The sequence below is a fragment of the Mustela lutreola genome, chromosome 6, assembly GCF_030435805.1.
Source record: "Mustela lutreola isolate mMusLut2 chromosome 6, mMusLut2.pri, whole genome shotgun sequence".
Lineage (NCBI taxonomy): Eukaryota > Metazoa > Chordata > Mammalia > Carnivora > Mustelidae > Mustela > Mustela lutreola.
Window position 1 is genome coordinate 117,450,155 of NC_081295.1, and position 139,435 is coordinate 117,589,589.

At 46.8% G+C, this 139,435-nt stretch overlaps 4 protein-coding genes and 1 long non-coding RNA gene across 7 annotated transcripts in view; 4 read left to right on the forward strand and 1 right to left on the reverse strand.

Annotated features, from left to right (window-relative positions):
* Positions 1-18,961, forward strand: part of ETV7 (ETS variant transcription factor 7) — a 23,857-nt gene extending 4,896 nt beyond the window's left edge. The window contains exons 3-8 of one of the 2 annotated variants that reach the window (XM_059178476.1): positions 9,991-10,155; positions 10,534-10,659; positions 12,524-12,739; positions 14,316-14,458; positions 16,368-16,468; positions 16,572-18,961. In XM_059178476.1, coding sequence (XP_059034459.1) covers positions 9,991-10,155; positions 10,534-10,659; positions 12,524-12,739; positions 14,316-14,458; positions 16,368-16,468; positions 16,572-16,689 — 869 coding nt within the window. In that variant the 3' untranslated portion in view covers positions 16,690-18,961. Of the gene's footprint in view, positions 1-9,969; positions 10,156-10,533; positions 10,660-12,523; positions 12,740-14,315; positions 14,459-16,367; positions 16,469-16,571 lie in introns of both variants that reach the window. The other variant, XM_059178475.1, reaches the window with a different exon arrangement.
* Positions 18,962-46,977: 28,016 nt separating this feature from the next.
* Positions 46,978-69,268, forward strand: BNIP5 (BCL2 interacting protein 5). Its single transcript, XM_059178478.1, has 12 exons — positions 46,978-47,157; positions 54,505-55,149; positions 56,268-56,387; positions 58,006-58,070; positions 58,327-58,567; positions 59,567-59,698; positions 60,511-60,572; positions 60,887-61,124; positions 61,890-62,021; positions 63,082-63,146; positions 64,496-64,759; positions 67,027-69,268. The coding sequence occupies exons 2-12, from the start codon at positions 54,510-54,512 to the stop codon at positions 67,060-67,062; spliced, it is 1,995 nt and encodes a 664-aa protein (XP_059034461.1). The 5' UTR covers positions 46,978-47,157; positions 54,505-54,509; the 3' UTR covers positions 67,063-69,268.
* Positions 69,269-70,023: 755 nt separating this feature from the next.
* LOC131834187 (uncharacterized) lies at positions 70,024-76,720 on the forward strand. The gene is made up of 3 exons (XR_009354787.1): positions 70,024-70,235; positions 71,825-71,898; positions 75,917-76,720. It is a non-coding gene; the product is annotated as an uncharacterized LOC131834187 (long non-coding RNA).
* PNPLA1 (patatin like phospholipase domain containing 1) lies at positions 73,711-116,657 on the reverse strand. Of its 2 annotated transcripts, XM_059178480.1 has the most exons (9): positions 116,107-116,657; positions 91,418-91,650; positions 90,187-90,252; positions 88,753-88,962; positions 87,081-87,141; positions 80,352-80,936; positions 79,120-79,198; positions 77,572-77,697; positions 73,711-73,828 (listed from the first exon to the last, which is right to left on the reverse strand). In XM_059178480.1, the coding sequence occupies exons 1-9, from the start codon at positions 116,309-116,311 to the stop codon at positions 73,711-73,713; spliced, it is 1,683 nt and encodes a 560-aa protein (XP_059034463.1). In that variant the 5' UTR covers positions 116,312-116,657. The 2 variants fall into 2 exon arrangements, with proteins under 2 accessions (XP_059034463.1, XP_059034464.1); XM_059178481.1 differs by lacking the exon at positions 73,711-73,828 and having other exon boundaries at positions 77,568-77,697; positions 91,391-91,650.
* Positions 109,707-111,073, forward strand: LOC131834185 (dnaJ homolog subfamily A member 1-like). Its single transcript, XM_059178479.1, has one exon. The coding sequence runs from the start codon at positions 109,812-109,814 to the stop codon at positions 111,003-111,005; it is 1,194 nt and encodes a 397-aa protein (XP_059034462.1). The 5' UTR covers positions 109,707-109,811; the 3' UTR covers positions 111,006-111,073.
* Positions 116,658-139,435: the final 22,778 nt, after the last annotated feature.

Here is a 139,435-nt window from a genome sequence, read left to right on the forward strand (position 1 = left end):
ACTCAGTGGGTTGTGTCTGACTCTTGGTTTCAGCTCAGGTCATGATCTCAGGGTTGTGGGATCTCTGCCCTGTGTTGGGCTCTATACTCAGTACAGAGTCTGCCTGGAACTCTCTCCACTTGCATGCAGGTTCTTAATAAAAAACTAAATAATAAATAAATAAATAAATAATATTAAATAAATTAAATAAATAATAATAAATAAATAAATAAATACAATCTTCTTAAAAAAGAAGATTGTATTTATTTATTTGACAGACAGAGATCACAAGTAGGCAGAGAGGCAGGTAGAGAGAGGGGGAAGCAGGCTCCCCACTGAGCAGAGCCCAATGCAGGACTCGATCCCAGGCCCCTGGGATCATGACCTGAGTGGAAGGCAGAGGCTTTAACCCACTGAGCCACCCAGGTGCCCCTAAAATCTTTTTTAAAATTTTTAAATTGTAGCACTGCGGGCAACTGGAGCTCACTCCCAGTGGGGACCTCTGGGGGGCAGTGAGAGTATACCCTGATTCCACCCAGCCCCAGCGTAAGGAAGCAGGTTCTTCATTCGCCCTAGGGTGAGGCTGCTTCCATTGACTCCACTGCAAATTGAGAAGACCCCGCCTTTGGGGAGAAGCTGAGCCAAACCCAGCCAGGGCTTGGCTTGGCTTCATCCCCACTTTCCCATTCCTCTCCAGCTTCCCATGTCGCCCTTTGCATTGGCTAAGTCAGGTGCAAATTTAGAGGCTGACATTCGGCATTTGGCGGCCTTCAGAGAGTAGAGGTGAAAGCCAAGGACCATGGGCATGCCCAAGTAGCATTTTCTATGCTTCTCATCTTAGGTTTCATGAGTCATATTTACTTCTGAAAATATTCAGGCAACCCAATCCTGGCCCTTAGTAAATACCTAAAAGTCTTAAAAGATAGGGTATAGGGGGTGTGGGAGGTTGGGGTACCAAGTGGTGGGTATTATAGAGGGCACGGATTGCATGGAGCACTGGGTGTGGTGAAAAAATAATGAATACTGTTTTTCTAAAAATAAATAAATTGAAAAAATTAAAAAAAAAATAGGGTATACGAAATGACTCATTTTCCTCTCAACAACATCCCAAATAAGCAAACTGCTGACACCTAATAAAGGGTTGACCTTTCAGATGGCTGGGGTGATGTCATTCCTGTTTCTTGAAATGGGGTTTCCACTGCTGGGCATCTCACTAACATTTATCCTCAGTTGCCCATCCCATTCCCTCCTCCACCTCTGGCTTCTCTTCTAATCATCAGGGTGATTTGCCTCAGCAGGAGGGTGAACCAACAAAATGAATCTTTTTCTTTTTTTTTTTTTCCTTCAGTAGCAATGTTTACTCATCTAAACCTCACATTCTTTTTTTTTAATTTTTAATTTTTTATTAACATATACTGTATTATTAGCACCAGGGGTACAGGTCTGTGAATGGCCAGGTTTACACACTTCATAGCACTCACCATAGCACATACCGTTCCCAAAGTCCACAACCCAACCAATCTCTCCCTATCCCCCTCCCCCCACCACCCCCCACCCCCACAACCCTCAGTTTGTTTTGTTAGATCAAGAGTCTCTTATAGTTTGTCTCCCTCCCAATCCCATCTTGTTTCATTTTTTCCTTCCCTACCCTCCAAGCCCAAGCCCCCATGTTGCCTCTCAAATTCCTCATATCAGGGAGATCATATGATAATTGTCTTTCTTGGATTGACTTATTTCGCTCAGCATAATACCCTCTAGTTCCATCCACATCATCACAAATGGCAAGATTTCATTTCTCCAACAAAACAAATCTTGCTTATAGCTTTGTCAGCTGGCAATGAGGAGAACACATCAACAATTTCCCTATAGAGCTTATATTTCCGTGTTTATTTGCCTGACAAAGATGTGCATTAGAGTAGTTCAAAGTTCTCTCTGAGGATGACTGTCCAGTCATGTCACAGGACGTGGGCTGAGACGGAGGGTCTGGATCCATGAGGCTCCAGCACAATGTCCTGCACTCACAAGGAGACTCACAATGATGTCTTCTCTGGAAGTGGAGAGCGGAAGAGGATTCACAAGGCCTCTCCCCACAGTCTGCATCCTGGAGGGTTTTCCCAAGGCCAGGATGAGTCACAGCTATGAAGGCAGTCCAGCCCCTGGGACCCCTTTTTGGAGCTGGGCTGAGGTCCCCCAGGGAAGGAGTCCGGGAGGAGATGATACAACCTCTTGGGACACCTCAGGGGATTTTGAGAAGAGGTAGTTTAGAGCTGGTCACCAGCATGGCCGCATTTGATAACAGAGACACTGAGACTCCACATGAGAAAGTCATCTGTGCAGCTGATGGTCAGAAGGGCCTCACACCGAGAACTTAGTTCTCGGTCCTGACTCTGCATTTTCCTGGAGCTCATTCTCTGGCCCAAAAACAAAACAAAACAAAACAAAAAAACCCTCTTGAACTTGAACTTGCCACCATTGGATACAGAGGAACCCGTGTCTCTGCCTTTTGAAATTGCTTTTCAAAGCTCCCAGGTGTGAATAAGCCATGCAAAGAGACCATAAAGTGTCACCTGCAATTTTCAGATGTCATGGGCAGAGGGATGACACCTCTCAGCAACTCCCTGGCCATGTCAAATAAGGGAAAAGGCCCTTGGGGGAATTCCAACAGATGAACTTGCTGCTCAAGTTCGCACCCTGCATCTACAGAGAGTCCCCTGGCACTTTATTTTCCCGTGTACACGGGTCTCTTGAAGGCTTGTTGACGTGCAGGTTCTGATTCAGTAGCTTGAGGGTGGGGCACAGCCTCTAGTGAGCCCTATCTTTAGTAGACTTCTGGGTGGCACTGCTGCTACTGCTAGAAACACATTTGGGGGATGCCTGGGTGGCCCAGTTGGTCAAGTGTCTGCCTTCGGCTTGGGTTGTTACCACAGGGTCCTGGGATCAAGTCCCACATCAAGCTCCTTGTTCAGCAGGGTGCCTGCCTCTGCCTTCCTTTCTCCCTGCTTGTGCTCTCTCTGATAAATAAAGAAAATCTTTAAAAAAAAATACATCTGAGGGACTCATTTTATATAGATATGTTCTAACAGTGCTTTTCAGTTTTTGGTCAGGACTTACTAAGGAATGAAACCAATTTAGTGGGTCAAAATAAGTATGTTTAAAAAATGAAATAGAATGTTTCATGAATACTTTGGGCTCTTTATATATACATGTGTGGGGGTCATGATATAGAATGCATTTTTTTTTAAACTGTGGGTTGAGGTCAGAATGGTCTGAGAAACTCTGCCCTAGGTTGAGGCATATGAGAAGCAGTAAGTTAGATGGATGCAGGTGCCAAGAGAGAGGTGGGGTGGGGTGAAATGGGAAGGCTGGAGGCTCAAAGGGAATGTTCTGGAAGCTTTGATGTTGCCACCTGCCAGTGAAAGAGAATGTGGCAAACAACACACAGATGGGAGATTCCAAAACCCCATGATCTGACAACAAAGAACCGCCTCCTTCCTGATGTCACGATCAGGGATAGACCATGTGCATCTTTGTGCTGATTAAAAAGACCTCTCCTTTCTGAGGAAGCCATACCATCCATACTCTCCCATCCCTTCCCTCCAATGGTGCCTTTGTTGGGCACAACTGTTTGCACTAGCCCTGGCCCAATGTCTGGTGACCATAAAGCTGAGTGTGATTACCAAGAAAGGCTATATCAGCTGAGAAAGTCAGGCAAACAATGGGGTGATGGATTTGAAGACCCTGGACAGACAGTGACCCTCAATAAGCCAAGGACAAGCTACAGCAATCATGGCATAGAAACAAGCTGCTCCCTCTGTTTTCAGTCAAGCTTCATCAGTGAGGATGTTGGTAATCATAATACATATCATTTGTTGAGTTTTTACTCTTGCCCAGTCATTGTGCTGGGCATATTGTGTTTACTGTAGTTAAATACACTTAAATGGGCCTAGAAAGTAGATTCTTATTATCCCCACCTAACAGATGTGAACACTGGTCTTACAGCAGGGAGAATGATCTTGTCCATAGTCAGCCTCCAGTAAAATGGTGGGGCTGGGATTCAAACTCGGGTACCTCAGACCCTACAGCTGTCACTCTCTCTGAGCAACAGCCTCTGGTGTGGGATGACGGCGACTCCCATTTTTATCAGACTGGCCAAGCACTTTACAGTTCCTTGTATTCTTCCTGTGAACACTGCCAGGAAGGTAGAAACCAGCTGTTGGTTCTGGATTTGGTTGCTCATGATTTGTCCAGCTCTGTCATTCTAGAGGTCACTCTATCTAGCAAACTGCAGGGGTATGGTGAGGAGTAGCTGGGAAATATCTTTGCTCAGTAGGGGAGGGGCAGCTTGAGGGCATCTTAAAATCAAGACAGAGGAGTTTTGACTTGCTGAAGTTCATAGTTGGGAGCCATGTCAGTTTCTTGAGCAAGAGAGTGAAAGAGATGCCATGGAAAGAGAGACCTGGTTTGGGTGAGATTGGAAGCTGGTCAGGATGCCTAGAAGTCTTTCACCTCACTCATTTAGACAGTTTATATTTATTGAGCATCTACTATGTGCCAGGCATTGCTGTAGGTGTTGGAGAGATAGCAGTGACTGGGACTGGCAAAGTCTGTGGTCATGGAGCTGACATTCTAACGGGGGATACAGTGACTGCTTAAGCAAGATGCCCAGTGATAAACACAGCAGAGGGTCATGTGGCCCAGGATGGGGAGGGGAGGCTTTGAGTCCTGCCTTACTCTTGGGGGTGGGTGGAAGGTAGTGCTGACTCTTCAGGGAGATACACAAACCCTCCAGCAGTGTCTTGGACCCACAGTCTCTCCAGCCTCCCCAGCTGGGGACTCTGTCCAGACCTGTTCCAGAAGCCAGGAAGCAGTTGAGCTGGAAATCCCCAGTGATCATGTGGTTGGAGCTGGGAGAGTAAGGTGATATCAGGCTGGAGTCTTGAGACACAAAGATGGTTGATGTGAGGAACTGAAAATAACATGGATCACAGCCAAGAGAGGGAGGAGCCTAGGCAAAGCCCCTGAGGGGTGGTCAGACTGCTAAGGGGAGACTCCATTAGGCTCATCCCAGACAGGGTCAGAAAGATGTCTGGGGGGGGGGGGTGCGGATAGTGGATGCCTTAGATAACACTTGCCAGCAATTATGGAGCTCTTAGGTGTAGGAGGCCATTTGCCAAGCTTTTTACTCATGTCACCTCGGCTAACTTCAAGAGCTCCACTTGTGTTGGAAGGCGCAGACCACGTGCCAGACCCTGGTCTTTACATTGGTTATTCTGTAGAATCCTGATGACAGCCCCATGTCACTGGTACTGTATTCCATCACCACCCTCGATTTGCCGATGAAGACACTGAAACACAGTCGTTTTGCCAGTTTCCAGCTGGCCTGCCACCATCATCGATCCTTTTTGTTGTACGTTTCTCCTTTTCCTTTAGGGATGATTTACATACCGTCCTGTGTTCAGATCTCAAGTGTACAAACGTGGACACACCTGTACAGCTACCACTGAGATCATCACTAGACCATTTCCAGTGCCCCAGCAAGTTTCCTTGTCCCTCTTTCCAGTCCATTCCCCTCCAAGTGGCCAAGGGTGACTGCTCTTCTGATTTCTCCCCCTATATCAGCATCTGTTCTTGGTGGCATTTTTATGTCTGGCTTCTTTCCTTCAGCAGAGTATCAGTGAGCTTTAAGCCATGTGTCCTGAGTAGCAGTGTTTTGTACTCTCTGTTTTCCATTGCATGGAAACATCACAACGTGATTGTCCGTTCTCAGACTGATGTGTATTTGGAATGTTTCCACTTCTTTTCTATTATGACCACAGCCACTGGGGACATTCGCATACATGTCGTCTGGTGGTTGCATTCCCACCATGGCTCTTAGGCGATGCTGGATTGCACAGTATGTAGCCTGGGCTCCTAACCCCTGCTCCATCCTGCCCCTCAAACAGCACAGCAGCCCCGCCAGGCAGTGAAATGTTATCCCATTTCACAGAGGAGGAAATGGAGGCTCAGAGAGGTTGAATGGTTTGTAGGTGACTTGGCCAGCAAGGGGCTGAGCTGGGGACCCAGAGCCTGGGGTTGGAGATTTGGCCCTGAGCTAGGTGGCTGATCCACTGCTTGGAATTTGATCATTCTCTGGGGGCTCAAATCCTAATTGGAAGGCCCTTTATGCCCCTAGTATTCTTTAAAACATGAGGAACAGGAAGGTCCCTTTTCCATATTTAGTGGACTGGAGGTGCCAGCAGCAAAGGGATGAAAGGCGAGGATAGGCGTGAACCAGAGGTAATGAGAGAAAAACTAAATCTCACTCCGGGGCAATAACAGGCTTCATTTTCAAGTTCTACTGTGTGATCTCAGAGTCTGTCACAGGCAGCTTGGGACATCCCCAGCCCATGTCTCTGGACTGGGTAGCAGGACCACACCTGTGGTTGATACTGTCTGCCAAGTTTATGGTTTCCTTCTCTTCATGTAGTTCTAGTGTTTCCCTGGAGGTAGGATGGCTGGGGAGGGTGTGAAATCCATCCCTACCCTCTGGCCAAACAGGCCCGTGTACTCCTCTGACTCAGGAATCGTAGTCTTAAATTTTCAGGCCGACAGTCCCAAATACTGTGAAAAAGGCAATACCACAAAAATGCAATGGCCCATGGGCCCCCAAGCCCCAACAGCCCTGGCTGGCCAAGGGGCCCACCCCTGACACTTCTGAATCTCGCTATCTATTGGGTGGTTTCTAGCTTTCACACCGCTCAGCTTTTGTGTCTCAGGCCCTTCTACAATCACTGGGCTGATCTCCCACGGAGGCTCTAAATTCCCCTTTCCACCAGCAAGGTGTCCTTTTCCCTGTCTTCCTGCCAGGGGTAGGTGTTATCATTAAAAAAATGTTTTCTCATTCTCTGATTGTGTCTCTCCCTGACTAGTGAGGTGTCATGTCTTGCCACATGTTTATTAGTGGATTTGTTCTGCTGCAGAGATGCTCAACTGGAGGCAGTTTTGCTCCTCTCCCCTGGGGACACGTGGCGACGTCTGCAGACATTTTGGGTCGTCACATCTTATTGGTGTGTGTGTGTGTGTGTGTGTGTTTGCTGCTCACATCTAGTGCCCAGAGGCCAGGGATGCTGGGGAACATTCCACAAAGTTTAGGACAGCCCCCACAGCAAGGAATGATTAAGGCAAAACGCCAGTAGTTCTGTGGCTGAGAAATCCTGCTTCACTGTAAATTGCTGGTAAGACATTTTGTCTTGGAAAAAAAAAAAAAAAAGAAGCCATTTGGAGATGCTCTTTACCATGATAGACATTAGCCCTTCATCTGTCATCTATGATGCAAATATTTCCTTTTATTTTGCTCTTTTAGTTTCGTTTATGGTCTCTTTTACCACACGTACAAAACTTAATATAGTCAAGTCATCTTCCACTTATGTAACAGCCTCTGAGTTTCCCGTCTTGGTTGAGGTTTGAGGTCCCCCACCCGACCCTTGTTTAATGCATGTGGGTTTCCTGTTTCCACTTTTTTAAAAAAAGCTTTTATTTTTCTTCTTTTTTTTTTTAAGATTTTATTGTTTGACATAATAAGAGAAAGAGAGAGAAGACAGAGAGAAAGTGAGATACTACAAGCAGGGGAGCAGCAGAGGGAGAGGGATAGGGAGGCTCCCTCCTGAGCAGGGAACCTGACATGGGACTCAATCCCAGGACCCTGGGATCATGCCCTGAGCCCAAGTCAGATGCTTAATGGAATGAGCCACCCAGGTGCTCATGATTTCTGTTGAGGTTTCTATTGTTCTGTTCATTAAGCCTTAATCCCATCTGGAACTGATTTTTCTAAGTGGATACCGGTGAAGGTCCAGATATATTTCTTTTCCAGCTGGGGAAAAAAAAAAAAACAGTTGTGGTTTTAACATAGCTCAAATTCACTATCCTTTTCCACTGAATTAAAACCCCTATTGTGTATTACATTTACACCCACGTGCATGTGCACATATTTCTGGGCTCCATCTTTTTCCCTGATATTTGTCAGTCTCAGTAATATCATCAGATCTTGATGATGTGGCTTTGTGGTATGTAGTACATGAAGGCCAGTTGTCACCTCTGTTCTTTTCTTCCCCCTTAAATATTTTATTGGTTAGTTTCAGAAATTTCTTCTTCTTCATTATTCATTCTTAGGTCCCTAAAGAAAGTTAAGGGGAACCTCTCCTTCCTCCCAAACTGGGCTGTGTTGCTCTGCCTTCTATGTTTGAAGCCCAGGGTCCTTTCCCTCCATGTGGCTGAGAAGAATTGTCATTAGATAGTCATTGGATACACCCTCCTGCCAGCCTCACTCTGTGCCAGGTCCACAGCAGGGGCACAGTGCCTGGCACATGGCCCATGCTTCTTAGATATTGGCTGAATTGATGACAAATGGGTAATACACTTGTACTTTTTCTTTTCTTTTTCCTTTCTTTTTTTCTTCCTTTTTCTCTTTCTCTCCCCCTCCTCCCCCTCCTCCCCCTCCCCCTCTTCCCTCTCCTCCTCTTCCCCTTCTTCTTCTTTTCTTTTTCTTCTTCTTCTTCTTCTTTTTGTAAACATGAAAGCAAGTTTTATTTCTTTTGCTGACCAAGACAGTCACGGGGTGGTCTAGTCTTTGTCACTGCATAAGTGTGGCCTTGGACAGGTATCTCCCCTGTTTCAGTTTTGCTACCCATTGCACCAGCCCTGATAAGCCCCAGCCTCCTCCTACTGTGACACAGGATCCTGACAGGGCTGAAGCGTTCTTGGAAGGAGACACACCACACAAAGCAAAGCACCAGGCTGCCATCATGGTGGGCACAGGGCTGGGGGCCCTAACACATTTAGGGGCCCACAAAAAAGTTCTGATTTCTTTTGAAGTCAAGAGAAAAAAACTGAACTTTTAGGCAGAAGAAAGTGTTTTTACTAGGGAGAACGTGGTTAGGTTATGGACATTGGGGAGGGTATGTGCTAAGGTGAGTGCTGTGAAGTGTGTAAACCTGGTGATTCACAGACCTGCATCCCCGGGGCTAATAATACATTATATGTTATTTAAAAACAATAAATTTAAAATTTTTTTAAAATAAAATGTTTTCACATATAACAATACATTCATCTTTCTTCAATGCAATCATAAAATAAAATTTTAAGTATATTTTAGGTGAGGAAGGGGCCTCTGAATACACCGGTCCACAAGAGTCACAAGGTGGCCTGGTTAAACACAACCCAGATTAGGGAGGTAAATAACTGGCATTAGGAGCATAAGAGGTCCAAGCAGAGTAGACATGTAAGGAGGAGGAATAAAAGAAAGCAGCTCCTTGTCTGGGTATTGCCAGAGACAAGAACACACAAGCTGGAAATGAGTACAGGAGACTTCTTTGTCCTCTGGGCTGTTCCCTGAGCAAACCCAGACCTGAGCTGGCACAACAGAGCAGAAGAATACGGCAGCCAGAGAGACCTGGATTCTGGACCTGGCTGTACCTCATGCTGCCAGTGTGACCGGGTAGTAGTCAGCTTCTGGGAGCCTCAGCTAACTCATTGGGAAAACAGTAACAATACCATGCCTTCTTCACAGGACTGTTAATTATTCAAACCATGGAGCACCGCCTGTGGACCAGGTGCTGTCCTTGGTGCTGAACACATATACAAATGTGTCCCCGTGCATCCAGCCTGGTGCCTGGCATGGAACAGTTCAGTAAATATGTGTTGAATTAAGAATTGGAAAACAGGCTGGGGTACCAAAACTAAAATAAGTGAACACATACATAATGCATATATAATGATGATCATAAACTTACACTTATAACTATGTGAAGTGCAATGAAAAGGAAATTAGTTGCCAGGAAGGAAAAGAACAGAACATGGTAACCAAGAGGGAGACAGGAGAGGACAGCATTGGTGCAGATGTAGCATTCTGGCTGGGTTTATTGGAGGAGGTGACATTCCAGAGGGGGCCTGAAGTGGAAGGATGAGTGACTGTTGTGGGGAAAGCTCCTGCCTCTGCCCTGTTCTCTCTCCCAGTCCCTGTCCCTGTGGTTGCAGGCATCCAGCCAGCACTCTGGAGCAGGGAGGATGTGTTGTACTGGCTGCGCTGGGCTGAGCAGGAGTACTCTCTGCAGTGCTCTGGGGAGCATGGGTTTGAGATGAACGGCCGAGCCCTCTGCATTCTCACCAAGGATGACTTCCGGCTTCGTGCACCTGGTTCAGGTCAGAGGAACTCACTGGATCCCCTCTAAAATGTTCTGATGGAAACCCAGGTAGGCCCAGGAGGGAGATGGAGGGAGATGGATGCATTGGTTGGAGGGGCATGCTCACGTCTCAGCATGGCAGATGTCCCCCTTTCCATAAATGTTTGCCTGGTCATTCCTTGCAAGAGCAGGCCTGCAGAGGAATCTGTTTGGCTGTTGTTTGCAGAGACCCAGCGGTATGTCCTGCTGTCATTTCCCCTCCACTTCCCCATGGCTCTTGTATTCTCTACCCACTTCAACTCTGCCACTTCTCATCTCATCAGCACGAAGCTTGTGACTGACCCCAGCCATCACCCCAGAGTCAGGTGACTGACTTGCTCCCTTCCTCCACTCCTAGGTGATGTCCTCTATGAGCTGCTCCAGTACATCAAGACCCAGAGGCAAGCCTTGGTGTGTGGACCCTTTTCTGGAGGGGCCTTCAGGCACAAGGTGTCCACTCAGTGCTGCCCCTGCCTCCTGGAAGGTGAGGAGTTCTTCTCCGAGCTCTGGGACTCTTCCCCAAGTTGGCCTCACTGGGAAGGATGACAAGGCTTTCTCTAGGAAACCTAAGGGAAGAAGCAGCTGTGTGGGCTGAGCTCCCAGCTCCCCTCTGCCCTGCCTCCTTAGCCCTCACCCTGGCCCCTGTGACTCTCTCAGCAGCCCTCCTCCTCCTGTCTCCTCATTTCTCTGCTCTCTTCTCCAGCAAAGCATTTCCTCTTCTCCTGATCTCCCTGTTGAAATTGTCCTTATTAGGGATTCTAGCAGCCTGAACTTGGGGATGTCCCCGTCCACCATCATTCCTTATCTATTATCATGGCCTACAACCTAGTGGGTCATTCCCCCTCCCCTCAAACTCTTCCCTGGGTTTCCAGAACACTCCAGTCACTCCTTCTCACTTTCTGGCTTCTCTTTTTCTTCCCTATTTCTCAGTCTTGGGGTACCCCACGGCTTGGGGGGCTTTTCTCTATCTGGACTCAGACCTAGGGTTTTAAATACCATCTAGTACTAATGATCCCTACATATGCCCAGATCTCTGTGAATTCTAGATTTTCACACCCCACACTGCCTACCCTACACCTCTCCTGGGATGTCTAATGAGCATCTGAACCCTAAAATCTCCTCAAACAAACACCTGATTCCTGCCCCACCGCCCTCCCCACAGCCATACTCCTCTTCCAGACTTCCTCATCTCAGCAAACTGCACCATCATCCTCCCAGTTGCTCTGGCCAAAATGTTGGACATCACCTTTGATTGCTTGCTTTATCTCCCACTCAAATCCCCACCATCAACAAGTCCTATTGACTGTATCCTCAAAATCTATCCAGAACCCACCCACTTCACACACCTCCACTGCTGCCCATGGCCCAGCCCCTATCACCTCTAGACACCAGCATTGGTGTCCTTGTTTTCACTCTTGACCTCCTATCATCTATTCACAACAGAGGAGCTAGAGAGATCCATAAGTCAGATTCTGTCACTTCTATGCTCAAAATCTTCCGATGGATCCCATTACACTCAGAGTCAAAGCCACAGTCCTTACAATGACCTCCTGTCTTCCTCTGTCCTCTCCCACCCCACTCCCACTTGCTCATGCTGGTCTACCCACAGTGGCTTCTTTATTGAACAAGCCAGAGACACTCTTGCCTCAGGGCCTCTGCTCTCTCCACCAGGAATGCCCTCCTTTAGATATGCACATAGCTCACTTCTCTACTTCCTTCACATGTCTGTTAGATGTTAACACTTCAGTGAGACCTTCCTGTACCATTATGTACCTCTTTCTTTCCCAGGATTTCCCATCCGCCTTATAACGTCTTATTCCATTCCCCCTCATATTGTATACTGTTTCTATTTCCTTTTTTATTTTGATCATCTCTCTCCCTTTCCAACCACTGTCCCCTGCCAACTCCCCCACTACTACAATACAAGCTCCATGACAGCAGGGGCTCTGTTTTTCAGGTCAGTGGTATGTCCTCGAGGTTTTTAGAACAGTGCCGGCTCACAGAAGGTTCTCAATAAATATTTTTTGGGTGCATAGAGAGGACATAGGACTGAGGTACAAGGCATCTGGATTCTGGACCTGGTTCTGTCATCCCTTGGCTTTGCAAACATTTTACTGATGAGGGAATAGATTTGAGAGATTGAGTTACTTGTCTGGGAGCTGGGGTTAGCACCTGGGCTATCTGGCCCTCACCTTTGCCCTCTGTGCCTCCCTGACCTTCCAGCTTGGAACTGGATGGAGGAAGAGCATTCAAAGTGCTGCCCACAGGGCTCCCAGTCATGCCATTAAGGGGTCTGGGCTGGGGGAGGCTCTGGGCCCACATAATCAGTGGTACTTACCCGCTTGCAGAGGGAACTGGGCCACTTCCGTTGGCTCCCCGAAGCAATGTCCTGCAGCAGCCATCACACCTGGGGCTGGCCAGCAACTCAAGTCCCCTGGCCAAGTGGCCCCTCAGCAGGGAGGAGTCCCTCAACGTATCACACTGTGCAGAGCTGGGCTGCAGGGCTAAGGCAGCCTGCTCCTTCCCCACCGTGCCACAGGCCCCCCTCGATGGCAGGATTGCTGGTGAGTAGGAGACCATGTGCCCCTGGCCCAGAGGGAGGTGTGCTGAGGCCAAGTCCCGGGGGTGGGTGGCAGGGGGGAGGGCTGTTTTCAGCTTGAGAATGAGTCTGTGCTGGGTGGTTGGGGGATATAGGGTGACTGTCTGTATGCCGGCCACAATCTGGCCGCAGCAGGCAGCGCTGTCCAAGGTCGCCAAGCCCACCCTTTCTCCAGGGCAGGGACAGTGAAGCCGGTCATAGTCCGTGAGATTGGCATGGCATACTCTTCTCCTTCGAATTTTTATTTATTTCTTTTTAAATGGTTGGGTGCTTACTGGGTGCTGGGTGTGATTCTGAGAACTTTATTTAATCCCACACCAGCTTTTGGAGGTTTGTGTTAGACCCATTTTATAGGAAGGAAAATGAGGCAAGGAGAGGTTAAGTGACTCCCCCAGGATCAATCTCACAGCAGTAAGTGGCAGAGCTGCGGTGTGACCCCAGGAAGTCTGGCTCCAACGCCTGAACTCTAAGCAAGTGACACAATTCCACTCTACATTCATCAGTAAAGGGTTGATTAAAGGCCACCAGACAGACTGACAGATAAACCGCCTGCTCAACTACCGCCAAGGGGTGGTTTGTTCTAAGACACCACAGAAGGGGCGGAAGCCTAGCTTCTGGGTTGGAAATGGCTGGGAATCACTAACACACAAATATCAGGTCTTTTTAATAATGATTTTTAATATTCTTTGAGCACTTGGGACACCTGGGTGGCTCAGTGGGTTAAGCCTCTGCCTTCAGCTCAGGTCATGGTCTCACGGTCCTGGGATGGAGCCCTGCATCTGGCTCTCTGCCCTGCAGAGAGCCTGCTTCTCCCCACCCCCCACCCCGACCTACTTGCGACCTCTCTCTCTCTCTCTCTCAAATAAATAAATAAATAAATGAAATATTCTTTGAGCACTTACTCTGTACCAGACCCTGGGCCAAGGGCTTTTGAGTTTATGTTACTTAATCCTCATATCACCACCTATAAGGAAACTGTGGCTTGGAAGAGGTTAGGGAATCTGCTGGAAATGACCCAGCTGCAAGACTCAGAGAGGGGCACTAAATCTCTTGCTCCCAGGCCCTCTCTGCCACTTGCCCTCCAAGATGGCACAGTTGATTTTCTCAAGGCCTCTCCCCAGGGGGTTCTACAAGGTGGATTTAATAATCCTAATTTAATGGAGAAGCGACTGAAGGGATGGATCTGGAGACAGGTGCAGGCCACTGGCCACCCTCTGGCACCCCCACTGCCTGCCCTTACCACCATGAAGGATGTTGGCTAGGTTAGACACCTTGGTCTGTGTGTCAGTAGGAGACTTCGGTGACTGGGAATCTGTCCATACCTCTCTGAGTCCATTCCATCATCTTCCTGGGGATAAAGGTAACCACTTCCTAAAGTTATGGGGAATAAATGAGGCAATGAGCCCCCACACGTGACTGATCCTGTTGAAGCTGTCGTCTTGACCATCCCACTGCATGCCTGGGCCCTAGCCTAGAGAGTGCCAGAGAACCTTCCTAATGCCTGTCCTCATGGCTCCAGGAAAGCTCTGTCTCAATTGCAGACTGCCGGCTGCTGTGGGATTATGTGTACCAGCTGCTCTCTGACCCCAGGTATGAGCCCTACATCCGGTGGGAAGACAAGAATGCCAAGATCTTTAGAGTTGTGGATCCAAACGGGCTTGCCAGACTCTGGGGAAACCATAAGGTAAACCGCAGCCAGCAGGCGGGGTGGCCTCCACACATCCAGAAGAGGACAGAGCAGGGGTTCAGAGTGGACCCGTCAGCTCTAGGGGATGGTCCTCAACTGACCGAGGAGGGGAGGGCATTCCCAGCTTCCCTAGCAGCTCCGGGAGTGTTGGGATCAATTTATTCTGGGAGATCCTGGGGGACAACAGGATGTTACTTCTGAAGGATGGGGACTGTCCCTGAAACTCAGGGGTCTTGCCATCTACTCACTCAAACCCACTTATGCTTAGCACTTGAGATTCTCAAAGCGTTTTTACTTGAATTGTGCAATATGTGCTGTGGGACAGTTGGGCCAGATGAGGAGACCGGTTTCCTAGTTTCCTGGAGAGAGCTGGGGTAGAAACCCAGGTCTCAGGTCTTGCGTGGCTCCGGGCTCTACCCTATTTTAAAGATTGGTTGGTTGATGGATGGATGTATTGATTTGTGGTGGGAGGGGCAGAGGGCGAGGGAGAAGAAGAAAAGCAAACTCCCCGCTAAGCAAGGAGCCCCACTTGGAGCTTGATCTCACTACGCCAAGATCACGACTGGGGAGGAAATCAAGAGTTGGACTCTCAACCAACTGTGCCACCCACGCAGCCCCACGGTGCCCCCTCTTGTTGCCTCTCAGGGTATTGGTGGCTGGAAGGATGTAAGTGACTCAAAGCTGCATGTGTTCACCTGGTTCAGTCCCCATGTAGTACAGGGAGGGAAACTGAGGCTCAGAGAAGAGCAATTCCATTTAATGAGCATATGCTACATGCTGAGCACTGTGCTAAGTGCTCGCAGGGTTTAGCTAATTTAGCCCTCACAACGCACCTGCAAGATGAATGGTCTTATCCTCATTTGGAGGCCAGGGAAACGGATGCAGAGAGGCAAGGAAACTTATCCAAGGTCCCGCAAATGCCAAATGGCAGAGCTGGGGCTTACGGTGACACTAAAGCCCAGCCTCTTTGCCCTTACTCTGCACTGTTCATCCCTCAGAGGGAGAAAAGATAAAATAACTTAGCGAAAGTCACACAGCTCGTGGTGATTTCCTCCTACTGCTGTGCTCCCCTTCCCCTGCTGTCTTTCTGACTGTGTTTTCAACTAAATATATATGTATTCGTTGCTCCGGGTGACATTTGCTATTTAAAAACAATGCGTGAAGGGTGCTAGGGTCATTCAGTTGGTTAAGCGTCTGCCTTCGGCTCAGGTCAAGATCTCGAGATACTGGGATCGAGCCCCGCATCAGACTCCCTGCTCAGCATGGAGTTTATTTCTCCCTCTGCCCCGCCCCTCCTGCTTGTGCTCACTCTCTCTCAAATAAATAAATAAGATCTTTTTAAAACAAATTTTTTTTAAGTAAAAGCAATAGCTGATTTACTCCTGCCCCATGGTTCTCAACCCAGTAGGTAGTGCTCATTATTTCTCCTCCATCCTTCCCCTGCCTTTCTCCTTCCAAACTCAAAAGACTCTTAGAAATGCTGACAGCAATCTGGACTGAAGGGGTTAAGAAACCACCCAGTTCAATCTGCTCCTTTCTTTTCCTTTTTCTTTCTTTCTTTCTTTCTTTTTTTTTTTTTTTTTAAGAAATGGGGGGAGTAGAGGATGGGAAGCAGGGAGACAGAGACAGATACTTTTTTTGAGAGAGAGTGAGAGTGACCATGGGGAGGAGCAGAAGGAGAGGGAGAGAGAGAATCCCAAGAAGATACCTGGCTGAGTGTGGACCCAACGTGGGACTCGATCTCCCAGTCCTGAGATCATGACCTGAGCTGAAAGCAAAAGCCAGTGCTTAACCACCTGAGCCACTCAGGCGCTCCCCAACCTGCTCCTTTCCAGGTGTGGAAACTGAGGCTTGGAAGGAGTGGGGTGGGGAGAGGAGGGTGATGTGGGACTGCTTTGCCTTCTAGAACCGGGTGAACATGACCTATGAGAAGATGTCTCGTGCCTTGCGCCACTACTATAAGCTGAACATCATTAAGAAAGAACCCGGGCAGAAACTCCTATTCAGGTGAGTAGCCTAGGGACCAACGTGAAAAGGGGAAGTGGTGGTGTTGGATGGACTAGAAGCAGCTGGGGCAGGAGCTGATTTGCAACTGGGGCTTGACTTCCAGATTTCTGAAGACACCCAGCAAGGTCAGCCAGGACGAGGACAGCCGCCTGGAGCAGCCAGAGAGCCAGGAGCAGGACAGGATGGATTTCAAAGAGAAGATGCTGGAAGTCTCTCCGTGAGGGTCAGGTGGATTCTGGGCACCAAGCACTGATGGACAGAAACTGAGTATCCCTTGATGGCAGCTAGCTGCCCGGTCGTCTCTGCCTTCCTCACAGAGCAGCAGGGATCCCCAATGGGTTTTGCACTCACAGGATCATCACCGTTGTCTCAGACCTCAAAGCTGCCTGGGCACCCAGAAGGCTGAGAACTGGGAGGTTTTACATTCTGGACACTGTGGAGGACATCATTCTTGAGTAAGGCAGCCATGGGGCTCAGTGGGGCGTGGGAGTGAACTCTCTCCCTGCCCTACCCCTTGCTACCTGCCCAGCTTGGGAGCGGTCGCTGGGCACTGAAAGAGTCTCCAACTCAGCTCCTTCAACTTACAGAAGAAGGTAGCAGAGGCCCCTCACCAAGCTTTAGCTCCTTCCTCTTTTGTAAGAGGGACCTGTCAGTCCTAGTAATAATATCTAACAACACTAACTGACATTGAAGTGACCCCTGTGTACCAGGCCTCTTACTAAGGGTCCTGCCCATATTTTATCTCATTCCATTCACACACCAAACCCCCAATGATTAAAGATGGGGAAACAGAGGCAAGGCTTGCAGAGCTGGGCTGTCTCTTCAGAACACAGCTCTGTTCCTTGGCTGGTCGGTTGGTGATTCTGTGTGTCTCTGGGGCCTTTAGTGACTCTGGGGCCCTTCTCAAGCCAAGGCCATGGCCCTGCCTCTCTGCCCTCGGCATCTCTGGTGAATGGTTCGCCTCCCTTGGCCCAACCTTCTTTCCTGTTTTCAGTCCTTTGGTGACGCTGTGACTCTGACCCAGCCGAGAGTGCCTCTGCCTCCTGAACCTGTCGTCTCCTACCCACACCTGCCACATGACCTTGGGCAGGTTGTTGTCTCTCTCTGGAACTTCAGGCTTCTCTGTAAAATGTAGATGCTGTTCCCAACCTGACATCACAGGATTGCTAGAAATCTCCGTAAGACAACATTGGTGACGTGCTTAGCATGTGCCTGCTCTGTAGGGACCACTTAGTCTGTGTTCACTAAAAACATGCCACAAACTCAACTGCATCTGTGTTCAGCTTCTCTTCTTTTCTCCCCAGCACCCCAGGAGTGGCTGGGGCCTTGCCAGAGGATCAGAGCCTCTGCCCTGTAACCCTTCCAGTAAGGTTTGCGGGTGAAAGGGAGGGGGATATTTTTACTTCATTGAAAACAGAACTTCTTGGATTCACATCTTCTTTCTCGGCAGGAGGAAACCTCTGCCTCCTGCCCCCAGCCCCCACCCTCTGGCAGGTCAGGAAATCCCCAGCCTGGTAAGCCTGAGCAGATTCTGAGTCACTGTGCAGAAGCTGATAAGGATTCCTGGACTTTGGCCCTCAGAGCTGCCACCACGCCTGTGCAGGGCTCCTGTCCTGGCTGAGCCCCAACCCAGGCCCTGGACAGTTCCACGCCAGAGTGGCCAGGCAGGTGGCCTGGGCGTAAAGGCTCACTATGAAAATCCTTGGTCTCTTTCCTCTCCCTTGAAACTGCTCCATCTCCTTGACTTTGGTCCTGGGTGAATCCTTGCCCCATAGCTTTTCTCAGCATCTCTAATCCAGAACTCCACAACTAGACTGAGAAAGCCTTTCAAAATCCACTTGTCCAGTAAGGACCTTATTGATAAGGCAACTGAGGCCAGAGATGGGGAGGGACAGGCTCAAAGACAAACAGCCCAGCTCAGCCTGGCCGACTCCTCACGTTGCCTCAGAAGTCACTTTTTCCAGATACGATGTTGGCATTTTTGAGGCATTCATTCGTGGTTGTCAACAGCAGTGTATCCCCGGGGCTACATCTTCACCCAGGGTGATGAAACCCACCCAGCGCCGGACCCGTGGGGCCTGGGCTTGGGCAGAATCTACCACCCCAAAGCCCGAATGCCCGGTCATCCCACTCAACCCCGGGGGAAGCCCACCCTTTCCCCATCTCCCCAGGCCCAGGTCAGGGATATCCACCTGGGTGTCAGGAGTAAAAGGATTCATCCAGCCCTTCCTTGCACCAGCATTAATGGAGCACTTGCTGTCTACCTGGCACCAAGTGAGGCTCTGGGTTTACAACCATTTTGGGCACCGATTCCTGAAAAGTGATGGGTCACTGAAAACAGGTCAAGATGAACTTCCTCACAGATCATTTTTAAAAAGCAGGAGATACATTTTCATGATTTGAAAAAGTAGCCAGCCATGTTTGTCTCTTATTTTTTTTTTTTTGCCAAATAATATTGAAGTCAAAAGTAAATAAATAATTTATTTAAAAACGGAGTGTGTTAAGAAGTTCATTAATGAAAAAAATGACACAAGTCACGGGAGCATGGGCTCCATGATTCTCCGTTTCTGCTACGTGGGTTCTTGCAAACAGTCTTTTTCCTTCACAAGGAAGTTCCACTTCTCCCGGCTTTACTGAGATGTGATTGACGTATGGAACCGCGTAAGTTTGTGGTGACAACATCTAACACTTCCTTCAATCCTGGTGTCACTGCCATTTCTTGGGCTCTTAGGGGAAACCTGGGCTGATGCTGGTGACCTGTTGTCCCTGTCGTGGAGGAGCCTAGCAGTGACCATCACTCTTGACTTCTTCCTCTGGTCCCTCTCCATGATGTCAATCTGCATTTTCTACTCAAGTCTTGGCTGGGAAAGTTTTATAGAGATGCAGAGAAAACACATACATTTACAGAGCAACGGCTTGCTACCTCCAAACTATCCAGCCTCTGGAGATAGCTGCCAAGGTGCTCCTGGCTCAGAAGGAGTCTGGGGAACAACCCGCCCCCTCCTGTGTGCCCACTTAGCCCCACAATGGGACTTCCAAACTAAGTTGCCACGGGGGCCAGCTCCAAGATTTGTGCGGGAAGTTCAAACCATGCGGTTCTGAAATCAGGATACGCCCATGTAAAAAAAGATTTTAATCATGAACTTAAATTCCTAAATCCTCTTAAGTGAATTGCGGATGTGGGGAGGTATGGGGCTGGCATCTGAAGGAGGGTGCAGCCCTGCCGTTGGGAAGTTCACTCATCAGTCCCTGTCGCAGTCCTCAGGGAGAGGTGTAATGAGAGGCATGCCCCCTGGAGATGGTGGGGGACAAGGTGGCGCTGGGACGTGCCAGAGAGAGCACCCCTAGGAAGGATCATAGAGGCTTCTGCTCTGTTTTCCCCTTTTTTTGGAGGGCCTGGAGGTGTGGTGGGGCTGTGGGCTTCATGATCACGATGAGTTGAGGGTAGGTCAGGGGCTGACGGTAGAGGCCCATCCCTGGGGGGAGGGGGGAAAGGGGTCCCCGAGTTACATGCTTCAGTCAGCCTTGCTATCAAGGCAGGGGAGTAGACCAGGACTAGGGCTGACACTCCCGTAAGGGTGAAGAGCACCTTTGGAAACAGGGAGGGCTCGTCCTGTGTCAGAACCTTGAGGACCTACTGGAGAAAACTGACAGCACCCGTCGCACATACCCCACTTCCTGGGGCAGCTGATGCTGGGAGGAGAACACGTTATATAGAGCCAGTGCACAGGGAGCCTTCAAGGGGTCACTCAGCAGACTACCAAACTGCACTCCATGCCAGGGTTTTCTGCCCTGCCTCCCAGGGGCCTGGCCAGCTGCTAGGCCTGGAATCAACTGTTCATTAAAACCGTGCCCTTTCCTCAGAACTGAAGTGAAACCAAAAGAAGAGGTGAGAGGAGCAGCTGGCCTGGGACAGGGCTTCACACGGGGCAGGGAGCCCATCTCTCTCTGGGACAACTGAGCCCCCGGGCTTCACCACCTAAAGCAGAAGGAAGGCTGGGCCAGGAGCCAGAGCCCATTTCAGTGCTTTAGGGGGCCTGAGCATAATCGAACACTCACCTTAGATGGGGCTGCCCTGGCCCACTGAGCTTTCAAATGTCTATGCTTTTGTTGATAACACAAACCTCATGTGGTCCTGTTGACAGGTAACACCCATTGCGGCTTCAATGGGGCCGTTGTAAGGGCCTCTGATGATAATAAATGATGCAATCAGGTAATAAACATAATGAGAACATGCGTTTTGGTACACAGACTCTTCCAGGATATGATGTCCATGGGGGAAAAACACTTTGAGAGAGTTTGTTTTTGTTTTTGTTTTATTGTTGTTGTTGCTTTTTTCTGGGGCTGGTTTCACAGAAACTCACGTGGAACTGAACCGGGAAGTTTTTGCTCCTGGGCAAAGACAATTCAAGGTCACTCCAATCCCAGGGACATACCTTAGCAAGCCCTGAGTCCCGCTAATAATAAATCCTCCCCGTAACCGTTGCCTCTGAAGCCTGCCGACGCCTAGCCGGGCGCGGAGGACCCGCCGAGCTCTCACAAACTAAAGCAGACCCCGGTGAAACTGAGAGCGTCTACTCTGTCTTGGGGACCCTCCGGCTGTGGGCTTCTCCCTGGGAAAGGGCTGCAGTTTGAAGACATGTCCACCAGATGGCGCAAAGCCTCTTTTGTAAGAGTGTAGGAGCCCAGGGTCGGCTCACTGCACCTGCTCTGGGTGGGGGCGAGTCGGCCTTCTCCTACCAGGACATGAATACAGATCTCCAACCCAGGCATACCCCGTAAGCAGACATCCAGCCCCGGCTTAAACATCTCCGGGGACGGGGAGCTCACCAGCCCTGGGGGCAGGGTAAGTAGTGGGGGTTGGGAGAGAGGGCGAGGAGCAACCTATTCAGTGATAATGTCACCCATCCTTTCCCAACACTCGGCCCACGGGTTTCTAAAATCCCTAGCGCCAGGGTCTTTGTTGTGAATAATTTAGTATCTCCATCTCTAAATCTCTTATCACCTTATCCTTGCGTAGTTTATCAAGAGTCTGAACACTAGCTCAGACAAGATTTTTCACAGTCTGGGACGCGGCCAGACACGTCAAAAGTCACTCTACCTGCCCACTCTCCCGCCCGCCCCCCGGACCTAGATAAGGAACCCGAAGGACTGAGACTACCTGAGTTTCCTGGTGGCTTTCGTGAAGGCAGCCTCCTGGGCCTTGGTTTCCCTATCTGTAAAGTGACTAACAGCATCCCTTACCCTGACTGCCATATTAAGTTGTTGAAAAATTGCCAATGAAATGATGCATTCGTTTATTTACCAGATATTTATTGAGCACCCCCTATAAGGTAGGCACCGTTCTAGAAAGTAGGGAAGATGTAAGTAAACAAGAAATGGTGCATCTGATATCAGGCGTTGCGGTAAATGCTATGAAAGAAGATACAGTGGAGTCAAGGGAAGGGGGGCACTCTAAATTGAACTGTCAGAGATGTGACAAGCATGTGAAAACAGGAGCAAGTCATCTTCCCCGACAGCCATTTCCCCCTGTCCTCTGTCTGTCCCCCTTCTCTGTGGCCTGTGGTTCCTACCGTGAAAGTGAGACAGACAGTGTTTCTGAGTGTTGAAATGGATACTGTTGTTAGTTTCTGTTATGTGCAACCAGAAGCAATGCTAGTAGATATGAATAGTGCAGACAGAAAGGCTGGGAGGGGAGAAGACCAAACTGACCCAGAGCTGCTCCTCTCTAGTCCCCTCTTTTCCCCGTGGGGGAACCACAAGCTAAGGCTGATGAGATCATCAATTCTCCTGAACAGGCCTCAACTCTCCAGGTCAGACCCATCTACACATCTCAACTCAAGAAAGTACTGGGTGTTGTTGAAAGCCCTCTGGCTGGAAAACCCCAGGTTCTAAATGTGGCTCTTGAAATCCCAGCAATTCTTACCAGAAGGAGATTTCCCTTCAGTCACACACTCCGGCTAGTGACATGCTCAGGTTCTCAACCTGTGGCCTGGGGTGGAGGGTGCCTATCAGCTTATGGGAGAGTTGATGTTTGGGCGTGGCTGGTACCTGGTGAGTGAATCCCCAGAGAGCTTCTGGAGCAGCTGACAAAGCACTTTTCTCCCTACCATCCCTTATGAGCACCATGATCAGACTCTGTTTTAGGGATAGGACAACTGAAGATCAAAGCTATCAGGGGGAGCTTGAGGGTCTGGGATCCTGCCTTTCATTCAGAGCCCTTTCCAAGCTTTGGAACAGACCATCCCAACTCCAGCTTCGCACAAACCCTAATGTGATTTGTGACAAAGAACGTTATGTTTTCATGGCTGAAGAGTAAATAATTCACCAACGTGGGTCTCGATCAGCCACAAAAAGGGAAAAGGATGTTTGACAAAGCAGAAGATCTGAACTAGAGCTAACAGCAGAAGGTCCCCAAAGAAATAGCAGAAATGAAAGCTGGGTGGCCCGACCTCATCTTTATTTTCAGACAGATGAAGTGCCTTTCTGATGATGCAAATTCATATATTTGACTTTGCAGTGAGTAGTTGGATGTGCCCAGATCAAAATCCAGTTGCTGGGTTAGATGGGACAGGAGAAGAGGCATCCATCATTTCTGCCGACATTCCATTGCCAGGACTCGGGCAGGTGGCATACACATATGGCCCTCAGCTCCTTCTGAATGCCGTCCCACCCTTACTCATTCCATTCTCCAGCCTTCTTTATCCTGCTCTGTGGCGAGGAAGCTGACCCATGGGGATGGCCCCAATGGGCTCCTTTTGTCCTCTGCTTGTAGTTGGCTTGGGTCAAGGAAGCCTCTGGCAGGAAAACTGGAGAGTGTGGCCAAGGTATGTGTTTCCGCCAGTCTCTCCTTGACTGGGGCCCTTCCCCCAGTCCCAAGCAGGTCCATAGGTTGGCTATGTTCTTCTACTAAAGGTCACGTTTCTGTCTCCAGATGGTTACTCCATAAGGTCACTCCCTCCAAGTTTTGTTCCTAATCCCTCCACTTGCCCTTTTAGACCGTTGGCAGCCCCAGGAAACTGTGCCAACACTTGTGTTTTCCCTACACCCTGTGTGCATCCTTGTAAATGGTATTGTTATTAAACTTTTCACGATTGTGTGGTGCGAGTGGTCCATCTGCTTCCTGCCGTCGTCGTCACTGCTCCATGTGGATGCACATCGAGGCAAGGGGGGTTGGGGAAGGGAGTCCCAGCCTGGGTGTTGCTCCTCATGGTATGGAAAGGACTCTCTGGTGGACAGCTGTCTCTGATCCACCCGCTCTGACCACTACACCTTTTGGCTTTTCTGTGTAGGCTATTAGAGGGCAATGCCTCTTTCCTGCACCTCAGCTTCCTCATCTGTAAAATGAGTGAGTGGGCTGGGGAGGAAATCTATTCACCTGACATTGGGTAGCCCCTCCAGCTGTAAATGGTGTCTCTGTTGTCCCGAGCTACTTGGCTCCTTGCCTGTGAACTCAAATGCTGGTTTCTCTTTGTGGCTCCAAAATAAAAGTAATCTCATAATTACCTATGCTCATAATGTCACATAGCTTCTAACTTCCTCTTGTAAATGTAGTTGTGCCTCTCCGCAAGACCAGCCAAATTTATTTCTTGAAGCTCTAAACCTCAGTACCTCAGAATGCAACTATATTTGGAGTTAGAGCCTTTAAAGAGGTAATTAAAGTAAAATGAGGCTATTAAGGTGGGCTCCAATCCAATCTGACTGGTGCCTTTCCAAGAAGAAGAGATTAAGACATACAGAGAGACACCAGGAATATGTGCACACAGGGGAGAGATCCTGTGAGGACACAGCGAGAAGGCAGCCATCTGTAAGTCTGTGGTACTCAGATCTTAGAAAACCAACACATGTCCCACCTTGGGTTCCAGCCATTGAAGGCTGCTGTGTGTTATGGCTCAGTGCTTTGGTAACATAACCTGTGATGGTAATTCAGTGGAGGTCAGGGAGTCCCTCAAATTTCCCTCAGTAACACATCTCTACTTGAAGCATGACTCTTCATAAGACAGAGCCCCAGAGAGATGGGCAATGAGATAATGTGGGATTCAACCCAGCACCCCTCTTGTCATCCTCCTGATTTGACCTCTGGGAGTAGCTTCTCTCCTGCTCCATCACAGTCTTCTGCCCCTGGAGAAAGGGGAAAGGCCTGCAACCCAAGCGGGGCCACTGAGAGAAGCTCATTCCCCTGACCACAGTTATTGTTCCAGAGAAGGCATGTGACCCAGGACAGGCCAGTCAGAGTCCTTTCCTGGCATTTTCTGACTGGAGCTGGCAGAGAGGTTACCCACCCCACCCCACCCCCAGCTGGTAATGATCACACCTTCTGCCATGACAGTATGACAGAGAAGCAGAAGGTGAGGGGAAGTCCTGACAGGGCCTGTCGTCCATTTCTGATCCTTGGGAACTCTGAGCTGTCCTGAGCCCTGAAGATCTTCCTTGAATTCTTTGACAATCCCAATAGCTTCCTAACAAATCTCCTCTCACTTAAGTTGGTTTGAGTTGGGGTTTCTGTCTTATACAATTAAGAATGTTCTGACTCTATTTTGAGGAGGTACAGTCCTTACCAAAGGACCTATTGGTCTATTTTGAGGAGGTACGGTCCTTACCAAAAATTATTTGGCACTCTTCAAGTCTGCTCCCAGACCTGCCACTTCTCTGTCTTCTAGAAGCTGAGTTCCCTATCACCAGAGGATTTCAAGGAGGGGGGGGAGGTGTCCTTTGTCTGGGATGAATCAGAGAGAGTTGCTGCTTTGGAGCTGAGGAGATTTCACTGGGTGGCATCAAATATTCTCAGTACCAGTCACTGATTCCATTATGTACCTTGTCCTCCTGCCAGGGATTAGAGAGGCCTACTGCTTGAACACAGCTCCACTTCTGTCCCAAACTCATACAAGAGTTCATGGACATCAGTATAATAGACTATATTATTAAAACGTAACACAAAACACATACCATCATCTCAACAGACACAGAAAAATCATTTGGCAAAATCCAACATTCTTTCATGATAAACATACTCATATCTTGGAATAGAATTGAACCTCTCCAACCTTATAAATGTCGTTTATGAAAACCTGGCTGCTACATCACACTTAATAGTAGAAGATTAGATGCTTTCCCCCTAATGCCAGGAGATTCTAGCCAGAGAAATTAGGCAAGAAAAAGAAATGAAAGGCATTCAGATAGGAAAGGGAGAAGTAAAACTGTCTGTTCATACATGTTATAGTATTGCATATTGAAAAGACCCAAATAAAAATATATATTAGAATGAATAAGCAAGTTGATTGTAAGATATAAGACCAATCTATAAAAGTCAACTGTATTTCTATACACCAACAATGAAGAGTCTGAAAATGAAATTTAAAAACAATCTTATATACACTAGTATCGGAAAGAATAAAATACTTAGGAGTAAATTCAAATAAAGAACAAGAAGTATATTTTTCTTTTTTTAAGATTTTATTTATTTATTTGACAGACAGAGATCACAAGTAGGCAGAGAGGCAGGCAGAGAGAGAGAGGGAAGCAGACTCCCTGCTGAGCAGAGAGCCCAATGCGGGGCTCGATCCCAGGACCCTGAGATCATGACCTGAGCTGAAGGCAGCAGCTTAACCCACTGAGCCACCCAGGCACCCCAAGAAGTATATTTTCAAAACTACAAATCACTGCTGAAAGAAATTAAAGAGGATCTGAATACATGGGGAGATATTCCATGTTCATGGATCGGAAAAGTTACTCTTGTTAAGAGGGCAGTACTCCTCTAACTGACCAACAGATTCAGTGCAATCCTTCTTGTGATTCCAACTGTTTGGGGTTTTTCTTGACAGAAATGGATATGCTGATACTAATATTTATATGGAACAACAAGCAACCCTGCATAGCCAAAAGAATAGCCAAAGTAGTCTTGAAGAGGAAAACAAAGATGGGGGACCCATGTTTCCCAATTTCAAATTTTACTGCAGAGCTACAGTAACCAGAACAGTATGGTACTGGCATAGGATAGACATGTAGATCAGTGAAGTAGGATTGAGAATTCTGAAATAATTCCACACGTTAATGACAATTAATTGTTGATAAGCATGCCAAGACTATTCAGTGGGGAAAGAATAGTGTCCACAACAAACAGTGTTCAGACAATTGGGGATCCACATGCAAAAATGTGAGGCTGTATGCTTGCCTCACACCAATATGCAGAATTCAACTCAATGCAAAATTCATCTCAATACAAAAATTAACTCAAAAGGAATCAAAGACATACATATAATGGCTAAAACCATAAAACCTTTGGAAGAAAACATAGGAGTAAATCTTCATGACTTGGATTACGTAACAGTTTCTTTTTGTTTGTTTGTTTGAAGATTTTATTTATTTGTCAGAGAGATAGAGAACAAGAAGGGGGAGATGCAGGCAGAGGGAGAAGGAGGCTCCCCATGAGCAAGGGGCATGATGTGGGACTTGATCCCAGGATCTTGGAGATCATGACCTGAGCCAAAGGCAGATATTTAATCAACTGAGCCACCCAGGCACCCCCAGAAAAGAGTCTCTTAAATGAGACCCCAAAAGCAAAAATAGATACATTGGGCTTCATCAAAATAAGAAGACAGCACAGAAAATGGGAGAAAATATTTCCAAATCGTATATCTGACAAGAGATTAGTGCCCAGGAAATATGAAGAACTCTTACAAACCAATAATAAAAAGAGAAATAACCCAACAAAAAGGGGCAAAAACTTGAAGAGACGATGACAATTCACAAAAAAAGATATATGAATGGCCAACAGGCACATGAGAAGATGTTCCCCACCATCAATCATTAGGGAAACACAGACCAAACCACAATGAGACACTATCTCATGCCTACTAGGATGGTCCTAACAGATAAGTGTGTGGAGAATTTGGAACCCTCATACATTGCTGGTGGCACTGTGAAATGGCGAGGCTGCTATGGAGAACAATTTAGCCATTTCTCAAAAAGACAATATGGATTTACCGTACGATCCAGCAATTACATTCCTAAAGACATGTCCAAAAGACCTGAAAACAGAGGGCCACATAAGAATTCATACACAAATGTTCGTTGTGACATGCTTCACAATAGCCAGAAAGTAAAAACAACCCAAGAGTGCATCGGCTGATGAATGGATAAACAATATGGGGTATATCTATCCAATAGATTATTATTTGGCCATAGGAGGAATAATGTTCAGATTGTATGATCCCACTTCCACACAATGTCCACCCAGCTAAGTAAATCAGTAGAGGAAAGAAGTGCTTATGTGCAAACAGACCCCTATGTGGATTGACAGCTTCCCCCAAAAACAACAGGTCAGAGGCACTTTCCTAGTCCCTGAGAGTGGGGCACAGCATAAGGATTACAGCCCAGTCTTTGAATTGTGATGGTTGTGGGCTCGAACACTCCTTCCACCTCTTATGAGACGTAGAGTGTTAGAAAATGGTTTCTCTGAGCCCTCTCATCTATAACATAAGAATAATTCTTACTTTGTAGGCTTCTTAGGGGGATTACCTTCAACGAATGATTGTTCAACAAATGATAGCTGGTATAATCATCACCATCATCATCATCATCATCATCATCATTGTTATTGTTATTTTCTCTTGGACAAAGAAGGAAGAGGTCCCTGGGAAAAAACTTTGACCTTGGATGAGAGGTGGAAGGAAAAGGCCCCTGAAAGAAGTAGACAAAAAGAGTTTAGGTTGTAGGTAGGGCTAGCAGGGGATGGATGACCCTCTCCGGGAATAGGGGGCAGGAGGGTGACCAGAGAAGGAAAGGGTACAGATACTCAGCCTCCCTGTACTATCGCCAAGTGGGTTAGAGTTAGATGCAGATGGAGTATTTTGTCACATTCTAGAGCTGCAACTTTCCTCCCTTCCTCTTGGGAAGGGGCCAGGAGCTGCTCTGCTGTCCCACTGTAGATACTAAGCATGGCACCAAAATCAGCCCGGGCTCCCCTTGGCTAAACCAGTGATTCCAGATACAAATGAGTAGCAACAGCTGGCCCATTAGGACTACATCGTGAATGGCCTGAATGTTTTCTTCTCATCAATATTTGATTCTTGTGCAATAACAGATGATTTTTATTTTGTTCTTTGACCTTTTTTGTACTTTTCAAATGTTCTACAGGGATGAGGTTTTTTGTTGCTGTTGTTTTTACTAAAATGCTATTAGGGAACCCATAATAAGCATGACTCATGACAACATTGCCTGTTGTCCATGCTTTTCCTTCTTGTATCTTGCCTGGCTCCGTCAAGGTTAGTATTTGAGAGCTCATTCAGTCAGAGTTCAGCTGGGGGATAGAGGAACTATGCCAGCTGATTGTAGCAGGAACCAACTCAGGGGCTTAAAAAGTCGGTGGAAGGGTTGGAGAAGTGCGTTCTGAGCTGTGGTCCCCAGGAATGATCTAGAACACTGCCATGAGACCTGTGATCCGGACATCAAGGGCCACTATTGTTCCGTGAAGGGGTGCCCACAATGCTGGAATGCTGCTGAAAAAAAGACAGTTTCTCTTGACCTTGCATGTCCCCACAGGAAGATACCCATCTCACCTGCTCTTCCCAAATCTTGGGCCCCAGGATCTAATGGTTGTATCCTAATTCACATCCAAAAATCTAGGAGCAAAGGAGAGTAGGGAGTGTACTTTCCAGTTTTTCAGCCTGTGAGATAAAGGAAGGGACTCTGGCAGAAGGCTGGGATGGAGATTGGTGGGGTCAGTCCATCAAGATCAACCTCCTTATATCAAGATTTTGACATTCTTTTGGCTTGAAACTTACTTGAGTTAAACAACTGATGATCTCTCTCTCTCTCTTTCTTTCTCTTTCTCTTCGCTGTGTAAAATTTATCTTTGCAGCCTGAAATGATTTTTTTCCTGTGTGTGCAGCCTATAAATTTACCTCCGAAGCCCTGGAAACCAGGAGAAGTGGTTTCCTGTGGCAAGTCCTCATATCTGATTTCAAGGGCTCCGGGTTTGGCCGCTGCTGGAATGAAATCCGCTTTTCTGCAGGAAGTGGGAAACTCCTGTGCGTTATAGGAAGTAAGAGTTTCCACGTATTCTCTTGAGAATAATGAGCACTTCCTGGAGGAAACAATATAACTTAATAAATTCAGTTTTTTCAATAAAGAACCGGCTGCTTAAGAACACACTCAGAGGTAAGGAAGACTTTGAGACAGCTACACTTCATGAATAATTAAAAGCAAATCAAAAACAAGAGTAGCTCATCAGGTCGGTAACAAGGAACAGCCTTGGGAGTGTCTACTCACGTCCGGTGTTTTTTGCTGTGAGTGTCTTTGCTGTAGACAATTTTGTTGCAAACGTTTTTGTCACAAAACTAATTGGCCATAAGGTGATTTTGCTGTACAAGATAACATAACTGGTTGACATTTGGTTTCATTTCTCCATTGACAAAGTTCCCATTTTTGTGTTACATAAATTTTTGCTAGCCCTCATAATGATCTAGACGGTAATGAATAGAGGTAGTGATCTTAAAATAGTGGGTGATAACAACTATGTGTATCTCCTTGATAGGAAGTTTGGTGACAAAACTTACCAGCAGTGTGACATACCATGTCGAGCAAACCGCATACTGTACTATGCCAGAAAATGATTTCTTATCAGTTACAGTGATCACAAAGCTCAGTTATAAATACTTTATAGCATTGGCATTTCTTCCACATTTCCCATAGAACTTGGAAATGTCTGTCAGTAGACAGGTGACCATATGCCAACAGCGAACAACGGTGCAGAAGGCTTTCACAACGCAACATGAAGCTCAGTGACAAATACATCCTACTAGCTGGAAATGGATACCTCTCTTAACGAAAAGAGATTGTGTTCTTTTATGTTTGAATTTACTGTAATTTTATTTACTTATTTGCGAGACAGAGAGTGAGCCGGGAGAGGAGCAGAGGCGGGGGAGAGGGACAAGCAGACGCTGCACTGAGCTTGGGAGCCTGACCCTGAGATCACCACCTGAGCCAAAGCCAAGAGTCAGATGCCTAACTGATTGAGCCACCCAGGTGCTCCTGAAAAGAAATTTTAATGCAAAAAAAAAAAAAAAAAAAAAAAAAAAAAAAAAAAAGTGTGATGCAGAATGAGGAGATGAATCAACAGGCAAATTTAAAAAATGCATACTGTAGTCCCCCCCTTATCTGTAGTTTCATGTTCCAGAGTTTCATTTCCCCCTGGTTGGTTTCATTTACCTTAGTCAATCAACACTCGCAAAAGCAGACGATTCTCCTCCTATGTCATCACGTCATCACAAGAGGAAAGGTGAGCACAGCACAGATATTTTGAAAGAGAGGGAATTACGTAACTTTTATTACAATACATTGTTATGTTTTATTATTAGCCTTTGTTGTTAATCTCTTACTGTGCCTAATTCATAAATTAAACTTTATCATCGGCATGCACATACAGGAAAAAACTGCATATGTTAGGGGTGGGTCTGGTTTCAGACATCTGCTGGGGGGTCTTGGAACATACCCCTTACAGATAAAGGCAGATTACTGTTATTACTATGAATGAAAGACTTTGAAGACATGTCCTTAAGAACAATCCACAAGGGGTGCCTGGGTAGGCTCAGTGGGTTAAGCCTCTGCCTTCAGCTCAGGTCATGATCTCAGCATACTGGGATGGAGCCCCGCATCGGGCTCTCTGCTCATGGGGAGCTTGCTTCCCTCTTTCTCTGCCTGCCTCTCTGCCTACTTGTGATCTCTGTCTGTCAAACAAATAAATAAAATCTAAAAAAAAGAACAATCCACAAAATAAAATCTAACTTTTGTGCAGTGTTACTATGAATCCACATTCTAGATCTTGAACATATTGAAGTAGTTTGTGTTTCCCAATATTTTTCATTCCATTATTCATTTTTCATGTTCTAGTATGTGCTTTTCAATGAATGTTCCTTATTTTTTCATGATTTTAGTTTTTATGACAAATTGCCTTCATTTCACAATTTTTTTTTAAATGTCCCTCTTATGGGTGCCTGGGTGGCTCAATGGGTTAAAACCTCTGCTTTTGGCTCAGGTCATGGTCCCAGAGTCCTGGGATCGAGCCCCACATCAGGCTCTCTGCTCAACAGGGAGCCTGCTTCCCCCCTCTCTCTCTGCCTGCCTCTCTGCCTACTTGTGATCTCTGTCTGTCAAATAAATAAATAAAATCTTTTAAAAAATAAATAAATGTCCCTCTTATATTTTGCATTATTTTATCTTTTATGGCAAAATGGACTTTGGTCGACAGTTACACAGTGAAAGACACTTGTGGTAAAGTAGAGGTGTCTATGGCAAAGATATTTATGGATGAAGCTACCTAGACTTGTGTTTACTATGAGTATGGATGCAGAGAAGCAGTAACTCTCAGCAACCGCAGATGGCAGGGTAAAAAGGCATAAAGTTTTGGAACAAAATTCAGCAAAATACCAAAATTCAGCAAATACCAAAAAACTGACTTTATTGGAACCCCTGGGTGGCTCAGTTGGTTTTGGTTAAGTGCCTGCCTTCGGCTCAGGTCATGATCATGGGGTCCAGGGATCAAGTCCCACTCCTGCTTCTCCCTCTCCTTCTGCCTGCTGCTCCCTCTGCTTGTGCTCTCTCTCTCTCTCTCTCTCTCTCTCTCTCTCTCTGACAAAGACATAAATAAAATCTTAAAAAACAAAAAACAAAAAAACTGAATAGATATTCAGCGCGCTGAATGCATCCCTTGGGACCGAGTCATTCCGTTTCTGAGAAAACACCTTTCAGGAATGTCCTCACATACAAACAAAAATATATTTATAGCAATTGTCTTTGAAACATGGGGTTACAATTGCAAAAATTCGGGAAAAGCCCAAAAGGCTAGCAGTAGGGCTCAGATCAATAAATACAACGGAATAATCTTTGGTTCTGCAGGACACTTGAGATAAATTCTATCAAGGAGTCAGACTGAAAGCATGACTTCCTCCGAGAAGTCATAAGGGTTTTATTTACCTCTCAGTGTTCCCCAGTGAGGAAGGAAAAGTTGAACTTGGGTTTCTGAACTGTTTAACGCCTCAGGTTTAAAAGCCGAAGGGGTGCTATCTTGGAGAGAGAAACAGTGACCTAGCTGCCGACAGACAGATGGCTGATTTAGGTCCATCTCCACATCCCTGCCTGTGTAGGCTGGGGTAGGAAGCAGGGCTCTTTACGCAACGGGGAGCCTGCTTCTCCCTCTGCCTGCTCTACCTGTCACTCTCCCAGCTTGCGCTCTCTCTTGATGACAAATAAATAAATAAAATCTTTAAAAAAAAAAAAAAAGAAAGAAAGAAAGAAAATTTCAAGGAGAAAAGTCCTCAACCAAATGCTGAGAGGTGTGGGTAAAAGGCAATATTCTAAAATGCATGGGAAATACAGAGATGTTGCTGCACTCCCCTCCTTCAATATTCATGTTGACTGTCACCTGGAGTTCTGAAGCTTCGCACTCACTCAGTTAAAAAAAAGAGACCTTTAGGGGCTTGGAAGGAAGAAGGGTGTCTGCCCTGCTCTTTGGCCACAAACTGCCTTAAGACACTGTTTATTGTGGAACATAAATAAGAAACGGCGAGTCACGGAACAGTATATATTGAATGTTCCCATCCATGAACACAATAATAACAATACGTAATGCTATGCTGTTTTCCATATTAAAAAGAAAAATCCCAGAAAGGCTTATTCAAAACAATGGCTATGTCCAAATACGGGGGTGTTATGTGGCCTCTGGTATTTTAAGTCACACACAGACATGAATTATTCTAGAAGGAAGCTGTTCTGTCCCCAGCCAAGCTGCCCACAGGCTTGCCAGCCTGTTGGTAGGCTCTTGTTCTGATAAGATAAGACCTTCAAAGTCTGTCCTGGATGGCTTGTTTTCCGGTTCCCTGGTAGAAGCAAAGAGATCTTACTTATCAACGGAGGAACAGTCACCTGCTAGGGGAAAGGACTGCCTCTTCCCCGAAACATGTCTCTTTCCAACTTGGGCCTCCTATCCAAGATCCTGATATCTGATCACATTCCCCACGGAATTCCTAGAACAGTCAGGACCTGCTGTCACAAGTGTCACCTTGTAGGTGACAACTGCAGGTGAAAATCTGGACCTCCCTTGGACTTACTGGGAGGGTCAGAGATGCCAAAGAACCTTCTGTCACCAAAGGCAGAAAGACCTGTGAATTATACCTTGCCTTGGCTTCAGTAACTTTGTTATTGGTTTTACATTTTTTATTTCAACCTCAATCATTTTCTCTTGTATTTTATTTTATTTGCTTATTTCTCAGGGCTATGAAAGGATTACTTTGGAAGTGATGGAATATGGTCATGTCTTCTGCCTGAGATGCACACTTCTGCTGGATGGCTCAGGGTGCTTCTTGTTCTAGAAGGAAGGGAATATTCCAGTGGGTTCCATACCTTTCTCTTAGTTTCCGGGGGTTGCCAGCAACCCTTGGCATTCCTGGGTCTGTAGATGCCTCACTCTGATCTTTGCCTCTGTCTTACACAGCCCTCTTCCCTCTGCGTGCCTCCATGAGTCTCAAATCTCTGTCTTTGTATGGACATCTGCCATGGGGTTTAGGACCCACTCTAAATCCAGGATGATCTCATCTTGAAGTCTTTAATTTAATTATATCTGTAAAGACTTTTTTTCCAAATAAGGCCATATTCCCAGGTTTCAAAGGGTTAGGACTTGGTCATATCCTCTTGGGGGGTCATCATTCAACCCACTACAAAGAGGGGCCCAGCAAGAGTGTAGACGCTGCTGCTCTCATTGCCCTTTGGGCTACTGCAGTTGGTCATGGCATGTTGCAAATCTCTGTCCAATAATTTGCATGATCTCATGTTTGCAAAAGAGCTTCCAGCTCCTGGAGCCTAAATTGCAGCCTTCCATCCAGGTCAGACCTGGCTAGAAGATAGACATAATGGGGCTCTTTTGCAGAAGACACCGAGGTGCTTGATGGAGCAAGGGTCTTCTTGAAACTCCTCCTCCTCTCTGATTGTTGTCACTTCCTGGCCTTGGGTGCCTCTCCTCTCCCATACCTGCAACCCTCCCAGATAGGAAGGCTTGATTTGGGTTTGTTCAGTGTCCAGAGAGCTGGAACCACTCGTGGCATTCTGTTTGGGAGCCAGATCATGATGGAGGTCTGACTTGTGGTTTGTGTTTCTTAGTGAAACTGAGAGGCCCAGGGTGATGGGTCTGAGGTCCCATGTGGACAGGAAAAAGTTTCCATGGGGATAGCAACTTGGAAGCTGTCCCTGAGCAAGATACTCCAGGAATCCTCCCCTCACACCCTTTTTACCAAAGAGGTTAGCCAATTCTTTTTTTGTTTAACATTTTATTTATTTTATTTATTTATTTTTTTAAAAGATTTTATTTATTTATTTGACAGACAGAGATCACAAGTAGGCAGAGAGGCAGGCAGAGAGAGAGAGAGAGAGAGAGGGAGGGAAGCAGGCTTCCTGCGGAGCAGGGAGCCCGATGCGGGGCTCGATCCCAGGACCCTGAGATCATGACCCGAGCCGAAGGCAGCAGCCCAAACCACTGAGCCACCCAGGCGCCCCACATTTTATTTATTTTAAAGAGAGAGAGAGATTGAGTATGATTGGGGGAGGGCACAGAGAGGCTGAGTACAGAGCCTGATGCAGGGCTCGATCTCAGGACCCTGAGATCATGACCTGAACTGAAACCAAGAGTGTGATGCCCAACCTACAGAGCCACGGTGGTACCCCTGGGAAGTTAGCCATTTCTACAATTCACCTGGTGGGGAATTAAGCCAGGAAAATACTGTTAACTCATTTTCAAAAATGGAGTATTATATAAATAATACATATGTACTACACAAATTGGGAACATTTGGCAAAAATAAATAAATAAACAAATAAATAAATAAATAAATATCACCTATGATTCCTTCCGAAATGAAAGTCATTTGAAGTATTTAGATGATTAAATTTCCATTTTTAAAAACACACTTGCATGCTTTAATACCATTTAGATTCTTCTGCATGAGCAATTTTATATCCCGAGTTTTCTATTCAAGGTGTCATAAAATATATATATGAAAATAAACTGGGTATGCAAAGTATAGTTGTATATTAACAATGATGTTAAACATGTATTATGTGTTTACTGATTACTTCTAATTTTGCATTTATTTTTGCATCCTTTATAAAATAAGGAGAGTAACCCTTGGCCTGTATTATTTATTGCAAATAACTATTCCTAGTTTGGTTGTTCATCTTTTAACCTTTGATAGTGTTTTTGATTTGCAGAAGTTTATGATTTTGACCAAGTCAAATCTATCATTTTTTTCTTGTATGAATCTTCTCATTATGTTTTTTTTTTTTTCTTAAAGTAAGTAAGTACTAGGTCTGATGTGGAACTTGAACTCACTACCCTGAAATTTAGAGTCACATACTCTACTGATTGAGCCAGCCAGGTGCCCCTCATTATGGGTTTTACTCTAAGTCCTTCACCCAAATTTAGTTATGTCTTTATTTTTTTTTAGCTTTTTAAAGTAGTGTTATTACATGTAATGCTTTAATACATCTGCAAATTATTTTATACTCCAATATAAAGTGTGGGTCTAAATGAGTCCTCCCCACCTTCTAGCCAAGGTCTCCAATACCATTTGCTGTATAACCCACCTCTTCTTGTGGGTTTGTGAGCTTTCTTTCTCATACATAAAATTCATAGATCGCTTGGAATGGTTTCAGAGCTATTTTTTTCTGATTGACTTGTCCATTGATTCTGGTTGATGCAGCCTTGTTTTACTTCTTTAGCTTTCTAATACATTTCATATCTGGCAGAGAAAATGTCCCTTCTTTATCTCAATTATTCTTATCTTCCAAAAATATTATGTAACTTTACCTGTCAGTTTTCTATGGAAATATAGCCAGAGAAAGTTTGCCAGTTTCTATATTCAAATTCTGTCAAATTCTTTTTAGTTTTAATCAAAACTATGATGAACTGTGAATTACTAGCAGAGAATTGAAGGTTTTTTTTCTTTTTTAATAAGCTTTCCTTTCAAGAATGTGGATGTTTCTGTATTTTTCTCAAATTTTCTGTACTGCTTATAGATCTCATATATTTCTTCTTTGGGACAGAGTATTCTCTCTTTCTCTTTCTCTCTTTTTGGAAAGATTTTACTTATTTATTTGAGAAAAAGAGAGAGAGCAGGAGAAGGGGGAGGAGCAAAGGAGACGGAGAAGCAGACTCCCACTAAGCAGGGAGTCCGATGTGGGGCTTGATCCCAGGACCCTGAGATCATGACCTGAGCCGAAGCAGACGCTTAACTGGCTGAGCCACCCAGGCACCCTTGGACAGAGTATTCTCAAATTGCTTTATGGGTGCCAAATTTCCTGCCATCACACCTTCCACCTGGTTATATAGAAATAAAGTAAATAATAAATAGAAAATATTGTAAACAACAGTAAATAGAAAAACTTGACCTTTTTTGCAGTATTTATTAGTTTGCACACAGGCTTTTTTGTGTTATTAATCCTAAAAGTTTTCAACTGATCCTGATTTTCTGGTCGTGTAATTATATTTTCACCAGTGATAATAATATTGCCTATCTAGATTTATATCATGAAAGGATTTCAATCTAAAATGGAATCAAAGGATACAAAGTAGAGAATCTCATACATGTACCCTCAGAAAAACAGAACTTAAGAACCAAGACACTGATTTCCATTAAATGCCTAACTTACAGAAAACAAGACTTATCTACTGATCAATAAACATCTGCCAAGAATCTCTTTCTATCCTCAAACCAATGAACCCATTGCTTGGACTCTGGCTGGACTTCCCCTCTATGTGCTTTTTAATTGTAAATACAGCCCACCCCAAACCCTCAGCTGATTCCCCTGTAGCTTGCTAAATCTTGTGTTTCTTGCATTGCAGTTCCTCTGCTATTCCTAAATAAATTCAAATTTCTTTGTAATATGAGCTTGCCTCAGTTTACCCCCTTATTTAGGTTGACATTCAGTGGTGTCAGAAGTGAGACTGGAAAGAGATCCACACTCCCCCACCCCGACCTAGGGAGGGGGGACTGGAAGAGGAGCCTCAGAATCAAGCAAGTCACCTGCACTGAGCCCCTTGAGCTCAATGCTTTCATGAGTGACATTCTGCTTCCGGTTTTGTGAGTCTCCTCTTGAATTTCAAGCTCCCTCTTTTGGTTGAGCTCTCTGACTTTTTTTGGGATTTGGATAAGGACAGATTGTCCTTCTGGTGAGTACTCTTTTGGTTTCTGAATTTAGAATGCACTTGGTTTCTGAATTTAGAATGTGCTTGGTTTATGAATTAGAATGTGCTTGGTTTAGATGTAAACTTGTGAATTTTCCTGAGGCCAAGATTAAAGCCAAAGCCAATGGGCATGGGTTGGGCACCTGGATCCTGCTAGAGCACTTGCCACCTTTCCAGGAGAGAGAACCATCTGTGAAGCCCAAGACTACTGTGTGAATATAATGTGATCACGGACCAGGAGGTTCCATGTTAGGTCACTCACTACCAGCAAGAAAATTCTGTGCAACAAGGGACACCAGGTCACAGGTCAGATAAATAGGGCAGAAGCTGTCTGTTAAGGAAAAGGAATATGCTGCAAAAGGCATGCTTTCAAACAAAACTGACATCTCAACCCCAAGCATGATCCCTAGGCTATCTAAGAATATTTTTCTTTGCTCTCAAGAAAACTCCAAAAATGGGATCCTAGTCATCTAAGTGCTTTAAGGACAGTCCCCTCCTTAGCAGCTATGGTTGGTTTTATGTTAAAGATATGGTCTTTCCTCATGTGCATGGACCAATCTTACTGAAGACAACCTAGAGCAATGACCATGATGAGGAACGTTCCAACTGGACAAGATCATTTATTTTAAAAATGCACTCGGAAGCTAGGATTCCTAAATCAAACAAAATGGGACATCTATTTTAATTGGCATGTAGGAGCCTCCAAAAGGCTTCAAATTCCCCAAATAGTTTCATTGAAATATTCACTGCAAAAGGCTAATGAAGAATTAAAGGCATAGAGATGCCTAAAACAAAAGACCATGGGGTTGATGTCACTCCTCCTGTCCTCTCTACCCTCCTCTATGTAGGGACTCATGCTACCACTACATGACTGTAAACAGAAAATAAAGACCACTGTTGGTGGTCTTACAGATGCCCCCATGTCTGTCCTCGAAGGGCAGCTGCCCCCCCCTCAATGGGTCTTTCCTAGGGTTGACAGGATCTGAGGAATTTTCTGGTAAACTGCTACCAGTGATTTCCTTGAACAGTCAAGGGAAATCTAAAGCTAATGGAAAATCTCATCAATTTCTGGTAGATATCAGGGCCACACTCTGTGCTTTAATCCCTACTTGCTTTGGATTGCAGATGGCATCCTAGGAAAGCAGACAGTGGCCAGCAAAGGGTGAGAATTCTCACCAGGGTCAGCTCTCCTGATTCTCCGTCTGTAGTGCTCAGGTGAGAGAGGAAGGTAAAATTTCACATTGTCTCTTCCTTTCCGAATCCAAATCCACTGGTTATGGATCTTTTTTTCACCCCTCACCCCCACCCGGAGTAGCTGTTACTCTCGTTTGCCTTGTTTTGTGTCCTAAGAACTTGGCTTGGGGCCCCCCAAACATGGCCGGACACCAGTGAGGGTTGCAGCCCATTTGCAGGCAGAGTCCATTGCCAGCCCCCCGGGGGACTTGCCTAAAAAGCCTTTCTTTCATTTAGCTATCCCTGAGAGTGGCTCCGAATCTTTGGCAGGTATCAACTTTGGCAGTGTTTGGGGGGATGCCTCTTGGGTCCGCGGTGCTATTTAATATTGTCAGGAATATTTACTGTTTGTCCTGGCTGAAACCTGATAAGACACTTAGAAGGATTTTTTAAGTAGCTCTATGGTCAGAAGTTGGCTCAGTTGGGAGCCAGTAAAATCTGTAACTATATGTATGTGTATCTCTCTCTGTATCTATTTCTGTGTATCCATCTCCCTACCGATTTACCTTTTATGCATAACTTTTATTTCTATCTCAGTTCTTAATGTGTGGGTCAGAAGTACCCAGAACAATGTTCACCAATTATGAGATAATTGGCTTTATCTTTTTTTCCAGTTTTCAACTGGAAGTCCACTGATATTTCACTATTGTGTAATAAGTTTTGCAGATTTAAGAGATTCATGGTCTTCCTGTTTATTTTTGCTTGTTTGTCTATTTTTCTTTCCGGGACCTCAGGTATAGTTCGTGGTATATCATTTGCCTGTTCAAGGCCCCATCCAGCCCCTCTAGCCTCTATGTGTGTATTAATCCTAGGTGTATCTCTCTCTCCCCAACTGAGCCTGCCAGTATACAGAATATGTATCTTTTCATCCGTGTTCTTACAAACCCAGCATTGTTGTTTTGCCTGTTCATAATCCTTTCTTTTTTTTGAGAGAGAGAGAGAGTATGTGTGCAAGTATGCACACATGAGTGCACGAGAGTGAGACTGGGGGGGCAGAGAGAGAGGGAGAGAGAGAGAAACAGGCAGGCTCCACACCCAGTGTGGAGCCAGTGAGGGGCTCCATCTCACGACCCTGAGATCAGGACCCCAGCTGCAATCAAGGGTCCCGTGCTTACCTCTGAGCCACCCAGGCGTTCCTGCATGTTTATCTTCTTAATTTACATAATGTTATTTGGTACCTCTTCTTCTGTTTCTCACTTTCCCAAAAAACACTGCATTTTTAGGATCCTTCCACATTGCTACGTGTTCATCCAACTAGATGCCTCTCATGTCAAATAATTCTTCAGGGAGTCCCTCCTCCACAGTTTATTTGTCCTTCTCCAGGATCCTTTAACTCTCCGGTCCCACAAACGGTGTTGCGGGGACTCCTCTTTCTGGTGCCCTTATGGGGCCGTGTGAAAACTTCTAGGAGTGGAATTGCTACCTCCCAGGAACACAGACACCAGCCCATACGCTACCCACCCCCCTGCAGAAAATGCCCCTGCGGCCTCATTACCATTCAGCACTTCCTAGTCCTCTACTACATGAAACCCGATTTTTTTAAAAAGCCCTGTGTCCCCCGCCCCCCAGTGGTTACTTCCGTTGATCTAAGTCATATGTTGGATATGACTTAAGATAAATAATTTTTGTCATGAAAAACAAATCCCCTTTTACGCCCAGTTTTAAAAAATTCCCATCAGGATTGCATATAGAATTGTCAAACAGTTTTGTTTAAACCCGTTGACATGGCTCCCTGACAGGAATAGTTTCTTAATCTCAAATTGCCTTTGATTTCTTAAAATACAGTCTAGTGGATGTTATGGCGAAGTCATTTAATGCACTTTCAAGTTTAATTTGTTGCTTGAGATTGAGAAATACTGTGATATTACTGCTCTAAGTGACCTGGATGTATTCCTGAGTTTGATCTGGAAAACCCGAAACATGTGACTCTTTGTATCAATCTGGGTCAGTAAGCTATGGCTTGTCACCTGTTTTTGTATGGCCCAAAAGCCTCAGGGAATGATTTTTACATTTTTAGATGATTGAAAAAAAAAAAGATTTTTTAGAAGAGTACTATTTCATGGCATATAAAACTTATATGAAATTCAAATTCAGCACCCATAAATAAAGTTTTCTTGGAACAGAGCCACTCTCATTTGTTTACGTGTTATGTACGGCTGCTTTCTCTCTCACTCTGTTCAGAGTTGAAGAGTTGCAACAAAGGTTATGCGGCCCACAAAGCTGAAAATATTCCCCATCTGTCTCTTTATATCAAAGCTTTGCCAAACACTGGTAAGCATTATTTAATCAACAAAAGCTTATGGATACCCTGCTAGGGTAGAACGTGTTGTTCTGGTCCCCATGGGCGATCACTGTCCTAACAAGGAGAAGTCACAAGTAACAGAGGTCACAGGGCGACAACTGCTAGAATAAGACAACATGGGGAGCTTGACAGGGATATAGCAGAAATCTTTGAGCCACACTGGAGAGATGAAGGAAAGCATCTTGGAGGGGGTCACGTGTAGGCAGAGACGTAGAGAGTGAGAAGGAGCTGGCCATCCAAAATGGGCAAAGGGAGGCTGGAGGTGGCAGGAGAATATTCTGAGCAAAGAGAACAGCATGCCCAATAACCAGAGGGATCGTGGCTTGTGGAAGGAACTCATTTGCATTATGGGATTGTTCTTGTTAAACCATGTTTAGTTTGCATATGAATAAATAATCACCTAAGTAAGGCTTTTAGTGATGTAAGCAAAGAAGGGGAAGTGAAAGCATTCATTGATTGGTTCACTCATTCATTCATTCAATGAGCACTGATTGAGCACTTTCTCAGTACACAAGCACCTGGCTAAGTTCTAAGGACACAGAGGAAAACCTGAGGAGGTCCCTGTTGTCAAGGTGCTCTGGCCTAGAGAGGAAAGCAGATAGAAAAATGATTTCCACAAGTATGGAGACTGCCCATACCACCATGTCAGGGGAGGACCCATGCCATTTCCTACCCTCCTCTCCCTGGCCACCTAGTCACTTCCCCAGCCTCATTTGCAGCTAGGGATGGACATACAACCAGTTTTGGTCAACAAGACCAACTACTGAGAAATGGCTGGGAAAACTCTTAAGATTAAAGGCGAAGCCACACACGACACCATCACTTTGCGCCTCTTGCCTACCTTTGAATTTGAATGTGATGGTGTAGTAGTGGGATTTATAGCAGCCATATTGTGATCATGAGGCAATGGTCCTTGTTAGCATCCTTAAGCTGCTGCACCAAACCTGGAAATGCCTACCTCCAGGGACTTCCAATCGGATGAGATCATTACACGGCATCATTGTTTAAGCCACCAGTTCTTACCTGGGCATGATTTTGCCCTCTAGGGGCTATTTGGCAATGTCCAGGGACATTTTTGTTTTTGACTACTGGAAGGGGGTACTCCTGGCTTCTAGTGGGTAGGGGCCAGGATTGTTGCTAATCATCCTACAATATGCAGGACAGCCCACAAAACAAATAATTATCTGGTCCAAAGTGTCAGTAGAGTCAAGATGAGAGACCTTGGCATAAATCGTTGTTGACCAAGTATGTTCATTACTGATACAGAGAATGTGAAAGGCGGGCCAGAGCCACAGTAGGGTGAGCGGACCAATACCCACCTTAGGACATGGGAAAGAGGAATGCAGGGAATTATCCTAGCTGGCTTCACTCCCACAGCCCTGTTAGACTTGATGCAAATTCCATGAAGAGAAGAGTGGTCCCCAGCTCCTCAGCTGAGACTTCATAGTGGGCTCCGCTACACCCAGTTCTGTCATGGCCTGAGTCCCTTACTCTGTGGCCCAAGCTAGTGCTCACGGGAATCGCCTCCTTGAACTTTCCCACCAATTCTGCCAGACTGGAGTCACCTATTCCCATGGTACAACTATGAAAACTGAGGTTCAGAAGAACAGTGCAGTGCCCTGGTTAATGGCATGTTTGGAGACTGACAAACAGGTTTTCTTCTCCCATTTAGCCATGTCACTTAAGTATTTTATCTTTTTGGGTGTCATTTTCCAGATCTGTAAAAGAACAGAATCGGCTTTATAAACATTATGAGGGGGATAAAAATGAATAACACATACAAAAGCTCTTGGCACAAGGTCTGACATATAAGAAACATTTCACAAATGGCCACTGCTGGCATCACTGTTCTAGTATGCCCACTGCGGGCGAGGAACTGGATTGCCCTGCAGCTCTGTCCAAAGCCAGTCTTGTCCTCATGATGGTCACCGAGTGGCCCACTTGCAGGGGGGCCCCAGAAACAACTGAGAGAGGGGAGATTCTGGAAACCACTGGAGGGACAGAAAAAGACACCGAGGCAGGGAAACATGGAGATGGATAGAGATTCCCTGAGCAATTAAGGCAGGAGACCCCAATTCAGTCATTTTTGTCCCCAACCCAAAAGAAACTCTGAGACTGCCTTCTGGCCAGGGGATTTCCGTCCTTGGTCCTGACCTGGCTTGGGAAACAGTGCTGTCCAGAGTTCAGGTACCTGATACCGAGGAGAGAGGAAGCAGAGCTGGGTAAGTGGAAGGTGCAAGCAAACCGTGTTGAGGCTGGACTTTGTATTGCCGGATTCCGGGCAGAGGGTGTGGCCCCAGGAAGGAGGGCATGCCCAACCACTCTCTCTTCGCCCTTGGACTCACCATTTTCACAATGCAAATTCTTTCACTGGGATGCAGTTAGATTTCTGGGAATGGGGGTTCCAAACTCACAGATTCTTGAGTGTCTCTTGGGAAAATTCTTCTGTTCAATATGTCACTCCTCCTCCCCTGGCTCCTGACACTGGAGACCTCCGTTCCACCCCCCTTGCCCCCACCCCCGCCCTTTTTCATTCGAGTCTTCAATTTCCCTCAAGACTGAGTTTATCTTCTGGTCCCAGTGTTGACTCCACAGGCCACCCAAGAGAATAAATGGTCCTTCTAAACAAGTGTACTGGCTCCAGTGGGCAGGGGGGGGGGCGGGGAATTCTCCATTTTGTGAATATGCCCCTGTTTTTGTAAGTGTTTGCCTTTGGGACTAATACAAAGAGCGCTCATAGAAGCCGTCTTAGAGCTGGCGCAGTTGGGTTGTGTTTGTATCTAGGAATGGAAGTGCTGGTCTGAGGGTGGGTGTCCGCTCAGCTTTAGTGGACAACGCCACTCAGTTTTTCAAAGGGGCTGCTCCCTCCTGAGGCTTAGGAGAGTTCTGGGCCTCCCACATGTTCTCTGACCCTTGGCATCATCAGTCGGAGAACTTAAAACCCTTACAACCGCACTACAGGCCACAGCATGGCTGAGACATGAAAGAGAGAAAAGCCAGCCTTGGAAGAGAACATGCCCTCCGGTTCCCATTTACATGAAACCCCCAGGGGAACAAAAGTAATTTACCCTATTGGAAGTCCTGGTTGGGGTCCGTGTGAAAAGCACGAGGAAGGTTTAGCATGAGGAAAGCTTCTGGGCTGCTGGGATTAGGCTTCTTGATGTAACTGCTGGGTCCACAAGTTTATTCTCTTTGTGAAAATTCTGTATGGTTATGATTGGTGAACTTTTCTAGTTGCGATACTTAAATAAAACTTTCAAAAACTATTCTCTCTCACTTTTCTCCTCTCCCTTCCTCTGTCATCTTCCACAAGCACTGACTGAGAACTGTTCCCATCAGAGTCCCCTCCATGGCCATGGGACCCTTACAGTGGCTCAGAGCTTGCACTCAGAAAGCCCTGCGATTGGTTTCATGCTCTGCTGTCTCTGTCTTGAAATAATTAGCCCTTTTTTTTTCCTTAAAGATTTTATTTATTTATTTGAGAGAGAGAGAGAGAGAGAGAGAGTAAGCACGAGCTGGGGAGGGAGCAGAGGGAGAGCGAGAAGCAGACCAAGAGTCAGCCTTTAACTGACTGAGCCACCCAGGCGCCCCTACTTAATACTTTTTGAACAAGGGGCCCTTTGTTCTCATTTGGCACTAAGCCTCACACATCACATCTGTAGCCAGCTCTGGTCCCAGGCCGCTGCCAGTGTCTCCCCACAGATCCCTGCCCAAGGCGTGGTGTTTGACAGGCACAGGGCCAGGGCTAGGTTGCCCCTCTGACCCCTGATGCCCATAATGGCCCCAGGATGGCTCTCCCTCCTGTGAGAACCCAGGATTATATGTACCTGCAGATGGACTTACGGGGTCCATAGAGTAACTTTGTGCAAAACCAATGCCCCCCTTGGCTCTGCCCCTGCTCTTCCATCTGCCTTTTTTAAAAATTGTGGTAAAATATACATAGCATGAAATTTACCGTCTTTCTTTAAAGATTTTTTTTATTATTTGACAGAGAGAGAAAGCACGCATAAGCAGGGGGAGCAGCAGGGGAGAGGGTGTCCTCTGAAATTTATCATTTTAACCATTTTTAAGGTCTACAGCCCAGGGACATTAAGTGCATTGACTTTGTTGTACAACCGGACTACCAGCCATCTCTAGATCTCTTTCACCTACCCAAACCGACACTCTGTGCCCCTGACACAATACAGCCCATTCCTTCCCACCTGTTTGCGTGGTGCTTCTATGTGTCTCTCCTCCAGACTATACGGATCACCCTGAGGGCTGGGAGGGGCTTATTCACGTCTGAGTGAGAAAGAGCAGGCAGGATGCACAGCCAAACTGGAGAACCAGGCTGAGAAAATGCAGTTTCCTTAAATAAAAGGAAAGAAAACGTTGGAGGGATGGAGATATCATTTAACCCTTGTTGAAGCCTGGGTCATCTCTTGTTCTAATCAACCCTCTAAGTCCAATGTTGAGACAGTGCCCAGCCCATAGCTGGATCCCAAACCTCTTTGCTGGCAGAATGAATAAAACATTAGTAACCATGCTACCAATAATAAATTATTGGCCCTTTATTGAGTACTTACTAGGGGCTAGACATTCTTAATACACAGAAAGGATGGAGGAGCGCCTGGGTGGCTCAGTTGGTTAAGCCTCTGCCTTCAGCTCAGGTCATGATCCTGGGGTCCGGGGATGGAACCAGGTGTTGTCAGGCTCCCTGCTCGGGGAGGGGCAGGGTGTCTGCTTCTCCTTCTGCCTCTGCCTCCTCCTCCACTGCTCATGCTCTCTCTCTCTGATAAATAAATAAAATCAGGAAAGAAAGAAAGAGAGAGAGAGAAAAAAGAAAGGAAGGAAGGAAGGAAGAAAGGGTCCTGCACTCAGTACACTTCCTTGTTTTTTCCTTAGGAACACTATCACATTTGGCCCTACAGTCAACCTTTAAGGTGACTACTTAGTTTTTGAATGAGAAACAAACTCAGAGATACTGTGTCCCTGGCCAGAGGTCACACAGCTGGCATATGGTTCCAGGTCTGGGTGCCTCCAAAGCGTGGTGCTTTCAATATTTACTTTGCAATGCCTCCCCATGTCAATTAACCAAAATTGGATTTCTGCCAACTTTTGCTTTTGTTTCAATAGAACTAGTTCTTCTTTTTTTTATTATAAACATGCCCTTAAAAAAATTCAGGCATTACAGTAAATGAACATGTGAATTTTCAAGATGTCTTAGAATGATCTGTCAAGATTCAGGGCGACCCTTTCCAGGGGTAGCGGGATTTGGAAAACATGTCCCTTATCAACTTCTCCTGAGTTTTTCCTCCAACTCAAGGAGTAGACATATTGCATTCAATGACCTTTCTTTTTAGAGCTTTCCCTCTTTCAGGAGAGCTGAAGGTGAAGGAGATAAAGCACCTCCTTCTTCAGCCTCCCCACCTGCTTTTCCCATAAAGGCCTGTTTTCTCTTCCACGGACTGGCTTTCATCCTGCCAGGTCCAAGGTTATTTTCTGGTATTGGTTTCTTGTTGATGTTTGGATGTAATAGGTAAGTCGTCAAATGAAACTGTTTTTTTTTTTTTTTCCCCTCCCCCAGGTAGCTGAGGTAAGCCTCCTATCACTGGAGGAGCAGGAAGCAGCCCTGTGATAGGACAGGGTGAGGCCGTAGCTTGCAAACTTGACCCTGGCTCTCTGGATTGGCTGCCCATGAGCTCAGCTCCTGGGAGTTAGGATATAAATTTACGGTGACCAAAATATCTTCGGAGACACTGGAAACTGGCAGCAGCAATAGCAGCATCTTCTCCCTGGGTGAGCCAGGGGGATTACCCTCTGGGTCCAACTTCCAGCCAACAGGAAGTGGTACCCAGACACTGCGGGGGTTCCTGACGCAGAGCCCCTGGTCTGGAGATCCTGGCCAAAGGTGTTCTGTGACGGCAGTGACTTCTGTGGTCTAAGGTTAGTTGAACGATACTCTCTCTTTAGGGGGCTAGAGTAGTGGGTATCTCAGGGTCCTGAAAGTAGGGGCAGACCCAGGACTCTGAGTCAAACTCCAGGTCTGCTTCTAGCTTGTTGGGTTTTCCCTAGGCCTTAGTTTCTGCAACTCTAGAAAGACAGTGCCGACTTCAGTGATGTAATTTCAACGCTGCAAAGAGCTCTGAACTAACTTGAACTTACTACAAGTGCTGAGTTCAAGTCCCAAGCCTGCCGCTTACTAGCCCAGCAACCCTGAGTGAGGACAGTCCCTTTTTGGGGCCTCAGTTTCCTCACCTATAAAATGGGAGCAGTCTTACCCATCTCTCTTGCTTGTTTCCTTATTGAACGTTGTAGAGGTCAAGTTAGAGACTTTATGGGAAGGTCCATAGTAAAAGAAAACCTTACATAAACAGGAGGTATTGTTATTACCCATGGCTCAATTCGATTTCTAACACTTTAACGTTCTTAGAAGTTAGTCCAAGGACAGGAAGATCGTAGGAAGAGTTCTGGTGGCCTGTGGCTCTGACAACAGTTTGAGGAGGGGATGGATGATAGCATTGCAGTGCTTGTGGTCCTGGATACAGGACATGATGGCTTGGGGACCATATGGGACACTAGCAGAGCACAGTCTAGTGTTGGATGGTGGGGAGTGGTGGTTATCTTAGGGGTTTTCCAGCTTTGGAAATGATCACCACACTACCCCTGCCCCAAGTCTGCCCCACTACTGGGTCCTAGTGCCTGAAACTCCACCATTAGGTAGTTCTTTCTTGTGGTTTTGGAAACATCCTCAAGAGATGCAAATGCCTAGCCTTTTGGAAAACAGGCACCAGGCGTCAGTGTGTTTTGGCAGTGATGATAAGGAACAGGCAGACAGTCAAAGTCCACTTTTTACTCTGAACTGGCACCCTCAACGGTGCCATGTGGCTGCTCAGATGCCCTGTGGTCGGAGGCTTTATGCAAAGATCCCATCCTCTGCCGGGGTTGGGCCCTGGCTGGAGCCCCTTTCCAGGCCTAGGCCTCATGTTTTGAAGTGGACGAGGACCAGCAGGTGACTACCAGGGGCAGGGTGCCCAGGAGGAGGACAGGTCTAGAAAACATGTGATTTGAGGTGACTTCGGTGATCGGGATGATGGATGGGGACAGAGAGAACTCAAAGGGCAACACGCCCTGCACTCACGTGAGAGGGACTGCTGCTGGTGACTTCAGCTTAGTCAAAGGAGGACTTCCTTAAAAAAAAAGATTATAGGCTGGCCTGATTCTGTGTGGAATCCCCTGCCTCGAAGGGTGGAAATTTCCCACTGCAGGAAGTGTTCCAGTATGGGTGACAAGTCTCCCTGCCAGGAATGTGGCCTAAAGGAATCCTATATGAGAGGTGGGGCCAGATCCTTCTCTGGTCCCTTCTGGCTCCTGGACCCTATGAGGAATGAAAGGAGAAGAAACACGTTGAATCACTGCAGTCTAACACCTGAGAGGTGGGCACGGAACTAGGACAGTGTTGAAAGAAAAGATGACAGCCTCACCCTCCACTTGATTCTGGCCGGTGGAGGTGGAAGGTCTTTCCACCCTCCCTCCCTGCATGGCATGTGGGGGGTGTGGGAGCTTCCCATGGGAGCTACATCGCTGTGGGAGCCCAGGTTGAAGGCTTTGAACTTGGACGCACGCAGCTCCCACACCAGGAGTTAGGAGTGTCTATGGGCCGCCTATGCCAGTGAGAAGCAAGTGTGACCTTAGGGTATAACCCTTGACCCTCCAGCCTCCTGATTGGCTCTAGTCCAGGGGTCTATGAGCCCCTCCTGGTGTTTACAATCTTTGCCTCAGGCACAGGCGTCCATTCCAAGGATGTGTGACATGGGACTCCATGTGGGCAGCTCACAGCATGTGTGTCTATAGATCTGGTTAACTCCATGCATGTGGACCAGTAGGTCCCTGGGTGTGTGCTTGTATTTACGGAAGGCCCCTTGGTGTAGGAGAGAAAAGGAAGGATTTGGAAATCAAGGAGGTGGATTCAAGCCCCAATTCACTACGCTTCCTGGCTGCGGGCGCCCAGGCAAGTCTCTCGACTGTTCAGAGCCTCAGTTTCCCACCCCCAGCCTGTCAGGGTCGCTGGGCCATGGCTTTGCATCTGGACCAATTCAGAGGACCACCCAGAGCATTCTGGACATTCTGGGGGCAGCACACAGGTGACAGGTCGAATCTGCATGTATCTGTGTCTTGCTTCTTTGTTCTGCAAATGCTGAGAACTCTCTAGGCAGGGTGGTCCCCACTGGGAACAGGGCAGGCTGGGATCCTCTCTCTCAGCCTGGGGAGGGAGCCGGAGGTGTGGCGGCAAATAGACTCTGTTACTCCCTTGCATTTGGTTTAAGAAAAATAACACGGTTAGGAAGCCACGTAGGCTTATGTGTGTTAGAGTTTGTTTCTGTGACCCACGAGTGTGTGAGCCCATTTGGGCTGCTGTGGCCCCCAACCAGGGTGGCTTAAACAACAGATCTTTATTTCTCACCATTCTGGAGGCTGCAAGTTCAAGAACAGGGCACCAGCAGCTTTGGTGTCTCTTGGGGACCTCTACAGGTGCTCCCCTTCTCAGGGTGCCCTTACCTGGTGGAAGGGGCAAGGGAGCCCATCTCTTTTAAAAGTGTTCTGCTTTCATGACCTAATCACCTCCCAAAGACCCTGCCTCCTAATATCGAGGTGTGGGGGTGGGGGGACACACACAAACATCCAGCCTACGGCAATGAGTGTCTGCAGGTGTTGACCTTGGGCCCCCACATGGGCGCCACGGGCACTCCATCAGATTGTCCAGCCGTCTGTTCACATCAGTTGTGTGAAGCCCAGGGTGGAGAAGGGAAGCCACAGAACCTGTCTGTGAACCGGAGCCAGAGCAGTTACAGAGTAATGGGGCCAGAGGAGTGAAGGAGCGAATGGAGTAGAGATGAGGTCAGTGTTATCATTCAGACAATAAAACAAAGATGGCAGCACGCTTCGAAGAAGTTGGCAAACGTCCCGCTCCCCGGTCCCTCAAGGTCAGCTCTTCGGGCTTTCTCTGGTGGGCGGTGGTGGTTGTGAACACGTCACCCACCTGGATCGAAGCTTATCAGAAGACTTGAGCTTTGCGTCTCACCTGGGGGGTTTTGGAGCAGGCCGGGACTTTGTTCCAAAGTCCACTTTCTGCAAAGGTCATAAACGAGTTTACGAGAGCAGTTGGGGCCCCTCGCTAGTCAGGGGTGGCTGCTGTCTCAGGGTTCCTGGTCTGCACCTACTTCCAGGACAGGGTGGAATTCCCCGCCGAGAGTGGGTGGACCACCAACAGGGCAGGGGCATGGAACATGGAAAAGAAAGAGGAAGGAAAGAGAAAGTTTTGCTTTGCTGAATTCTAGATAGGCAGAAAATTATAATTAGAAATTCTAGAAAGATTTAATTTCAGCACACATAGAATTTGGGAGAAATTTGGGGTGTGTGGGGTGTGTGTGTAAACACAATCAGGGCTTAGAGACTTTAAGAGTCTGAAGACACATTGGCCAACGGGAGGCTCTTCCCGGTGTCTCCTGGGGGAGGGTGGGTGTGACCTCCTGGGCCAGCTGCACTCTCTCCACTCCCTGCTGGCATATGGAGAGAGGATCTTTGGAGCATCACAGAGAAGGAGCACTGGTCAGAGAGGTAGAGGGAGGCTGGGCTGAGCCAGGTCATGGCCGCCCAGGGAGGGCAGAGTTTCAAGGAAGTAGAGAGGCCATGTGAACGCAGTGTTGAATGCTGTAGACCCTTAAGGGAGGACGAGGTCCCTGGTTTGGAATGAGGAGAACTTGAGAGATCCTGGGTCTCTCCTCTCTGGGGAAACCCTCGGAAAGGCTTCTGCCAGTCAGCCTCTGGGGCTTCGGCAGCTGCTGCTCTCCCTGGCCTCCCTCAGGCCCAGGGCGTCGATGTTCTGGGAGGGGGCGGCCAAATCAAGGCAGTTTCCTTGAGAAAACATCGAGAAGGACACCACTGTCTGGTGGAATTATACCGATGCTCTGATGAGAAGTAGCAGCGTGTCCTTCAAAGACAGTAGGAGGACACTGCGACCATCAGCAATGGTGGGAACCGTTTCCATAGCAATGACAGCTTTTAAACGATTACTGTGGCTCTGTTCTCATTAGCTGGGAAGGATGCTCCGACCCTCCCTGCCATGCACCTCCACCCCCCCACCACTCCCAGCCCCGCCGCTGGAGCCAAGTTAGCACAGGAAGAAGAGGGGCTGAGCTGAACGAGGGTGTTCTGCTGTGTTTGGCTGGTTCAGTGGTTTTGTTATCAAACAGCCTCTCGGCCAACCCCATCCAACATGCCCTGACCGCAGGAATATACAGAAAAGGCAGAGAGAACCCTGACACCACTCAGTAAATATTTCTGGCCCAATTCACTTGGATCTTGAATTAAATAAACCTTCAACCTAAATTTATCTTCTCCTAAGACCGTGTGCTACTAAAGAGAGAGCAGCTCTCAGGGGAATAGACCATTACCGTCACTACCACTTACTGTGGTGCCCATCTGAAGAAGACCAGAACATTCTCTCCGAGGGCACAACCTGCCTCTCATTCCTTATATCCCCAGCACTGAGCCTGATCCCTGGTACTTGGCGGGTGCTTATTGAACATTGTTGAAAGACATAAATGAGAAGAAAGAAAATATTTTCTTCTATGATTTCTTCCACGTAGCCTATCCCACACCACTTTTCAAAAGCATGACCATAGACTTCCCAGGCTTTCGAGAGCATTCATTAATTCCATATAAGATGCAGGCACAGAGTGCTAAAGGTTTGGTGTAACTCAGATGTTCCTTTGAAGGAACATTAAACAACAAATAAAGCCTTCCAAATTTCCTGCTTCCTCCCCAGCCCGTTTTCTCATTTTCTCCAAGATTGTCCATGTGTGGACACCCAGCTGTGCTGCTGGTACCTGGGGCCTCTGGCCACCCTTCCCAGTCCCTTCTCCCCATACCCGTGCTCGAAAGAGGGACAACATCCTAAAAGTTACGCTCACCTTCAAATCTCCCTGTATTTCTCCCATGCCTGTCCTCTCTCTCTCTCTCTCTCTCTCTGTATTTTCCTCATATTCACATGGATCCGCACACATCTGAAACTACAATTATAGATTATTATTTGCATCTCTTAGCTGGAATGTGAGAAAGCACATTTTAAAATAAAGAACTAGGGGCGCCTAGGTGGCTCAGTTATTAAACGTCCGCCTTTGGCTCAGGTTGTGATCCCAGAGTCCTGGGATCAAGCCCCTCCATTGGGCTCTCTGCTCAGTGGGGAGACTGCTTCTCCTTCTCCCTCTCCCTACTTCTCTTTCTCTCTCTGTCAAATAAATAAATAAGATCTTTTAAAAAACATAAAGTAATGAATTAGTTGGTTAATGCAGGAGATATGATGTAAATACATAATTCATGAATATATAATACACTAATACTTAGTAAATGCATAATAAGACTATAATTACAAAGTAGAATAGCCTGTCCATGGATTTGAATTCCATAGCAATCTCTGGGGACTCAGATTTGGGATTCAAGACCATATTTTATTTTTCTTTTAACTTGCACCAAAGGGTAAAGGGTTTCTGAACAACCTTGAAAGAATCGGGAACCACGGGAGTTTTGGATTAAAGACATGCAAAGTAGGTGCACTGCTCACAGCCTGCCCTGCTTGAAACACTGCCCAGGAGGAGATGATTCTTTCTGTCACCCTTTCCATGGCAGCTGCTTCCTTCTGGATGGACCAAGGAAGGGCTCCCACTGTTGTAAGATGAGACCAGTCCAGACATGTTGGCTTTACGTCAACTACACACCCAAAGACACCTTATGTATTGTAGAGTTTACTAAACTTTGTTGTTGTTGTTGTTGTTTTTAAGATTTTATTTATTTATTTATTAGAGAGAGAGAAAGCATGAGAGGAGAGAGGTCAGCGGGAGAAGCAGACTCCCTGCTGAGCAGAAAGCCCAATGTGGGACTCGATCCTGGGACTCCAGGATCATGACCTGAGCTGAAGGCAGTCGCTTAACCAACTGAGCCAACCAGGCGCCCCCTAAACTTTGTTTACTAAACTTTGTTTAGTAAAGTTTACTGGACTTTGGCTAGAGTTTACTAACCTTTGTTCACTAAAACTTTGTTTTGTACATTTATTCATTATTGAAGGAGGGCTTATGGAGGGCTAGGTGCTCAGGATACAAGACCTTGCAAAACAGAGGGAAGGAAGAGAGACTCAGAAGATAACAATGACACAGAGAGAGATGTGATATTGCATAACATGACGTAGTAATGGGGGAGAAGATGTGCTTATTGGGGGATGCACAGGGAGGGCCTCTCTGGGAAGGTGACATTTGAGCAAAGCCCTGAAGGAAGTGAGGGAATAGACCATAAGAATGTTCTAGAAAGAGGGAACAGCCTGTGTGAAGGCCCTGAGGCAGGGAGCAGGGCTGTGAGATGGAGTGAGTGCTGAGAGGTGTCGAGAAGGGCAATGGGACCAGGTTGTACAGGGCCTTGGTGGTTAGGGTAACGACTTTGACTTTGACTCTGAGTGAAAGAGGAGCTGTTGGAGGCAACACAGTGACATGTTCTGACTTAGGGTGTATCCCCATGGCTGCTGAGGGGAGAAACTGGGAGGAGGACAAGAGCAGAAGGGGGGCAGGCGGGGAAGGGACCCGCTGGGAGGTATTGTGTAGCCCCAGTGAGCAGAGCTGGGGCCTAGACTGACCCAGGAGGGCCAGTGGAGGAGGTGGGGAGATGGGTTGGGGTCTGGATGACTTCACATTTTTGGCCTGGCTGATGGGAGGAGCACGGTTGCCATTTACTGAGCTGTCTTGTAAACAGTCTGGCAGCCAGTGCGACAGACCCTCAGGTCACCGGCACATTTCAGGTGGGGAAGCATGCTCGAGCTGCCTGAAGTCCCCAGGGGCAGGACTGGGCCCCTGGCTCCAGCTGTATTCGTTTCCTATTGCTGCTGTAACAAAACACCACATACTCAGAAGTTTGGGAACGACATGAGATAATCACCCTCCAGTTCTGCGGGGGTGAGAAGTCAGTCAGTCTCAACGGACGAAAATCCGGGTGTCAGCAAGGCCTTGTCCCGTCTGGCCGTGCCCTGGGGTAGTTGCCAGTTGTGAGACACTTTACCCTCTGGAAAACGGGGACGAGGCTAGCCCAACGTCCCGGGACTGCTGAGGCATTGAATGGAGACGACAGCTCTGAGGGTTGGTTGTCGCTCACATGAATGGGCACAGTGGCTCAGAGCACAGGTCAGCCTGGCTGGCCGCGGTCGCATCTGTGGTAGGGCTCTTGTAAGGGAACTGTTTGCTTTGTTCGTAGTGCCCATGGAGAATCTGCGGGGACCCAAGAAGCCTCTGTCAGGGAGGAGAGCCAGGTCTCTGGACAGGTCACACGGCCCCAAGAGAGACTCAGAGTCATGGGACTGCCAGTGCCTGTCCCTGCCCATGCTCACCACCCCCTCCAGGCGGCTGCTCCACCGGACGGCCAGCGATGGCACCAGATGTCCCCGGAACCCAGCTCAGTCTGTGGAGGCTCAGGACACCATGGCCACAGCCCTCAGCCCAGAGGAGAACAAGGAGTTTCTCCCCAGTGACCAGAGGCCTCCTCAGGACACCAAGAATGACAAGGCCCAGAAGCGCGGCCAGCAGGGGTGGCTGAAGACCCTTAAAAACTTCATTATGAGGACAGGCCCGGAGGAGCCTAAAGAAAAGGGCAGCCACAAGGCAAAGGGGAAGGACAGCCTCTCCAAGCCTGCAGAAACCCCTGAGACACCGGGGGACACAGCTTCTAGGAAGAAAGCCCACAACAAGAAGGCCAGCCGAAAGAAACACAGTCACAAGAAACATGTTGCTGAGGAAACCAAGGGGGCCCAAGATCAAGAGGCCGAAGGCCAAGAGACAGGGTTGCCCAAGGTGGCTGCTGCCCAGCACTCTGAGGAGGCTGACTTGGGCCCAGTACCTAAGGGTGAGCAGACCATGCCTGGTCACACACACCACCCCCCCCCCGCCTCACCCCCAAGGGCTAGGGTACTCTAAGCCGGGGGCCCCAAACCTCTCAACAGAGGGGCTTGGAAGGCAGGGCAACCATCAGGGACAGCTCCACTGGGAAATTCCTTTGAGGCAGAACAGCACCGTGGCTGAGAACCTGCCGTCAAACCTGGCTGCCACCAGTGCGCCCCGGGGCTGGCGACTTTCCTCTCCGAGCCTCATTTTTTTTTCCATCCATAAAATGGGGATAACAAACAGTTGCTACCTCCTGGGATAACCGTGGCCCGGAGCTGGCTCAGGGTGGGGTTGGGGTAGGGGGGCTGGTGGGGCAAGGCAGGGGATGGGAAGGCCGGACGGGAGGTGAGAAGGGAAGCCCAGCCCACGACTTGAATCCAGAGGTGAGAGGACTGTGGGTGGGGCCAGGGAGAGGGAAAGAGTGTGCAGGTTCTAGGCTCGGCTGTATCAGGAATAAACTTGCTCTGTGACCTTGAGAAAGTCCTCTCCCTGACCTTTGGTTCTTCATTTGGAAAATAAGGAAGCTGGTCCCCAAGGTGCCTTTCTTTCCTGACTCTTACTTAGGTCCTGGAGTGGAAGGGCCTGCAGGCACCTGGAGGGAAACAGAGCTTTGCCCTGTAGCACTCAAGATTCACCATGGGTGGTGGTGGTTGTTTTGGGGTTTAAGATTTTATTTATTTATTTATTTAGAGAGGGTACACACGAGCTGGGGAAGGGGCAGAGGAAGAGGGAGAGAGAGAATCTCAAGCAGACTTCCCGCTGAGCATGGAGCCCGACAGGGGCTTGTGATCCCTGAACCCTGAGATCATGACCTGAGCCGAACATTCAACCAACTGAGCCACCCAGGCGCCCCCCAAACTGACCACGTTTTTAATGAGAATAAGAATGCCTGATTGAAGCAGCCTGTTTTCAAATGGAAACCTTGGCAGGTTTCTGGTTTTTTGGTTAAGCCTAGAGCTACAGTTCCTGTTCTGCTGTGAGCTCTGTGCCATTTCAATGTGTTTATGAACAAAGTCAGAAGAATGTCATGGACACGCCTTCACACCCCCACACATACACTGACTTTCCGCTTTCTTCCAGGTGGGGAAGGTTCTGATCTCCACCAGTCCTTGTCCACTGAGGACAGAGGTCCTGGAGTGTCGGAGAGCTCTTCTCAAGCCACAGGTCACTGGCGGGAAGAGGAGCTCAAAAACCTTGACAGTGAGTCAGAATCTACTTAGTGTCCTCTTTCCCTGCAGCTGGGGTGGCCCGTACCAACTGAAATGGATTGTTCTGGATGACTGCTTAGACCTTGGATGGTCCCTTTCAAAAATGTCTGTGCTGATCTTGCTCCTTCTGGTGCTTCCGTCCTTCTGGTGCTTCCGGTCACATTTACTTATTTTAGAGTTTCACAGAAGGGAGTCTCAGGAATTAGAACAGCCACTGGCAAATGTTCCTGCCTTATGTGTTAATGAGCATAGGCCTTTTTTTTTTTTTTTTAGTCTTTTTAAATTTATAGAAGGAAGATGGAAGAGGGAATATAGATTTTTTTTTTTTTGGTATATAGAATTTATATATACATTTACATATATGGAAAAGTGGAAGAGTTCTGTGCACACTCATATACTCCCAGTTGTTGACGGAGGCCAATATTTGCTTCGTGTGTGTGTGTGTGCAATTTTGTTGCTGAGCCATTTTCAGTAAAATGGTCCTTCATCCTTAAATACTTAAGCACCCATCTCCAAGAAATGAGTATAGTCTCACGCACAACCACAACACTGTTGTTGCCCCTACTAAAATCGATAGCGATGCTCTATTAATCTAAGCCCCTATAAGGAATGGGCATATTTTAAAAGAAAATAAAACATCTATGCATCTGTCAAGGAATAACTAAAAGACATTTAGTTGGCTGGTCTACAGGCTGTGTGTTTTACATGCTAATTGTTTTTTTACACTAGAGGAAATCAGCTGGTAGACTGAGTCAAGGAACAAAAGCCCAACAAGATTTATAAATGAGACAGAAGCGAGGAAGGGAAATGGGAGGGTGACAAAATCTGTAGACAGCCTGGGACTGGGGAGTCTTGTTTGCACCTTCTTTCGTATAAAGCAGTCAGCTGGCAGCTAGCAGAGACTACTCCCGGGCATATTGTCTCTGGATCAGTGACAGGGGTATCAAAAAAAACCATTTCTGTTGTTTGTGGTTTCTCTGTAAAGACTTAGTGGAGGCATCCATGGGGCAGGCCGTCTGTGTCATGCCTGCTGGGGTCCCTCTGTCCTCCGCCTTAGTTAGGCTGGGTCACCACCATTTCCCCCACTGGAATTTGGCAGGTGGGAAGATCGTATGAGGCTCCCACAGTATTTCCAAGCACCGTTCTTTGATGGCCTGATAGCCATCTGAGGGAAGCAGAACCGAGATGATGATTCACACTTCACAGGGAAAGAGATGAAGGTCCAGAGAGGTTAAGAGATTTACTCAAGGTCACACAGCTTGCCAAACCCAAAGCAGATATTCACAAATCTGTAAAGGTCAAAGGTAGCAGTGGGATACAGGTTCAACTCTTGAAGGACTGACCTGAGATGGCCTGCATAAGAACTCGTGCTTTGGCCAGCTCCCCTTTCCCTGTGGATCTCCCAATTCTCTCTCGGAAACACTAGCTCCTGGGACATGGTGCTTTTTCTCACGTCCGTGGCCCGAGGAACTGTTTTAAGAGTGCCCTCAATACAGAAGAACTAAGTTGATCTCAGAAGTCCAAGACTGCCATTAGAAAGCGTTCTCTGCACACAGAGAAATGTGGTGCATTTCGCTAATTCTAACTGGGCGCACTTCATTTTCTTCCAGAGGAAACTATCATCAGGATGATAGTGGAATTTCTCCAAGGAGTGGGAGACCAGTGGGAGAAGGAGGTGAGGAGCAAATGGTCTGTGTAGACCCCCAGAGGCTTGCCACTTCCTCATCCTCACTGTCCACCCCCCCACTTGCCCTTCTATGCTTAAGCCCCATCTGCCCTTCTAGGCCTCAGTGCTCCCCTGCTCTGGGTTCTGTCACCTCCCTCACGTGGGGCCATCTTGAAGCACTTGGTTGTTCTTCAGTTGGTTCTTGGGGAGTTTTTCCCTCTCCTCAAGGTCAGTCCTGACTCAATTTCTCTCATCTCTCCCACAGTGGCTTCAAGCTCCTCGGCCAGAGGTGGTTCCACAGAACCCAGCACCAGCCGTCAGGAAGAAATCCCAAGAGAAGAAGTCGAGTCTCAAGAGAGCCTTTTCTCACAAGAAACATGGCTCTGAGGAGCCTAAGAGAGCGGGGTCTGCAGATGTTTCCAGCCCGGAGTCCCGGCCGCTCAGGAGGCCCAACTTTCTGCCCCTGTGTGTGGGGGGCCACCAGCCCTCCACCTCCAGCAGCCCTGGTAAGTAGGCTCTGAGTTACTAGCAACAAAGCAGCTGCCTCCAGCTCTGGAACCTTCTCCCGGGTTCATATTGGACATTGTAAGGGCTGCCGTCCCAGTTCTGACTTTTGCTCTGGCCCAAGCAGTGTGGGGAGGAGGTAGGGATGATATCAGGTGACCTCCACACATGAAACCTCACTGTCTAGGCAGGCAATCCAGCTAAGCCCCAGAGAAGACTGTGTTGAGGAATTCCTCAGCCATCCCCATCGCTTCACAGCTCCAGCCTCTTGACCCCGGCAGGGGGGTCGCACTTGTAGGAAGGAACTGCAGCCTGGGACGCAGGACACCTGGACTCTGAGACAGGACTTTCTACATCATTCCCCATCTCTGTGCCTGCCTCAGTCTCCTCATCTGTAAAATAAGACCCTTCCGTACTGTGTATCTATACTCAATCAGTTTTCATAGCCATATTGTTATCCCCATTTTACAGATGAGGGAACTGAGGCTTGGGGAGGTCAAACAACGCATTCAAGTTCACATGGCCCACCAGTGATGGGACCAGGGCTAGACCTTGCCACCTGGGTTGCAGGGAGGAATGGCCTAGACTTGCCATTTGTCCTGGGCAGGGAAATTTACATTTTAAAAAGGAGGGACAATGTTTTGGACCAAATAGAGAACCCCAGTGGTGGAATTCTGGCCCTGCTTTGTTAATTCATGCCAAGGAATCAGGCCTTTACTCTCCACACCACCGAGATGCTGGAGGAGGAATGAGGTTACTGGAGGAGGAAGGACAGGAGGGCAAAGCCCGGGAAAGCCAGTTTAAGAAGTGCAAGGGGATAAGGGAGCAAGGTCTGGACCAGTACCTCAGAGCCTTGACCCTGACCCCTGCTCATCTCGCCCCAGAACGGCCTTTTTACACTCTAGCCATGGAGTGGACTTTAGAACCTCTGCTAACTCCTCTGTGTTAGTTAACCCCCTCACACAGATGAAGCACACCCACCATTTCTTCTCGCTTCTCAGATTCGGAGGAACCCCACATCCAAGAGGCCCTGTCCGCAGACAGCGGGGCTCCAAGACCCTTCGAGCTTGCCACCCAGGCAGGAAGCCAGGGACCCGAAGAGGCCTTGCAGACCAACAGAACCTTGGAATTCAGTTAGTACCCCCTCCTTTTCTCAAAGACCCCTTGGAAATCATGTGGCCTGACCCCTCCCCACCCAGAAAAGAAACTGGCCCAGAAAGAGGCAGTGACCTGGCCTTGACTTCCACAGAGCACAGCAGGCAGGGTCCAGAGCCTTGGGGCAGTGAATAAGCTATTCAGAGCTATTAAATGTTAGCTGCCCTTTATTGTTATTATAGTGGTGGTTCTGGAGCCCAGCTTGAGAGCGGGGGGCCTCAGGAGAAGTCCAGAGGAGAGGAGGGAGGGGAGGGGCCCTAGGGGCGAGGTTCAACACACCGGTGGTGCTGTCGCTCTTACTCCCTTACCAGTGGCAGAACTTTCAGTTCTGTGTGTCTGGAGAACCTTTGAAGTATCCACTTCCTCCACATCCCCGGTCCTGCCTTGTCTGCTTCCCACAGAAACTGTGCTTTGAAGGGGAATTGAGAAGGGAAGAGGAGGAAGGTGCTGGGCCAGGGGACCTGTGGGGACCAAGCCTTTCCAGATGGCCTTGAGACACCTTCTCCTGGAGGCAGGGGCCTACGTTATCTTCCTCACTCTTAACGGGTGCATTGCAAGTGCTGCCTGGCCAACGAAGAAGTGAATAGATTCCTAGGGAACCAGCTCAGGCCACTTCTGAGGAATTCTGCCTCGTCCCCATGGCCAGGCCTGGGACAACCAACAAGGGCATGCTAGTTAGCAACCTGTCAGATTCACCCAGGGAGCCACTGGGGTCTTAGGAAGTGAGGGCTGACCATAGAAAAGCTATTCTCCACACTCAAATATAAGCAAGCGTTTTGTTCCCTTTTAGAAGAATTCATCCAGAAGATCACGGCCCTACTCCAGGATGCAGAGGAGCAGTGGGGAGAGAAGGTGAGGCAGACATTCCCCCACACAGATCCTGACCCTGACTGTGGACACCCCCACTCCTGCTTGGCCTAAGAACTTCCCTGCCCCTCCCCCAGTGTTCCATCTTTCCAGAACCGGGCTCTGTTCCCTCCTTCCCGAAGCCTCTACCAGCCAGCCCGGTGGCTGCAGGCCACCCTTGTTCTGGACAGGCCTTGCCCTCTGGTCCACAGCGGGGTCTCCATTTGTTTCAGGGGTGCTGGTCTCTTTCCCCAGCTCACTCGCAATCTCCTCACAATCTGGGGGTCCTGACTCGTATTCTCTCATCTCCCCCACAACAGCTTCAAGTCCAGGAACCAGAGGTGGCCATGGAAAGCCTGTCCCCACCCTGCAGAAGGAAATCCCCTGAGAAAAAGTCCAGTTTTAAGAAAGCTTTTTCTCATAAGAAACACGGCTCCAAGGAACCGAAGAGAGCGGGGACTGCAGGCGTCGCCAACCCAGAGTCCCGACCACACAGGAGGCCCAACTTTCTGCCCCAGTGTGTGGGGGGCCATCAGCCCTCCACCTCCAGCAGCCTCGGTGAGCAGGCCCAGCATTGCCATGGTCACAGAGGCTCCCTCGGGCCCCAGGCCTCCCCCTGCGTGGGCCTCAGCCCCAGGCCTGACCTTGGCTCTCTGCTCTGAGAGGGTTGGGAGGGCTGTGGAGGGGGGTGGGTGCCAGGCGCCCACTGGGCCCCCCACCCACAACGCAAGCCCTCCCTTCCCCATACATAAACACATAAACACACAAAAATAGAAAAGTTCAGAGACTCAGGTTGGGTGAAGTAGGATGTGGCCTGGGCCTCTGCCTTTTCACAACTCCACAGGCCAAGGTACACCGCGATTCCCTTGACCTCAAAGGAGGGCCTCCTACATGCCCCTCTCACGTGTGTCATCTCATTTAACCACCTTGCAACCCGTGAAGTCAGTCTTGTTATTCCCATTTGGCAGGTGGAGAAAATGAGGCTCACATAGGCAAAGTGACTCAGTCAGGCCTCATGGAGTGAAGGGGAAGCGGGCTGATCGGGTGGGATCCGTTGGCAGGCCTGCCATTTTCTCCCAGACTATGTGGAGGCAGACAGGGCTGCCGGCAGAAAGGAAGAAGGAGATTTCTGGAGGGGGTGAAGAAGGCACTTTGAGCTGGGCCCTGCACGGCTGAGGGCTCGCTGAGGAGCCTGGGAAACCAGGACCCCTCTGGTGCCAGTGCCTTTGGACAGCTTCTTGTCGGGAACTGGACCCCTGTGATGTGCTTGTGGATTTGAGATTTTTGCCAAACACACTCACACCATCTCCTTTCTGCCCTCAGATCTGGACGATGTCGAGGTCCAGGAGTCCTCGCCTGCAGAAGGGACCCCTGTTGGATCCTCAGAAGTGTTCTCCCAGATCAGAGGCCACAAGCCGGAGGAGGAACCGCAGCCGGACGAAGTGTTCGAATCTAGTTAGTATCACCTTGCCCTCTCCTGCGGCAGCTGCCCCAGGGCTTCTGCTTATGTGGGTCTCATAGGGGAATCCGAGTGGGCTCTGGGAAGGTGCTGACAAACACCCCAGGAGACTCCAGCAGCACCGGGAAGAGGCAGGGCTGGCCTTTCTGCTGGGGCTCCTGGGGCAAAGTTGCAGGTGGAAGGTTCTCATCAGCTACAGAACACCTGTCTGTTCCGCGGGGTATCACTTCACCCCATGCCACCCCCCTGGTTTGCTTGAATCTTTCATATAAAATTCCCAGCTGGCTCTGGGTCTCATAACCAGTGATGTTCTGGCAAAGGGACTGGAGGTAGGCCTGGTGGGGAACCCAGATACGCAGGATTTGCAGATTTCTATGGTATAAGTGTTCCCACCATGGCTGATTTCAAGCTGCCACTAGTTTATACCAAAAGGACCAAATATCCAGAATATGTGCAATTAGGTCTTGCAGCCCAGCCTGGTGGATACATTTTTTTTTTTTTTAAGATATTTTATTTACTTATTTGACAAAGAGAGACATAGCAAGAGAGGGAACACAACAGGGGGAGTGGGAGAGGGAGAAACAGGCTCACCCACTGAGCAGGGAGCCCAATGCAGGGCTCAATCCCAGGACCCTGGGATCATGACCTGAGCCGAAGGCAGAAGCTTAACTACTGAGCCACCCACACGCCCCTCATGGACGCATTCTTGTTGCATCTGTGGCCGTGGCCTTTCCCCCTCCCTGCTTTCTGATTAGCTGCTCCTGGTCCCAACTCCCATGCTTGACCACACTACTCAGTAGCCTGGACAGGGGACATTGGGAGGTCTCAGTTTCCCCATCTGTCAAATGGAAGTGAGGTGAGCCTTGACTGGCCAACATCCTTTCAGTTTCTATAAAGCAAACTCAAGTAAAGCTTTCATGCCCCAGCCCTAATTTCGGGGAAGATTTTTCCTTGCCCTTCAGAAGTGCTTTAGAGACAACAATATCATCTGTAATGGGAGGGCGAGTTGTTGCAGAGCTCATTAACAGCTCTGCAATCTTTCTTTATTTTCCTTAGAGGAGCTGATCATTCAGAGGCTGGTGGACCTTCTCCAAGAAGTGGATGACCAGTTGGGGGAGCAGGTAAGGGCTGTTCAGTACCTCCAAGGCTGGCCCTGGGGGGCCTCATCATCCCACAGCTGAGACCTGAGTTCAATCCCCATATCTCTGCATCCAAGTGACCTTGGGCATGTCCCTTAACCTCTCTGAGCCTCTGTTTTCTCTTTTGCAAAATGGGGGTTATATATCAACTTGACAAGGCTTAGTATATATATAGAAAATGCCAGTCACATAGCAGATGAGATAAATGTTAGCTGAAAATAATATAACATCCATGGGGCTCACCCTGCCGGCCAGGACTTCCCCAAATCCAAATCCCCCTCGAGGTTTCACTTGTGTCCGACCTCCCCGGAAGCCTCCTTCCCTAAGTCCGGCCCGCCAGTCCCACTGATCGTGTCCTCTGTGAGCTTCCTTTTCACTCTACCTCAGCCCACATTTCAGCATCAATGTGGTCTGCAATTCTCTCAAGCTTTTAGCTTTTTCCCTCCTGCTGGAGAGCCTGTAATAGAAAGTTCCCTCTTTGAAAGCCTCACAGTCTGCTTGGAGAGACAGACCCAGACCACATACGCTGTATCAGATATGCGCACGAGTCATGGATGGGTCATGAGCAGGGCGGGCTCTGGGAGTGTCTCACTTTACCACCACGGTGCACACTGGCCCAGCCCCCCACTGCCAGCACCCTGTCCTTTTGCCTGAGGACTGGCTTCTGGAACAATTTTGCCACCCACATGGCAGGCCAGAATGATCACCACCCCCCTTATGGGGATAACTCCGAGGAGTATGTTCTACCCCCACTCCTGGAGTGGCCAGTGAGGACCAGTCTCAGTAGCTGGAGTGTGTGGACTGTCTTCCCAGCCTTTCCCAGATCTCCATCACCCCATCAGTGTTTCCCTGCATCACTTACAACATAAACTACCGGCCCCTGAGCCCTTGGAACGCAACCCAGGACACTTAGATATTAAGAGGGGACAACTAAGAATGGGAACTGAAATTCACCCAACATCTACTCCGCATGGAACATTCTACATAAACAACCTCACTGAATCCCCTCCCCCAACAATACCGTGCGGGCACCAGACATCATTACTGCCATGCCCTGACTAAACTGAGGCTCAGGGAAATCCCACAGCTAGTAAATGCTATTTTGCTATTTAGCATCCGTTATACAGAGACCTGTTTCTTTTCTTTCTTTTTTTTCTTTTTTCCCCACATTGTTCTGCTGCTTGGAGTTGAACCTCGCAGAGCAGAGTCTGAGAGGCTCCCGTGGGATGGGGAGGAGCCCAGCCTGGGTGCATGGAGCTGGGCAGAGGGCAGCTGGCGGGAGGGAGCTCTCTGCCACCATCCCTGATGGCCTCCCTCGTCTCTGTTTCCAGATCCGACGACACCCCAGCTTTAAGAGGTTTTTACACAAGCTCTCAGACTCCTCCCTCAGGAAGCTGGCAGCCACCCTGCAGAGACAGAAGGCCCACCCTGCAGAGCCAGAAGGTCACCTCACCGAGAGAACTTACCACTTTGCCTTCGGCTCGTCTAACAGATTTGCCGGCAACGAAAGCCATGCGGTCCTGAGGCTCATGGGCCTGTGCTATGGTCGCAGCCAACACAGCTACGCTCACTTCCCATGCCGGGTGGCCCAGCAGGTGAGAACCAGTGGCAACAGGCTCCAGATCCCAACAGGACCAAGATCCCTTGCTGGACTCTCCCTTCCCCACGCTGAGTTCTTGACCTTCAGGGTGGGGCTCACTCAAATGCCACCTCCTTACAGAGGCCTGGTGAGATGCTTCAACACCCACAGGGACCATTTTTTTTCCAAAACCCTCATTGGCCTTAATGGATCCTCAGTACCTTCTTTATTTGGCTCTGATCCCTAATCATCTGTGCATTTTCATCCTTTTTGATTTTGGTATGGAGCCCTGGACCGGTGTTACTCTCACTTGCCGTCTCGTTTCATGGGTTGCGCTGTTTGGCTTCCCAAAGTCAAGACCGTCACAAAATTTAAACCTCAAAGCAAAGGAAGATTCTGTATCAAGCGATGGGTGAGGTAGATGGGGAAGGTCCATGGGCTGTTGGTTCTGGAAGGCTTCCAAGGAGCGGCGGACCTTCACTGACCTTGTCTTGGTTGATTGATTAAGAATAGCTTGGATCTCACTCTTCTGATCAATTTTATGCATTTCCTAATAAGCCCCTGTGCTCCTAAGGCTCTGAGATGGTCCCTTTGGAAATAATACTTCTCACTGATTTTTTTTTTAAAGTCTGAGTTTTCATGTTGTCTGTGGATTCTGATAAGCAGTGTTCCCCATCTTAAGATAACCTGCCTACAGACAATTTGACCCAGATCTTTAGTGCAGAGGCTAACGAATGAAGGTGTGATATTGAAAGAAGGAAGCGGTCTTGGGGCACCTGGGTGGCTTAGTCAGTTAAGCATCTGCCTTCTGCTCACATCATGATCTAAGGGTCCTGGGATGGAGCCCTGCATTAGGCTCCCTGCTCAGTGAGGAATCTGCCCATCCTTCTGCCGCCCCCTGCTCATGTTCTCTCTCTCTCCCCTTCTCTCTCTCTCTCAAATAAATAAATTTTTAAAATCTTAAAACAAGGGGCACCTGGGTGGCTCAGTGGGTTAAGCCGCTGCCTTCGGCTCAGGTCATGATCTCAGGGCCTTGGGATCAAGTCCCGCGTCGGCCTCTCTGCTCAGCAGGGAGCCTGCTTCCCCCCCTCTCTCTGCCTGCCTCTCTGCCTACTTGTGATTTCTCTCTGTCAAATAAATAAATAAAATCTTTAAAAAAAAAAAAATCTTAAAACAAAAAAATAAAGGGAGGAAGCATTCTGTTTATTGGCATTGGACAAACAGAACTTCTATATCCAGGGACGCCTGGGTGGCTCAGTCAGTTAAGTGGCTGCCTTCAGCTCAGGTCATAGTCCCAGGGTCCTGGGATCGAGTCCTGCATCGGGCTCCCTGCTCATTGAGGAACCTGCTTCTTCCTCTGCCTGCCGCTCCCCCTGCTTGTACTCTCAATTGCTCTCTCTCTTGCAAATAAGTAAATAAAAATCTTTAAAAAAAAAAAAAAAAAAGAACTTCTATATCCAAATGATCCCTAGACTTTTATTACAATGATGTCACCATCACGCAAACACTCTGCTTCTCCTGGAATTACCTTTCAAAGTCACGTGATGCATCTCTCAAGGACGCTGATCTGATTTCATAATACTAGTATCCTGTCATTCAAATGGTCTGCTCTATGTTCGCTTATTTTCCTGGTGGAAACTCCTTATGACCTTCAACTTCTCTTTCCTCAGCCTCATTATCTTTGCCCAGATATGGGGATATTATGGATAATCTGCCCTCTAGGATGGGTTAGGTTATTGCTTATAGAGTGATCTGAGTTCTTTGTGAAAGATATTATAGAAACAACAGCTCTGACATCCGCAGTAGCCCCAGCTCCATCTTCTGGTTTTACTGATCATTCATTCACTCACTCATTCATTCACTCACTCATTCATTCGACCAATAGGTACGGAGAACCTCCACTGGGCCCTGCTGTGCAAGGTGCTGTGAGGGCCTGAGGAAGGTTCTGCTATAGGAAAAAACAGAATGTTTCCTGATGATGAAATTAAGTGCCTATAAAATGCCAAATTAGTGGTAACTGAGGCCAATGAAGCCATTGGTTCTGGAAGCCTTCCAGGGGGTGGCAGGCATGGATTTTGATGTTGAAGGATGGAGAGGTTGTGGATAGGGAGAAAGGACCAGGAGAGCACTGCCGATAGGAGGTACTGAGTGAGTCCAGACCCAGAGGGGACAACTAGTGTGCTGTGTTGGCTATGCTAATAATTAGAAATCTATTGCTATCAGAGTGGTACCCACAAGTAATTGGGGCTATAGCTAAAACCTATGTTCTTTTTCTCCTTTCAGAACATCGCAAGTCATGAAACCCAAAGTCCAGATTAAAAGCTGTGCTTTAAACTCAAGTTCCCTTGACCTATTCAAATAATTGGCAGCTTGGGGCCTCCTCAGGACCTTCACAGATATGAATGACGACAAGAAGGGATGGCCGTCTGCGCCCAGGTGCCATCTTGGGCTTCCTGAGACTGAGACATACGAAGCCCTCTCCCACTTAGCTGGACAAGGAAGCCATGCTGGGGAAAGGAGAGCTCGTGCTGGGAGTTAGGATACCAGAGCACCACCTGCTGACCTGCTCCAAACTTGCTGCAAGACCCAGACTTGTTTGTCTTCCTCTCCAGACCTTGGATTCTGGCCACGACGACGTATGCAGCCCATGGGATCCCTCTGACTCCACTGTGCTCAAGTGTCTCTAAACGGTGGTGCGGGGGGGTGGGGGGGGGAGGGTCAGTGCTTTCACTCAGTGGCTAACTACGCGCCAGTGAGCTGGAGGCAGTCCTTAAGTCCTCGCTGAAGGAATGAATGACGAGACGAACGAGTGTCAGAGCTCCTGAGATCCAGGCGACTCTGCCAGGCATTCCTTGGGAGGCCTGGGTCCTCCACTGGAATTGTGCAACCTGTAGTTCTCTCTCTAGATTGGGAGGTAGGGAGGAAATGGGGAGCTACCTTGATAGGCCCTAGTCCTGAACATTGGACCAGGAGTCAAAGCCTTCATATAAGAGTACCAACTTTCCTACACTTATTTTTTACTATATTTTCCTCATTGGTAGGGTCTAAAACTATGTCTACTATCCTGTGGAAAGCTGGCCAGCATTTTCTAGATGTCAATTTCCAATGAGTCTTATTAGTTGTTTTTTTTTTTTTTAAGTTTTTATTTATTTATTTGTCAGAGAAAGAGGGCACAAGGAAGGGGAGCTGTAGGCAAATGGAGAAGCAGGCTTCCAACTGATCAGGATGCCTAATGTAGGGTTTGATCCCAGGACCCTAGGATTATGAGCTGAGTCAAAGGCAGATGCTTAACCAACTGAGCCACCCAGGCATCCCAAGTCATAGTTTTTTTAAATACATTTTTGTCTAACTTCTCACCAGAATAGCCACATTCATTTAACCAGATGTGCATTCATGTGCAACAAGTAATTTATTCCGTTGACCAACAGTGCTTAATGCCAGTATGGATTTACTGACACCTCTCAGGAGGTCTGCAGGCCTCAGAGAGAAGACCTATGGACTGGGGATCTCTAGTCTCTCAGAATCCTTCCAATCCTGTGTCCTATAATCCCATGTCCAGAGAAGGGATGCTGATGCCTTGTACCTCTCCCATCTCGTGGGGTTTTGCCCAGAGTCAGTGAGAAAACAATGTGAAGATTTCTGAAAATTACACAGTGCCTTGTCCATGTATGTTGTCATTCTGACTATAGCTAAAATCTGGTTAGTTTTCAGGACATGGGGAAAGGCTTTAAGCTGGATTGCCATGAATGGTTGCATGGGTGTGCACTGCCCGAGAACACCCTACCCCAAGCCGTGCTATTCACTTCCTAGACATTGCAGACTTGTGGATTTATGATAGCAGTTTTCTACCTGATGACAGTAAAGTATCTTGAGAAAGGAGCTTCTTTTTATTTTTGTACAAAGGCAACGTGTGGGCTATTAGAAGCTCTGCCTTCTACAGAGCTGAACAGTTTGAAAAGTTTGGCTCAGATGGGCAATTTGCCAGATGTCCATTATCTACATGTCTGCCCAACAGGGTTATAAACATAGCCATTGGACATTGCCTGGAACACATGGCCATAGGGGAGAGAGTATTAAAATCTAGACTCTCTCTTATTACCCTGATTGGACACTGTATTGCTGTGTTGAATGTGGTGATCACTGTGGGGTAGGACTGGAGAGGGGGGTGAAACCAAGGGCAGAGAGAGGGGCTTTGGACACTTATATGGGATGGCCTCAAACCTGATGCAAAGTTTTAGGAAGTTCAACAAAGTATATTCAGCAAGTCATTTGGTTTTATTGCTGATTCTAAGACATGGGGGAGAGGTGATCTATTTATGGATTTATTTTAGTGTTCAGGAACACTGCCCCAAAATGCAAAAGATCAGAATCAGTTTTGAAATGAGGGTCAGGAACCTTCTGTACATAGTTTCTTATTTGGGATGATGTTCTTTAAGTTGTATGAGTATTTGGTATGAGTTCCCGATGCTGGCATCTGAGTCTCATTTTTATATTGTTATTTAAGCAAATAAAGAAATTGACTTTTGCCAAAGTCTCATCTCAATTATTCACAATGCTGTCAAGATGGAGGCCACCGCCCACATCTAGGCCAGTCTGGGGCCTGTGAGACTGTGAGGGTCAGCCTCCCTTTCCCCACCTGGAGGCCCTTTCTGGTTGCTCCCCAAGGTCCACTCCTTGGGGTGCCACTTGTTGAGCCAGTAATGGAGTGCCCTGAGCATCGGACACCTGGGTTTTCGCCTGACTTCCCACAGAATGAGGCCCTCGGGGACATGATACTTGCCTCTGGACCTGATATTCTACTACTCTGTGACTGTTAAGATGACAGTTAATTGTATGTCCAGGAACATCTGGGTCAGTCTTGATTCTACATCGTCTGTTTTATGAAGTCCCTAATTTTGGTGTCCAAACTGTCACTCAGAACTGGGGTAAAAATGGACAGAATACTGTGTCTAGATTTTGATCCAGACAATGTGGTCTCTGCTAAAAGGTTTTAAAGACCTCCTCCCCTGACTCTCAGGTAACACGTGAGTTCTTCCAGAGGCTTCCTGGGGAAGGTGGTAGGTACAGAGATCCGCTTCTTTCCCAACCACCGCTCCGCTCCCAAACCTTGAAGGCTCGCTGTAATGCTCTGAGGAGGGCAGAAGAGGGCAGCACCTCACTTCACGGACCAGAAAGAGCTACTGCCCCGTTCAAGGTCACGTGGCCACCTATAGCCAGAACCAGGCCAGGTTCCAGCTCCCAGAACCCATTTAGTGCCTTCCCGAACTATCTAATCCATTAGTTCATTCACTCAACTAATATTTACTGAACATTTACTCTGTGCCTGGTCTGATCTAGCTCTGTGCAATACATATGTGTAAAAGGCACCATCCCCACCCTCGGGGAGTTCATGGACCTCGCTCATTACAGGATTTTGGTGGTGGGGACAGCATTGTGCAAAGGTGGACAGGGGTCCCTCGACTCACATCACAGAGGTTCTCAAGAGCACTGAGGTACGTGGGAGTCCCTGCTGCTTTGAAAGTCTTTGAAAAGGTGGGTAAGTGCCATCACGGCCTAATTAACCTGATTTCTGACCCTGAGAAGTCAGGAGGCTAAGTGAGTAAGTCAGAGATAATGGGGTCTGCCAAGACCTGGTTAGTTTGGGATGTGAGCTGAGTTACACAGAGGCCTATGAGGTAGAGGTCGCCCGGATATGCTTGTTTGGAAGACCGGAGAATGTTCTGCCCTTGGCCTCCGCACCAGTGAGACCTCCAAGTTCAGAGTACAGTGACTGGCATATTAAAACAAAAACAAAAACAATCCACTAGTATTGGCTTTTTTAAAAAAGGCATTATAAGGAGAGAGGAGCCAATTAGAGTTGCCAAATTTAGCAAATAAAAATATGGGTAGCCTAGTTAAATGTGAATTTCAGAGACACAACAAATAATAGCAATACTGGGGCCATCCTTATACTAAATAATGAGTCATTGTTTATCTGAAATTCACATTTAACGCAGTGTCCTGTATTTTATCTAGCAACCCTGGAACTAATGCAAGAAGAGTTCTCTTAAGTACCTTGTCATGGGGAAACGGGAAATAAGCAAAAGGAAGAAAAATATACAGGAGGATTTATCAATACCTATAACTGTAACATAACAACATCTGGGCTCTAAACACAGGCTTTAAGTTAGAATGACAATGACTATTATGTTCCATTCCCCCTTGAGCACCAGGGAATAAGCATTCCAGATGCCTCCTCCATCCCGTTCACAGGGCTCAAGGCCTTAGGGCCTGCAGCCACGGACAAACCACAAGACCACTCCTGGGAGGAAAGCCAGGAGACCACGGCCAGGAGGACCCCTCTGGGTGGGACCGGTCTCTCCCCACCCATGTGGCCCCCAGCACGATCCCCCTGACTAGTCTGGGCCACAGAATCAGAGTGTCAGAGAAGGCAGAGGGTGTAGGAACACCCGAGATTTGATTCTTTTCAGCCTCTCAAAGGTACAGTTAGTTAGCGATGTAGGAAATGTTGGGGTTTGGAGCTGGCGGCCGAGAAAGAATTCTTGAGGCGTCTTCAATGCAAAAACGGTGGTTTTATTGAAGCACGGGGACAGGACCTGTGAGCAGAAAAGGCTGCCCTGGGATTGTGAAGGGTGACTGAGGATATACTTTCGAGTTTGGAGGGTTTTAGGGACAGCACAGGCCTCTGGAGTATTTTGGAAGCAAAGTTTCCAGGATACTGAGGGGACTAGAGGGGGCTGGCTATGGTTAGGAAAAGGTCATTTATTACTGTTTAGGAGAAACTCTGTCATGAGTCCCTTTGCATGTAGATCAGTGGGCCATATTTTGGAAGATGATTGCCAACTTGTATCTTGGGGGTAGAGATAAAGGAAGTTTCCACAGGAATTTTTAGATGGTAAAGCAGACTGACAGGATCCTGGAGGGTTAGGGTAAGATTGTCCTTTGCCCTTAGGGAAGTGTCAATATTGAGGCAGCTAAGCTCCCAGAGGGAGGTCATTCTGCCCATTTCAAGGACTCATCAGTGGGCTGTCGGCAATAAGGAAATTTAATTTTTTTCTCTTGTCTTTGTTTTCCACATCAGTTAGGTTCTTCCTGGAAGAACCTTCAGAAGGGTACCTGTGCGGACTCCTGCTCCCTGACATGGTCCCCTTAAATGTAGGTTCCACCAGGCCCCCTTAGCACAGCCTCCCACACTGCCTGTCTAACATTTGCATGCATCTCCCAGAGGCCCCAACCCAGCTCAGGGCTCTCTTACACCCCAGTGCTCTGGGTCTTGCATTCCAGGATTTGCTAAGCAAATACATCTGAAGTCTGTGGGCAGCCCAGGCTTCCTTGCTGGGCCTGACCGGGACTGGAGGTTATCCACACTCCAGCAAGCAGTGGGGCTCGTTTTTGTGTGTGTGGTTTTTTTTCTTTTTTTTTCCTGGGTGGACTGGAAAAATTGAGGCAGAGTGTGTCTTTCTCACAGAATGTTTTCATTGAGGCATGAACAGCAAAACGATTCGGCCCTCATGCCGCCCTCCTACTGGGAGACGGGGAAGGAAGGGATATCTGGCCTCCTGTTTCCTCTACAACCACAGCGGGACTCACAGGAGCACAGGGCAGCCTGCTCAACATGGAAGCAACCGCGAGCCTTGGGGAGCTCTGAAGGACCTCATGCCTGATGAGCTCTGTGAGGGATTCCGGTGAGCAGCCAAGAGTCCAGTGGTTGCAGATCAAGCCTTTGGTCCACTAGGAGAATTCAAAACAAAACAAAAGAACTTGGTCTCTTGACACCACACGAGAGAGGACAGTGCACTCCCCGCCCCCCACGTGTTCGACCTGGAGACTAGATCCTGGGATGCCAGGATGGATGCAGTCCCTCTCAAAGAAGAGAAAGGAAGGCCTAGAATTCAGTCAGCCAGGAGGAGGAAGTACTGTGGGCTCTTCAGAGCCCATCCATGCTGGTGTCCATCTGTCTGTCCAGAGCAGAGTAGTGGAAGGACTGGAAGTCCACTGAGAAGCTGAGAGGATGTCTAGGCAAAGAGTGCTTGCCCAAGGGAAGCATGACCTCCACACCAACAGGCTTGGTAGTGGGCAACACCTGGTCCCCAAAAGGCCTAGGGTAAGGGGGATGCATCTGAGAGCCTTGGAGAGAAGGCTCTACCTTGGGGTCATCACATTCTCTCCCACTCCAGCTCAAGTTCTCTCTTGGTTCACAGCTTCCTAGAAAAAAGACAGAGAGTCATCATTTCTAAGTCCCTCATCGAGGACTTTCCTCCCCATATTTCCACTGAGAACATCCACAGCTTCCTATATGTCAGGCAGCCCCAAGCAAAGAGCCAGGCCCCATTCTAGCCAATTGGATGCGTGGAAGTTGGAAATCTCAATTTATATCAAAAAATCAGTTAGCAAATCCCAATTTATTATACAAGGGGTTTTTTTGTTTGTTTGCTTGCTTATTTGTTTTTGCAAATGGAGAATTCCATCTGCAGAGCAGGAGTTGAAAAAAGAGTGTTTGAAATGTTATTCAATTTACAAAAGTCTGATTAATATTTGGTTTTTCAGGAAGAGGAAGGAAGTAGAGTGACCTCTTGAGTGCTAAGTGTGGTTGTGTAAACTGCAGACTGCACAAGGAGACCCTGCCAATACAGAGGGGAGGCATCTCACAGAAATATTTATGCCACAGGTTATTTGTACAGTTTGGTGTCTTTGTAAACCATTCATACAGATGTCTAGCAGGTGGCAGTCAACTGTTTTAACAAAATCAGTATGTTATCACAATCTTCCAGGAGCTGGCAATCAAGTTCTCCAGGAAAGGGTACTGTTTTCTTAGTGCACAAAACAATATATGGGCTCATGTTGGCCTTCGCTATGACCAGGAAGAGGTGGGTGGGGTCAGAAAGGAAACTGGGTGGGTGGAGCTCAGAGGTCACTGCAACATCTGGGCACAGAGCAGGTAGTGTCTGGCTTCCAGGGTCATCCTGGTCAGTTCCACACCTCAGGGTCGCTGTATTCCTGGATCCAGCTGGGGTGAGGCCTGTAGGTGACCCAAACTGTCTCAGAAGTGGAGAGAAGAGAGAAGTCGAGTGGGCAGGGAGCAGACCTGGATGTAAGATGCCAAGAAAGCACATGTGAGGAGTAATGATACAAAAAAGGGGACAGTGGGAAACCTCATGTTTCAAGGCCTCTTCTACCTGCTGTGTGACCCTGGGCAGTCATTGGCCCTCTCAAGGAAATTGCAAGAAGACTCCTGCAGACTGTACCTCAGAGAAATGCTGGCCTGGGGACCTGTCCGTTCTTGGATAGTTTTCAACTCTGACTGTGTCATTCTGTTTAAACCCTGTAATAACTCCCTAGCACCAAAAAGTCCAGCTTTGTTAGCATGGTTCCTAAGCCAGCCTGCCCTATCCCTGCCATGTCTGCCCGTGCACCTGTAAGTGCACCTCCAGGCCTCTCCCTGCCCAGACAAAGTAGACTAGAGCCTGTGACATCTGATTCACTCCAGGGCTCCTTTTACCCTGGGAGGCTGTATTCCTTAGTGTTTGACACCAAGATGTTGGTGACAGACAACTTGGATTCAGATCCTGGCTCTGCCATCTCCCTACTCTGTGACTTTAGGCATGTTGCTCACCATCTCTGTGCCTCTATGCCTGGATCATAGTAACTACTCAGTAAGTTTTAGCTATTATCATTACATTTCCATTTGAATAGGGGGAAATTCCACAGTAACTCAAAGGAGGAGCTCTCTAGCTATAGAAATGGTAGAAATCAGAGGAGTCTGACAGACTTGGCAGCTGCTGAGAGGATTTGAGTAGTAATTAGCAAGAGGGACCTCCCCCTTTTCCATTTAGAGCCTGTAGGCAGTCGCTGAATTTCTCAATCTGTTTTGCCATTTACAGGCCTGTTACACAACCTGAATCAGATGACCACAGAACTCTTATGGGAGGAGAGCCAAGGCTAGCAGAGGAAAGTCAGGCTGACACACATATCTGAGAGCCAAGCCTAGCAGAGGAAAGTCAGGCTGACACACTTATCTAGCCACAGTCCAGGGGCAGAGTGTATTTGGCATATCTGTTGGTCCTGGAATGAAAGGGACAGGGAGCAGACTCAACTCCAATGTGTAGCCTAAGCAGAGCTATACCAGACAACCCACAGAACTCTGACAGAGTAAAAGAAACATGTGTTCTGGAATCCACTGAGATGCGGGGGATGTTTGTTATGTAGCATTATCAAACAGAAATACTGACTAATACAACCAGGATCAGAGTATGATTTTGAACATCTGATTTTAAAAACACAAAGGGAGGGGCTCCTGGGTGGTTCAGTCGGTTAAATATCCAACTCTTGCTTTTGGCTCAAGTTGTGATCTCAGGGTAGTAAGAGAGAACCCTGCATCGAGCTTGGCATCAGGCCCCATGCTCAGCATGGGGTCTACTTGAGATTCTCTCCTTCTCCCTCTGCCCCTCCACTTCAATGGTTTTCTCTCTCTCTCTCGCAAATGAATGAATGGATGCATAAATAATAAGAACATAAAATCTTTAAGAAACACACAAGGAGAAAGAGAAGGAGAGAGAGATATTAATGTATGGAACTTCTACCCTATAGTTGTTTTTTTTTTAAGATTTTATTTATTTATTTGATAAAGAGAGAGATCACAAGTAGGCAGAGAGGCAGGCAGAGAGAAAGGAGGAAGCAGGCACCCCACCAAGCAGAGAGCCCAATGCGGGACTTGATCCCAGGACCCTGGGATCATGATCTGAGCCAAAGGTGGAGGCTTTAACCCACTGAGCCACCCAGGTGCCCCTACCCTGTAGCTTTTATTCTCACTTCTTTCCTCTTTATTGGGAGGAATATCCGCTGGAGGCCAGAAGTTGCACAGGTCTAGCCCATGGATGTGACAGTGTCTCTTGTGATTGTACTCTGTTAGGAAATGAGCAGATTTTCTCTCTTTCTGGATCTCTCCTTCTCTATACCTAACCTTTCTGAGCTTCTCTTTTCTACCCCCTACCCTGGTGTTTGAAGCTCAGAGCAGTGAATTTGCATGGAATTGCTTAAGAACATTAACTGGTAAACTGCTTCCAGGCAGTTTCATAATCTGTTCTATAAAGGAACACCGCAGATGGCATGTGTGACCTACTGACAACAGGGTTTCCCACAGCTGTGAATGTTGTTTTGTTTGTTTTTATCACAGCCTGCTTCTGTATAAAGTACCTTGATTCCTAGAAGTTTATCGACCAAGGTAGCTTTGGCTGAATTGCGGTTCCACCACTCCGATGCACAGATGGAGGCCTGGCCCGGGAATGAAGGGACTCGAGCCTGGGCCTGGCTTCCAGATGGCACTCCCAGGCCCAAGGAAGTTTCCTCACCCCCACAGCAGACCTGCCTGTGTTCTCCTGACCAAACTTGACCTTGAGCTCCTAGAGACAGAGATACGGACACTCAAAAGTCAAAGAAGTCTTGGGGCTGAAGACCAAGGAACAGAGCGAAACTAATCCCAGGATTCACTAATTCCATGACCCCAAGGGGACTGCCAACTGCCCATTGGATTACAGGATGGGCACCTTCCCTCCCCATCATTTAATCCAAAAGTTGACACATGCCTCTGCCCCACTTTCTACGGCAGCTCTGAGAATCTCCTTCCCACCATACTGCTCCCCAAACCCACCAAGTACCTACTTGCCCAGACCTCAAAGTGGGCCTGTGGCTGCTGGGGTGAGACTCTGACCCTGATCTGTCTGATACATCTCTCTGCCCACCTGGGATAGGAACAACACGGAAGGATGTCACTTAGAATGATTTGGGCATTTTTCTGACCAATGGAGGCTGGAAGCGAAGTAGATAGCTGTGTGGGTCTGTTCCAGTCAGAGAATATTTTGATAATCCAGTAAAATCGTTGTTGATTACTCCTGGCTTGGTTTGTGTTTGAAGCTGGCATTTTTCATCTGTAAGTATGTATGTATGTATGCATGTCCCTTTAAAAAAGTAGTTCAGTAAAAAATTAAGACTTGGTTCTTGTCTTTGGTCTGAAGTTCAATTTTGGGGTAAACTCTTAAAAGTTAGGAATCGAGGGGTGCCTGGGTGGCTCAGTAGGTTAAGCATCTGCCTTCGGCTCAGGTCATAATCTCAGGGTCCTAGGATCGAGCCCTGCATCAGGCTCTCTGCTCAGCAAGGAGTCTGCTTCTCCCCCTCCCTCTGTGATCTCTCTCACGCTGTCTCAAATAAATAAATAACATCTTTAAAAAAAAAGTTGAGGATTTAGTTCAATTTGCTTTCTCTAGAGCCCAGAAGAGTGGTTGGTACTCATTAGGTGCTCAATAAAAGTTAAAACTTATGGAATCAATAACAATGTAAAATAACCAAAAAACTACAAGCAGCTTACATTGGTAAGGACTTTTAGTTGTACCCTGGCAACAGTTTGGATCTCTTGAGGGTCACAAGGTCACACATCTGTCTAGGTTGGTTTTTAAATATGAATGTGAATTCAGAAGCTGAGAAGTCCTAGTTAACCTCTGCATATAACACTAATATCTACGAAATTATTGAGTGTTAATTACACATCAGGCATTCTGCAAAACAATTTATATGTGGGTCTCATTAAACCTTCACAATATTATCCCTGTTTTACAGATCAGGAAATAGAGGCTTAGAAAGATCACATGTCCTAAGCATGATCACTGAGTAAGATTATGGCAGAGAAGGGAATATATACTGGGTGGGTCTGATTCCAAAGTCCAGCTCCTAACACCTGCTCCTACTGACTCTTCCTTGACCCCTTGTAATCTTCCTGTGGACTCTTCCCAGAGCTTTTACTCCCCATGGAACTTGAGAAACATTAATCATGCTCACTGCAATTTGCCGCCTGTTTTTTTGGATCGTGGATGTCTTGGGAAGCTTATTCTGGTGCTACTTGTCTTTTGTTTGTTCTTCTTAAACATCTTGCTCATCCAATTGGAGTCTTCAGCGGGGTTCCCTCTGGGCAACAGATGAAATAAATAGTTTGTTAATGACCTGTCCTGTGTCCTCCACTATCAGGGCCCTGCTCCAGCTCACAAGATAGACACACCAATGTCTTTTAACCCTGGCTAAGCCCCAGACTTCCCACAACAAACATTTGTATTTATAATCAATGACTATTTATCTAAGTAACATCATGCTAATGAGTCAACTGAAACTCAACTGAAATTTTGTAAATTATAAGTCAATGCAATAAAGTGTAAACCCTATGAACAAAATGCATAGTATATGCCCAAGCACAAAATTTTTAAATTCATGAAAACTCTTGCAAAAAGTTTTATAATTAAAATTGTACTTAATGTGAGAACCAGGTATGTTTTGATATATTTGATACAATATAGAGTTGGAACATCAAAAGGACCTGCTCTGCCAATAGGTGCCGCTGTGGCCATGGAGAACCCCAGCCACCACCAGAACTTCCCCAAGGCAGGAGGGATGAGGTTGAGGAGGGAAGAGGTACTCTTTGACCCACCTTCTGATCTCCTGCTTGTGTCTTCCATTGGCTAACCCAACTGGAAAGAAGCCAGCAAAGGAAGCCTGGGTAATGTGACCCCCAAGGAACTTAAAAAAATACCAGTCCTGGGGTGCCTGGGCAGCACAGTCAGTTGAGCCTCCAACTCTTGGTTTCGGCTCAGGTCATGATCTCAGGGTCATGAGACTGGGCCCCACATGGGGCTCTGCACTCATTGCAGAGTCTGCTTAAGACTCACTCTCCCTCTCTCTCTTCCCCTACAAAACCCCCCATGCTTCCCCACCCCCGTACTCATGTGCTATCTAAAAAAAATAAATAAATATTTAAAAAACAACTACCACCAATCTTCAGGCCCTCTCAGAATGACTGTGAAGGTAAGTAATGGAGAACATGTCACACAACCCAGACAATTAATGAGTATTATAAAAAAAGACTTTCTGAGGACTATCTATAACATAGGAATATTAGCCTGCTTATTGTGCTGATAGAATATAATTTGTATTAAAGGAGGCCTTTGACAGAGTCCCACAATTCATTTGGCCAGGAAATAGCCTATTTCAGGCTAGGATGCAGCATGCCTGCTAGCTCCCTTGAACTGAGACACCACCAGAGAGTAAGACATGGGAGGTGGGGGTGCACATTCTCCCACTGCACTCAGAGAAGGGGCATTCCCCAGTGAGTACAGGAAGGAGCTGACGAGAATGACACTGTGAGCACAAATAGCTCATTTCCCATTCATTGCCCCCACTGAAGACGAGAGAAATGTAAAGGGGTGGACTGTAATCACACAAACCAGAAAAGGATCCCAGTGTTGTTATGGCAGCTAAAAAGAAGGAAAATTTCATTTAGCTGGGCCCTCCTCCCCCCGCCAAAGGAAAGAATGTGTCCCTAGTTAAGGAGAAACTTACGTTATGTGAGGCTTGCTGGTGGCTTCCTTCACATTAACCAAAGGCATGGCATCTTTCAGATTTGAAGAGGCAAGAGGAGCTATAGTCAAAAGTAAAAATAGAGGAGACGAGAGAAGGTGACAAAATCTTGCCCATTTCAACTCATCTGTCACCTCCAAAAAGCCTTTCTTAACCCCCCAGAGAGAAGTGATTTTAATCTCTATGAGTACTTCCAGCACTCTGTGTTTGCTAGTAATGTAGTACTTAATCATTTGTGCTGTGTTTTTAAGGTTGGTATCTCTGTCATCCCCTCGGCTGCCGGGGAGATTTCCTGAGTGAGGAGCTGAGAGCTGTTTAGCTTTGAAGCCTCTAGAGCAGTGCTTCTCAAACTATCTGTAGACAATACCAGTTTTAAAGAACCATCTTTTTAAAATCTTTTTTTGGAATCCAAATGGACTAGTACTTTTGTGACATACAATACAAGGAATTAGTAGGAAAATGACCAAGCTCTTGGATGTCATGGCTGTAAACATTTCTAAATGCTTACTTTCAACCTCTGTACTCAGTTCATTGTGAATTAGTAACAAATAGTTTGGGGACCAGCATTTGCTCACGGAGCACTCTTGGAGTAGCTCTGCCCTGGAAGAGCAGTTATTACAATAACAAAAACCTTCTGGTACAGTAGTTCTCAATCACAGTTCTCAAAAGAACCCCCCGGAGGGCTTATAAAAAGATAGATAGCTGGGTCCCACCACCCTGAGTTAGTAGGTCTGTGATATGACCTGAAAATTTTCATTCCTAACAAGTCCCCCAGGTGTAGAGTTTGCTGTAGGTCAGAGACCAACCTTTGACAATCAGTGGACGAAAAGTAAGAACAAAGGTCAAGAACACTGCCCCCTTGTGGTGGCCTATCCTCAAAACAGGTAGAATGGCTAAAGCTAACTGCTGACTTTACCAAAGCACCTCCCAACGCAATAGTTATAGGCAACTAATGAGTTGTTGAACACTACGTCAAAAACTAATAATGTACAACAATAAATCTTGGAACACTGCATCAAAACTAATGATGTATTTTATGATGACTAACAACACACACACAAACTAATGATGTTGGCTAACTGACAACAACTATGCTGGCTAACTGAACATAATTTAAAAAATAATAACGCAATGGTTGTCACTCCCATGTTGTGGCACACTTGCTGAGGGGCTCCAGACATAAGGAAGGTGGGAGAAGCCAGAAGGGTCCATACCTTGGGGCTGTTCTGGGCCCAGTTCCTCCACAGGTGGCTGTCCAGGTGACACTGAAGAACACAGGGGCAGTGTTTGAGATGTCCCCACAGATGAAGACCCCAGGAATGGCCTGGGTGACAGAGGTGACTGGGAGGGTGGGGATCTTGGCGATGATCCAGTCGTTTGTACCCTCTGCTGTGGTGGTGATATATGAGACAGCACAGGTGTAGAGCTGAGTGGTAAGGGCACAGCTGGGCGTGATACAGGGGGCAAGTCAGCTGGAGAATGTGATGGTGATGAGGCCAGTGGAGATGCAGGTGACTGCTCAAATGAAGAGACAAGTGGTGAAACAGGTGATTCTACAGGCCACTCATGTGTGGATTCAGGTGTCTGCACAGGTGAGGACACAAGTGGACTGTGGCAGCTCTTTCCTTCCCCTTCGGGAGCCCACTGTGTGTGAGGTTGTATGGATTCTTCTTGCTCTGTTTGGAGGCTTGACTGACTGTGTTCAGGGCACTCACTGCCAAGGGCAAGTTCTATATTGCAGTATACTTCCACACGGGGGAACATCACTCTCTTGGAGGGAGAATTGAGGTAAGCAGCATCTAGGAAAACAATGGCATTGGGTCACCGGTGGCATTACTAGCCCCTGGCATCAGCATGGCATTTTCAAAAAGTGATTTCCCAAGTTATTTTCATAAGCAGGATTAGTGCTTTTTAATGGCCTTTGTTTACTTACTCAAATTTATATTGAGTATTTGATTATGTATTGATTCACTTATTCGACAGATGTTTATTGAGCATCTATATGTGCCAGACATTATACCAGGTACTGAGGAGTGAGGGAGACAAAAACAGGTGTGATGGTTCTTGGCCTCTTGGAGTTTACAGTCTGGCTTGGGAACAGGCATTGATTATCCAGATAATCTCATTTTTACCAGGACAAGTTCTAGGTGAAAAAGGAACATGATGTTATGAGAGAGAGGGAAGCAGGGAGGACTTCTTCAGGAGGGTTTCCCTGAGGGAGCAACATTTGCGCTGAGATCTGAAGGGTGAGTGAGGGTACAGGGGGTGTTGGTGTGGGATGGGGAGGAGCATTTCAGACAGTACGAACAGCACACACAGATGCCACAGGTTTGAGGGAGCATGAGGAAGGCCTGAAAGGTCAGTGTGGTTGGAGCAGGGGTGGGGGCACTTTGGTGGGAAATGGGGCTGAGGAGGCCACTGGAGCCCAACCATACTTGTAGAAACCATTGAGAGCCCTTGGTTTTCACGGAGACCATGAAAGACCTACAGGCAATGGGGCTGCTGCACTGTCTCTGGTTTTGACAAGATCACTGTGACTGCTGTGTGGAGACTCACTGAGAAGGGCCTAGAGGACCCAGGGAAATGTGTAAGGGTGCGGTGGAGAGGTGTTTAGGGCTTGCACCTGGAATGAGAGAGAAAGAACTAGAAGATTCTATTTAGGAGGTAAAATAAATGAGAACTGACAATGGATTGACTCGGGGGAAGAGAGGAGGGAGCTGGCTTGCACAGCCAGGTGGATGCTGGCGCTGACAGGGTGAATAGGAAGAAGGTGGGTTAAGGGAGCAGTGAGGAGGACACAGATTAAAGTTTGTTTGAGGATATGTGGATTTTAGGGGGACTTAGAGATATCCAAGGAGAGATGAAAAGTGTGGGCAGTCAGATATATGGGTTGGATCTCAGAGAAGAGTTGAGGGTTAGAGGTTACATTTGGGAATCTGTCTATGGATGGTCACTGAAGCTGTGATGGTGGCCATGGAGGAGGTTGCCTAGGGAGAAAAAGCAGAGTGAGAAGAGGAGAGAGCCAGGACTGAGTGAGGAGGGGGATAGGGGAACCCAGGCCAAGATTCTAAAATGGGCAAGACTGGGGTAGACCTACAAGTTGCTGGTAAGGATCCATTTGAGAAGTGGGGATTGGATATATAAAAGAGAGATGAAATAATGGATAATTCAAGAGTGCTGAGGTGGGAAGGGGTCTGAGCACAGGTAGGGGGTGGGCTCTAGGCAAGAAAAGGGTTGCTTCCTTTAATGTTCTAAGAAGGAGGGAGACAGAGCAGGCTGAGTTTGAATATTTGGTAGTACAAAGTTGAGAAAACTTCCCTCTGTTGGTTTTGTGTTTCTCTGTGAAGTTGTTTGGAGGAAAGGCCTTCTCCTGGTGATCAGGGAGAGGGGAAGTCTTAAGGTGGTGACTATGTTGCCAGGACAAATACAGCACAATCACATTTTATGTAGAAATTCACAAGCTAATTCTAAAATTCATATGGAATTATAAAGGACTTGGAATAGCCTAAACAACTTTTAAAGAAAAAAAAAGGAACAAAGATGGAAAACTAAGACTACCTGTTATCAAGATTTACGATAAAGCTTCAGGGATTAAGACAGTATATTGATGTAGAGACAGAGAAATAGATCAATTGAACAAAACAAAAGGTCTAGAAATAGACCCGTGACATACAGAGACAACTGACTTTACTCAACAGAAAAAGCATAGCCTTTTAAACAAACAATGCTGGAACAGGTAGTCATCTAAATAAAAAGAAAAAAAAAAGCTTTGTTTTATTTCTTGAACCATATTAAAAAATTAACTCAAAATGAAAAATAGAATGAAAAAACAAAAAGCTATAAAACTTCTAGAAGAAAACAGGAAAAACCTTTTTGTGATCTTGAGTAAAGCAAAGATTTCTTAGATAAGACACCAAAAGCATTATCCATAAAGGAAGCAAATTAATAATATGGGCCTCATCAAAATTAAAAACTCCTTTTTAGGAGACTGTTAAAGAACTGAAAAAAGAAATCACAGACCAAGAGAAAATATTTGCAAATCATATTTCAGATAAAGGGCATTTATCAAGAATACATAAAAGCTCTTAAATAAGAAAACGACTCAATTTTTAAGCTGGGCAAAAGAGCCCACTGAGGGGTGCATGGGTGGCTCAATGGGTTAAACCTCTGCCTTCGGCTCAAGTCATGATCTCAGGGTCCTGGGATCAAGCCAGCACCGGGGTCTCTGCTCAGCAGGGACCCTGCTTCCCCTTCTCTCTCTGCCTGCTCCTGATCTCTTTCTGTCAAATAAATAAATAAAACCTTTTAAAAATAAATAAATAAATAAGAGCCCACTGAAAGAGCTCTCAATGACCAAAGGAAATCTGAATATACAGACTTCAGTTAATAATAACCAACATTAGTACATTAATTGTCAACACTACACTAAACTATGTACCAAATTTTATACGTACCATACTATAACTTCTAACAAATATAAGACATAAAAATACGGAATGTGGAGTACATAGAAGCTCTTCATGCTATTTTCACATTTTTTTCGGTAAATCTAAAATTATTCTTTTTTTTTAAGATTTTATTTATTTATTTGACAGACAGAGATCACAAGTAGGCAGAGAGAGAGAGAGAAGGAAGCAGGCTCCCCGCCGAGCAGAGAGCCCGATGCGGGACTCGATCCCAGGACCCTGAGATCATGACTTGAGCCGAAGGCAGCGGCTCAACCCTCTGAGCCACCCAGGCGCCCTAAAATTATTCTTAAAAATAAAGCTTATTATAGGTCTGGGTGGGAAATGATCAAAAGAATTGAACCCTTCAACAAAGATGATATATAGATGGCAAATAAGCATATGAAAAGATGCTCAACATTATTAGTCATTAAGGAGATACAAATTAAAATTATAATCACATGCCATCACACAACTATTCACATGGCTGTAATTAGGAAGACTGACCATTTCAAGTGTTGGTGATAATATGAAGAAACTGGAACTCTTATGCATTGCTGATGAGAAAGTAAAATGGTACAACCACTTCAAAAAACAATTTGGCAGTTTCTTAAAAAGTTAAACATACCTTCTGAGTATATGCCCTTAGTATATATCCCAAAGAATTGAAAAATAAGACATTTGGAAACCTGTGCTAAGAAGAAGAAACAATTCAAATTGTTTTTCGGTAAAGAAAATGCAGTATGCACACAGGTGTATGTCACATGCTACAAAATGGATAAACCTGGAGGACATTATGATAGCGAAATACACCAGTCACAAAAAGTCAAGTCCTGTGTGATTCCATTGATATGAGGTATCTGAAGTAGTCCATCTCCTAGAAGTAGAAAATAGAGTGGTGGTAGCCAGGGCCTAGGAGAAGGAGAAAGATGGAATCACTGAGTGATGGGTATAGAGTCTCAGTTTTGCAAGAGAAAAAAGTCCTGGAGACTGGTTGTACAGTGTAAATATACTTAACACAACTGAACTGTACACTTAAAAATGGTTAAGATGGTGGAACACTTGGCTGGCTCAGTTGAAAGAGCGTTAAACTCTTGAACTCAGCGTTGTGAGTTTGAGCTCCATATGGGGTGTAGAGATCACTTAAAAATAAAAAATCTTTAAAAACTGGTTAAGATGGTAAATTTTATGTTATGTGTTTTGCTTGAATTATATATATATATAATTGTATATTACATAAGTATAGATTAAATGTACATCCACCATACCATCTAGACATTCCACTCCTCAGTATTTACTCAAGAGAAAGGAAAGCATAGGTTCATACAAAGACTCCATGAGTATTCAAAGGAACTTTATACATAATAGCTCAAGCTGGATGCAAACTAGATGTCCATTAATGGGTGAGTGGAGAAATGAACTGTGGGGTTTTCATAGATGGAGTGGAATGTAAAAAGGAATGAACTATTTATACACGCAATAACATGATGAATCTCAGCCTGATTATACTGAGTGAAAGAATGCAGACAAAATCAAGCCCATACTGTAAGTCCATACTGGAAATTTCTAGAATGACAGAAAGAAAATTGGGGGCACTGAGGGAAAGTGGGAAGGGTCACAGAGGAGCATGAAGACGACTTTGGGCATGATGGATAATGGTTCACTCTCTTGATTGTGGTGTTGACTTCACAGGGGTGTGTGTGTGTGTGTTTGTGTATGTGTGTGTGAAAGTGAGAGAGCGGGAACTTAACAAATTGTGTGAGCGAGGAAGGAGGCAAGAGAAGGAAGAATGCCAGGAAGGAAGGAAGGAAGTGGGGAGCGGGAGGAAGGGAGGAAGGGAAGGGAGGGAAGGGGGTAGGAAAGAAGGTCCGGCCAGGCACGCCTGGATGCCAGATGGATAATTTTAGACATGACATCCTTTGAGCTCCAACCTCACTCAACGCCCACATCCACATGTCTGTGTGGGGAATGTGGATTTTCAAGCATACCAGCAAGCAGTGCCCTTCCCTTTGGCAGGAGGCTGCTGCCTGGGGAGGCCAAGGGTGGAGAGGGAAGCTCGCCCGGCAGCAGGAATAATTAGGCAGATGTGAGTCCTGAGAAGGGCAGAAAAGGGGGATGCCAGGATGTGAGCTGAAGAATTCAGGGTGACATCTTGCAGGTGTGGCCTTCTGCCAGAGCTGACCCCCATCCAGAAAGCAGTAGGGTGGGAGGCTGGAGCGGACTCCCGTTTTTCTGTTCCCAGATGGCAGGTGGGAATTAAGAGTGTGGCTCTGGGCACCAGCCGCAATTTCTCAGGATGCGTCATACCTTCTGCTTGCATCTGGTGCCGAGAGGAAAATCCAGTCCTACCAAACCCAAGAGGATTTAAGGGTGGGGCTGAAGGAACCTGCACTGAGAGCCATGCAAACACTGGCAATTTGGAAGAGGAATCGAAAATAGTTGATAGCCAGCAAGAGACATCTTCTTCCTTATGAGTTGGGTCCGTTCCTGCTTGGAGTGATTCTAGGGCCCTGGAAAAACCCACCATCCTCCATACATTGCCCTGATTCTTCAGCAGATGCTGAAATGCTCCTATTAGAGTCTCACCCTTGGGTTTAAGACTGTCATTTATACAACGACGTCCACATCAACTAAGGGGGGAAGGGTGGGGAAGCATGAAACGGCACTGAGAGAGACCAGAGATGCTAAAGCAAGGCACTTTGTAACTTACCCACCCACTACACCCCCACCCCGGGCTTGCCCTGAGAGGAAGAGAAACAAGTTCTAGGGGAGAGACAGGGACATTTGGTAACCAGGCAGCCAGGTACAGAGGGGTCTCCTGAGGCAAGGAATATGTCCCAAGTCCCAGTTTCAAATCAGGGGATCCTCCAGCCCCATGTCCCCAGTATATGCCACAACTGAGGAAAGAGTGAAGGGGCTTCCCAGCTGGGGGTGGAAAGGACCTCAGGCCCTTGCCAGCTCCTCCTCTTCCTGAGACCGTAGGTGAGACCCCATCCCTACCCCCCACTGACACTCCTCATGTGGTCCCCCTTTGGGGCACTTGGAGCTTAATTTTCATAGCTGTAACCCATGTAAATGTGTAGGAGGTGGGGAGCTGTTCAAGTAGAGTCAGGGTCAGGAGGAGTCTGTCTAGCAGAAAGGCGAGAGGAGGGCCCTGTCTCCTAGATCAGAGGGTCAGTGGGCTGGATTGACTGGGTCCAGGAATAAAATTCTGAGGTGGTTCCATGATCAGCCCTATTATACAGATGAGAAAACCGAGGTCCCAGGAGATGAATCCCTGGTTCAAGATCACACAGTTAGTAGGTGTCAGGAACCAAGATTTACCTTTTTTACAGATTAGGAACCAAGACAGAGAGGGCAGGTGATTTCCCTGAGTTCACACAGCCAAGGGGGATGAGAATCATGGCCCAGGCCTTCTTGACTCCAGAACCCACATTCCTTCCATCCTTCCTCCCATCCCCCAACCTTGTCCAGAGAATGACCCCACCTCGTACTTACTCAGTCGCCTCAAGTAAGAAACGGTGTCTTCATACCCTCGGTAGTAATAGTTGTGCAGGATCTGCAAGGGGGGAGAGCAGGACAATGACAAAGGCTGCAGCAATGGAGAGAGCAGAGGTCCCCTCCCCCAGAGCAGCTCCTTTCATTGCCTTTGAGCTTTATTTAAATGGATTTTTAAAATGAACCCATCCAGTGTCCCATCCCTCACTATCTGCTAAGAAGTGGGGAGCAGTTATGATCTTGTGTCCATTAATGTGGCGGGTCATTAATGTGTTAAATCATTTACAGCTGATCATCAGCTTCCCCTGGGCAGGAGAGGGTGAGACGTTTGTAGTAGAACCAGAAAAGGTGCACGAGGGCCATATGAAGAGCCAGGTTTAAATCCCAGTGCTGTTACTTTCTAGCTGTGCGGCTCTATGGCTGTAACCTCTCACGGCCTCAGTTTCTTCATCTGTAAAATGGGAACAGTGGTCGTATCTATTGCAAAGGATGCTAGGGGGTTACATGAGATATTGCTCACAAAGCTTTTCCATAAAGGGCCAGAGAGTAATATTTGGGGTTTTGAACACCACAGAGAGTCTCTGTCTCTTCCCGTTCTTCTTGTTCTTCTTGTTCTTGTCCTCCTCCTCCTCCTCCATCTTCTTCTTCTTCCCTCTTCCTTCTCATCCTCCTTTTCCTTCTTCCTCTTCTTTTCCCTCTCTTTCTCCTACTTCTACAACTATCTAAAAATGGAGAGCCCATTCTGAGCTCACAGTCTATATAAAAACAAACACCTTGAGAATGAAAGTCGAGCCCTGATGGTGAGCAGAAAGTCAAGTTCGAGAGGCTCTGATGAATACAATGTATTTATTCTGTCTTTCTTGAACTGCCTGTTGGTGGATTGCTTTTATGAGAGTAAATAGTCATACTCTTTACCAATAAATTAGTGTAAGGCAGATGCTGGATTGTAAACAATAATTAGACTGTAAGTCACAAAACTGGCTTAGAGGAGTTATCATTCAAACAACAATTGCTGAGAACCTTCTATAAGCAAAGTCCTTTGTAGACATAGTGAGTGTAGTCAAAGAAATAAGTAAAACTTGGTGCCTACTCCCAGGATCACACTTCTTGCCAAAGAATGACATGCATTTTGTAAAGACATGTAGACTTAATTTTTTTAGAGCAGTTTTGGAAAGGTTATGATCTCAGGGTGCTAGGATTGAGCCCCGAGTCAGGCTTTTGGCTCAGTGCTCATTGGGGAGTCTGCTTCTCCCTCTCTCTGTGCACCTCCCCCTCACTCGTGCTGTCTATCAAAATAAAATAAAATAAAATAAAATATTTTTTAACAAGTAAAATAAATAAAATTGAAAACAAAACCCAAAACACATGCCACTGGCTGGATTTGGCCCATGGGCCATGGTTGCTGAAGCCTACATTGCATGTCAGAGTGGGAAAGTTCCAGTAATGTCCTATCAGCAGCTCTGACATCATCTCCTTTTATAGGGGAGAAAATTGAGGCTGGGAGCACCTAAGGGCCTCATTCAAGGTCACACAGCTAGTTAGCCACAAATCCAGGATGCAGGTGTAGGAGGAAGTCTAAGGAGGCACGGATGGAACTGCATAGATCCTGTTGGCTCCCCCAGGCCCTGTCAGCTTCCCCCTGTTCCCCTTCCTTCCAGGCCCCTTGTCTCACCAGTAGGTCCGGCGGGAACAGGGCATGGGTCATCCTGGCGATGTTCTCCAGGGAGAACTGGAAGGAGCAGTTGAACATGCGGAAGTCATGGAAGATGGCAGGGCAGTCCCGGGGGCAGATGTCTTGCTGCCCGCTGAAGGTGGAGATGGTAATGGCATCGGTCCAGAAGGAGCAGGGCTGCATGCCCGTGAAGCCCCCGTCGATGTAACGCTATGGGGCGGGGGGAGGCAAAGTCGTAAATGCTAATGGGATCAGAGAGGTCCTCTTCCCTCTTCAGGGAGTCCACCAAGGAAATGGATCCCTTGGGACAAGCCTGGAGACCAAGGTCCAGGTGGGTGCATGGTGTGTCCACAGTGGCCCCTGAACTCCCAGCCCAGGGCTTTGTCCTTACACTGTCTCCCCTCAGCCATCTCGAAGGTGCTGAGCCCGGGGAGGGAGGGGCATTCGTACTCTGGATAAAGCAGGAGCACATGCTCCCCTGTCACAGCTCCCCATCCCAGCTGCCCCTCCTCAGCCACTCAACTGCTAAAAGCAGGGTGGGGGGAATGGAGCCTGTTCCCATGGTCTTTCTGGAAGGTGAACACATGGTGGATCTGAGCAGGTTGGGCACTATCCCCTCTTCCAGACCGCCCTGAGTCCAAACTGCCTCCCTCTATTGAGGTCGGGTATCTTCAGCACTTTCCAGAACACCCCCAACCATGGTCTGGCCACCAGCCACCACATAGCCCTTCCCTCTTGGGGCTTCTGTTGCCTCAGCTGTGAACAAAGGACCACAGATTCTGAGGTTCTAACTCTCTGGGGTGCCTGGGAAGCACACGGCTGACATAAGCAATATGTGCTCCATCTCCTAGCTGAATCCTGATTTCTGGACTCATTTTCTCATTTTCTTTTTACATAAAATGAGGAAAGGGCATGTGTTAGATATGCCTACTCAGAGCGCGGTCTGAGGACCAGCAACCCCAGCCAAAGCTGGTTGGAGATAGGCAGGGTCTCTGGCTCCGCTCCAGGGCTAGGGGATCAGAACTTGCATTGTTTTACAAGACCTTCCCCCTCCTCAACCGTTGATTCAAGTGCATTAGCCTAGATGACTTTAAAGGTCACCATCATTTACGGTTCCAGGTAACAATGTCACAGGGTCTGTATTCTATGCTCTCTGTCAAGTATGGGAAAATCCAGCAAGGCTATGGAGTCCTGACTAGCCAGGCTCAGTATTGGGTTGGTGGGCCCAGAGAAAAGCCCAGTGTATGGAAGGAAAGTTCATCTGAAAGCCCCAGAAATCCATCTTTACTGGGAATTCTAAGTAGAAAAACACAAGAGTATTACCAACTCTTGGTCTTCCCACTGAATTCTGAAACCACCCCTCTACTCTCCCAGATGTGGGCCACAGGGCACTCCTGGGTCCCTGCTCACCCTCTCCCATGTTGAAGAACTCACCACGCCACGGTAAGTTGGGGGGATGAGACCACAGTACACAGGGACAAAGCAGCCGCAGTAGAGGGCCTGTTGGGAGAGAACCCGCAGAGAGTGAGGCTCTTGTGGCTGGGTGGGGAGGGCTCACCAGCAGGCCTCTGGGCCACCACCAACCTGGTCCTTCTTAAATCCAAGGCAGAGGCACTGCCCTAGGGAGTTGAGCCCCAAGTTCAATTCCTGACCTGGCCCCAAAGAGCTGGGTCCTTGTTAACCTACTTAGTAGTCTGGACCCATGTCCTAGCTGTAAAGAGACAAGGCAGCCTCAGTGACCTCCAGGGTCCCTTCTGGTACCATATCTCCATGAATCCAGTGGAATTCAATAGCCATTAATGTGTGTGTGGCCAGGTCCAGGCTCTGGGACCAAAGGAGAGTAAGATGTGCCCACTTGGGAATGGTCGACAGGGGAGAGTAAGGAAGAAGGTGATGGTACACAGGGTGACAGGGGCTAGGATAGAGGTGAACATGGTGGGCATTGGGCCTCTAAGGAGGAGCACGCAACCCAGGAGAGTGTGGGACAGGCAGGTGTTGAAGGGAAGTTCCCAGGCAGAGCGACTAGTTTTGTCAAGCAGGTGACGTGAGCTGGGAAGGGGGGAAGGGCTTTCCAGGCAGATGTCACGGCAAGTACAAAGGTCCAGGGGTCTGTTTGTGTGTGGTTTGCTCTGGTTGGCAGAAGTAAGAGCAGGAGCTGACAGGAGGTAGAAGGGAGAGAAAAGTCTCAAAGAGCTGAGTGCTAAAAAATGCAGAGGGACATGAGGTAAGTTGAGGAGGTGTCCGTGCCTACTGCCCATTCACTCCCCCAGCTCCCAGCGTGGGGCTGTGAGGCTGCATGGCAAGGGTCTTGTATTCGGGAGAGAAGAGGGGAGTGGGGATATGGGAGGGAAGTCCATGCCACTTAACACTTTTGTCCTGAAAGAAAACTGGGCATATCCACAGCACTTGCCAACAATAATAACTCACAACTAAGATTTATATTAATGAGCACAAAATGGTGCACAGAGCACCCAGTGTGATAACGCATTTGGTAATAATTGAGTCTTTTTATCAAGAGCCATTGGGAAAGAAGGTACAGAATGAAGGGCTGGTTCCACAAACTGGGATCTACTCCCTGGTCTGCCCCCACACTCCTCCACAACAATAACCAGGCCCTACCCCCACCCCGGGGCCCCACCCCTGCACCCTGGGCCCCGCCCCTTGCCTCAATGAGCTCTTCCTTGGATGTGTACTCTGAAACCACGACACTCTCTCCATCTGTGAACCGGGTTAGGGACACGTGGAGCTTCCCTGTGGCGGCCTTGTAGGAGTCCTCGGGCAGGACCCTGTACAGAAACTGTCGCATCATCTGCACCATCTTGCAAGATGGCGACAAGGGCCCCAGGAAGGATTTCTTCACCTCTGCGACACCGACGTTGAGGACTCTGAGGTACTCATCTGTGGAGGAAGCAGAGAAGAGAGGGCAGGTCAGCAGCCCTCCACCTTGTCCTATACCCGACAGAGGAAACCCCAAGACTTCTGAAGCAGGGCTGGTCTCAGGGATCAACCTGTCATTCTGCACACATGGAAAACAAAGCACAGGAGAATTAAGTCACTGCTCACCAATGGCAGAACTAGAGCCAGCCGGGGTGCCTGGGTGGCTCAGTGGGTTAAAGCCTCTGCCTTCAGCTCAGGTCATGATCCCAGGGTCCTGGGATCGAGCCCCACATTGGGCTTTCTGCTCCATGGGGAGCCTGCTTCCTCCTCTCTCTCTCTCTGCCTGCCTCTCTGCTTACTTGTGATCTCTGTCTGATAAATAAATAAAATCTTAAAAAAAAAAACAAAAACAAAACTAGAGCCAGCCATCCTGACTGAAGACAAAGGACCACTTGCCTACCCCACACGGTCTTTCCCCAACTTGCCTGAAAATCTAATACCAGACTACATTCTTTTGGGACCTCAGAGGGTTTTTTTTTTTTTGCCTCATATGAGATTCCTATTAAAACACTGGTACAATTGAAAGCCTTCACAAAGGGACACACTGTGATCTTCTGCTTGGGGCCCACCAAATCTGTGGGCAGGGAAAGGGGAATGGCCCTGAGGCAGGTCACCTACAGGGATGGGTAACCTGTGTCCTGAAACCATGGCCTCCATCTTCCCTTTAAATCCCCTGGCACAGTCCTGAGGGAGAGAAGGCCGAGAGGTATGGAGCACAAGCTAAGCCAGGCCAAGCTGCAGGTGTCTCCAGGACAGGGAGAAGAAGCTTCTCCCTCTTTCTGAGGGGAGCACAGCCAGGTCACATGAGGGCCTACATGTGCCAGGTGGGGCTTAGAGGGTGGATGTGTTGCTCAGGGGATTGCAGAGGAAGGTGTAACCTGTCCCCCACCCAGTACCCAGAATTCCCCTGGGGAAGTTAGGGCCGTAAGTTTGATGAGAATTTCTCTCCTGCTGGATCTCATAGCAATACTATGAGGTAGGCATTTCTAGCCTCATTTCACTGATCAGGAGACTGAGGTTCAGAGAGATAATACAACTTGCCCAAGGCCAACCACCTGGTGAGTGAACAAAGTGGGATTTTAACCTAGAATGTGTGACCCCAGAACCCATACTCCTTCCACTACAGGCTTCTAGAGCTGGGCCTGTACCTGCTCCTTACCTGTTGCTGCTAATTCCTACCCTGTGCAAGCCCTCCGGCAAAATTAGAAGCTCTGAAAAGGACTGCTAACTTTTTTAAATGAATATTTAACTGTAGAACATCCTATGCTGAAGAACTCTCTTACAAGCAATGTCATGTAGATGGTTATTTGGGAAGTGATGCAGTCATGAACTCTCTGCCACTGGAGGTAATCAAGCAGAGGTGGGACACGTACCTAAGCCAGAGAACTTATGGAAGGGATTCCTGCATAAGTGTGAAGATTCTTTACATCATGGAGATTCCGGGATTCTTATGGGTGCCTGACAATATATCTGGAGAGTCATCACCGCGGGCATTATTTTCCCATTTACAAATAGAGCCGCTAAAGCACAGGAGGTTAAATGATTTGCCCAAAGTCACACACAGCAATTTGGAAACAAACAAAAGCCAGGGCAGTTCTCTTCTGTGTTTCACAGTTCACAGATGATTCCTCCTTAACCCTGGAGATGGGTAGGATGAAGAGCTTCACCGTCATTTTACAGATGTAGAGACCAAAGCAGAGAAAAGCTAAGTGCCTCGCCCCAGGTCAGACAGCCTGACGATGTTTGTTCTGACTCTAAATCCCACCTTCTTTCCCTGCACTTTGGACTGATCCCAGAGTCTGAGAAAGCCTGGGTTGCCATGGTGACCGTCTCCCCCCCCCCCACCCTCCCTCACCAACAATCAGAATCACAACTGCCTACGTGTAGTAGGGACAGACCTGAGCAAGACAACATAACATCTTGGCTTTCACCCTGTTACAGGGGAGGGTGCTCCCGGGAGGTGAGAAGGTGTGATTTTAGCAAGGTTAGCTTTACCGTGTCCCAACTTGTACCTACAGTGTTTTCCCTCAAGGGAAACGGATAGCCAACTCACCATCGTTATGTAGTTACGAAGCAACTGCACATTTGGATACCAAGGGGCTGGGTCACTGAATTCTCGCCCCACCAGACCAGTGAGGATGGGGAGTCAAACCAGGGTGGGGACACGCCGTTTTGGGAATTCTTAATGAGCAGCTTAAGTGGCCTTGCATGGGTTGGTGGCCTTTCCCACAATGCCTCTGAGCCAGGAGCACCTGGTTCAGCTCATCCCTCTGCACCTGTACTCCCCACGGCAGATGCTGGCTAGGATGGACGGAAGGAGATTTGTTCCCACTGCACAAGAAATACATGTTCCTTGGGAGAAAAACAATTTTTAAAAATGCAGATATGGGGGCGCCTGGGTGGCTCAGTGGGTTAAGCATCTGTCTTTGGCTCAGGTCATGATCTCAGGGTTCTGGGATCGAGCCCCACATCAGGCTTCCTGCTCAGTGGGGAGTCTGCATCTCCCTTTTCCTCTCCCTCTGACCCTCCCCCAGCTTGTGTTCTCCCTTTGTCTCAAATAAATATATAAAATCTTTTTTTTAAATGCAGGTATGCAAAAAGAAAAAAAATTAAAGTGTCTTGGAATCCCTTCAACCAGAGATCAACATCTCATTTACGTCTTTCTAGACTATATGTTACTTACCTATAAGAATACTTACATGAAGTCATACTATATATATTATTTTGTAACTTGCTTTTTTAACCTATTAAATCATGTCTTTCCACATCAATAAGTGCCTATTTATAACCAATTTACAAGAAGCATGGAAAGCTATTGTAATGTTATCCCATTATTTGCTGAGCAGGTGCCCAGGAGGGGTTGGCTATGTAGTCTGTTTCTTTGCTTTTCTAAACAATGCTGCAGGGAATAATCTTGTGCTAATGTTTTTTCTCCTCTATGTCCTTAATAATTGTACTCAAGATAAATTCCTAGAGGTGGGAATGCTAGGTCAAAGGCATGCATATTTTGTCTCGTACTGCTTGTTTTAATCGTGGCTTTTATATAACATCCATTTACAGTCCGTTCTTAGTTCATCAGGAGTGGTGATGGGTGACAGGGACAAAGCAGTGGCCAAGACAATAGGAATAGTATAGACATCTCCAGGATATTCCCATTGGAAAAAGTGGTGCTGTCGAGAAATTAGCAGCCCTCTAGCCAGGATCATGTAGTCAGAGAGGGAGGGGACAAGAGATTGTCTGACTTCTCCCACTCAGGTGCCCAGCTTCACATTCTCTCCTGCTGCTCCCTGGGGCTGTGGAGCAAAGGCTGCCTTTAACCCTAGCTCTCCTTGCTCCTTTTCAGGTCTTTCCCTGTGCCTCTGTCTTCAGAGTCTCCAACAATCCCTTTCTCTGTCTCTCTTTTTCTCTTCTTTTTTTCTTTCTTCCTTTCTTTTTTTCTTTTCTTTTTTTTTTTTTCAAGATTATTTATTTATGTGTCTGGGAGAGAAACCACAGAGGGAAAAGAAGAAGCAGACTCTCTGCCAAGCAGAGAGCCTGATGCGGGACTCGAGCCCAGGTCCATGACCTGAGCCAGAGGCAGATGCTTAAATGTGTCTCTTCCTTCTTTCTCTCTCTTTTCCCAGCCAAGAGAGAAGCAACTAACCTTCTGGTTAAACAAGACTCTGTCGGTAGAAAGTCAAGTGTTAAGCATAGCAATTGCTGGGTTCTGGGAGAAGGGATAAATTTAGCTTGCTTCTTTATGCATCTCTGTACTTTCCAGCACCTTCTCCCATTTAAAGGCCTCCTTCCAAGCTGCAGGCTGCCGGGCTCTGAGACACAGTATCCCACACTGACCACAGCAAGATGGGATTTAAAAGCAGCACCACGGGGGACTCGAGGTTGGCTCTCCCACCCCCAACCCACGCTTGCTACATACACTTCTGCTTCCTCCCACCTCCTTTCACACCTTTTATTATCTAAGTGCGCTCTGTCTCCTAAGCCAAGAAGAAGATTCTCTGGAGGAAGATCCTTATGGTCCTCCCCTCTCTAAGTCCTATCACTGTGCTTTGCCTAGGGAAGGCCCTTCAGAAACCTTTGTTATAAGCTGGGAGTTCCTCGATGGCAAGGATGGACCATACTCACCTTTGCCTACCAAGCCTCCCATGACCCTGGGTGGGTGCCCAGTGTTTGTTCAATAAAACCTGACAGGGAGGAAAAGCAAGTGATGGAGGTGTTCACAGGGAAGAGCTACTCAATGTCATTACCCAGTAAAAGCTTGAAGGCAAGATCATCCCAGATAGATGAATAGATAACCAGGCCAACTGTGTTGGTACCTGTGGCCAATTCATCAAGTTTATGAGCCTATTGTGCCAAGAATTTCAATAGAAAAATAAGTAAGATCCAGGACTAGGAGATTTAAAGGGCATTTGGAAGCCACTCCAGGTCTCAGCCACTCAGAGAGTTTTAACTCTTTTCTAGGACCAGACCCATTTTACGGAACAAGCTCAGGCTGTGGAGCCAGGGGATATGATTGAAATCCCAGCTTTGCCACACACCAACTGGGCCATCATCAGCAAGTCAAATTAACTTCTTCTGATCTCAATTTTGCCACCTATAAAATGGGAATAATAATTCCTTCAGTGGGTGGTTAGGAGGCAGATTGGCTTTTGTTTTTGTTTTGTTTTGTTTTGTTTTGTTTTGTTTTGTTTAAAGCGCCTGCATGTAGTATGTGCTCGCTATCAGTCAGGTTACCGCAGTAATTTTCCTTGTGACCATGGAAAAAAAAGTCTTTTTGATGTTTCTGGCTTTTGGCTTTCTCACCTGAACAGGAAACAGTGATTCTTGCCCCATATTTTTATTGAGGTGTGCTTAGGCTTACTTGGGGATGCAAAAGAGCACAGTAAATGGACTGTAGAGATGAGCATGTCCCTCTGTTTCAGACTGCAGTGGGGTGATAGGCTGGCTGTCATGCAGTAAAGGCACTGTTAACGTCCGCACTCCCTCCCTTGTCAACCTGGGGGGCCCTACAGATTTAGTACGAAAAAGGCGCAGGGCTTAGAAATATCACAGAAAAGGAAGGAAGGGGATTAGATATAGGTTTGTCTTATTATCTTATTAATTTGCTTAAGCATCTAATCTCCTCCACCCCCCTGCCAACATGGCATCATGAGAGCAAGGATGGTCACTGTCTTATTTATCCTTTTGTCCGTATTTCCTAATATGGTGCCTGAAACATGGGAGGCACTTAATCAACACGAATGCCTGCATGAATAATGAATAAATGAATGGACCTCAGGAATCACTGAGGTCCAGAAAGAGAAGCAGCTTCTTCAAGGTGATCCGCGAATAAAACAGCTTCTCTTCCCCTCCTCCACATGACCTCCTGCTAAATGGAGAAAAAAAAAAATCCTAGAAAGATGGGCATTTGGCAGCTGACAATTTAAACTGCTGGGGAATCTCCTTCACAGGGTGCCTGGATGGGGTCTGCGGTGGGGGAGAGATGTGCCCTGGAGGATGGGACTACGTGGCCCCAGTCTCCCGCGGACTGGTAGCTTAGCAACAACCTCTGGTTCAGCCAATCACCGCCTGGCGCCCCCCTCCTCTTGCCGCCAGCCCCGCTCCCCGACCGCAGGAGCGATAAGCGCGGCGGGGGGTGGGGGCCGCTAAGCAGGCGTCGCTGCAGCCCCAGGGGAGACAGCGGCGAGCAGAACTGCGTTCCCAGGAAAGCCCTGCAATTCTCAGAGTCCTTGCGTGGAGCACCTGGGAGTCTGCTCCTCCTACCTGGTCCCTAATTGCGGGCTGAATTATAGGCTGCATTTCTCTGTGGGTATATCTTGACTGCCCAACTTCACTATAATAATAAAAATTATTATTATCTTAACAACAGTCTTTTACCCAAAGCGGGTTTTCACGCTTACATTCTCAGTTTATCCTCACAGTGACAGTGAGCCCCCGAGGGGTAGTGACCTTCACTTATTCACCATTTTATTTCCATACCCCACACTGCAGGGCCATTGATTGGAAAATAGTTTGGCTTGAAGCAGCAGTGTTGCCACGGGAAGACCTTCTGGGCCAGCGATTTTTCGGGCAGGGAGCCCTTGTTCCAAAGAAATCACAAGTGGAAATCCAATACATAAGACAGCTAAAAGCAGAGCTGTTCTAGGTTGAAGCCAAGTGGGGTCTCAGACCCTGTTGGGTCGCCCCCATCCCACCCTAGGAAGGTGGTTGCTGAAAGCACCACCTTGAAACTACTAAGATTCTAGAAGCTTAGGTCAAAATATGAAACCAGACTAATTCTCTCCTTTTGCAGATAAGAAATCAAGCCCAGGATGAAGACAAAGCTCCATAAACACAGCTGGCTGGCTGGGTGGTTGGATGGATGGATGGAGAAATGAATCAAGGTGGATAGACCCTAGGTCACACAGTCTATGTTAACAGGAACTAGAAGAAAAATGTATGAGAAAACTTGTATTTTTCTATTCTGTTCTGAATGCACATTATAGGCTTTAGCCAAAGGCAAAAACAGCTCTGATCTACAGTAAATACTAAAAACAAAACAAAACAAAACAAACCCAAGCCAATACTCTTCTATGGGTGATAACAATCTTTCACACAGACCTTTTTCTAACCCTAAGAGTTTACTATAGAACTGGCTTTAAAAGTTCAAATCGGTTTATATCAGCTTGCCATGGAAACGACAGTGCCTCCCACTTGTTCCTCACCTTGGTTCCTATCAAGATACCAGTGGGACTCTTTCCAGCACTTGGGGCCTCACCCAGCCCCTGTGTGCCTTTCCCTCAGAATCCGGACACCATCTCCCCAACTTCCCACTGAAGGATCTGTTGATCACCTTGAGATAAATCAGGCAGAGAGGGAATGTATCTAGAAGGTTCTCTGGAGCCTCAGAATGTTCTGAGGGCCATTGCCCCTGCTCTGTTCTCTCTTTTTCTTTGGTGAGCCCAGAACTCTCTTCAGGATCCTGCTCCAAGGTAGAAACCAACATTGTCCCCTTTCTAGGCTCTGACCTGTCCTACCCGTCAGACTCTCCCTTCACTACTGAGGGGACCCCAGAATAATGCAAGAGCTGTGAACTAGTCACTCTCTAGTCTTAAAAGCTGTTTCTGTTTTGTTTTATTTTGTGTTGGGGTAGAGGGGGAGGTGGTCAAGAGACCTCCAAGTGATTCTCTGCTCTACAGACTGAAGGCCATCTCTGAACATCTCCTCATTTGAGATATGCTCAAGTTAGGGTGCCACCACAGAGTAACACCCATGCTTCCATCTTCCAACACCATGATAATGAAAGTTTGTTTCTGCTGACTGGGGACACTCACTGCCCCAGCTGTCTGAGACTTCGGATGGTCGGCTCTGTTACCAATATCTCTCTCCACCTGTGTCACAGGAGTCCTGAAGCTCTAGAAACCACAGTGTCCTAGTCCTCCCTGCTGCTTACTGAACTTACCATGTTTGCTACCACTTCCTGGTTTCTCCCTGGTGCTGGCTCTATGGCAGGCTCAGAGGCCTCACTGTCTCATTTCATCTTCAAGATGCTCCCTTGAGGGTTATCTCTTCATAGATGAGGAAACAGAGGCTCATCAGTAACTCGCCCAAGGTCACACAGCTGGAAAACAGCAGAGCTAGGCCTCCACATCCTGAAGGCCCCAAAGCTGGTGTTCTTTCCACCACAGCTGGCTGCCTCCACTGGGGACATGCCCTCTGTCTCTCAGAGCCTGTTTCCCACTGTGAGGCAAAGAGGTGGTTCCATGAAGACTCTTGGGATCTGCCTTTTCAGGACTTACTTTAGGCATACCTCCTAAGGGCTCAGATGTCTCTGGCAGACAGGAAGACTCTTTTTAGAGCAACAGAACCTAAATCACGTCTTCAAACATTTGCTCTTCTAACCCCACACCCAGAGCCCCTCCTCAGGACGGTCTGTCTCATCTCTCTTGGTTAAACACAAGTACACAATCCTGCTTATTACCCTTCTACACACATCTCTCTTTTTCTTTCTTTCCTTCCTTCCTTCCTTCCTCCCCGCCCCTTCCCTCTCCCTCCCTCTCTCCCTCCCTTCTTTCCTTCCTTCCTTCTTTCTTTCTTTCAAACCATGCAGACCTCACCCTTAAGCCCAGCTTAAAATCTGGGCCTCCTCCTTGAAGCCTTCCCTGTTCACTCCCACTGTACCCCCTCTTTTTCCCATTATTTTCCTCACCATTTATCTCAGGCTGCCTTGAGTGGCCTGTCCTGTTTCTCTGGCTAGCTGCATCCCTTGAGGACAGGGCCTGCATAAGAAGACCCTTCTCTCCCATGAGAGCCTCGCCCAGTGTTCAACCATTAGTAGACATTCAAGAATGAATAAATAAGCTATTTAATATCTCACAAACAGAGACTATTTGTTTGGTTCCCAATTACAGCCCCCACACTTAATTCAGTACCCGGCACACTACAGTAAATGAAGGTATGCTGAATAAATTAATAATGAATATTTAACAAAATTTAAAGACTGGACTGGAGAGGGACATCAAAGAGTGTCTTTTCTGCTGTGTTGTTAGGAATCTTTCCAAATGGTGGTCAGAAAGGCAAAACCTTCAATGACTCAGCTGGACCTGGAATTGTGAGAAAGCAAACCACAGAACAGTCTTCTCTGTCAAGCCCAATCCTGATCCCTATCAAGGCCCTGAGCTGGAGCTAGGGAGGAGAATTTTCCTTAAGCGGTGGTTTTATGAGGACAGAGTTGGAGCAATGGGTCAAATCCTGACTCAAAGGAGGTTTGGAGTTTTATCATTTGTTTGCCTGTTTGCCCTATAGAATCAGAAATGGAGCTCACCAATCTTTGCTGAATTTACTCCCAAAGTAAAGCAAGGAAGACAATACTATCTTAGTATTTAGTGAGCGGATTTAGAAATGAGCCACCAAATGCAGGGAGGGATCCTGGATTAGATCCTGGGACAGAAAAAGGATGTTAGTAGGAAAACTGGTGAAATGCATCATGAATAGTAACGGGCAAGTGTTGATTTCTTAGTGTTGACAAGTGTACCATAGTTATGAAGATGCTCACATTAGGAGGGAGCTGGCTGAAGGACATGCCAAACTATCTGTATGAGCTCAGCAATCTTTCTGTAAATCCAACAATACTCCAAAGTTACACATTTATTATAACTGAAGTAAAAACAACAAAACAAAACAATAAACACAGATGACCACAGCTGTCAGACACACAGAGCCTGCCACTCAGGAAGGGCTCAGTTAATGCCTGCTGATGTTGGGGGAAACAGATTGCAGGAAGGGCCCCGCATGAGTTGTTTTCTAAATTGTTCTAACAATTTGTTTGTAGGTGCAACCAACACATTCAGCATCTGACCAGATTTGCCATTCAATTCTCTTCCTTAAGAGTTTGAGAGGATTGTTTGGGGAAAATGAACCTTTATCCACTTGGCTGGAGAGGTTAAACATGTAAAGCATATGTTTACTTTGAGCGACTTAAAAGATGCCAATCTCAACATGGTCATTACAACCAACCATCGCTGTGTAGTGATATGATTTCTATGGCATTTTATTAAAAAGTCCCTTTTGCATTTATTACGTCATTGGACTTCAGTTTCTTAAGCAATGTGCAAATAATTGCTTGGCCACAGAGTTTGGCAGGAAAACAGTCGAGTTGCTTGCAAAGCAACATCTGAACTCGTTGATTTAAGAGGATGGAGGAGGTAGAAATTAAGAGAGCTCAGTCTTGGCTCTGCTGTATAAACCCTGGCAAGTTATCTAATCTCTCTAAATACCTGTTTCCTCCTTTCTAAAATGGGTATAAATATAGTGTCTGCCTCATGGAGTTGTGAGAGAATTAGAGAAAATGATTCGTGCAAGGCGTTGAGCACAGTGCCTGGCACATTCTAGGTGCTTGATAAATGGCTGTTAATAGCATGACACCAAGACATGAATCAGAGCAGAGTGACTTTTTACAGGAACTGTTGCCATCTCAGGCAGATAAGTAACTGAGAATGATATCCGAAGAAGACATTTTGATTCTGAAAGCGCACCCAGCACCCAGGACCGAACTCCAGGTTCCGCCGGGGATGCGCGCACTCCTATGCGCATGCGTGCGAGCACGTACGCATGCGGGGACACATACGCACACACGCACGCAGAGGGGGAAAATGGAGGTTCTCATTCCTGTCTTTAAAGAAGTTTGGAAAGACTTTCCACTCCAGCAGTCCAGGAAACTTTCCAGCTTCAGGAATAGCAACGACAACAACAGAGAGCCTGATATAAAAGTCGTGAGATATGGTTGAACTCACAAGAAAGAAGAGGAACAAATGAAGGAATTGAAAGCCAGCGCCAGGAGAGAGAAAGCTGATGATATGGTTATCAAACCAGAAACCGGAAGGGATAGAGGCTGTGGTCCTGGCTGTGTGAGGGGCACTGAGACCCCTGCTGAAAGCCAAGATGCTACATTAACTGCTGGGCCAGTGAAAGGTGCCAGGAGCTTATTTCTGCCCAGGGTGGGGGGGGGGGGAAGTCACCCATAAGAATTCAAAGCCCCTTGCCTGCTTTAGGCAATTGATCCTGAGTTGGTGATAACCCTAGGGTGCCTGGGGTTGGGGGGAGGCAGGTTAAGGCCAAGGCCAACCAGCTCAGATAGGTCCGGTCACTGCCCAGACCACACAGAATTCCCACAAAAACTAAGTCCTCGTGCCCATGAGCTCACAGTTAGAATATTAAAAATATCAACTGGACCAGGTTGCAGTCTAGTCATTTTGCTTTAGTAAGTTTAACAACGAAGGGCATTCTTCAGTGAAGTTTGAAAAAAATGCTGCTTTTCTATTTCAAGATAGTTTTGTTTTGTTTTGTTTTGTTTACTCATTCATCCATTCACTCAGCCTTCATTCGCCAAAGACTTATTTTGTGACTAATATTTGCCAAGCACTGTGCCAGTAACATCCATGACTTCTTTGGTCCCTCACTACGATGTCCAAAGCATGTGCTCCCCACCCCAGCCTAGGTTAGAGATGGGAAAACCAAGGGAAGGCAGGTCACTATGATTAACAGGAGGCAGACCAACACACCTGTAGCTGACTCTATCTCCATGGGAGGGGGCGTGCTGGGACCTGTTGTGTACATGTATGTGGGGCAGGGCCCGTGCTGCTTCTCTGGCCTTGTTGTGTACTTGCAAGGTCCTTTTAAAGCCTGTTCCCTGCGCAGAGGGACAGCTTGCCTTCCTTTCTGAGAATTCAAGCGTGTTTGTGCCACTGGTCTCTCAGTTGGAACACTCTGAGCTCACCTGACTCTTCCTCCCTCCCTTCTGCCTGGAGAGGCCTCCCCTGAAATTTGCACCTGAAACTTCATCCCTTAATCGTTCACCACACCCTTCTCCTGCTTTATTTTCCCCTTGGAGTATGCATGCTGATGTTTTCCTATGAGTTTGGTGATTTAGGGCTTGATTTCACCAAGACAAGGTCAGCTTCATGAGGGCTGTTTCGTTCCCTGCTAGATCCCTAGGACCTAGTATGAATGAATGGTCTATTTTATCACAGTAATTCATTCAAAATATGGCCCTCAATTTCTTTGTCTGCACATTACATAGATTAGATTCAAACAGTGGCTTTCAAACTTAAAAAAAAAATTGTTGGAAAATTTACTCTAAATGAAATTTTTAAAAGAATGGGCAATAGCAGGACTATACTTTTTGAAGCTGGGGAAGGTCCCAAGGGCTTCAGTTGTGTCCTTTTCTTGTTCCCTATCTCCCCTGCCCCTCAACCTCCCTCCTTCCCATAGAACTTTGGGGTTTCTCAGAACACAGTTTGGAAACCACTGGCTTAAGCAAGGTCTGCCTTCAGCGCTTACTTCCTTTCCCAAAGCCTAAATACAATTATCTATAGAATGAAAAATTTGGACTCACTGACATTCCTTCTGTGAAATTCTATCCATATCCATACCCGTAAGTGCAGAAAGTTATCTAAGAGTCAGATAAACCCCAAAATAGAAATTGCAGAAATACATTCAATATCATACTTGCCAATGGCCAGCAATCATCAGGAATTTATCAAGCATTTCTTGTTGGACAAGCAGTTTGTGGAGCCAGGGAACCCATGAGATCTCAGTTGGCTCACCCAATCTAGCTGATGAAATAAGACCCAGCTTCTGAAACAATTAAGACCATATATCATGAAGCACTAGGACAGGCAGACAGATTCTGTGGGTAAACTAGAGATCATGGAAAGAGATACAGTGGAGTACAATGGGAAGGTGTTTGGGGAGGAGGTAATATTTCTCGAGAGAAAACCAGAAGGTCATTTTTGGTGGGGGATGTAAGGGGTGTCGTGGTGCCCCACCCAGGCCCCAGTAGCAAGACTGAGGCACTCACACCCCCAGGTAACATGGAGGGGTGGGGGAGCCTACTGATGGCTCAGAAATGAGACCCTCCCAGCCAACACACTGGACTTGATCTGGCAATTATGGAATCATGGTCTTGGTCCCAGACAGGGACTGAGTTTTTCCATCACCACCATATCTCCAACTATGGTGGCTGTGGCAGAGACTGCTAGCTGTTCACCATCCATTCTCTTCCTCTCCCTTAGTAGCTGGAACCTGCAATTTTTAGTGAAAACCTGGCTTCCCAGAATAAAGTCTCTATTTTCCAGTCTTCCCTGTGGTCAGTTGTGGCCTTGGGGGACTAGAGTGCAAAGACCACATGAGTGAGAAATGCTCTTCCGTCTTGTGGAAGCCTCTGCTACCCAACCAAAGCAAGTAGACTATCAGTCCCTTAGTTTGCAATGCTCCTTCATAGAGACCACTGTGATTGTCAGGGGAGAGGCTGTGGAGAGGGGGAGGCAGGCACTGTTCTCCCCTGTTGTACAGTAACTGAGCTGAGCTCAAGGTGGCTTGTCCAAGGTCACTCACTGCTGAGTGGATTCTTGGGACCAGAGGGAAAGGAGGGGTGGACAAAGTTTGGATGTTGGGGTCACACCAGCTTTGGCTTGAACCCCACCTCCTTCCTTACCAAATCTTACTGTGAAAGACCACATGAAAACAATGCGTGTGGCCAGCTAGGCTCATAATCTGGCCATGGGACACTTTGGTTCTCAGAAATCTCTGATTCCTAGTCAGGTGCTCTTTCCCGTAGGGATTCTGGCCTGTGAGACAAGCGCTATCGGAGAGCCGACTGTGGGAGCTCGAGGGATTCAGTGCCTGAAGGGAATCAGGATTCACTCTCAGGGGAGGTGACGTCTGAGGTAGGCTTTGGAGGCAGGGGAGATGTTCCATGGGGAGAGAAGCAGGGACGCATTCCTCAGGGAACAGCTGGAGCAAAGAGGCAGAGAACAGAGGCATCCTGAGTCTACCTGCTGTGGAAGCGAAAAGAAAAGCTCCCGAAGCCAGCCCTGATCATGCGCCCCACCCTTTTACTATTTTATTTAGTGGTTTGGGTGTTTGGGGCGGTGCGGGCAAGGATGGGGAGGCCAGAGTTATCATTGTTGGGAAGGCAGTGTGAGAAGTATTGGAAAATAATTACTTTTAGAGGCTGAAACAAAGTCATTTGATGAGCTCAGCTAAATGTCAGCTCTGTCTGCTGGTTACTCCCCTCACCCACTGAGAAGAACTGGAGAACAGCTTCGGGAGCAGGTGCCTGCCCCTCACTATCTGGACTACGAGCAGTTCAAAAAGCCCTGTTCCCTTGGGGTTCCTTGGGCTCCCAGTCCTTATCTGCACAGAGACACTTGCTCTGGAACACTGGTGCGGAAAACAGAGCCCAGTGAGGCTCCCTGCAATTTCCATGTGAGCTTAAAATTATTAGAAAACAAAACAAAAAAAGAAAGAAAGAAAGAAAACAAAACAAAGCCAAGCAGGGCAGGGAGTCTGTGGCTGAAATCCAGCTAGTAAATGCTGATAATTACTGGAGTTATAGGATGGGTCCTTGGGAAATCATGATACTGCCCTCTCTGACAGGTTTGCAATCTTTTCATTAAAGAAAAGTTATTAATAAGTATTAAAAACATAACATGAGGGTTTTAAAGCAGAGTTATTCATAAAAGCCCAAAGCAAAGACAACCTGAATGTATATCACATGACAAACAGATAAATAAAATGGGTGATAGCCACACAATAGAATATTATTCAATAATAAAAAGAATGAAACAGTAGCACAGGCTATAACAGGTGCACTGTTACTTAAAGATGCCTACGGGTACCTGGGTGGCTCAGTCTGTTAAGCGTCTGCCTTCAGCTCAGGTCATGATCCCGGGGTCCTGGGATTGAGCCCCTCAAATAAATAAAATCTAAGAAAAATATTTTTTAAAATATAAAAAGAAGCTGAACACAAAAGACCACATGTTGTGGGATCCCATTGGTAAGAAATGACCAGACTGGATTAATCTACAGTGACAGAAAGTAGATTAGTGACTTCCAGACCCTTGTTGGGGGGTGGTTTGCAGGAATTCAAAGGTGACAGCTAAAGGTGTATGGGCTTTCTTTGGGGGGTAATCAAAATCTTCTATAATGATTGTGGCCATGGATGCACCATTTTGTGAATATACCAAAAACCATTGATTTATGTGATTTCAGTGGGTGAATTGGATGGTATGTGAATTAAATCTCAACAAAGCTGTTTTTGGAAGTTAAAGACCAAAGTGGGGAGAAGAATAGGGGAGAAAAAATGTTTTTTTAAAGTAAGTAAAATAAATAAAAAATAAAATTTAAAAAAAAAAAAGAAGAGAAAAATAAAGACAGTCAGGGGCAGCTCTGGGCCAGGGGCATCTACCAATTTGTCCGAAAAGTGATTTCAACATGTGGATTGGCTAAGGGGAAGGGATGGACCAAAAATCCCTTATCAAAAATCAGTCTTCCTCATTTATGGCCAGTTAGAGGAATTCACAGAATCTAATACAACCTAAGGGCACTCTAGTGAAATGGTTTCTCTTTATCCTGGAAAAAGCCATTCCCCATTAATAATCAGAGAATTGTCATTAGTCTAAGACCATGATGGGCCTTTGGCAGGTTTGCATAGGAAATGCCCGAACCATTTCCACTGCCTGGTCAGAAATTCATCAGACATTCATCGAGTCTTAGGGAGGTCATACATCTTAATTTTTCTTTTTAATATATTTTTAAAAGATTTTACTTATTTATTTGAGAGAGAGAGAGAGCGTGAGAGGGAGAAGATCAGAGGGAGAAGCAGACACCCCACGGAACGTGGAGCCTGATGCAGGACTTGATCCCAGGACTCTGGGATCATGACCTAAGCTGAAAGAAGTTGCCTAACAACTGAGCCACCCAGGTGCCCTTACATCTTAGTGTTTCAAAGCGCACTGGGTCTCCCCCTACCCACGGCTGAAATAGTGGAAACTTCTGTAATTGGAATGAGCACTAGTGCCTGGGTTCCACCCTGGGAGATCATGATTTATTTAATTCGCTTGGTGAGAAGCCTGTGCACTGGACATTTTAAAAGCCCCCCAGGTGATTCGCATGTGCAGCTGAGAGGACTACTGATTTTTTTTTTTAAGATTTTATTTATTCATTTGACAGAGAGAGAGATCACAAATAGGCAGAGAGGCAGGCAGAGAGAGGGGGAAGCAGGCTTCCCACTGAGCAGAGAGCCCGATGCGGGGCTTGATCCCAGGACGCTGAGATCATGACTTGAGCTGAAGGCAGAGGCTTTAACCCACTGAGCCACCCAGGTGCCCCAAGGACCACTGATATAATGAAGGTTGTTTTAATAACTGGTAGAGAACAGTAAAATTACGGCAGTAGAGCATGGTATCCTATCATGAAAAAAATTTTTCTTTTTAGAATTATGTTTATACTGGGTTTTTAGGAGCGGCCATTTTGCATCTTGGGTAATTCTCACAGAGTCAAAATCCGCTTCTCTGACACTGGTACAGGGTCCCCACCCCCTGGGGAGCATCACATTTCCCCATGTGTTATTGTTGTGTTGTAATGCCCTGTCCTCACTAGAAGCCTAGGCACTTGCCCGACCTATCCCTCCCCGTGAACTTCTCCTCACCTCTCAAACACCAGCTCAGATGCCACTTCTGTGAGGCTTCCAACCATTGGAGGTGTCGCTCCCTTCCTCTGCATTCCCCTGCCTTTGAATTGGCCAGCATTCAGTTGGAACTCTCTTGTATTATACCCACTTCGTATCTGCCTTTAAGTTTGAGTAGGCTTTAAGTTCCTTGAGGGTGAAGGTGGAGTTTCATTTTGTGTTATAATTCTGTGTCCCCTCAGAGCCTAGCATGTGCTCAGAAAACACTTGTTGAAGGGTGCCTGAATGGCTCTGTTGGTTGGGTGTCTGCCTTCAGCTCCGGTAATGATCCAGGGGTCTAGGGACTGAGCACTGTACTGGGCTCCCTGCTCAGTAGGGAGCCTGCTTCTCCCTCTGCCACTACCCCTGTTTGTGCTTTCTTACTCTCTCTCTCTGTCAAATAAATAAATAAAATTTAAAAAAAGAAAAAGAAAATACTTGTTGAAGGAAGGAAAGAAGGAAGTTCTTACCATATAGTCTTTATTGGGGGAAAGGTGCCAAGTAATAGCTAAAGCAGAGATGGGGTTTTAAATCCACCAAATCCCCATTATTTAATAAGAAGCTATTTTATTTTTCAAAATTATGCAACTGCAGCTGGAGGCAAGTTCCCAGACCCACTTCTGACCAGATTGGAAATTCTGAGTGCCCCCACCAGTTGTCACAAAGACCATCTATTCTTGGGTAAATGCATGAAGGGACAGAAACCGTTACTGCATCACTAATGAAAACCAGGCACTGTGCTAAGTGTTTTTACAAACATTTTCACGTACCCCAAATTGGTCCTATCACAGGGCTTGGCACGTGTCTCCAGAAGGTGGACCCACTGCTGCCTCTGTTCTCACAGGAAAAAAACATGCAATCTCAGGGCAGAAAGCCCAGCCTGGAAGAAGAGGAGGGAGTGTGACCAGGAGAGAGGCCCCACATGCCACGTGTTGAAGAATTTTTATTTTTTAAGAGAGAGAGAGCATGTGCATACGAGTGGGAGGGGAGGGGCAGAGGGAGAAGGAGAGAGAATCTTAAGCAGTCTCCATACTCAGCACAGAGCCCAGCATGGGGCTTGATCTCACGACCCTGAGATCATGATCTGAGCAGAAATCATAAGTCGGAGGCTTAACTGACTGAGCCACCCAGGCAACCCAAAGAATTTTTTTTTAAAAAAAGAGATAAACCTCTGGTTCTATGGAGATATGGTGATTGTTTACATACAAAATATGAAATTATCTACCAACAAACTTTTGGAACTATTTAGAGTATTCACAAGTTTGCTCAAAACAAGATCGGTATGCAAAAACCATCAACATTCCTTTATATCAACAGTAATCAATTAGATTAGAAAATGCCATTGGAAAAAAGAACCCATTCTTCAGAGCAACAAAAGCTAATAAATCCAAAAAAAGACACAGAATCCTTCGTGATTCACAAAAGGCCAGAAGAAAGAGACTAGATTTATAAATGGGAAGATATAATTTCAATTAAAATCCCAACAGAGTTTTTTTCTCAAGGAGAAAGAGGGGTCATGAATAACAGAGGCAATACTTGAAGAAGAACTCAGAAAAAGAGCAGAGGAGAGGAATTGCCATGTGTAACAAAGCTACAGTGATCGAAACAGTGAGCTGTGGTGCAGAAATATACAAATTTGCCACGGAGAGAGAAGAGAGACTCCCGGGACAGACCCTTGAGAATCCAGACACTTGAGTGAGCCAGAAGAGAGCATCTCAAACCACTGTGAAAAGGATTGCCTATAAAAGGTGTGAGGGCAGAACAATGAAAATTTCTGATTTCTGCCTCAAACTAGCCACAAAATAAAATCCAGCTGGATTAATGAAGATTAATTAAGAGCAAAAAAAAAAAAAAAAAAAAAACCAACCCCTAGAAACTTGAAAGAAAGAAAATACAGAAGAGATCATTGTAACAAAGTAAAGATATGAAAGCACAGAAAGTGTAGAAGGAAGTGACATTTGACTGTGCTTAAGATTTCTGAATGACAAAAGAGATCCTAAATAAAAAGACAAACCACGGGAACTTTCCAGAACGCTCGGTGAGACGCGGAGGAGCGGCGGCTACCCGAGCTGCGCCCAGCAACGCGCTCCTTCCCGCTCCTCCACATCGGCCTCGGCCCTCTCACCGGCTGTAGAAAATGGTGAAAGAAACCACTTATTATGATGTTTTGGGGGTCAAACCCAATGCCACCCAAGAAGAACTGAAAAAGGCCTACAGGAAACTGGCTTTGAAGTACCACCCTGATAAGAATCCAAATGAAGGAGAGAAGTTTAAACAGATTTCTCAAGCTTATGAAGTACTCTCTGATGCAAAGAAAAGGGAATTATATGACAAAGGAGGTGAACAGGCAATTAAAGAAGGTGGAGCTGGTGGTGGTTTTGGCTCCCCCATGGACATCTTTGATATGTTTTTTGGAGGAGGAGGAAGAATGCAGAGAGAAAGGAGAGGTAAAAATGTTGTGCATCAGCTCTCAGTAACCTTAGAAGATTTATATAACGGTGCAACAAGAAAACTAGCTCTGCAAAAGAATGTGATTTGCGATAAATGTGAAGGCCGAGGTGGTAAGAAAGGAGCAGTTGAGTGTTGTCCCAATTGCCGAGGTACTGGAATGCAAATAAGAATTCATCAGATAGGACCTGGAATGGTTCAGCAAATTCAGTCTGTGTGCATGGAATGCCAGGGCCATGGGGAACGGATCAGTCCTAAAGATAGATGTAAAAGCTGCAATGGAAGGAAGATAGTTCGAGAGAAGAAGATTCTAGAAGTTCATATTGACAAAGGCATGAAAGATGGCCAGAAGATAACATTCCATGGTGAGGGAGACCAAGAACCAGGACTGGAACCAGGAGATATTATCATTGTTTTAGATCAGAAGGATCATGCTGTTTTTACTCGGCGAGGAGAAGACCTTTTCATGTGTATGGACATACAGCTGGTTGAAGCACTGTGCGGTTTTCAAAAGCCAATATCTACTCTTGACAACCGAATCATTGTCATCACCTCTCATCCAGGTCAAATTGTCAAGCATGGAGATATCAAGTGTGTGCTAAATGAAGGCATGCCAATTTATCGTAGGCCATATGAAAAGGGTCGCCTCATCATCGAATTTAAGGTAAATTTTCCTGAGAATGGCTTTCTGTCTCCTGATAAACTCTCTTTGCTGGAAAAACTCCTACCTGAGAGGAAGGAAGTCGAAGAGACTGATGAAATGGACCAGGTAGAACTGGTGGACTTTGATCCAAATCAGGAAAGATGGCGCCATTACAATGGGGAAGCATATGAGGATGATGAACATCATCCCAGGGGTGGTGTTCAGTGTCAGACCTCTTAATGGGGCCAGTGAATAACACTGCTGGCATCTTATGTGCAGTAGTGAATGAGTGAAGGACTATAATCATAGCTCACTACTTGCTATTGTTTTTGTTTTAATATTCAACTATAGTAGTGTTTTAAAAGTTAAATGAAGAATAAACTCAAATATAAAAGCTCAAAAAAAAAAAAAAAAAAAAAAAGACAAACCACGGAGTGGAACAGAAGAGCTGCAGTGCTTGTGATTGACACCTGATTTGTGGGTAAAACAGCTGCAAGTTAAAGAGAACAAGGCAATGGTGGAAAAAGAAAACAGGAAAAGTTCAAGAGCAGACAGGCAGGTCGCAGAAGAGGGCACACGGTAGCCAATAAATACACAGATAATGCATACAACAAATTCATGCTTAACATGACTACCAATCAGGATACGAAGATTAAATAATCAAAATAAAATGAGATGTAGTTTCACACTCATTAGATTGACTTAGAACTGAAGTCTGACAGTTCCAGGAGCTGGTGACATTGTAAGGAAATTAGCACTTGCACACACTGCTAGTGTTTAAATGGGTACAACCACTTTGGAGAATAGTCAGGTTTGGTAATTTTTTTTTAAGAGATTTTATTTATTTGACAAAGAGAGAGCTCAAAAACAGGGGGTGGGCAGTAAAGGGAGAGGGAGAACCAGGCTCCCCACTGAGCAAGGAGCTGGACACAGGGCTTGATCCCAGGACCCTGTGATCATGACCTGAGCCAAAGGTAGATGCTTAACTGACTGAGCCACCCAGGCACCCCAGGTCTGGTAATGTTAATGTGAATGAATATCCTAGGGAAACATTCTATGTGGGCTTGAGAGACATGAACACGGATGTTCATGTCGTGGCCATCCCATCTACAGAATGGCTAGATGAGCCGTGTTATAGTCTTAATGGAACATACACTGAAAGAGGTAAAGATCCTCGAAGAAAGTCAGGAAATGGAGTCCTCCTTCTTGCTGTCTCTGACTGATGACAGGGAGTTACATTAGTCACCTCTCCCTTTTTACAGAATGCTGTCCCCAGATATTCCTGTGGCTTACTCCCTCAGCCTCTCCAGGTCCAGGTGCAAATTCCCATCTGCTTCGAGAGACTTCCTTGACCCCAGGATCCGTACAACCAGTATTTGTACTCCCTGACCCTGCTTTGTCAAGAAACAGAGTGGTTTAAAAGGTGAGGCCAGGGATGCCTGCGCAGCTCAGTCAGATCAGTGTCCAGGTCTTGGTTCTGGCTCAGGTCACCATCTCAGGATTGTGACAATGAGCCCTGCATGGGACTCATGTTCAGCAGAGTCTCCTTCCTGCCCCCTTTCTTTGCCCCCCACCCCGCTTGTGCATACTCTCTCTCTAAAATAAATAAATCTTGGGTGCCTGGTTTATTTATGGCTCAGTGGGTTAAGCCTCTGCCTTGGGCTCGGGACATGATCTCGGGGTCCTGGGATCGAGTCCCACTTCGGGCTCTCTGCTCGACAGGGAGCCTGCTTCCTCCTCTCTCTCTCTGCCTGCCTCTCTGCCTCCTTGTGATCTCTGTCTGTCAAATAAATAAAATCTTTAAAAAAAATTAAATAAATAAATCTTTTAAAAAATTTTAATAAAAATAAATAAATAAGTAAATAAAAGGTGAGGCCAGACCATGTTCTTTTTTTTTTTTTTCAGACCACGTTCTAATCCCAGATTTACCTTGTGCTTGTGTGTATCGCTTTAAAGTTAGTTAAGCCTTCTGTGACTCAGTTTCCTCCTCTGTAAATGGAGACAATAATAGTTTTCACCTCAGGGGTTTGCTGGGAGGACCAGGTAAGTTAATATGCCGCAGACTTAGAACAGTGCCTTATACAAGGAAGTGCTAGTTAACAGTAAATTATGTGGTGGTTAAACCGAATGACGTGGGTAAATCTCATGAACTGGTTGATGAATGACAAGGGCAAGTCCCACGTGCATCTCACTCCTCCTTGAACTTCCATCCTGATTACGGGCATGTGCATGGTCCGGGCCTTGGTCACACCTACAGTGAGGTGTCCCCATGAGTTCCAGTGCCTCCCAACTGCTGTCCATGCCTCCCAGAGCCTGTCCGAGTCCATTTTGGGCAGTATGGGTTGAACTGATTGAAACGAATGCATTTTGACAAGTCTGTGTATGTCAGAGGATGAAACTCCACTGACTCTCTCAGGTGGTGTATTTTAAGAAGCCGCAGTAAAGATGGTGAAGATGGAGGGAGCAACAGAGCAGGTGAGTGACACAGATACCCGGAAAGGGAGAGTATCCTAGAGGCAGGCTATTTCCAAGGGCAGGAGTTCTGGGATTCCCAGACAAGAGAGCATGTGGGCTCTCACGCAGCCCATTTCTGAAGGTTTTTCTAGGGTCTATTGTGCAACTGGAGCATTAACTGCTATATTCAAAGAGGGCTCTGAGCATTTAGAAAACATGTAGGGGCCCAACAGACACATGAAAAGATGCTCTACATCACTCATCATTGGGGAGAAATGCAAATCAAAACCACAAGGAGACAGCACCTCCCACCTGTCAGGAGGCCTAAAATCAAAAATATAAGAAACAACAAGTGTTGGTGAGTATGTGGGGAAAAGGGAATACTTGTGTGCTGTTGGTGGGGATGCAAACTGGGGCAGCCACCGTGGAAAACAATATGGCGGTTCCTCAAAAAGTTAAAAATAGAATTACCATCTGATCCAGTAATTCCACTATTGGGTATTTACCCAAAGAATACAAAAACACTAATTTAAAAGAATACGTGCACCTCTATGTTTATTGCAACATTATTTATAATAACAGCCCAAGTGTCCACTGATAGATGAATGGATAATTACTCAGCCAGAAAAAAGAATGAAATCTTGCCATTTGCAATGACGTGGATGGACCTTGAGGGTATAATGTTAAGTGAAATAAGTCAGGCAGAGAAAGACAAATACCGTGATTTCACTCCTATGTGGACTTTAAGAAACGAAACAAATGAATAAAGAAAAAAAGAGACAAACCCCCAAACTGACTCTTAACTACGGAGAACAAACAGATGGTTGCCAGAGGGGAGGTGGGTGGGGGCATCGTGAAATAGGTTAAGGGGATTAAGAGCACACTTATGACGATAAGCACCAAGTAATGAATAGAATTGATGAATCGCTAAATTGTACACCTGAAAGGATACAACACTCTATGTTAACTCTACTGGAATTTTTTTTAAAAAGTTTTTAAATGAAAAAGAAAAACAAGATCTAGAAGGATCTACGCAGAGCCCTTAGAACTGGCCACAGGAGGGAGAGTGGAACTGGGGACAAGGAGGGTGAGCAGAGGCTTTAAAAAGAAAAAAACCCTATATATTTTTGCATGATTTGAATTTTTTACAGTGAGAAAGAATGTATAACTTCTGAGGTATTTGAAGGAAAAAATTATCTTGCCCGTGAGGTACTCGGTGAATGGGCATCACTATTATTCTTTAAAATGAAGACAGACTTCTCACCCAGCACAGAGGTCCCCAGGCAGAAAGGCAGCCCGCCGGCACCCCTTCCTCCTGCATTGCCTCTGGCCCTTTGGCAAGTCTCACTGGGTCTAACCTCCAATGTACATCCTGAACCCACCAGCTTCTCACTGCCCCTCAAGGCCCGGCTGCCTGCCGTGCTCATCCCTCCCTAGACCCACATGCCATAGTGTCCTGCTAGTCTCCTGGCAGCCGCCCTTCCCCCTCCAACTCCCTCTGCCCAGCAGTCGAGGTTCCTTAAAATCCCCAACCAGGTAGTTGGCAAACACCAAGCAGTTGCCATGTGCTAGGCACTGTGATAAACCAGTCACTCTAGCTTAGTTAACCCTTTAACAACCCTGGGAATTAGGTACAGGTAAAATCTCTGCTTCACAGTTGCAGAAACGGAGGCATAGAGCATCCAACAATTTGCCCCAGGTCCACATGGTGGAAGGGCAGAGCTGGGATCCAATCCACCTGGAGCACACACTCTTCACTGCCTCCCCACGTCACCCCCTTACAGCCTGTCTGTGCTCCTCTGTTCCTGCTCCAAGCATTGAGTGTGCACCATCTGACCCTTGCCTGCCTCTCCAGCCTTGGCCCCCACTCCCTTCTCCTTGCCCCCACTCCCTGGCTCCCCAACTACTCCCCTGCCTGGAAAGTTCTTTCTCTCATCTTCACATCACTCGGGTCTCTGTTCGAAGGCCGCCTGCTCCAAAAAGTGTTCCCTGATCACTCTTCCTAAAATAGCCCCCACTTTATTCTCTGTCCCTTTCCTGCTATCATTTTATCTGTAGATCTCATGGCATTCTGAGGTGACATCATCAAGTTACCTGCCTGAATGTTTACTTTCTGCCTCATCTCTCTAGAATGTCTGCTGCACAGGGGCACGGGCTCTTTACAGTAGCACAGTGAATGAATAAATACACTTGAGGCAGCCCATAAGGATGCTGGCCCAGACCTGCCGTGTGGGACTGCCTGGCATCTGTCCAGTTCCCCTGCCCAGGGGGGCGCTTCTCCCTCTGGGTGAGAGGTGGGACCCCATCCTTCTCTCTGGGGACCTGGACTAGCAGGAAAGAAGGTGAAGTGAGATCCTTGGGATTCCTTCCCGGTTTCTCCCCATCTGGTTCATCCCCGTAACCATGAGGCCTCTAGCTCGCCAACCACCTAGAAGGTGAGCTCACAAACCTACCCTGCCAAAGTGGTAAAGATGTGAAGCATTGCCCCACCCAAGGAGATGTGCACTTTAAAAGAGGCCAAACAGGAATGACACTTTACCCCAATGTCTGACTGTGTCCTGACATGACTTCCAAGACCAGGATGCTGGAGGGGGCTGCTGTCTTTCCCTCTCTCAGGCCTTGGCACACAGGGCATCGCAGAAGAGTGTTGGGGGAGTGGGAGGGGTGGGTCCACACTCACCCAGTGGGTCCGAGACTGGGATCTGGATGACCCCAACCTCAAATGTCCCATTTGAGGACTGCCTGCTGGCCACTCAACACTCCTCTTCCTTTCCCACCACCCAGATGGCCTGGCTCTGTCCCCGAAGCACCCCCAAATGATCCTCAGCCTCCACTTCGGGGACTCTCGCCAGAGACTTCCCCAGGGCACCCAGAACAAAGGCCTTACCCATTTCAATTCCGCAGATGACCAGAGCAGCGATCACTGCACCTGCTGACGTCCCAGCAAAGCGATGGGTGGTTTCCAGCATCCGGGGGGCCAAGTCTCGGAAGGCATCCACAGCCCCGGCCTGGTAGAAGGAGAGAAATCCACTACCAGAGAAGGAGATGGAATGAGGGGTGTCTGGATCCCCCTTGAACACCTGTTCTTCCATCTCCTCGGCCCCTCGGTGCTCGCCTCTCGGGCTGCTGCTCTCCTGCTGGAACTCCGACCAAGCTTCCCTGCCAACTCAGAACCTAGAAAGGGGCCGTCTCTCCTGGGTTGGCTGGGACACCCACGGATGGCACCGGCAGCCACTGCCTGGGCCTGTCGAGCTCCTCCAGGAGGCAGTCCCAAAGGCTGGTGAAAGGCTTCGGACCCCAGTCGAGGTGCAGACGGCACCTTGAATGTGCGAGCAGTGTCCTGGGCGTGCGGGCACCCCCCTGGCTTCATCGTGTGGCTAGAGTCATCTCAGCCCCTGGACTGTGCTGCGGACGACAGGCAACATTGGCAGCTGCCACAGGGACCATCCCAGGGAGGCAGGCACTGCTCAGCCCAGGAGGCTCCACACACTGAGTTGCAAAACCTCCGCTGATGGTTATCAGAGGCTTCCTCTCTCTCTCTCTGACAGGGTGCGACAGCCAAGGAATTTTATGCTGGCCTCCCTCCAAGGAGAAGGTGTCCCCACCCCCACAGGGGCCAGAGCCAACAGGTCGGTCATGGTTTTTGAGGGGGACACCCTACACCACCCATGGCTCTGCCAGCATCACCCCTCCCTGGGCTCCTCTTCCAGGCCCTGTGGGGCGTGTGTGGTGTGTTACACAATTGTTTTTATTTGTTCTTGCAAAAGAACTTGTGTGTGTGTTCACATATTAGGACATGGCCATGGGCAAAATGGCAAAGGAAAAGAAGTCAGGCTTCAGGGCCGCACCCATCACGCCTCTCCATCTCTCCCCACCCTTTCTCCCCAGCCCTCCGTTGACCCACTCTCCTGTAGCACCCTCTCACCAAGTCCCAGACTGTCATGTCATCTCCTAAGTATACAAGAAAAAATCGGACTGAACTCTAGATCACTCTAACTGTCTGGAGCTTCGCACAGCACACTCTTCTAATGATAAATTTGAGATGACAATATGTAACCCTAAGAATGCACAGCTAGGGAGGCCAGATATGGGGACCTCGGGGGCAGAGGTATTTTGGAGCCCTGAGGGCCAAGGGGCGGGTGCCTGGGGACCAAGTTTGGCTACAGGTCATGCCCCCTCTGGAGCTGTACACAGTGGCCCTGGAGAGGAGGGCCCCGCCTCAGTCCACAAATTTCTCTGCCTCGGATATCGCAAAGCTGGCAAGATCACATCTCTCTCCTCCCCCACAAGACCATGCAGTGGCAGAAACAGAATTAGAATGGGACACCAAGTCCCCTACTCGATGCTCAGTTCAGCTCCCCACTCTGTTACAATGTGATGTCAATACTCCCCCCAACGCAAGGAACTCCCCTGCATGCTTTGCCTCCCTGGTCCAGCCTGGAATCCACAATGCGGGCAATGATCAGGATTTGGTAAGAAGGGACTTTTCTCTCTTGGGTGGATAGTCCCAGATACAGAATCGCTTCCTCCATCTGGGAAGAGACCTTTTTTTTTTTTTTTTTTTAAGATTATTTCTTATTTGTTTGGCAGAGAGAGAGAGATCACACATAGTCAGAGAGGCAGGCAGAGAGAGGAGGAAGCAGGCTCCCCACTGAGCAGAGAGCCAGTGGGGCTCGATCCCAGGACACTGAGTTCATGACCTGAGCCAAAGGCAGAGGCTTTAACCCATTGAGCCACCCAGGTGCCCCTGGGAAGAGACCTTTGGACCCAATGAGTGTGTAACAGGGAAATGCATGTGTCCGTGGGCACGCACACATGCACATGTGTGCAGAGAGAGGTATGAAGCTCACCGCTTCTTGGGAATAAGACCAGCCAATGTGAAATAACCAGAGAAACGCATGAGGCAGTCTGTAATTAAGGACTGACTTGTGCAGCACTGAGACTCCTACCAGGGAAGCGAATACGAGGGCGAGTAGCATGGTTTGGGGGATGTGAAGAAGCTAGAAGCTAGAAAGATATGGCTATAAATTGCCGGGCATGCGGTACGTCTGTTATTATTAAAGGGTAAGAAGAGTCAAGGCTTCTGGAACAGATGGACGTGGGAGATGAGGTGGGATGGAAAGATGGGGTCGGAAGAGGAAGGCGTGATCTACTTGTGACATGAAGGAGGAGCTGTCAGGGAGCTCAGGCGTGGCAAAGAGACCTGCATTGGAGAGTGAGGAAGGAGCATAGCGCCATAGCCTCCTAGGGATGTGAACGCCCAGGCTAGCGCAGCAGCAGGAGGGAGACAAGCTAATGCAACAACGGCCGCAGAGCCTCTCGTGACCAGGGGACTGGCTGGATGAGGGTGAGTCACTGCAGTTTCCGCGTGTTCAGTCTGGGGGTCGGGAAGGGTAGGCAGCCTTTGACTGACTTAAGGAAATGGGGGCAGAGCGGGGGAGACTGGGTAGAGGATGAGTTAACTTGGAAAAGTGTCCGAGGAGACAAGATGCTGGTGCTGGAGGCAGGGGGAGGGAAGGTTCCAGAGAGGGGAGCAGAGACCCCTGTCCTTGAGGCTGCAGAGAAGCGTGAGAAGTCGGAGGGGGTTGGCACGGGGCTATGTTAAAGAAAGACAACCTCGGACAAGTATTCTTTTTTGAGGTTCACCTCGCTATCCCCAGTAAAATAGGAAGCGAGACCACCTTGCTCGACACAGGCTGCCTGAGCTCGAGAAGGCTGGGGCCCACTACCCTTTCAAGGACAGTGCCTTGTCCTGATGTGGCCTCTGGTGCCCCACTCTCCGCTTCCCAGGCCTGGCTGCTGGATTAGACCACAGTCCCTATGGAGCCCACATTGATGAGGGCCCATGGGCCGCAGGTCTCTCCTGTCCTGGGCCTTGGAGTTGAACACCTGAAAAGGTTTTTCTCATCTCCCCTTGTTTCTGACTTTACACTGAAAGCCCTAAGAACTTCAAGTGGAGGACATCAAGAAAAGATCACATGCCAGCATTTCTGCATTTGATTTTTCAAGTCGGCTCATAATCCCATCAGGGGTTTTGAACTCAGTTGGCACGGCCCATGTGACTCATCAGTCCCTGAGGCAGTCCCAGGCAAGAAACAGAGACTGCTCACCATGCACGATCCCAACAAGACAACCTGGAACGAATTTACGGAAGAACCCGGAGTTCCCATAAGTGAAGCCTGCCAGGGCACAGCTCTCGGAGAGAAAGGCAACATCTGGATTCTGGGTTAGTGTTCAATGATGGCACACCACCCTCTGCTCAAATCCTGTAACACGTTTATTTAGTGAAGAAACGGGTTGTTTCTTGAGGTGAGTGAGAATGAAGGTCACGGCATCGCCCATGAATAACCTTGCCAATAATGTTTAACCAGAATCTAATTCAGACTTAACTTTCCAGTTCACGGTGAATACAGAGTTTGAAGGAAAAAGTGAAGAGTGCCAGGTGGAAATAACAAGACAAAGTGAAATTGTGGGAAGGGCTGGTAGCTCCATGGTAGCCATTCCCTGTCCACTTGTTCTTTGGCCACACCCCTATAAAGCAGCTGAAAGACCTGAACCTTGGTTTTCCAGGCACCCCTCCCCCACCTTGATCTAGAAACAATCATTAGATCCAATTGCGGTCAGTGAGAAGCAAGCGGAAATCTGCTGGTGGCTTCTAAGGAAGACTTTCCTCTTTGGTAAAAGGAGAAAGGTACATAGGGAAAGCCCCTTTTGCTCCATCCGCCGTTTTTCCTGCCTGAGATGCTGCCCTGTGAGAACTCGATGTTTGGAGGTATAACAGTCATCTAGTACCCATTGGGGGAAACATGGCAGACACAATGGAGTCTATGAGTTATCTATTGCCGTGTCACAGATAACTCACAACTTAATACCTTACAGTAACACTTATGATCTTACATAGTGTCTGAGCTTTAGAAAGCCAGAAATGGCTTGTTTGAGTGGTTCAACACTCTCATGGCTGTTGGTGGGCATCAGTTCTTCTCTGAGTTAGAAAGCTCTGATGCCTCACTACATGGACCTCTCCAAGGGGCTGTTTACAAGAGGGTGGTGTGCTTTCCCTGGAGTGAGATGCAAGGAAGTGAGAGAGAGTGGAAGAGAGAGAAAGAGAGAAAGAGAGAGAGAAGAACAAGAAATAGCGTGAACCCAATATAGAAATTATAAACTTTTTATAACCTCGTCTCAAAGGTGACACCGGCCCTTCTGCCATATTCCATCGGCCACATGGGTCAACCCTGGTAAAATGTAGGAGGGATGTGAATACCAGAAGGTAGGAATTGTCAAGGGTTGATTTTGGATGCTGGCTACCACCCTGAGATTAGCAAAAGAATCTTTGATCGACTATTGGTGTATTCTCCGTGGTGAATGCGGTGCAAATGTTTACACCTTTTTCTAAAAAGTCAGCAATTTTTAAAAAATGAAGCTTAGGGAGAGAGAGAAAATCTGACCCAATGGAAGTGGGGACAGAGCTTGCAGGGATCCTGTCATGTTGTCCTTTATATGACCTTGAGATAATTCATGCAGCCTAAATCATATCTTCTCATTATGAAATAGCTCCCACATAAAGTAAAGTACCCAAAATAGAACAGCAAATATCCAAGTACCTACCAGACATATTGAACAACCTTAAAATTTTACCACATCTCAGTCAAATATTTGTTTGGGCTTAAAAGAGTGAAACACCGAAGGGTGGAGGTGAACCTCCTTTGAACCCTTTCTTAATCTTACCTCCTTCTCTCCTTCCCATGGGAAACCAGGCTCCCAGATTGGACAGAACTTGTCTCCTCCATGTTTTTTACACTTTTATTACATGAATAGGATTTATTAAAAAATGCATAGTATTGTTTTAAACATATTTCTAAATTTCACTTAAGCAAACACACTGATTTATTCTGCGATTTGCCATTATCGTCCAGTGTTATGATACACAAGGCTCTCGTCTTTTCCGTTTTGCTGCTTTTGAGTAACCTATTATGGGATTGTGGGACAACATATTTATCATTCTACTGATGGACCTTCTGGTTGTTTCTAACATTTCACTATAACCAACAATGTTGCAGTGAATACTTCCTTTGTAGGGCATGGGAATTTTTCAGGTCATGGTGTGGGTGTATTAATTGTACTCACGAAACCTGAATGTTCCAAAGGGACTGAGTGATGATGGGGGAGGCTAACGCCATTGAAAGAAGGTTTCTATTACAGTGGTCCCACCTTCTGCTGGGAACATTCTCCAAGACCCCCAGGGGATCCCCGAAACCACGGGTAGTACTAAACACTATATATATGATGTTTTTTCCTATATATATATACCTATGATAAAGTCTAATTTATGTTAGGCACAGTAAGTAAGAGATTAGCAACCATAATGAATAATAACACAATTATAACAAAATCCTATAATAAAAGTTGTGTGAATGGGGTCTCTGTCTCAAAATATCTTACTGTACCATGCTTACCCTTCTCGCGCTGATGTGAGATGACAAGATGCCCCTATGATGAGATGACGTGAGGTGAACGTCACCTCATCATAGGGGCATCTTGTCATCTCACATCAGCACGAGAAGGGTAAGCATGGTACAGTAAGATATGGCATGGGATTACTACTGGCTTTCAGGCATGATGTCAGAAGGAGGATCATCTGCTTCTGGTCCATGTTTGACCTCTGGTAACTGAAATCACGGAAAGTGAGCTACTGGTTAAGGAGGGACATCTGCACTTACATTTCCAGAGACCAGGAGACATGCCATGCCACGGCTATGAACTCTAGGCGTGGTCTCTAACTGTCTGGTAGCTTGCTCTGGGTGATGAGGGCAGAGGAATGTCACTTCCCAGAGTATGGGAGCCCGATAGAGGAGGTGGGTCAGAGTCTGGGCTCTAGATGGTGTGTGCTCCCAGCTCTCTTTGTTCTCTCCAAGAATTGACTAGCCCTAGGGTGAAGGGTAGGATAGGAGGGCAGTCCCTCTCCAGTCAGGGAAGCCACACAGGCCAGAGCTTCCAGAATATACAAAATAAGAAAATATAGTTAATACAAAGAGCATTCCTTCAATTTGACTACTGCTGTCTACAGTGGTAGTGCCAAGTTGTGCTCCCACTGAGAGTTTGTAAGAGGTCTCATGGCTTTGCTTCTCTTTTCATTCTTACCAGAATGAAAAATGTTACCAATCTGAGTGACATGAAATGCTATCTTGTTGTTCAATGGATATTTTCCTGGTTATTCGTGAGGCTGGGCATCATTTCTTCCATCCGCTGGCCAATCCAGTTTCCTCTTCTCTCAATTGCTGTTCTTAACCTTTTCTAAAACTCTAGGGTGGGAGCAGTGTTTGTCTTTTGTCAGGAATGTGTAGATGTTGGTACTAATACGAGCTAATATTAAATGCATAGCAAATATCCCCTCCCTGTTTGTGGCTTGTCTTTTAACTTTTTTTATGATGTCTCTATGGTACAGAAGTTTAAAATGTACCATTCTTTTTCCCTTATGATTTGTGTTTTTGTGGCTTCAAGTTATGAAAATGCTCTCCCATACAAAATAGAGTCTGGGTTATTTTAAATGGTTTAACCATCAAGCCTAAGCTATTAGTTCTATCTCCATTGGAAAACTCCAGTCTGGTGGGTAGTTTGGCACCACCTGTTTTAAAATAAATACTTGCAGAAATTAATCCTACAGACATACTTATACAGGAGTCCCCAGAAATCTATGCATAGGTTTGCTCGATACAATTGTAATAGCAAAAAATCTAGAAGTAACCTGAAGGCCTATCGGTGGAAAGCTAGGTAAATGAATTATGGCATGGTCATAAATATAATTCTCCTTAGCCATAGTAAAGAATAAGGGAGATCCGGATGTACTCATATGGAAAGTTCTCCGAGATATATTGGTAAGTAGGAAAAATGAAAATAAAAAACCCAAGGATCCAAACAGTGTACTCTCATTTATGTTGAAGGGCATTGGGGGAGGTGAGGGGAGATGGGATTTCGTATGTGTGTGCTTGTAAAATTCCAGAAATTACTACTGGGTGGTTACTTCTGAGGTGGGGGACCAGGGTTTGCAGGTGGAAACCCAGTGTTCACCATCTTCGGTGCTGTTTTCACTGTTACTCCTTTGACTGTAAACAAAGAAGAATGTATGGACAGTCCCGTTTTCCCATAAGCTTCTATTTGTTTTGGCATTTGAAAGATTCTGAAGTGAAGAGGGCCTTTCCTTGCAATAGCTGAGAAGACACTGAATTATTAGAAGCGGGGCAGGAGCCGCGGCATCAGCGGGACGGCTTCATTACATGTGTTCTGTCGCTGGGTCAGAAGGGCAGCGCTCTCAGCAGCACGCCGGCCAGAGTGATGAGATTCAGACTCGCCATTGTCTGGGGGACAGGGGAGCTGTCTGCGGAACAAGGGAGAGGGGAACTGAGAGAGGTGGGGGATGGGGACCTGTCTATGGAACCAGGGTGTGTGGGGGGAGGGGGCGGAGGAAAGACAAAGGAAGGTGGGCGCAGGTCTGAGCCAAGAGCTGCCACCGGAGCCCTGCGGTCCCAAGACTAGTTGTGAGTGCCTAGGTCTGGGCCCGCCCCGGGCTCTGAGTCTCCTTGTGCTGTACAGCGGCAGGATGAGATGAAGCTCTGCACCCTCTTTCCCAGGGGAGGAGAAGAGCCCCCATCTCAAAGCTGCTGGCAGGCAATTCTCTGGAGAGGAAGAAAAGCCATGCTCCAAGTAGGATATCGCTCATCCTGTAAGTGAGAACTAAAGGCACTTGAGCTTACCCTCCTTGAGATTTAAGAAGGGAAAGGAATTGGGCCAGGGGTCACAGAACAAAGACAGAAAGTGCTGCCAGGGTTTAATCCAGGGGCTGCAATCCCAGCCTCACCATTGCACCGCTGGCAAATTACTCAACATCTCTGTCTTAGTTTTCTTATCTGTAAAATGGGAAAATAATATTTACCCCACAGAGGGTTCTCCTGGCATATGGTAGATGCTTATGAAGCGGTAACCACTGTTAATTCCGTCTGCATTTAGAAATTTTTGTAAATTTCAGCGCAGCAGTGACCCTGGCTGTGCCGGGTCAGCACCTGGAGGCGGGATTTGGGTCTGCAGGGCATGCGCATTAAGAACATTCACAGGCCCAGTGAATAAGCGGTGACCCCACTTGTTGCTTTACACAGGCCAGTGCCCTGGATGGGTGCATCACAACCCTTCTCTCCGCTCTGCATGTGGGAGCCCAGACTGTACTCAGAGGCTCCTTGGGGGAATGGAAACACTTCTGGGCTCTTATTTATTTCCAGAACGGCTCCAGCGGCTTGCCTGTCTGCCCCTTGGGGGAAAGTCCTTCGGTACATAGGAGGAGCACAGTTGTTGGTTGTCAAATAAATACTTGCTGAATGAGTCCACGGTCATAGCGAGTGCCCTGTCACAGCAACACTGCAAACAATCTAGATGCTCAACAACAGGGAGTTCTTATTAAATGTGGCCCAGCCACCCCACAAAATCAAATAGTCATCGAAGAGGATAATTACCGCAATTATATAGGAAGCTAGAGATATGCTTGTGATGTAGCTTTAGAAAAACAAAAGAAATCAACATGGGCTGGACACGATGTTGATCCATCTTAATGATATAGTATTAAGTGAAAAAGCAATGCTCAGAGAAGAGAGTATAATAAGCTATGATCTGTGTTATAAAGGGGGCAGGGAATCTAAGGTTTCACTCGCTAACCTACCTCTGAATGGCACGCAGGAGGCTTGTAACACTGGGGGCCTGAGGGAGGGGAAGAGGTGAGCAGTGGAGGATAAGCCACTGACAGTTCGTTTGTACCTTCTGAACGCTGCGCCATGTGAGAATGTTTCCAATTCAAAAATCAAATAAAACACTTGTTAGGAGAAGAAAAAGAAAAAAGTTTAGGGGACGTTTGGCTGGCTCAGCAGAGCATCTCACTCTTGATCTTGGGGTCATGAGTTCGAGACCCCTGTTGAGCATAAAGCTTACTTCAAAAAAAAAAAAAAAAGAGAGAGAAAGAGAGAGAAAAGTAAAATAAAACCCTTGCTGATACATAGCAAAGTAAAATAGATCAATATTTTTTTCCTGCTATATTCCTCAATCCTAAGGCATGAGTTTTGCCCCTTACAGTTTAAAGTTTCTGATCTTAGAATGTATCTTATAATCAATGGGCATTCTTAATAGGTTCTTGTGGTGGTTTCTTTTTCTCCCTAAAAAGCTTTTAGTAAACTGATGCTGCATCTTAAAAGTGATGTTGTTTTAGAATCAAGGAAAAGCAGTACATAAAAATGTGGCAAGTGGAAAAGGACTGTAACAGTGAAACCCATTGTGTGGTGGGATGGTGGGGATCTTTCTACTTTCAAATGGTCCTTACCAGTCTTTTTACATCATCTTTTCAATAGTTTTTTAAAAACATATTTTAAACTGTTTTTAGGACAATCAGTGTTTTTTAGAGGGAGGCGGCATTCCCCAGCACCAGAGTCTAGATAACCTGCAAAGTAGGAAATCCAGGAAAGTCACCACTTCCTCAGTTTATTTTATTTTATATTTTAAGATTTATTTATTTATTTAACAGAGAAAGATCACAAATAGGCAGAGAGGCAGGCAGAGGGAGAGGGGGAAGCAGGTTCCCCGCTGAGCAGAGAGCCCCATGTGGGGCTCGATCCCAGGACTCTGAGATCATGACCTGAGCCAAAGGCAGAGGCTTAACCCACTGAGCCACCGAGGCACCCCTAGTTTACTTTAGTTTAAATAATTATCAGAGCAAAGCCCTGGGCCCTAAATTTAGCTGTTACAAGGAAAAACTCATTTTCTTCAGATTTTCCTGGAGAAACCCACCTTCCAGGAACAGTTCATCAAAAACTGAGATAACAGGTACTTGGCCACTATTGGTGTTTATTTCAGCAATTGGTTCAGACTTCAAGTTTTGGTCAAAACCATTGCCATAGTTCAAAAACAGCTGTCAAGTTGAAAACACTGATAAAACCTATGCCTGGGGGGCGGGGGGCAGCCAGAGTGGTTCAGTTGGTTAAGCGTCTGACTCTTGGTTTTGGCTCAGGTCATGATCTCCAGGTCATGAGATCAAGCCACACGTCAGCCTCCAGCTCCACAGTGCAGAATCTGCTTGAGACTCTCTCTCCCTCTTCCTCTGCTCATCCCCATGCTCATGCTCTCTCTCTCTCAAATGAATAAACAAACAAACATGTGTGAAGCATGGGTGAAGCACACATGAGGGTTGTAGCCAAAAGATGGTGCAGGAAAGTTGCTGTTTCCAGTTGAGACCAGTACTGCAGTACCCTGCAGAACTCAGTTCTGACATAAGCTCGGTGGATAGAGGATTTCTTAATCAAATAATCAAGTTTAAGAAATATTGCAGGTTAGGGACACCTGGGTGGCTCACTTGGTTAAGCATCTGCCTTCGGCTCAGGTTATGATCCCAGGGTCCTGGGGTCGAGCCCCACATCAGGCTCCTTGCTCAGTGGGGAGCCTGCTTCTCCCTCTGCCTGTTCTGCCTGCTGCTCACCCTGCTGTGGTCTCTCTCACTCTCTCTGACAAATAAATAAATAAAATCTCTAAAAATAAATAAATAAAAGTTAAGAAATACTTCAGGTGAGATTGGGATAAGAATTTGGAGATCAGGATGCCTGGGTGGCTCAGTCAGTTAAGTGTCTGCCTTCAGCTTGAGTCATGATCCCAGAGTCCTGGGATCAAATCCCACATGGGGTTCCTTGCTCAGTGGGGGACCTGCTTTTCCCTCTCCCTCTGTCTGCCAGTCCCACTGCTTGTGCACACGCGCTTTCTCTCTCTGACAAATAAATGAATCTTAAACAAACCAACAGAAACCTTAAAAAACAAACAAACAAACAAACAAAAAGAACTTGGAGATCCACAATGAAAACCTTCATTTTAAAGGCTCTGAAAAATCCTTGGAGGCAAGTTCCTTTGGTTTCTGGTTTAACAGAGGTTCTCAACTTCCTAGCTAATCAAACTCTAATTCTGTTTACCCTCTTCAGGGCAACAATGTCCCTTCAGGGCAAGCAAGTCCCAGAACAAAGGGGATTTTTAAAAAAAATTTTAAAGATTTATTTATTTATTTGAGAGAGAGAGACAGTAAGTGAGTGAGAGAGAGCGGGGGCGGGGGAACAGAAGGAGAGAGAGTCTTATGCAGACTCCATGCTGAGAATGGAATCCCATTTGGGGCTTGATCTTACAACCCTGAGACCATGACCTCAGCTGACACCAAGAATCAGGACACTTAACAGACTGAGCCACCCAGGCGCCCCCAAGGGGAATTAAGAAAGAGCAAATGAATGTAACTCTGGCCAGTGAGACAGAAGAAACCTGCTGAGGAATTCTGAGAAAGGCCTCTTTGGTTTTTAAAGAGAGACTAACAAAAACTCTTCATACAGGATGACATGATATTACGATGGAAAATTCTTAAGGGGCCCCTGGCTGTCTCAGTCAGTAGGGCATGCTTGTCTTGATCTCAAGAGTTGCTGCGTTCAAGCCCCACATTGGGTGTAGACATTATTTAAAAATAAAACTCTTGAAGAAGAGGAGGAGGAAGGGTGAGGGGGAGGAGGAGGGGTGCCTAGGTGGCTTAGTTTGTTAAGCATCTGCCTTCAGCTCAGGTCATGATCCCAGGGTTCTGGGATGGAGCTCACATCCTTGTCCTCTTCTCCTTGGCTGCTACTCAGCAGGGAGCCTGTTCTCCCTCTCCCTCTCCCTCTGCCCCCTCCCTGCCACCCTGCTGGTGCTCTCTCTCTCAAATCAATACAATCTTTAAAAAGAGAAAAAAAATGAAAATCCTAAAGAATCCACCAAGAAACTGTTAGATCTAATCAATGAATTCAGTAAAATTTCAGGATACAAAATCAATACATAAAAATCCATTGCACTTCATTAATGATAACCTATTTAACAAGAGAAATTAAGAAAACGTACAATTTCATCAAAAAGAATGAAATATCTAAGAATGAATTTAACCAAAGAGGTGAAAAACCTCCTTGAAAGGTGAAAGACTGAAAACTGTAAAACATTAATGAAAGAAATTGAAGAAGACATAAATAAAAAGAAATTCTGTACTCATAGATTGGAAGAATTAATATTGTTAAAATGTCCATCTAGCCAAAGCAATCTACAGAGTCAATGCAATCCTCATCAAAATTCCAATGGCATTTTTCATAGAAATGTAACAAACAATCCTAAAATTTATATGGAACCATAAAAAGCCCCAAATAACCAAAGTAATCTTGTGAAAGAAGAACAAAACTGGAGGCATCATGCTCCCTGATTCAAACTATACTACAAGCTGCAGTAATCAAACAGTATGGACTTGGCATAAAAATAGACACTTAGATCAATGGAACAGAACATAGAGCCCAGAAATAAACCCACACATACATAGTTAATTTATGACAAAGGAGCCAAGAACATACAATGAGTGAAGGACAGTGCCTCCCATGAAGGATAATTGGAAGGCAGACAGGCAGGGACAGTGGTGAGGGGGCACCCTAAGAGAAGACCACCCTTGGAAGGATTTTACAGTGCCCTGAAAGGAGCCCTCTACCCCTTCCCTGGTGATAGATTGGTGACATAAACCTGATGGGATAACGGGCACAGGGAGGGGTCATCAGATGAAAACAGCCTTCTAACAAGCCCATAAAAACATCTAGACTTAAAATCTCCAGTGGCAACCCTCTTCAGGAGCTTTGTACTATCACTCTGCTATCACTCAATACACCTTGCTTCGCTGCCCGCACCTCTGTCTGGTCTACCTCCTCATTCTTCGAAGCAGTATGACCAAGAACTGCAGGCACTGAGGGAGAAAAAAAAATCCTGTAACACCTCCAACAAATGGTGCTGGGAAAAATGGACTGTCGTGTGCAAAGGAATGAAAATGGATCATTATCTTACACCACACACAAAAACGAACTCAGAATGGATTAAGGACTTGAACAAAAGCCCCTGAAACCATAAAATTAAAAGAAAACATAGGCAGTAGGTTCCTTGACATTGGTCTTGGTGATAAGTTTTTGGATTTGACACCAAAATCAGATGCAATGAAAGAAAAAAATAAATAATGGGGACCACAGCAAACTAAAAAGCTTCCATACAGCAAAGGAAATCATCAACAAAATGAAAAGACAATCGATGGGATAGGAAAAATATTTGCAAATCATATGTCTGAGAAGGTGAGCATCCAGAATATATATAAAAATAACTCATACAACTCAATAGCAAAAAAAAAAATCTGATTAAAAAACGGGAAGAAGGTCTGAATAGATATATTTCCAAAGAAGACATACAGATGCCAACAGGTACATGAGAAGGTGCTCAACATCACTGAAAATTGGAGAAATACAACTCAAAACATCCATGAAATATCATCTCACACCTGTTAGAATGGCTATTATCAGAAATCAAGAAACAACAGATGTTGGCAAGAATGTAAGAAAAAGGAAACACTTGTGCACTGTTGTGGGGAACGTAAATTAGTGCAGCCACCATGGAAAACAGTATGAAGATTCCTCAAAAAATTAAAAACAGAAATACCATATGGTCAAACACTTCTGGGCATTTACTCAAAGAAAATTAAAACAATAATTCAAAAAGAGATCTGCACCCCCATGTTCACTGCAGCATTATTCACAAGAGCCAAGATACGGAAACAAGCTTAGGGTCCACCAGTGGATAAATGGATCAAGTAATTGTGGTGTGCATATGTGTATACACATAATGGAATTTTATTCAGCCATAAAAATGAATGAAATCTTGCAACAGCTTGGATGGACCTTGAGGGCAGTATACTAAGCAAAATAAGTCAGACAGAGAAAGACAATCCCATATGACCTCACTCCTATGTAAAATCTAAGCAGACAAAAACAAAGAAACCCAACCAAGGCCACAGATACAGAGAACAGGCTGCTGGGAACCAGAGACAATGGGTGGGAGGTGAGCAAAATGGGTGAGGGGGCTCAAAAGGTAGGAACTTCCAGTTATAACATAAATAAGTCCTAGGAGTGCACTATACAGCATGCTAGGTATAGTTCATGCTGTGCTGTCCATTTGAAAGCTGCTAAGAGAGTAAATCTTAAATATTCTCATCACAAAAAAAAGAAATTTGTAACTACATGTGGTGACAGATGTTAAGTAGACTTATTGTGATGATCGTTTTGCAAATACATACAAATATCAAATCATTATGTTATGCCTCTGAAACTGACATGTCAGTTATACTTAAATTAAAAAAAAAAAAATCTGCATCCAGTAAAGGCTGAGCAGCACCTATTGGACCACACATGATCTTCATGACAATATCATAAAAAACAACTATGAAGACATTGAATAGTGACCAAAGCACTCAGATAATGGAAAAAAGGAAATAGCACTGGATTCATTTTTAAATTGTTGATACTTTTTACCTGAGGGAAAGCCCTAGTCAGGTGCATGTGGGGTGGTTAAAATTGGGATAGAAGTCCACAGTTGTGCTGGCATGAAAAACCAGAAGACAGGGGCGTCTGGGTGGCTCAGTCGGTTAAGTGTCTGCCTTCCACTCAGGTCATGATCCCAGAGTCCGGGATTAAGCCTAACGTCAGACTCCCTACTTAGCTGGGAGTCTACTTTTTTCTCTGCCCCTCTCACTGCTTGTGATCTCTTACTTTCTCATTCTCCTTCTCAAATAAATAAATAAAATCTAGAAAGAAAGAAAGAGAGAAGAAAGGGAGGGAGGGAGGGAGGGAGGGAAGGAGGGAGGGAGGAAGGAAAAGAAAGACCAGAGGATAGAGTTCTGGTAAACATATGGCTGGAAAGTGAGAAGCGAAATCCTGGAAAGGAGAAGGAGCCACAAAACGAGAGCCCCAAACTCTGTGTGTAGACTGCATGCATCTCTGAAGCTCGCTTGTGCAGGACAGACAGCAAGCAGCACAGCTAAGAGTAAAAGATCTACACTAAGATGTCTGCTCATGTCTGCCAGTGAGGAGACAGTGTTTGCAGTTTGGGAGTTCAGCCCACTCCACTGCCTGCTGAAACAAACACAGAAAACAACACTCTTTAGAAGAACAACATAAATCCAGTTTCTCTACAGCATAACACTTGCAATATTCAGGATACCATCCAAAGGTGCTCGACATTAGAATAAGCAGGAAAATATGGCCCATCCAACAAAGAAAGCTCAATCAATGGAGACCAGACTCAAGATCCCCAGATGGAAGAATGAGCAGGCACGGATTTTAAAGCAGCAATTATAACTATGTTCAAGACTATAAAAGAAAACATGAAAAAGGAAAGGACTTGAATGAAAAGACCCCAGGGTCCTGGGATCGAGCCCCTGCATCGGGGTCCCTGCTCCGAGGGAGGCCTGTTTTTCCCTCTTCCACTCTCCCTGCTTGTGTTCCCTCTCTTGCTGTTTCTGTGTCTCTCTGTCAATTATATAAAATCTTTAAAAATAAATAAATAAACAAGACTCCCAGAGGAGTCATACACACATTGGAGTCTGAGAACTACTATAGATTATACACTGCAGGATAGATGTTAGCTGTCTTATTATGAGTGAAAACAAAACATGATACTTAGCTAATTTCTTTTTTAAGATTTATTTATTTGAGAGAAAAGAGTGCAAGCAGGGGATGGGCAGAGGGAGGGGGAGGAAAATCTCAAGCAGACTCCCAGCCGAGTGTGGAGCACGGGGCCTATTTTGGGGCTCAATCGCAACCCTGAGATCACAACCGAGCTGAAATCAAGAGTCAGACCCTTAACCGACTGAGCTTCCTAGGTGCCCCTTAGTAAATTTCTTAATCTGTTTTCAGAGACCTTCAGATAATCATCTCATCTGGCTTTCACAGCGATACTGAGTTAGAAGGTTTTTTTAACCCCCATTTACAGAAGAGAAAATGAAGGTCAGAGTAACAAAGTGATATTTATTATATTCAGTTTCTCTAGTCCTATAGTAGGCAAAAGGTGGCCAATTCATTGTTGGGATGCTGTCACGGTTTTTGATGATGCAGACCTTTGCTGTCTAACCAAACCGCGAAGTCAGTCCCTGCCACCCCTTTGAATATTCTTTCCAGCCTCTGCTAGGGTTGTGCTCCTCTCTCAATGCCCAGGGCTGTCCTGTCCCTCAGGAGGAAATATGACAATCCAGTTCACACAGCTAGCCCCTCCTGTCTGCTTAGCCAGGGCTCAGAGAGGTCTCAAGCCCCAAGTGGTTCAGAGCCCAAGGCTGAAGAGCCAGGAAAGCAGATTCCAGGTCCGGACGAGCCAGCCAAACAAGGACTTTTAAACTCTACTCCGGTTGGAATGGCCCATTCTAACCAATTAGAGGATCAAGACGAGGATGGTATTGGGCTATGACTAAGAACAATCCAGGGTTAGTGAGAAAAGAACAGAACATTTCTCCATGTTCTTATATTTCTCAGGAAACTTAGGTATTATTTAAACCTAAGAGGTTTGGGGCACCTGGGCAACTCAGTCATTGGGCATCTGGCTTCAGCTCAGGGTCCTGAGAGTCCTCGCATCGGGCTCCCTGCTTATTGGGAAGCCTGCTTCTCCCTCTCCCACTCCCCCTGCTTGTGTTCACTCTCTCACTACATCTCTCTCTGGCAATAAATAAATAAATAAAATCTTAAACAAACAAACAAACAACCTAAGAGGTTTTAAAAAATCATAATGTTGGATTATTTGCTTGGCTATTTAATGGTTACTTAGCTGTTCAATAAAGGGTTGCAATTTTGTTTTTTAGAGGAAATATTTTGCCTTCTAGCTCAGTTAACAATATCTATAACTTAAGCCCCATATTCAGACCATATGAGCAGAACCAGAGCAGTATGTCCTGACTGTAAGTGTTGCATGTGTAATGTCAAACAAAATTCTCATATGCAACAACAGAACATTTTTGGTTCTACCATTTTGCAAAAGCAATTTAGCTCTTTATCAAAAATCATAAAGGTGCCTGGCTGGCTCAGTTGGCGGAGCGTGCAACTCTCGATCTCAGGATTATGGATTCGAGTCCCACATTGGTTATAGAGATTACTTAAAAATAACATTTTTAAAAAAAGATTTTATGGATTTATTTGACACACACACAGACAGAGAGGGAGACCTCGAGAGAGAGAACACAGCAGGGGGAGTGGGAGAAGAAGAAGCAGACAGGGATCTGGATGTGGGGCTTAATCCCAGGACCCTGGGATCATTTTTAATGGTCATGGCACCAGGGGCAGATAAAGAACAAAGATCCATTCCAGCTCTCACCTGCTTCCGCCTACCATCAACATATATCAATTCTGTTCATATTTTATTGGCTAAAGCAAGTCACACGGACACACCTAACTTCAGAGGGGCATAAAAGTGAGATCATCCTTTGTGCAGGGTAAGCTGCCCTCACAGTTAACACATTCAACAATTATTTATTGAGCACTGACTATATGCTAGGCAAGGCACCGGAGCGGTATTGGTAAGAAAAAGTATCTGTTGTGAAAACATTTACAGTCTAGAAAGGAAATAAGTCCTTCCTTTATGTCCTTGTGCTAACACAGAAGGACATCAACTGTAAGACCTCTTACATTTTCATTGTATTAAAAAGAAATAAAAAGGGACTCTGGGTGGCTCAGTTGGTTAAGCCAGAGACTCTTGGTTTCAGCCCAGGTCATGGTCTCAGGGTCCTGGGATCCAGCCTCATGTCATGCTCCATGCTCAGCAGCGAGTCTGCTTGTCTCCCTTTCCCTCTGCCCCTCCCCCCACCCCCACTCATGCTTTCATGCTCTCTCTCTCTCTGTATCTGGAATAAATAAATCTTTTAAAAAAAATCTTCTCTCCTGTTGAATAGATTGTAAAGCCTTAAGGATGTCTTCTCCCTCCCCATAAACTACATACCTTGAATGGGGCTTGGCACCAGTATTAACTTAACCAGTGTTTATTGAATGATATATGAGCAAGGACAGGCTCAGCTATAAAGAACAGGAAGCCCAGCTGATAGCCGCCTAAACAAACAGGGCTTGTATTGTTAAATGGTGACTAGTCTAACAGCCAGCAGCTGCTGGACCCCAAGCTCTTTCCAGCTATACCCTATGATATGCTTGGCTTGTTGGCTTTTTCTCCTTGTGGTGTGCCTCATGGTTATAAGAACGCTGCCACTGCCCTGCATAATGTATTCATATGTAAGGGGAGAAAAAAATCAAAAAGACTGTGGCAGGGGGCTCCCCTCTGGTGACTCCTTTATCACAGGGGTAGAAAGTTCTCCTAGAAGCCATTGGTAGCTTATGTCTCACAGCAAAACATGGATCATACGGCCACCCCAAGCTTTGAGTGAGGCTGACAGAGTATCTGTGTTTCCAGTCTCTGAGGCTGGACGTGCCAAACAAGGGGCTGAGAATGGGTATAGCCAACTGAAAGGGTTCTCCACAAATGCAAAATATGTGCTCAATAACTATTTATTGGTAGAAGTTCAAATTTTTATGATCTGGTTTTTGTTTTTGGTTTTTTTTTTTTTTTTTTTTTAGGATTACTTATGTATTTATTTAACAGAGAGAGAGAGAGCAGAACTAGCAGGAGAGAACAAGAGTGGAGGGGGAGGCACAGAAGAGAGAGAGAAGCAGGCTTGCCACTGAGCAGGGAGACAGACAAGGGGCTCCAACCCAGGACCCCAGGATCATGACCTGAGCTGAAGGCAGATCCTTAACCACTTGAGCCCCCCAGGCGCTCCTTGTGATCTGGTTCTTTATGGATTTCCAAGAACACAGAAAGAAACTTCATCATTGTCGTGTCGTACTAACTTGAGTGCATCTTCTGTTCATGCCAGCTCCCTATGCCAAGGAAGTTAGATGAATTTTCTAAAACAGGCTTTGCCACCTTATGACAAAGTCATTATCAATCTCTGTTTTACATGTGAAGAAACTGAATCCTACAGTAGTTAAGCAACCTGCCCAACCTGCTCATGTACCAGTTGGTCATGATGAAACAGGGCTTGAACTCCAGTGTCTTGAGTCCAGAGCCCATGTTCCTATCCTAGAACTCCGGGTCTAGAGGGGAATGCAGAGCTCATCAGAACCACACCCTTCATTTCCATGGTGTCAAACCCCAGAGAGGGGAGGTAACTGCTCAAGGTGACACAGCAAGTCCAGATCCTGACTCCCAGGCCACGGTTCTTTCTATCCCCGTGGGCTGCTCTAGTTAGAAATCTCACAGATTCTGGGCACCTGGGTGGCTTAGTCGGTTAAGTGGCCCACTATTGATTTTGGCTCAGGTCTTGATCTGGGAGTCCTGAGATTGTCCTCCATTAGGGCTCCTCACGCAATGGGGACCATGCTGGAGATTTTCTCTCTCCCTCTGGCACCGCCTCACCACTCGTGACCTCTCTTTCTCTCTCTCTCTCTCAAATAAATAAATCTTTAAAAAAAAGAACTCTCACAGATTTAGTAACCTTTAAAAAGACAAAATGCCAAACTCGGGATCCCATAGACAATTTGGCTTTCAAAACAAAGCATTTGACTTAAGGTTTGGCAAATTAGAACAAATTGTTTCCTTTTTTTGGAGTCAAAACTTGATGACAAGTGGGCTCAAACTCCTTTCCCCATCTCAGGGGAAAACTCCCGTCAGTCCAATACTTTCCTGTTCTCAAGGGATAAGAAAGGAAAGACCAAATGGTCAGAGCTTCAGCTGGGACTGAGAATGCTTAAGACTCCAAGCTCATGGCTCAGAAATGCCTTACTTGTGCGGTTCTGGTATGTCCCGTGTAACAACACAGCCTTGGGAGCCTCTCAGTGGAATAAATGTGTCTGGTTCGAATCTCACTTCCATGACCGGCTCACTGTGGAGGTGTGTGGTGAGAATCAAGCAGGGCTGAGGTGCAGAAAGCCCCGGCCCAAAAGAGACACTCCCTCCCTCTGCCCCTCCCCTCATGCGCATGCATGTTCTCTCTCTCAGTGTCTCTCTCAGTAATAATAATAATACAAGAAATAAAAAATAAGAAAAACATCAAGGAGATAGCCACCATTTCTGGAGAAGGTTGAAATAATATTATAATGATAATTTATGAGTGTCACCTATCAAAAGCTGTTGTTTGCTCTCAAACTAAGAGTCCTTGGTATAGAGAAAAATATGGGCTCTGCCTGGGTTTAAATCTCAGCTCTCTCCTTTCTACCCTTCATTTCACCTCACCTGGACAAGGGGGCAGGGAAGAACAGCACCTACCCTCCTGGCCTCTGAGAGGTGAATGAGCAAATGGGGGCAGAGGGAGACGCCTGGAGTGTGGGAGGACTGAAAAAACGTTGGCTCGATATTCTGATCTTTGTCATCTCTGTTGGCAAATAAACGGGCAAATAAAAACTGACTTGAAAGGCCCCATGCCATTCCTATTGTTGTGTGGAAAACCAGCCAGAGAGTAAAGCGGGCATGTCGTTCCTCCCTCCACTCCTTGCAGTGTAAGAGCGGCTGGGAAGCAGTACGGCCCTGGGGGCAGTGAGTCTGCTGGGAATCAGGAGCCCTGGGTTTTAGTTCCCCTTCTAGACCATTATCCAGCAGAGGTTCCTGCTCATGGAAAATGACCTGAGCTCGGGATGAATATGGGCTATAAAGCAGGATAAGGAAAATAAATTCTCTTGGTGAACTGACATGGAAAGACCGCTGAGAAATACTAAGTAAAGAAAGAAAGAAAAAAAAAAAAAACTAGGTGCAAAACAGTATGTAGGATGCTACCACTTTTTGGTCCAAAAAGAGCAGGGGAGAGTCTCTATGGAGTATATGTATTTATATAGGCACAGAAGATGCTAAAACTAGTTGTTAGAAACTCTTCCCATTCGTTGTCTCTAGGAAGGGGATGAAGAGGAGTATCACTGCACATCCGTTTGAACTCTTCAGTTCTGAGGCCGTGTAAATGTAGTATCCAGGGGGGCCAGTGGAAGGAAGGGGAGAGGGGGCGAGAAGCAGCATGTGGGCTCTAGAATCAGGTGGCTGGGCTGAGTCCCAGTTCCACCACTTCCCAGCTGTGCGACCTTGCGCACGTCACTCGATCTCTTTGAGGCTCAGTTTCTGCACGAAAGGCACATGATAAGAAGCATGGTAATGGCTCCTGGTAAAACCCACTTGGACTCATGGGAGGCCGAGGCTGAGTTCAAAAGCACTCAGACGGAAAATGGTTGCTGTAGCTGTTTAACTAGCCAGGGCTTCCCACTCTCCCGATCAACTTCCAAACTTCCTGAGGGGGGGATTCACAGTTCTTTTCCATTTCCATGCATTGCCCCAGGCACCTGGCCCAAGGGAGTCCCTGTGCCTCCAGGGTACCAGGTCAAGGCTGGGTGGGCAGTGGTGGGTAGCTGCAAAAGGATCCTGAGTCAAGTGTAATGTACAATTCTTCCTCCCCAAGGAAACCCCTGCAGACCAGCTGCGGGGCTCTCTGATAACTGGGTTCAGCTCCACTGAGCCCCACATCCCTTCATGCGGGGGTGTAGGCCCTGACTGTTGAAAACAGCAATTCTCGAACTTGAGCGTAAATCAGAATGTCTCCTGAGCCCACCCTAGGACCTAACATGCCCACTGAGGCCTCCAGTGGAGCTCCAGCCACATCCCTGGCACTCAGTCCCACACCATTTACACTCCATGTCTCTCCCCAAATCATTCATCTGTCCTTAAGCATATTCAAACCTTTCCTCTACCCTCCACACTCCTGATTTCAAGAATCCCTTCCTCCAGAGAGATTTTCCCACTTGCCTAAATGAAGCCTGTCTTGATGGAGGCCACAAAAATACCTCCTCCTCCAGGAAGGCCCTCTGATTTGGACTTCCTTCCCCTTCCTCCAGGCATCTCAGATCCAGAATTTGCATCTGTCAGAGCACCACCAGGACATCCTTGAATTAGAAGTATCCTTGATAATGAGGAAAGCTACCACTTCCAAGTGCATAAATGTGGGGGTGCTCTGGGTGCTTGGTCCCACTCTGTCCCCAGCCCCAGAGACATGTTAAGTGACGTTCAGGGTCATGGGGGTTTGCTCAGGGTGTCACAGCTATTGGATGCTGGGCTGTGATCCTTTCTGGTTGTTTCTGTGTATATGTTGCCTGCCCCCTTGGAGACTCATCCTCTCTTTCCCTCTCTTACAGGGCCTAGGTCTGAGCCGGGGATGGTCCTAAGAAGGAGATGCTGGGGGGCAGGGCCCATCCCTGAGGAATCTCTGTGCAGGTGGGGGCAGCAGTGTAGGGCCAACAGGATGGGTCTGGGTGGGGCAGGGTCTGGGTTGGGGCAGAGGGCAGAGATGAATGTCCCCACCTTCTAAGGAAGAAGACAGTGCGATGGCACAAGACAGGACAGATACAGCTCCTACCTGGGGGAGCTCGGGGAATTAAGGGAAAGTGCTGGAAATAGCCAGGCGCACTGCCAGAGGGGAGCAAAAATGGGCTTCCATTTCCATCTCAACATTTCAGAAAGTTCCTGAATATAGACTCTTCCACATCGGGACATCCTTTACCACCAAGACACAAAGCTATTCATTGAAGAATTGTCTGGGAAACACTGGAACTGACTCCATGCCTTCTACCAACAAGGAGCTGGTAAAATCAGTCAGATTCGCGTGCGATAAAACACTCTCCAGCCCAGGCAAGGAGGAGGAAGTCCTCATTGCTCTGATATGCCACAATCACCAAGATATATTTTAAGTAACTAATGCCATGTGCATCATCAGGGAAATCAAATTTTAAAGCAGGATGAGTGATGATTTCACACATACCCGCCTGGAAATTTTAAAAAACTGTTAATTCCAAGTATTGGCAAGGAAGTGGGGCAAAGGGAAACCTCGAGCACACTGGCAAGTGTGTGAATTGTCACAAGCGCTCTGAAAGAGTTTGGCGTCAGCTACTGAAGTTGACGCTGTGAATTCCGTGGGAGCCTGCAAATCCCCGAGGGCGACCTGAACCCAAGTTCCCACCGGCCCCCCACGCCCCCCCAACATACACACCAGGCAAGAAGTGATAAAGAGCATTCACACCAGGACTGTTCCTAGAAGCCAAAAGTGGGAAGCAACCCAAATGTCCTTAAATAGTGCCATGAAAAATTAATGGTGTCCTCTTAATACAAAGGAATTCTGTACCGAGTGACGACGAACCAAGCGCAGGCAGGCACATCGACCAAATCTCGGATCATACCCACCGGTGGGACAAAAGCAAGTTGCATAAGACCACATGCGTGATACACTTCCTTCTCTTCGAAATTGCAAAAGAAGAGACAGTGCACCATATTTATTGTGTGCTGATTTAAAC

Bases quoted from the DNA above. Each gene is read 5' to 3' on its own strand.
- BNIP5 (XM_059178478.1), top strand. From the start codon at position 54,510: ATGGAGAATCTGCGGGGACCCAAGAAGCCTCTGTCAGGGAGGAGAGCC. The intron at 60,573-60,886 runs GTGAGGCAGACA...CCCCCACAACAG, and splicing joins AGGAGCAGTGGGGAGAGAAG to CTTCAAGTCCAGGAACCAGA. The intron at 61,125-61,889 runs GTGAGCAGGCCC...TTCTGCCCTCAG, and splicing joins CTCCACCTCCAGCAGCCTCG to ATCTGGACGATGTCGAGGTC.
- LOC131834185 (XM_059178479.1), top strand. From the start codon at position 109,812: ATGGTGAAAGAAACCACTTATTATGATGTTTTGGGGGTCAAACCCAAT.
- PNPLA1 (XM_059178480.1), bottom strand. From the start codon at position 116,311: ATGGAAGAACAGGTGTTCAAGGGGGATCCAGACACCCCTCATTCCATC. The intron at 88,963-90,186 runs GTGAGTTCTTCA...CCCGCCCCATAG, and splicing joins CCCCAACTTACCGTGGCGTG to CGTTACATCGACGGGGGCTT. The intron at 79,199-80,351 runs GTATGGACCCTT...TTTTGACTATAG, and splicing joins GGGCCCAGAACAGCCCCAAG to CTCCTCTTGCCTCTTCAAAT.